Source organism: Nicotiana tabacum, chromosome 9 (genome assembly GCF_000715075.1).
Source record: "Nicotiana tabacum cultivar K326 chromosome 9, ASM71507v2, whole genome shotgun sequence".
In the NCBI taxonomy this organism is placed as follows: Eukaryota; Viridiplantae; Streptophyta; class Magnoliopsida; order Solanales; family Solanaceae; genus Nicotiana; species Nicotiana tabacum.
In genome coordinates, this window is record NC_134088.1 from 48,878,729 (window position 1) to 49,022,907 (window position 144,179).

At 40.0% G+C, this 144,179-nt stretch overlaps 1 pseudogene; it reads left to right on the plus strand.

Moving 5' to 3' along the window:
- Positions 1-23,888: 23,888 nt before the first annotated feature.
- Positions 23,889-116,483, plus strand: LOC142163886 (uncharacterized; annotated as a pseudogene).
- The last annotated feature ends 27,696 nt before the right edge of the window (positions 116,484-144,179 follow it).

Consider the following 144,179-nt stretch of genomic DNA (forward strand, 5'->3'; position numbering starts at 1 on the left):
CATCCTCGAAGTCCATGAGAGCCCAACTACGAAATCCATGGTGATCCGCTCCCACTTCCACTCTGGAATCTCTAACCTCTAAAGCAATCCACCAGGTCTCTGATGCTCATATTTCACCTGCTGACAGTTAAGGCACCGAGCTACAAACCCCACTATATCTTTCTTCATTCTCCTCCACCAATAGTGCAGCCTCAAGTCCTGATACATCTTTGCGGCGCCCGGATGAATGGAATACCGCGAACTGTGGGCCTCCTCAAGAATCAACTCACATAGCCCATCCACATTGGGCACACAAATCTGACCCTGCATCCTCAATACCCCATCATCCCCAATAGTCACATCTCTGGCATCACCATGCTAAACCGTGTCCTTACGGACAAGTAAATGGGGATCATCATACTGGCGCTCTCTGATGCGATCATATAAAGAAGACCGAGAAACCACACAAGCTAGAACCTGGCTGGGCTCCAAAATATCCAATCTCATGAACTGGTTGGCCAAAGCTTGAACATCAAATGCAAGAGGTCTCTCTCCCACGAGAATGAATGCAAGACAACCCATACTCACCGCCTTTCTAGTCAAGGCATCGGCTACCACATTGGCCTTCCCGGGATGATACAGAATGGTGATATCATAGTCTTTTAGTAGCTCCAACCATCTCTGTTGCCTCAAATTTAGATCCTTCTATTTGAACAAGTGCTGGAGGTTCCGATGATACATAAACACCTCACAAGACATACCGTAGATATAATGCCTCCAAATCATTAATGCATGAACGATGGCAGCTAACTCCAAATCATGAACATGGTAGTTCTTTTCATGAGGCTTCAACTGGCGTGAAGCATAAGCAATCACTCAACCCTCCTGCATCAAGACACACCCAATACTGATCCGAGAAGCATCACAATATACTGTATAAGAGCCTGAAGCTGAAGGCAAAACTAGAACTGGAGTTGTGGTCAAGGCAGTCTTTAGCTTCTGAAAGCTCTCCTCACACTCATCCGGCCACCTGAAAGTAGCACCCTTTTGGGTCAATTTGGTCAAGGGTGATGCAATAGACGAGAAGCCCTCCACGAAGCGACGATAATAACCAGACAAACCAAGAAAGCTCTGAATCTCCGTAGCTGAGGACGGCCTGGGCCAACTCTGAACCGCCTCTATCATCTTCGGATCCACCAGAATACCCTTACTAGACACCACATGCCCCAAAAATGCCACTGAACTGAGCCAAAACTCACACTTTGAGAACTTGGCATAAAGTTTCTCCTCCCTTAACCGTTACAACACAATCCTCAAATGTTGGGCATGCTTCTTCTGGCTACGAGAGTACACCAGGATATCATCAATAAACACTATGACAAATGAGTCGAGATAAGGCTGAAATACACTGTTCATCAGATGCATGTATGCTGCTGGGGCATTGGTCAACCCAAAAGACATCACAAGGATCTCATAATGACCATAACCGGCCCTGAATGTTGTCTTTAGAATATCTGAGTCTCGAATCTTCAACTGGTGATACCAAGACCCCAAATCAATCTTGGAGAACACCCTTGCTCCCTGAAGCGAGTCAAACAGATTATCAATACGCGGCAAAGGATACTTGTTCTTGATTGTAACTTTGTTCAACTGACTATAATCAATGCACATCCTCATAGTGCCATCCTTCTTCTTCACAAACAGAACTGGTGCACCCCAAGGTGACACACTAGGCCTAATAAACCCCTTATCAAGGAGTTCCTGAAGCTGCTCCTTTAATTCTTTCAACTCATCTGGTGCCATACGATACAGTGGGATAGAAATGGGCTGATTGCCTGGCACCAAGTCAATACCGAAGTCAATGTCCCTATCGGGCGGCATGCCCGACAAATTTGCAGGAAACGCATCCAGAAACTCCCGCACCACTGGAATAGAATCAATAGCGGGAGCATCAGTACTAACATCCTTCACAAAGGCCAAATAAGATAAACAACCTTTCCCAACCATCCGCTAGGCCTTCAAATTTGAAATCACTCTGCTGGGAACATAGTCTAGAGAACCTCTCCACTCAATCCTTGGCAATCCAAGCATTGCCAACGTCATAGTCTTAGCGTGACAATCTAGAACCGCATGACAGGGAGACAACCAATCCATACCCAAAATCACGTCAAAGTCCACCATACTAAGCAGCAAAAGATCAACTCTGGTCTCCAATTCCCCAACAGTTACCACACATGACCGATATACACGATCCACAATAATAGTATTGCCCACGGGCGTAGAGACATGAACAAATGAAACTAAGGATTCACGGGGCATATCCAAATGATGAGAAAAATACAATGATACATATTAATAAGTGTAACCAGGGTCAAATAATACAGAGGCATCCCTGTGGAAAACTGAGACAATACCTGTGATCACTGTATCTGAAGCAACAATATCTGAAGCAACAACATCTGGTCTGGCAAGAATAGCATAGAAGCAGGCCTGACTGCCACCTGATTAGCCTCCCCCTCTAGGGCGACCTCTAGCTGACTGGGCCCCACCCCGAGCTGGCTGAGTAGGTGGTGGAGTAACGGGTGCTGGAGTCGTAGGCTGACTCTTCTATTGAGCTGGACCTCCTGTAAGGCGGGACAATACCTCTTGATGTGACCCATATCTCCACACAAGAAACAACCCATCCCGACGAATATCGGTGGGGACTGAAGGGAGCCCCGAGCACCAGAATACCCGCTAGAAGAACCCCGTGCCGATCAGCCCTGAACTGAAGGTGCATGGGATGAACGCTGAGCTGGAAGGGCACTGAGAGATGACTGGCCCTAATATGTACTGTATAAACCATGGCCGGATGATGCACCACAGTGAACTGGACGAGCCGTCTGAGCATGCCTATAAGGACGACCCCTGCCGTGGTGGAACTGACCTCCAGAAGGAACACCACTAAAACCACCTGACCAATGAGGCCTCTTGGCCTCCCTCTCAACCCGCTCCTGACTGCGGACTATCTATATCTGCCAAGCAACGTCGACTACCTCATCAAAAGTAGCACCAGATAGCCTCTCCCGAGTCATAAACAACCGCAGATGATATGTGAGGCCATCAATGAACCTCCTAATCCTCTCACTATCAGTGGGAACCAACCAAACTGCATGACAATCCAACTCAGAAAATCTCATCTGCATAGCTCCTCTCTTCGAGATTGCGACACCAACTTCTCCAAGAAGAGAACAGAGAACTCCTGCCATGTAAGTGGTTCTACATCGACCGGCCTACGCCTCTCATTATCCTCCCACCATATGAACGCAGCCCCATAAAACTGAAAAGTAGTGAAGGAGATCCCACTAGTCTACAGAATACCCATTAACCGAAGCATCCGCTCGCACTTATCCAGAAAGCCCTAAGTATCCTCTGACTTAGCACTGCTAAATGGTGGAGGTTGAAGTCTCCCATATGTCACAAGTCTCATATGCTCATCATCAACCATAATAGGGACTACCGGGGCCTGAGCAGCTGCAGCCAGCTGGAATGGTGGTGCCCCAGGGTCTGGAGTCACTGCATCACCTGCTCGGGTGTATGGGCGGCGGGAGTCTGAGTACCTCCCCCGGCCTGAGAAGTGGTTGTTGCGGCCGGAACAGAGACCGCCTGAGCAAGACTTGTACACAAGGTCAGAATCTGAGCTAAGGCCTCCTAAGGGCCTGGAATCACGATGGGCACAACTGGTGGTTGGGATGGCCCCACTGGCTCAAATGTATCTGGTACCTGCTCCTGAGATGAAGCTACTGGTGGGTCTGCGGGTGCTACCCTAGCCGTTGTACGAGCTGCACCCCTACTCCTACTGCGGCCTCTACCGCAGCCTCTACCGCGGCCTCGGCCTCTCACGACCCTAGCTGGTGGTACTGGTGGTTGTCCCTCCTGCCTAGTAGTACGTGTCCTCACCATCTGTGAGAGAATAGAATAACAGAAATTTAGTTACAAGAATCAACAAATCCGCACGACAAGAATACAAGAATGTGAAATTTTTTAAGGGTTTGGCAGCCTCTCGGAGATAAGTACAGACGTCCCCGTACCGATCAACAAGACTCTACTAAACCTGCTCATGACTCGTGAGACCTATGTAACCTAGGCTATGATACCAACTTGTCACGACCCAAAACCAAACGTCGTGATGGCGCCTATCGTGGAACTAGGCAAGCCAATTACTCAACTATTCCAACATAACCAAAATCTTTGAAAAAAATATGAAAGCAGTTAATATTTAAGGAAAACCTTTGAAAATAGAAATAAATACGCAATCCAATACAATCTCTCCCAAAATAGGTGTGTCACCGAGTGCATGAGCATTTACAATGGAAGATAGTCTAATACAATGTCTAAAGAGTAAACACTGAAATACAAGTAAAGATAATGAAGGAGGGTGAAGGTCTGCAAACGTCATGCAGCTACCTCAATAGTCTCCCGAGATCCTGACTCCACACTCAGCAGTCGCCGTGACCGGAAGCATCTGGATATGCACACGAGGTGCAGGGTGTAGTGTGAGTACAACCAACTCAATAAGTAATAAATCCAATCTTTGGACTGAAAGTAGTGACGAACTCAACCGGTACAGTTCAATATAGAAGTAACAGTGCAGAAACGTAGGCATGCTTTTAAGTTCAGCAGATAAACTCAAAACAGTAAAATAGATCAAATTTGAATGATAAGAAGAATATAACTTCTCTACTCTTACACGCCAATGCACATGTTGTATGTGATGCACCATGCTGTCAGCCTCATGTGCTCACACTCTCATTTGCTCAATCACCCAGTACTGTATACGGCCAACCCGGCCCAGGGAAAATCCATCCCGGAATATATACATCGACTAACCATCAGTCACCCATTACAGAGTAGGGACAATCCAACCCGTTGGGAAGATCCATCCCTAGGTATATAATGCTTCGGACAAGATCCATGTCTAGGGAAGATACATCCCTTAATATAATCAACCGCACTCACTGTAGTGTGTGTAGACTCCGGAGGGGCTCCTTCAGCCCAAGCGCTATCATAAATCAGTATAACTGCTGCGGCATACAGCCCGATCCCATAAATGTCACTCATAGCCAGACCCTTGGCCTCACTCAGTCATCAATCTCTCCGGTCTCTCTCACGGGCTCACCATGTCAATAAAATTAGCCCGAAAATAATGATATGATGCATCAATAAATAACAACAGACATTAAGATATTATGTGAAATGAATGAATATGACTGAGTGCAAAATATCAATGAAATCAGTAAGATAACAACAAGAAACGACCACTATGGGTCCTAACAGTACCGGCATATAGCATAGACATAATCTATAGCATATTTAACAGCTTAATTACTTTATCACATGATGAAAAAACGGACATCTACAAGATAAGTCCATTATACAGTGCCATAGAACCAACCATGCCACAATTATCATGGTGCACGCCCGCACCCCCGTCACTTGGCATGTGCGTCACCTAAACACCAATCATATAACATATATTTCGGGGTTTCGTAACCCTCAAAGCCAAGTTTAGAAGTGTTACTTACCTCAATCTGAGCAAATCCCTACTCCAATATGCCTTTGCCTTGCAAATCGGTGTCTAAATGACCTGAATCTAACCACAAACAGTACAATACAATCAACACAAGCTAAAGGAATCAATTCCACAAGAAATTACTAAGTTATAACTCAAAAATCCGAAATTGGTTCAAAACCGCCCCCGGGCTCACGTCTCGGAATCCAATAAAACTCAAAAAATCCGAAAGCCCATTCAACCACGAGTCCAACCATACAAATTTTATCAAAATCCAACACCCAATCCTCACCCAAATCCCCCAAATCAACTCTCGAAATCCCTAGCCTCTAACTCCCAAAATACACCTAAAGAACACCCAAACTAGGTGAAAAATCAATGGGGATACAAGATTATTGATCAAAAACAAGCACAAGGGACTTACCTCAAGAATCCCCTCAAAAACCATCTCAAAAATCGCCCTAGTCCGAGCTCAAAATATTTGAATATGAAAAAAATTGCGAACCCTTATGTTTTTAATTCTCCCCCGCAAAATCGCTTATGCGGTTCACTTGACCACATCTGCGGCCTTTCACGCTTCTGCGAAAATGCTTCTGCGACGGGCCGTCTGCTTCTGCGAAGCTGCCTCACCAAGCGCCCATGCGCTTATGCGATCCAATACTCGCATCTACCGATGCGTAGATGCGGAAAGGACCTCGCACCTGCGACCTCTGCCAGCTTCCTTGTTTACCGCTTATGCGGTCCCTTTCTCGCTTCTGCAAGCTTGAATCTATGGTTCCCAATCCGCAGGTGCGATTACAATAGCAGTTGCAAAACTTCAGCAACTCTTCAACTTCAAACCTCGTTCTGAAAATCATCCTAAATCAACTCGAGGCCCCCGGGACCTCAACCAAACATACTAAGAAGTCTTAAAACAACATACAAACTTATTTGAACACTCAAATTACCTCAAACAACATCAAAAATACAAATAGCACATGAATTCAAGCCTAATAAACTTTGAATTACCAAATTTCTACAACCGGTGCCTAAACCTATCAAATCACGTCCAATTGACCATAATTTTTGCACACAAGTCACAAATGACAGCACGGACCTACTCCAACTTCCGGAATCGGAATCCGACCCCGATATCAAAAACTCCACTCCCGGTCAAACTTCCCAAAAATCAACTTTCTTCATTTCAAGTCTAATTCAACTACAGACCTCCAAATCACAATCTGGACACGCTCCTACATCCAAAATTACCTAACGGAGCTAACGAAACCATCAAAATGCAAATTCAGGGTCGTTTACACATAAGTCAACATCCGGTCAACTTTTCCAACTTAAGCTTTCTATTATGTATCTCAATACATTCCGAAATCTCTCCAGACCCGAACCAACTAACCCGATAAGTCATATAACAGCTATAAAGCACAAAAGGAGTAGTAAATGGGGGAACGAGACTACAACTCTCGAAATGACCGACCCGGTTGTTACAAAAACCAATCATGTTTAACTAAGGCCAGGGTGAGGTTAAAGAAAGAAATGTTAGGAAAAGATCCAGATCTTTAAACAATTGGAAAGAAGAGATGAACAGAGTGAAATAAAAAAAATAAACAAAAATAAAAAAAAATATAAGGGGTAATATCAGTTCATAATTTTGATAAAATATTAACACAAGTTTATAGATTAATAGAGAGAGAGAGAGAGAGAGAGAGAGAGAGAGAGAGAGAGAGAGAGTACTGAGTAGGATTTTATAACATTAAGTAATCAACCTTTTATCTTCCCAAATCGTTTTCATCCACTTTTTACTACCCCCCTCTCAGTTCATAATTTTGATAAAATATTTTGATAAAATATTAACACAAGTTTATAGATTAAAAGAGACAGTACCGAGTAGGATTTTACAACATAAATTATCAACCTTTTATCTTCCCAAATCGTTAACATCCATTTTTTACTAACCCCCTCTTAGTTTGGTATTAGAGCCAGAAGATTTTAGGACCACATTTTCATCCAGAATTTTAGGACCACACGTTTATGAAACAACACTATTTTGCTAGATATATAAGTTACCACCGTCACTTAATATATTTCACTCTCGACAAAATTCAAGGTATAACAGAATACATAATAGAACTAGAAGAGTATCTGAGTACACCAGAAGAAGTTGATCTAGCTATAGGAAATACAGATAATAGTTTGATTATAAGAGATTCATTACTCGATGTAACAACCCGAATGGTCTTTTTGCTTTTTAGAACCCCGTTCCCATAAATAAGACTCCCTGTATATGCTTTTATTATTTTATGACTTGCGGGGATGGTTAGTTCGAGATTTGGAAGGGTTCGGGTTGAAATCGGAGCACTTGGTTCCTTAAGTTGGCCTTAAATAGATAAGTTTGACTTCGGTCAATATTTTGAGTAAATGACCTTGGAATCGAGATTTGATGGTTCCAATAGGTTTGTATGATGATTTTGGACTTAGGCGTATGTTCGGAACAGGTTATGGATGACCCGGGAGCGTCTTGGTGCCTAATAGTGAAAGTTGGTTCCCTTTGTTTTTGTCAAACAAAGGGAACTCAAATTGAGGTAGTGCAGATGGCTTGAGTTATTGAAGGATTATTATATCACCATCCTTTATCATCCGGGCAAGGCGAATATAGTCGCGGATGCCTTGAGCAGAAAGACAAAGAGTATGGGTAGCTCGGCCTTCATTTCAGCAGAGGAGCGGCCACTAGCTTTGGGCATTCAGTCCTTGGCTAACAGATTTGTGAGGTTAAATATTTTAGAGCCCTACCGATTTCTTGCATGCGTCGTTGCCCAGTCCTCACTATTGAAGCATATCAAGGCTCGACAGTTTGATGATCCGCAGTTGTTGGTCCTCAAATAGAAAGTACTAAAGGGTGGTGCCAAAGAGGTTACTATCGGCGAGGATGGGCTACAGACCAACGAGGAGTCGGAGCGGATAGTTCAAATCTTGGAGGACATGCTCAGAGCATGTGTGATTGACTTTGGGGGATAGTGGGACCGGTTCTTGCCTTTGGCCGAGTTTGCTTACAACAATAGTTACCAGTCCATCATCGAGATGGATCCATTTGAGGCTTTATATGGTTGATGATGTCATTCCCCCATCGGATGGTTTGTACTCAGTGATGCTAAATTATATGGTACTGATTTGGTGAAGGATGCCTTGGGAAAGATAAAGTTGATTCAGGAACGACTTCGCACAGCACAGTCCCGACAGAAGAGTTACGCGGACCAGAAGATGCGTGACTTATCATTTATTTTAGGCGAGAAGGTTCTCTTGAATGTCTTGCTGATGAAGGGGATCATGAGGTTTGGGAAGAAGGTCAAGTTAAGTCCAAGGTTTATAGTCCCATTTGAAGTGTCGAGACGAGTTGGAGAGGTTGCTTATGAGCTTGCTTTACCTCCCAGTCTATCGGGAGTTCATCCGGTCTTCCACGTGTCTATGCTCCGGAGGTATCATGTCGACTTGTCACATATGTTAGACTTTAGCAAGATTCACTTAGATGAGAGTCTGGGTTTTGAAGAGGAGCCAGTTGCCATTGTTGATAGGCAGGATCGCCAGTTGAGATCCAAGAGGATTTTCGTGGTAAAGGTTTAGTGGAGGGGCCAACCAGTCGAGGAGGCAACCTGGGAATCTGACGAGGACATGCGGAGCAGATATCCTCACTTGTTCAACACTCCAAGCATGATTCTAAACTCATTTGAGGACGAATGTTTGTTTAAGAGGCGGAGAATGTAACTACCCGACCGGTCGTTTTGCTTTTTAGAACCCCGTTCCCCTAAATAAGACTCCCCGTATATGCTTTTACAGTTTTATGACTTACGGGCATGGTAAGTTCGAGATTTCGAAGGGTTCGGGTTGAAATTGGAACATTTGGTTCCTTAAGTTGGCCTTAAAAGGCTAAGTTTGACTTCGGCCAACGTTTTGAGTAAACGACATCGGAATCGAGATTTGATGGTTCCAATAGATTCGTATGATAATTTCAGACTTGAGCGTATGTTTGAATTGGGTTTTGGATGAACCGGGAGCGTCTTGGTGCCTACTAGTGAAAATTGGTTATTTGAAGGTTTTAGAAGTTCTTTAAATTTGGTTTGGAGCGGGTTTTGTTGATATCGAGGTCCAAGCGGAAATCTAAGATTGAGAATAGTTCTGTAATGTCATTTAAGACTTGCACACAAAATTTGGTGTCATTCCAAGTAGTTTAGGTATGTTTTGGCGCATTGGGAGTAAATTGAAGAACTTGAAGTTCATAAGTATGATTCAATTGGTTTTGGGGAGTGATTCTTAGTTTTAATATTGTTTCGGGCATTCTGAGAGTTTCAACGAGTCCGTTTTATGATTCCAAACTTGTTGGTATGTTCGGGCGGGCCTCCAGGGGCCCCGAGTGTCAATCAGACGAGGCTCGGACCAAGTTGGAAATTAGGAGCAACAGCTGAAGCTCCTAGCTGCTGTCATAATCGCACCTGCGCTTGGTCAGCCACAAGTGCGAGCTCGCAGAAGCGGCCAAAGAAGGGCAGCCCAGGATCCGCAGGTGCTCCCCAACCTCCGCAGAAGTGGGACCCCGTCCGCAGAAGCGTAGATTATAACATGTAAATTAGTTAAAATTATGGGTTTAGGTGAAAACCTAGGTTTTTGATAAAAATGAGATCTAATTATGAAATTTGTTATGGAATCTAGTAAAAGTCATATATTTGAGTTCATGAGGTTATGGGTAACAACTTTCTTCAAAAATTTTCGGAATCTGGGCACGTGGGCCCGGGGGTGAATTTTAAGAATGTTGCAAATAGGCTTGGTAAATCACTTTGATAGTTGGGATATGAACTTTTAAGCGTGTATTAAATATTTTAAATAACATTTGACTAGTTGCGAGTCGTTTGGCGCCAAATTGAGGGTTTGGGCACAATCTTGGAGCGGAAAGTAGGCCTTGAGACAAGGTAAGTCTCTTTTCTAACCTTGTAAGAGGGAATTAACCCTATAGGTGAACTTAATCATTATGCACTTCTACTTGTGGGGGAGGGCTACACACGTACGAAGTGATGAGAGTCCGTGCATAGCTACTATTCATGCTTATGTTCGGGTAGATTTAGGCTTACACCATATTTTTGTTGATACCATTGCTTGTTTATGCTTACTAATTGTTTGGATAAAAGCGAAGGTTGAGGATTTCAATATTTTAAAGGTTCCTAGCTGAATTTATTGCCTTGAAAAGGAATTGAAAAATATTATGATAACTTGAGAAAAATCTATATTCAACCGCTTCGCAAGTATATTCTGCGAGCGGGTTAAATTTTCACTACTCTCATGGGAGCGGGCCGTTCGTCTCGGCAAGTTGATTGATGTATCTATGGTTCAGGCCGTTTGACCCTCGGTAGTGCACAGTATATTTATATGTATATTTGGATCGGGCCGTACGTCCTCGGCATAATTCATGCGTAAAGATATTGGAACCCCTTATATTTAATATTGTTCCATGGACTGGAAATGTGAAGGGATTAGACGAGAAAAATGACTTGGTTCTCACTTGAAATAAAAGGACTGTTTACTTATTTTTCTGCTCTTGAGTTCTATTATCATTTTATATATCATATTTAATTAGAACTTCATACTATTATATTTTTGGCCCAAAATAAGTGTCAAAGTCGAACCCTCGTCACTACTTTTTCGAGGTTAGGCTAGATACTTACTGAGTATATGTTGTTTATGTACTCACGCTACACTTTTGCCCTTGATGTGCAGGATCTGAGGCAGGTGCATCTGGTTATCAGTCCGGCGCGCACGCTTAACTTCTGGACCACACGGTGAGCTGCCCTTCCTAGTCGTTCAGCAGCAGCCGGAGTCTCTCTTTTGATTTATTTTTTGTCTATTCTATTTCAGACAGTGGAGTAGAGATCTTTTGTATATTCTACTAGTAGCCCACACACTTGTGATACTAGTTCTTGGCACACGCTAGTAGACTTATGATTTTGGATTTATTTTTATGATTACGATTTGCACTCAGTTGCTTTCGTTTAATTATTTTACATCTGTAAATTCCTAATTCTTTTATCAATGAGGAATGTTATTTACTTAGCAAACTTATTAAAAACGGGAAATTACTAGATTGATCAGTGTTGGCTCGCCTAACAACGGTGTTGGGGGGTATCACGGCCTATAATAGAATTAAGTCGTGACACTTGAGAAATTCAAAGAGTTAATAACGATATTATACAAGAAAAAGAGTATATTAGAACACATAAAAGTAAAATAGAACACATTCCTTTAGGATAGACTATATGAGACGACACGCATTGACTAAAAGAATAGATTTTAATTATTGGCTTTTGAACAAAGATATAGCTGAAAAACTTAAGTTAATAAAAATACTCAAAAAAGTTTTAAAAACTCTTAAAAGCAACCTTAGAATTAGCCCAACAAAAAAAAGAATCAGAATTAACAATTCATCTAACACCAAATAGATTAATACAAAATATTATTAGTAAAGAGAACATATCTACTTTAAATTGGGAGATACAAGGATTAGAATGTGATATAAATTATCAAGAGCAAAGGATACAATTCTTTAAAAATAGAAAAATTTGGATTCTACTAGGCTAATTAAAAAATAGATAAATTAAAGAATGTAGAATATTTAGACTTAAGAATATATCCAGAAAAGAAAATACAGAATAGTAAAAGAAAATTCAGTTATAAGGTATAATTTCAACAACAGAGAACATATATTACATACAGACGACAAATAATATAATACTTTGGTAGACTTAATAATTAATTTTAGTGAAAATCGCAAGAAAATAGTAAAAATATAATAAGAAGACTAGACGTAATAGAATCACTACAAAACAAACAAAAGAAAATTTTAGAAAAAGTAGAACAAAATTTGGACTTTCTAAAATCACAAAAACTAGAGATAGAAAGAAAGATACATTTCTTAACTAATAAATTCAACCTAGAAAAAATACCTACAAAAAACGAAATTGAAAAACTAATTAGAACCTTTATAGAAAAGTCAAAAGAATTAGAAATTCAGACAACTAAGTTAGTAGAAAAAATAACACATCAGGTAGAAGCCTTAAAGAGCGATATAAGTATATTAAAAAAAAGATAGAAAAACTGAAAAACAATTTCTCATTCATGAAAGATATAGACCAAGTATATGATTGAGCCTTAAATTTTACAACAAAATTTCAGCCTAACCCAGAAGGATTCACATACCATATTCCTCATGGAAGATCAGATCAGATAATAATTAAATAAAATAATACTATAATAGCATTACTATTAGAAGTTAATAAAAAATTGGATAAGATTATCAAAGACAAAGAAGTAAAACCAAAAATAGAGATTCCAAAAGTAGAAGATTTGATAGAACAACTAAAAAGGGTAGAAATAACACCTCAAAAAGAAAAATTAGTAAGAAAACCTTAAAAATGGACCTTTTTCCAAGTAGGACCAGAACAACAAACAGCGACAGACCCAGAGTAAGTTTCTCAGACAATATGATTGGTAATAATATGTTATCTCGAATCATAACGAGAAGAAGACGGGAAGAAAATCAACAGTTAGATGAAATAATAGATATAAATAAAGATATACAAATTTTCTAACAAAATCAACTAAGGTTACTCAAACTAAAAAATATTATATGATGTAGGATAATTTTCAAATAGCTCACAATTATATAGACATTATCGAGAAAAATAATTATCAGCCATAGGAAATAAAGTTGCAACAATAAATTTAATTAACCCAGAATCAATAAGACAAATGAGAAATTATAAAATGAATTTAATACATATGGGATTAATAGGAATATGATTAAAAGGACTAATTAGAAAGAACTTAGGAACTAAAGTATAGGTTGTAGTATACGATGACAGATGATCAGACTTAAAGAAATCTATAATAGGTTTAACAGAAGTAGATATGACAAATAATGGAGGAATATTTTACATAAACCCAGATTTTATGATAAATATGACAGAATTTAGAAAAAATATTAAAATAGGAATACAAACTAAAGGATATGAAGAAATGATTAATGGAAATAATTTATTAATATGTGTAGGCTTCATAGGAAAAATGACAAATAATAGTAACACAAAATTTAAAATAAAAGTAGACGATGTAGTAGAAGTAATGGGAAATAAAGGAATAAGATTAATAAAGCCCATAAAAATAAACTCAGAAGAATATGCAGGATTAGAATGGAATTTAGAAGATTTTGCAAAACCAAAAATACTAAAACCAGAATCTCACTTAATGTATTAGAGTGAGACCTCAATTATATTTACAGATTATAATTATACTAATCAGAAAGAACTAGATGACGAAACTAAAAGTACATTAGAAAATACTGAATTTATGAATGTAGAAATAACACAAGATGATATCGAAGTAAATATAGCCTTAGAAGAAGCAAGAGAACTCACTAAGAAAGATAAAAATATAAATTTCAAATGTAAAGGATGTAAACAAGAAAGACTAAACTTTAAGAAATGTGAATTAAGAACAGTTAATTGGGGATGTAGAGAAAAAGTATGTAACGATCCGGCTGGTCGTTTTGAGAGAATTAGCCCCGAACCCCTAATTACTGTATTTTCTATTTCATTTTTGGGTTTGGTGACTCGCCAGGAGGTTTGGTTTTTGTTTTCGGAGTGAAATGGGGCACACAGCCTCTAAGAAGGGAGTTTAAGTCGTAGGATTTGACTGTAGTTTGAACTGTGTGAATCGGAGGTCCGTAGGGTGATTTTGGTCTTAGAAGCGTATTCGGATGTTAAATCGGAGGTCCATAGGTAATTTTAGCATCAATTGGCGAATGTTGGAAAATAGGATGATTTTTGGAAAGTTTGGCCGGGAGTATACTTTTTGATATCGGAGTCGGATTCCGATTCCGGAAGTTGGAGTAGGTCCGTAATGTTAATTATAAATTGTGTGCAAAATTTGAGGTCAATCGGACTTGATTTGACAGGTTTCGGCATCGGATGTAGAAATTTGAAGTTTTAAGGTTCATTAGGCTTGAATCAATACACAATTCGTATTTTTAGCGTTGTTTGATGTGATGTAAAGGCCCGATTAAGTCCGTATGATGGTTTAGGACTAGTTGGTATGTTTGGTTGAGGTCCCTGGGGCCTCGGGTGGATTCTGGATGGTTAACGGATCAAATTTGGACTTGAAAGATGGCTGAAGGAACCAGCTCTGGTGTAATCGCACCTCTAGAAGATTGACCGCAGATGCGAGGCCGCGGAAGCGGGGATTTGGGCGCAGAAGCAGTCTGGAGCAGTGTGGACAGAGGTCACAGATGCGAGGGAAGTTCTGCATATTCGAGATCATCAAGTGTCTACTAGCATAAATCTCCAAGACCTGGTGTCACAAGTGTATGAGCTACTAGTAGAATATACAAAAGAGTACTACCCCGTTTCAACCCTCCACAACACTGGCAATGATTCAAGAAACATGAAGACCTCATAACTATTCACGTGAATGAGCAAGTCGCATCTAACGCCAACAGGCACACACTACGCAAGCTAAAACTCAAATAAGCACAGCACGAAAATGACCGAATACGTAAGGAGAAACACATAAGAGAAATATCAAACAAGCCCGCAGGCACAACTCTCTATCAGTACCATCATACGAATCAATTTACAAGGAAGAATCAAGGTATATGAACAAATCACAAGGATCTTAACTTAATATAACTTCCACCGCGGTACACAGCCCGACTCAAACATATCAAATCACATGAAATCGCGAGAGTCTCACCCTCAACTCTGAATAACAAGTAGAATACACATCATACCAACTGAACCCTTCCACTAATTCAATTCCGCCAATAAAATCACAACACTTACCGAACTCTCACCGCGGTATAGCATCTAAATCACAAATCGTAACCAAATTACTCAGGAATCACATCAAAACTTACCGTAATGGACAACAGGAATTCACTTCTACTCTCGTAACTCTCAATAATGAATAAAAACAAACAATAGACACGGGCTACCACAACAGTGTCTCCCAACCACGGTAAACACATAGTTAGAATACTAAATCACAAAACTCACCCATATGTGAAGCAAAATAGGAGGACTCACCCCGATAAGCAGAACCAAAACAAAATACGAATGGTTCTCCTCTATAACAAATCAAAAGCATACCTATATGACATCACCTAGCACAGCGGCCTCAGACTTACTAAATGAAACACATCAACGGGCTGGGCCTCCCCATCTTGGGCACCCTTTACTCGCCTGAATACCCCGCTGTGACACATCTGTTCAGAGTTTGGAACAATCTCTCACCATGTGGCTGGTATCTCCACAATCAAAGCAACCTCTCTGCTAACGTGGCTGTGGGAACTGTGAGGTACGGGTGCTCTGAGACCCATGAGTACCTGAAACATTGTGCAAAGCCTAAAGTGCAAACTGAACTAGCTGACCCACAAAACCTCTACCATGCCGTACCCTACCTCCAAAGTAAGGACCATTGGATCTCTCCGGTCTACGAGGCCTCCTCGCCTCCCTATCCACTCTCTCCTGACCTCGCCTGCCCTCTCTCTCCTAGCCCCGCCTGTCCTCTCTCTCCTAGTCCTACACGCCCTCTTATCGGTGAGCGATGTCTACCACCTGCTCTAATGAAACATCTGTCTCCAACTCCCGAGCCATGCTGAACCGAATATCATGCCTGAGCCCCTCAATGAATCTACGGACACACTCTCTAACTGGAGCGACCAAAGCAGGTACATGTCTGGCCAAATCACTGAATCTAGTGAAATACTCTAACACTGACATAGTGCCCTAGCGCGGTTGCTCAAACTCCGCGTTCCATGAATCCCGAAGGGACTGAGGTACAAACTCTCTCAGGAACATCTCTGAAAACTGAGCCCATGAAAGTGGAGCTGCATCGGCTGGATTACCCAACTCATATGCTCGCCACCATTGATAAGACACTCCTCTAAGCTGTAATGTAGTAAAAGCAACCCCACTCGTCTCCACAATACCCATAGTGCGGAGAATGCGATAGTACTCCTCTAGAAAACCTTGTGCACCCTCTGAAGCTAAACTACTGAAAGTAGGAAGGTCATACTTCTTGAACCTTGCAAGTCTAAGCTGCTCTTCCTCAGATGCTTCTGCCCTAACCATAGACTGAACTGGAACCATAGGCTATGTCGCCATGACACCTGGAACCTGACCAACGGGAACGTGCTACTCTGGAGTACGGGCGGCGGAAATTTGAGTCCCTCGCCTGATTCATGAAGTAGATGGCACAACCAGAATCAACCCCGCCTGAGCCAATGTACCAAACATTCTTAGGAACTGTGCTAAAGTCTCCTGAAGTCTAGGGGTAGCATCAGGCGCCTCCGGTACCTGTCCTCCAACCGGAGCTGCTGGCGGCTCCTCAACTACTGCTCTGGTAGGTGCTCTAGCTGCGACACATGCTCCTCATCGGCCTCTGCCTCTGCCTCTGTCTCTAGCGACACCTGCTCCGGGAGCAGCGTCATCGATAACTACAGCCCGTGTCCTCGCCATCTGTGAGAGAATATAATGATAAAAGCTCAAACCCCGAGATAAATAAACTCGCACGATAGGAATGAAAGGAGTGAGCACCCCAGAGCAGTGGTTCCAAGTTGATCATGTTACACCCTATATTTTCGTACATAAAAATGCATCGTAAGCAAACTAATGTAGGACCAAAAATGAGATAATATTTAAAAGTATATAAAGTAATTTAATCATGTTACCTCTGAGGTTACAAATATTGAAGATCATGAATAACAAGTACAAAGAGGGTTGGACGGTTCAAAAGCTAAAGCAATTGAAGAAAATAATGTTTCGTCGAAAGTCGACAAGTCGGGAATGTTATAACATATACCTTTGGGGTGAGACTAGGGTGCTTAACATGATAAGGAGATTATGTTATGATTTATATTAGTCGTATGACATCCGTGTGTTATGTTTTGAAGTCAAGCGAGTTGTGGAACAAAAGTCGATGAAAGTCATCACAAGTTACATTCATAAGTTTTACTGAAACTTTGGGTAAAATGTAACTGCGATTTTCTCCCAATATACTTAGAGTTATGGGGTGTTCCACCCATCAAATTAAATATCTATGAGTCTATTTTCCAACGCATTAAACCGTTTGTCAATACGACATTGGAGTAGAAAGATATGGGCATTTGTGCGATACTGCGCAAGCTGCTAGGTGACAAGTAGGTGTGTCACCTACTTGCTTAAATGAGAGCCCAAAAAAATGGGCCATTTTGGGTCGTCCAAAGAGGCCTTTTAAGGGCCTATTTTCTTCATATATTAGACTTAAAATAGAGCATAATAACCAGACATAAGCTCTGCAAAGAATCCTCCCAAAAATTTCCCACAAACCCTAATTGATTTTCTCTCCCTTTCAAGTTCTAATTGGAGGTAAAACCTAGAGTTTGAAGAACCAAGATAAGAGCTGAGTTATCCAACAAATAAGGTGAGTTTACTGCTCTCTTTCATCCAATCTTTCTTCTATAAATTCATGGTAAGTCGTTCTATACTTGTAAGAACTCACGGGACGGTGATCGGAAGCCGTGAGTTCGAGTTATTCACTTGTAGCGGACTGTTTTGTGGACTGATTTGTGTTGCTGTTGGGCTGCGTATTTTACTACTATTTTGTGGTGTTTTGGAGGAGGAAGGGGGTTTATAAACACCATATAAATTTAGGGTGGTTGGATGGTTGTTCGTCATAACATTTTCGGGTCGTTTGACACTACTACGGTGGTCGTTTTGTGTACGAAGAGATTGGGGTGTGTTGGGCTGTTTTGTAGTATTTGATGGTGTATATAGGGCTGGAAAATGATGTATATATGTTTTTATTGTTCTGTTCGTGTATTGTTGGTGTTATCTTGAATTTGGAGGAAGTAAGGATTATAGGGGAGATGCTGCCCGTTTTAATACAAAATAGGTTTGTCGTTCGTTGTGCGATAGTTGTACCTTTCGTAACTTAACGATAGTATTATTATCATTCTTGTAGATTAAGGTGCGAAGAGGTGAGTTCAACTTGGTGATTGGAAAGATTGTGATAAGGTATGTTAAGGCTAAGCCTTCCTTCATTTTGGCATGATCTCGTAGCTACATGTGTTAGTAATGAGACAAAAAGAGAAGTTCATATTCATGAATTTATTCACACTATTCTAGTCTCATAAGTTACAATATTATTCCTTATCGAGACTCTATATTCAATTTAGTATTGTCTTCTTCCAGTCAAGGGAGCAGCAAGCCTATATATACAGTATTACAGTATTTTCATTACCATCGAGCTATAATCGATGGGCAGGCCCCTATTGGGCAACCTCTGATCAGATGGAAAGTTATATACCGAGCCTACTGTGGCCGAGCGCCTATGAGCGAGCCCAGCATGGTCGAGATACATAGCCTAGTATGGCCGAGCGCCTATGAGCGAGCCTACTACGGCAGAGCAGTTATATATACCGAGCCTTATAAGGCCGTACAATTATTTTACTTACTATATTGAAGGATTTGAGTCAGTATCAACAGGTAAGTATATCTCCAGATCATCTTTGACTCCCAGTTACTTCCAATTATTATATTATCAGTTCAGTTTCGATTTTCAGTTATGTTATTGCCTTACATACTCGGTACATTATTTTGTACTGACGCCCCTTTTCCGGGGACGCTGCATTTCATGCATGCAGGTTCAGATAGACAGACGAGTAGACCTCCTCAGTAGGTGTTTCCAGAGTTTAGCCTGATCGGTAAGCTCCACATCCTTCGGAGTTATCGGGTCTAGGTTTTTGTGTGCATCTTATGTATGTATTTATATATGTAATATGGGTAGGTCGGGGCCCTGTTCCGATCACAATATATCTATCAGTAGAGGCTTGTAGACATATCCTGTTGGTTAGTGCAGTATGTTGGGTTTGTAGGCCTGGTATGTATAATTTGGTGGTTTGTCAGCTGTAGTAGCTATGACGGCCTTTTCAGCCTAGCTTTATATTGATGTTTAGTTAGCGCTAGTATCCATTCAGTTTTATATTTTGCTTTGGAAATTGTCTTGCAAGCTGGCCCCATGGCCAAAGTATGACATTATGTGTTCAGAGTCCCTTAGTCGCAATTTGGTACGCCAGGTTAGGTGAGGCATCGGGCGCTTGTCTCGCTCCTAGGTTCGGGGCGTAACAGTGCAGACGTCTCTGTACCGATCCGCAAGACCCGACTAAACTCGCTTATGACTCGTAGCACCCACGAACCCAGATGTCACGACCCAAATCGTCCTCCGTAGTATGTCGTGATGGCACCTAGTCTTAGGGAGTAGGTAAGCCTAACATTTACTGAAATAATAACAATATTAAATAACAACTGACAAATACGAAATATGAATCTCTATACAATACTTACAATCCCAAAATCGGTAGTAAAAGTCATAAGCTCTACTGAGTTACTAGAAAGCCTATAAATACAACTGTTTGAAATAGATATAAAACAGTGCAAGTACAATATCAGAAGGTGACTCCGAAGCTAGTGAACACAGCAACAGGTTTACCTTGAGTCTCCACAACAAGATCCGTACTGCTAGCGATCGGTCAACTGACTCCACATTACATGGCTCTGCACAAACATGTGTAGAAGTGTAGTATGAGTACACCACAGTCGGTACCCAGTAAGTATCAAGACTAACCTCAGTGGAGTAGTGACGAGCTACTGTCAAGACACTCACTAGTCAAATAACCTGTGCCATACCAAAATAATCGAAAACAAATAGCAGTGACAGCAACAATATTCCACTTGTCGTTCGTAGTGCGATAGTTGTACCTTTCGTAACTTAACGATAGTATTATTATCGTTCTTGTAGATTAAGGTGCAAAGAGGTGAGTTCAACTTGGTGATTGGAAAGATTGTGATAAGGTATGTTAAGGCTAAGCCTTCCTTCATTTTGGCATGATCTCGTAGCTACATGTGTTAGTAATGAGAAAAGAGAAGTTTATATTCATGAATTTATTCACACTATTCTAGTCTCATAAGTTACAATATTATTCCTTATCGAGACTCTATATTCAATTTAGTATTGTCTTCTTCCAGTCAAGGGAGCAACAAGCCTATATATACAGTATTACAGTATTTTCATTACCATCGAGCTATAATCGATGGGCAGGCCCCTATTGGGCAACCTCTGATCAGATGGAAAGTTATATACCGAGCCTACTGTGGCCGAGCGCCTATGAGCGAGCCCAGCATGGTCGAGATACATAGCCTAGTATGGCCGAGCGCCTATGAGCGAGCCTACTACGGCAGAGCAGTTATATATACCGAGCCTTATAAGGCCGTACAATTATTTTACTTACTATATTGAAGGAGTTGAGTCAGTATCAGCAGGTAAGTATATCTCCAGATCATCTTTGACTCCCAGTTACTTCCAATTATTATATTATCAGTTCAGTTTCGATTTTCAGTTATGTTATTGCCTTACATACTCGGTACATTATTTCGTACTGACGTCCCTTTTTCGGGGACGCTGCATTTCATGCATGCAGGTTCAGATAGACAGACGAGTACACCTCCTCAGTAGGTGTTTCCAGAGTTTAGCCTGCTCGGTAAGCTCCACATCCTTCGGAGTTATCGGGTCTAGGTTTTTGTGTGCATCTTATGTATGTATTTATATATATAATATGGGTAGGTCGGGGCCCTGTTCCGATCACAATATATCTATCAGTAGAGGCTTGTAGACATATCCTGTTGGTTAGTGCAGTATGTTGGGTTTGTAGGCCTGGTATGTATAATTTGGTGGTTTGTCAGCTGTAGTAGCTATGACGGCCTTTTCAGCCTAGCTTTATATTGATGTTTAGTTAGCGCTAGTATCCATTCAGTTTATATTTTGCTTCACAAATTGTCTTGCAAGCTGGCCCCATGGCCAAAGTATGACATTATGTGTTCAGAGTCCCTTAGTCGCAATTTGGTACGCCAGGTTAGGTGAGGCACCGGGTGCTTGTCTCGCTCCTAGGTTCGGGGCGTGACAAACTTGGTATCAGAGCAGTTCTATCCTAGGGAGTCTACAAGCCGTGTCTAGTAGAGTCTTGTTTATAGATGTGTTGTGCACCACATTATATAAGCAGGGCACTACAGGGCATTTAGGAGTTGGTTACCCTTCTTTGAAATCTAAATCGTGCTACAGAACTGAGTTATAGGAAATTTGAATTAAACTTATGTGTTGGTGTTTGCATGCACAGATGACGGTGACTAGGAAGACTACGGCTAGCCAGAGGAGAGATACATCAGTAGGTGAGGGGACCAGCAGGGTACCCCCAGTAGATGGGGCCCAGTCTAAGGCTCAAGGTGAGACCCCTACTCAGCCATTACCGGCTCCTCCACCAACTACGGAGATTCCTAGGGAAACCGCACATCCAGTTCCCCCTCCACTTCTATCAGATCAGGACTTGAGGAATGCGGTGCATTTGTTGACACAGTTGGTAGCTACCCAGCAACAGGCTAGGGCATCAGCTAGTGCAGGAACTTCTGAGGGGTCTGGGAGTTCAAGGGTCCGAGAGTTTATTGCTTTGAGTCCCCCAGAGTTCACGGGGATAGATCAGAGGGAGGACCCGCAGGATTTCATAGATCAGCTTCACAGGATCTTTCGTGTTATGCATGCCACGGAGAAAGAGGCAGTTGAGCTAGCAGCTTTTTGACTCCGAGATATAGCCATCCTTTGGTACGAGGGATGGGAGAGGTCCAGGGGATGTGATGCACCTCCAGCTATTTGGGAGAATTTTTCAGATGCCTTCCTTGACCAGTACTTACTGCGGGAGATCCGACAGGCTCGAGTCGATCAGTTTCTAGCCCTCAAGCAGGGTAATATGAGTGTTCGAGAGTATAGTCTCCATTTTGACTCATTGGCCAGATATGCACCATCCATAGTTGCTACTATGCGGGACAGGATTCACAGGTTTATAGCAGGGTTAGCCCCAGAGTTAACCGAGGCATGTGCCACCGCTGCATTGCAGGATAGTATGGATATCTCCCGGATTCAGGCATTCGCCCAGAATATAGAAAGGGGTAGGCGTCGGCAGCAGGGTACAGAGAGGGCTGAGCAAGGGCAACGTAAGAGGATGAGATTTCCCAGGTCTCAGGAGCAATCTCAAGGTAGTTATAGGACCCAGTACTTCGGACGGCCACCTAGGCCTCCGCCACCTCAGTTACAGGGTTACAGGTATGACCGCTATACTTAGTCAGGACCAGGTGAGAGCTCACGGGTGTCGGGTTTGCAGCGACAGTGAGGATCTGCGCAGACATGGTCATTTCCTCCACGGTGTGACATATGTGGTAGAGGACACTTGGGCCAATGCCGAGCAGGTTCTGATGCTTGTTATACATGTGGGCGTCCAGGGCATATGATGCGGGATTGCCCAAATAGAGATTTGGGGGGAATGGCACAACCAGCGAGTTCAGTAACAGGATCATCTATGTCCGTGCATCCTTCAGGGCGCGAGTCTCAGTCTTCGGCTGGTAGAGGTCGGGGCAGAGGTAGAGGTTCCAGTTCAAGTGGTAATCAGAACCGTATCTATGCTTTAGCGGGTCGACAGGTCCAAGAGTCTTCACCAGACGTTGTGATAGGAATATTAACCATTTGCTCTCACGATGCTTATGCTTTGATAGACCCAGGATCTACTTTATCGTATATTACCCCATTTGTCGCGAGGAAGTTTGGTATAGTGCCTGAAATACTAAGTGATCCTTTTGCGGTATCTACACCGGTCGGAGAATCGATTATTGCTAGACGGGTTTACCGAGGTTGTACGGTGACAATTTGTAGTCGTCAGACCTCAGCTGACCTAGTTGAGCTAGAGATGATGGATTTTGATGCTATCATGGGCATGGACTGGTTGGCAGCTTGCTATGCCACAGTTGATTGCCGAGCAAAGGCAGCCATATTTCATTTTCCGGGTGAGCCAATCCTTGAATGGGTAGGTAATATACCAACACCCTGAGGTAGGTTTATTTCCTATCTGAAGGCGAGGAAAATGATCGCAAAAGGGTGCATTTATCATATTGTGCGAGTTAGAGATGCAGATGCTGAGATACCTACACTTCAGTCTATTCCCGTAGTCAAAGAGTATGCAGATGTGTTTCAAGATGAGCTTCCAGGTATTCCTCCAGAGCGAGAGATTGATTTTAGCATCGATTTGCTTCTAGGAACTCAACCAATATCCATCCCTCCGTATAGAATGGCACCTGGCGAATTGAAGGAGTTGAAGGAGCAGTTAAAAGATTTGCTGGAGAAAGGTTACATCAGGCCCAGTACCTCACATTGGGGTGCACTAGTACTATTTGTGCGGAAGAAGGACGGCTCGCTGAGGATGTGTATCGATTATAGGCAGTTAAACAAGGTAACTATTAAGAATAAGTATCCACTTCCAAGGATCGATGACTTGTTTGATCAGTTGCAGGGGCTAGATGCTTTTCAAAGATAGATTTGAGGTCGGGGTACCACCAGGTCAGAGTTTGGGAAAAAGATATTCCGAAGACAGCCTTCAGGACCCGATATGGCCACTTCGAGTTCCTAGTCATGTCCTTCGGGTTGACTAATGCACCCGCTGTATTTATGGACTTGATGAATAGCCTATTCCAGCCATTTTTAGATCTCTTCATGATAGTATTTATTGATGATATTCTGGTTTATTCCCGTTCAGAGGATGAGCATGTGGACCACCTGCGAGCGATACTCCAAACCCTCCGTGATCGTAAGTTGTATGCTAAGTTTTCTAAATGTGAGTTCTGGTTGAAGTCTGTAGCATTCTTGGGGCATATTGTATCAGATGAAGGGATAAAGGTGGACACTCAGAAGATTGAGGCCGTGAAATCTTGGCCTAGACCTACCACTCCGACAGAGGTTCGTAGCTTTTTAGGCTTAGCAGGATACTATCGGAGGTTCGTAGAGGGTTTTTCTTCCCTTTCGGCACCATTGACGAAGTTGACACAGAAAGAAACTAAGTTTCAATGGACAGAGGCTTGCGAGCGGAGTTTCCAAGAGCTTAAGAACAGGTTGACCTCAGCTCCAGTTCTAACACTTCCAGAGGGTCTAGAGGGTTATGCCGTGTATTGTGATGCATCAGGTGTCAGGTTAGGATGTGTCCTGATGCAACATGGGAAGGTAATTGCGTATGCTTCAAGGCAGTTGAGGAAGCACGAGAGGAATTATCCGACCCATGACCTCGAGTTAGCTGCGGTTGTCCATGCACTTAAGATATGGCGGCGTTATTTATATGGTGTTCATGTTGATGTATTTACTGATCATAAAAGCCTACAATATATCTTCAAGCAGAAAGAGTTGAATTTGCGACAGAGGCGATGGCTTGAGTTATTGAAAGATTACGATGTTAACATTCTCTACCATCCAGGGAAAGCTAATGTTGTAGCAGATGCATTAAGTCGCCGATCTATGGGTAGCTTAGCACATGTAGAGCCCGAGAAAAGACAATTAGCTAGAGAGATTCATCAATTGTCTTCGTTGGGGGTTCGGTTAGTAGATTCTGAGGATGGTGGAGTTGTACTCCAAAACACTACAAAATCATCCCTCATAGCGAAAGTCAAGGAAAGGCAGTACGAGGACCCAGAGTTTGTCGAGCTGAGAGAGCGAGTTCCGCAGCAGAAGAAGCCACTGTTAGAGCTAAAGGGAGATGGGGTTCTCAGATATAGGGGTCGTTTGTGTGTTCCAGATGTAGCAGGGCTACGAGACAGGATTATGTCAGAGGCACATTATTCATGGTATTCCATCCATCCTGGGTCGACGAAGATGTATCATGACATTAAGGATGTGTACTGGTGGAATGATATGAAGAAGAACATTGCTGAGTTTGTCGCCCAATGTACTAGTTGCCAGCAAGTGAAGGTAGAGCACCAGAAGCCTGGAGGGCTAATGCAGACTATAGAGATCCCGACATGGAAATAGGAGGCGATAAACATGGACTTTATCACGGGTTTACCTCGTTCTAATCGTAAGTTCGATTCCATATGGGTGATAGTCGATAGGCTCACGAAATCAGCTCACTTCCTACCGGTCAGATCTACATATACAGTAGAAGATTATGCAAAGTTATATATTAAGGAGATAGTGTGGCTACACGGAGTACCAGTTTCTATTATATCTGACCGTGGGGCTCAGTTTACAGCATATTCTTGGAGGTCATTTCAGAGAGGTCTAGGGACTCTGGTGAATCTCAGCACAGCTTTTCATCCACAGACTAATGGACAAGCCGAGCACACAATTCAGACGCTCGAGGATATGTTACGAGTATGTGTGTTGGATTTTAAAAGAAGTTGGGATGAACATCTACCTCTTGTCGAGTTTGCATATAATAACAGTTACCACTCCAGTATTCAGATGGCTCCGTACGAGGCTTTGTATGGGCGTAAGTGCAGATCTCCTATAGGGTGGTTTGATGTTTGGGAATCTGGGTTATATGGGCCAGACCTGGTTCAACAGGCCATGGAGAAAGTAAAGCTTATCCGGGAGCGACTGTTGACAGCTCAGAGTCATCAGAAGTCATATTCTGACATGCGGCGACGAGACTTAGAGTTCAGGATTAATGACTGGGTATTCTTAAAGGTATCACCTATGAAGGGCGTGATGAGGTTTGGCAAGAAAGGCAAGCTTAGCCCACGGTATATTGGGCCTTATAGGATCATTCGGAGAGTGGGCCAAGTAGCTTATGAGTTAGAGTTGCCCTCAGAATTGGAGTATGTCGATCCGGTTTTTCACGTATCTATGCTACGGAAGTGCATTGGCGATCCTACCTGAGTGGTGCCCACGGATGATGTACAGATTACAGAGGACTTGTCATACGAGGAAATTCCAGTTGCCATCCTAGACCGACAAATCCGCAATCTACAAAATAAGGAGGTAGCTTCCGTAAAGGTTTTGTGGAGGAGCAAGAATGTAGAAGAGATGACGTAGGAATCGGAGGAAGAAATGAAGTCTAAATACCCCCACCTATTTCAAACTGAAGATATGGCTCGAGATGGGATGCTACAACACAGCTCTATTCAGGCTAGCAGGTCAGCAGGTAAGCTTTTATTTTTCACTTTTAGTATTTATGATTTACGGTTGGTGAGGCAAAGTGTTGCTATTTATCAACATTGGCCATGTGTGGCATGCATAGTATGTTTTCTGGCTACGTACAGGTTGGTTTTAACCTAGTGGACGAAGGATACTCTGGCAAAAGTCTCCAAAGTCTCTAAGAGTAAACATTCGAGGATGAATGTTTCCAAGGGGGGAATGATGTTACACCCTATATTTTCGTACATAAAAATGCATCGTAAGCAAACTAATGTAGGACCAAAAATGAGATAATATTTAAAAGTATATAAAGTAATTTAATCATGTTACCTCTGAGGTTACAAATATTGAAGATCATGAATAACAAGTACAAAGAGGGTTGGACGGTTCAAAAGCTAAAGCAATTGAAGAAAATAATGTTTCGTCGAAAGTCGACAAGTCGGGAATGTTATAACATATACCTTTGGGGTGAGACTAGGGTGCTTAACATGATAAGGAGATTATGTTATGATTTATATTAGTCGTATGACATCCGTGTGTTATGTTTTGAAGTCAAGCGAGTTGTGGAACAAAAGTCGATGAAAGTCATCACAAGTTACATTCATAAGTTTTACTGAAACTTTGGGTAAAATGTAACTGCGATTTTCTCCCAATATACTTAGAGTTATTGGGTGTTCCACCCATCAAATTAAATATCTATGAGTCTATTTTCCAACGCATTAAACCGTTTGTCAATACGACATTGGAGTAGAAAGATATGGGCATTTGTGCGATACTGCGCAAGCTGCTAGGTGACAAGTAGGTGTGTCACCTACTTGCTTAAATGAGAGCCCAAAAAAATGGGCCATTTCGGGTCGTCCAAAGAGGCCTTTTAAGGGCCTATTTTCTTCATATATTAGACTTAAAATAGAGCATAATAACCAGACATAAGCTCTGCAAAGAATCCTCCCAAAAATTTCCCACAAACCCTAATTGATTTTCTCTCCCTTTCAAGTTCTAATTGGAGGTAAAACCTAGAGTTTGAAGAACCAAGATAAGAGCTGAGTTATCCAACAAATAAGGTGAGTTTACTGCTCTCTTTCATCCAATTTTTCTTCTGTAAATTCATGGTAAGTCGTTCTATACTTGTAAGAACTCACGGGACGGTGATCGGAAGCCGTGAGTTCGAGTTATTCACTTGTAGCGGACTGTTTTGTGGACTGATTTGTGTTGCTGTTGGGCTGCGTGTTTTACTACTATTTTGTGGTGTTTTGGAGGAGGAAGGGGGTTTATAAACACCATATAAATTTAGGGTGGTTGGATGGTTGTTCGTCATAACATTTTCGGGTCGTTTGAGACTACTACGGTGGTCGTTTTGTGTACGAAGAGATTGGGGTGTGTTGGGCTGTTTTGTAGTATTTGATGGTGTATATAGGGCTGGAAAATGATGTATATATGTTTTTATTGTTCTGTTCGTGTATTGTTGGTGTTATCTTGAATTTGGAGGAAGTAAGGATTATAGGGGAGATGCTGCCCGTTTTAATACAAAATAGGTTTGTCGTTCGTTGTGCGATAGTTGTACCTTTCGTAACTTAATGATAGTATTATTATCATTCTTGTAGATTAAGGTGCGAAGAGGTGAGTTCAACTTGGTGATTGGAAAGATTGTGATAAGGTATGTTAAGGCTAAGCCTTCCTTCATTTTGGCATGATCTCGTAGCTACATGTGTTAGTAATGAGACAAAAAGAGAAGTTCATATTCATGAATTTATTCACACTATTCTAGTCTCATAAGTTACAATATTATTCCTTATCGAGACTCTATATTCAATTTAGTATTGTCTTCTTCCAGTCAAGGGAGCAGCAAGCCTATATATACAGTATTACAGTATTTTCATTACCATCGAGCTATAATCGATGGGCAGGCCCCTATTGGGCAACCTCTGATCAGATGGAAAGTTATATACCGAGCCTACTGTGGCCGAGCGCCTATGAGCGAGCCCAGCATGGTCGAGATACATAGCCTAGTATGGCCGAGCGCCTATGAGCGAGCCTACTACGGCAGAGCAGTTATATATACCGAGCCTTATAAGGCCGTACAATTATTTTACTTACTATATTGAAGGATTTGAGTCAGTATCAACAGGTAAGTATATCTCCAGATCATCTTTGACTCCCAGTTACTTCCAATTATTATATTATCAGTTCAGTTTCGATTTTCAGTTATGTTATTGCCTTACATACTCGGTACATTATTTCGTACTGACGCCCCTTTTCCGGGGACGCTGCATTTCATGCATGCAGGTTCAGATAGACAGACGAGTAGACCTCCTCAGTAGGTGTTTCCAGAGTTTAGCCTGATCGGTAAGCTCCACATCCTTCGGAGTTATCGGGTCTAGGTTTTTGTGTGCATCTTATGTATGTATTTATATATGTAATATGGGTAGGTCGGGGCCCTGTTCCGATCACAATATATCTATCAGTAGAGGCTTGTAGACATATCCTGTTGGTTAGTGCAGTATGTTGGGTTTGTAGGCCTGGTATGTATAATTTGGTGGTTTGTCAGCTGTAGTAGCTATGACGGCCTTTTCAGCCTAGCTTTATATTGATGTTTAGTTAGCGCTAGTATCCATTCAGTTTTATATTTTGCTTTGGAAATTGTCTTGCAAGCTGGCCCCATGGCCAAAGTATGACATTATGTGTTCAGAGTCCCTTAGTCGCAATTTGGTACGCCAGGTTAGGTGAGGCATCGGGCGCTTGTCTCGCTCCTAGGTTCGGGGCGTAACAGTGCAGACGTCTCTGTACCGATCCGCAAGACCCGACTAAACTCGCTTATGACTCGTAGCACCCACGAACCCAGATGTCACGACCCAAATCGTCCTCCGTAGTATGTCGTGATGGCACCTAGTCTTAGGGAGTAGGTAAGCCTAACATTTACTGAAATAATAACAATATTAAATAACAACTGACAAATACGAAATATGAATCTCTATACAATACTTACAATCCCAAAATCGGTAGTAAAAGTCATAAGCTCTACTGAGTTACTAGAAAGCCTATAAATACAACTGTTTGAAATAGATATAAAACAGTGCAAGTACAATATCAGAAGGTGACTCCGAAGCTAGTGAACACAGCAACAGGTTTACCTTGAGTCTCCACAACAAGATCCGTACTGCTAGCGATCGGTCAACTGACTCCACATTACATGGCTCTGCACAAACATGTGTAGAAGTGTAGTATGAGTACACCACAGTCGGTACCCAGTAAGTATCAAGACTAACCTCAGTGGAGTAGTGACGAGCTACTGTCAAGACACTCACTAGTCAAATAACCTGTGCCATACCAAAATAATCGAAAACAAATAGCAGTGACAGCAACAATATTCCACTAGTGCTATATATAGTAATGCAGCAAAAATACCATAATTATTACTCAGACGAATAAGAAACACAAGAACAACCAATTAAACAAGTCTTTCACATATAATCTCTTCAAATAAATACCCTTCGAATATATTTCCTCAAATGAGTATCCTTCGAATATAAAACTCTTCCAAATAAATATCTCTTAGCATAATCATAAAATACGGTCCTCGATCCCCTTTTATATTCTCACGACACCTCGTGCCCATATCTCTATCACAACCGCACGAACAACTCTCGTGCCAAATATTTCAATACATAAGATCCGCACGATTAATTTTTTTTCAATAAAGTAAAGTTACAATTTTTTTTTAAACCAAGTAAGAATTCAACAAAGAAATGAATTTATTTTAGAAATAGTTTGAGTAAAGAAAAATGACATTTTAATTTAAATAAAACATCAGATAATCTATTGCTTCGGATGTAAAACTTATTAATTTCAAACATAATAGTAACTTCTTTTATTTAAAACAGCTCAGTCATCCAAAAATTGGTAAAAATCAGGAATATAAATCTTCAGGGTTTCGTGCTAAAAATCCCAAGCCAACACAATATAACAAGGAATACAAACACATAGTAAAAATCAAATAATACATCACGGCAGATCACAAGGATTGACCTATCACGGAAATACAAAATAACCAAACACAAGTACAACCATAGAGAGATGTCAACAAAGGGCACTCCCGAGATACCGTCTCGTAGTCCCAAAAGTAAATGCTCAACAGGGGATCTCCCGAGATACCGTCTCGTAGTCCCAAAAGTAAATATGCAAGATATGGGGATCTCCCAAAGTACCGCCTTGTAGTCCCAAAGTAAATATACAAGACGGGGGGATCTCCTGAGGTACCGCCTCGTAGTCCCAAAGTAAATATGCAACAAACAACAATGCCCCCAGACTATCACAAATCATCACAATTCAATTCCCGGCATAGCCCACCTTGTCTCGCAAAAGGTCATCTTATGTTTTAGAACTCGAATCTGCACATATAAGCCCCGAAAGCTTTTATGTTGAAAATTGATGAAAATAAGAATTTATGCCTTAAAAGTTGATTTTAGTTGACTTCGGTAAATATTTTTGATAAACGGGCCCGGATCTGTATTTTGACGGTCCCGGTGGGTCCGTATCGAATTATGAGACCTGGGCATATGCCCAAAATCAAATTCGGAGGTCCCTAGCTCAAGTTATGAATTTTTGATAAACAATTAAAAGTCTGAAAATTAATTGTTTTTAAGAATTGATTGATATTTGGCATTGTTAGTGCCGGGTCCATATTTTGGTTCCGGAGGCCGGTACAGGTTCATTATGATATTTAAGACTTGTCTATAAAATTTTGTGAGAAACAAAGTTGATTTGACATGATTCAGACGTCCAGTTGAGAAAATAGAAATTTTAAAGTGTTCTTGAAAATTTCATTTGATTTGGTGCTAAATTAGTAGTTCTAGGTGTTATTTTGGCGATTTAATCATGCGAGCAAGTTCGTATGATATTTTTAGACTTGTGTGCATGTTTAGTTTGGAGCCCCGAGGGCTCGGGTGAGTTTCGGATAGGCCACAGGATGTTTTGGACTTTGAAAATCTGGTATTTTGCTGCAGCAGGTGTTCTGGCATGTCCTTCTTCACTTTCACGAAGGTACTCTCGCGAACGCGAAAAGTAAACTAGGCAGCTGAAGATTTCTTCTTCGCGAACGCGAAGGCTTGGTCGCGAACGCGAGCAATGCCTCGCGAATGCGAAGGCCCGGGGCGAGTAACCATCGCAAACGCGATTTGGGTCTCGCGAACGAGTAGGCTTGGAAGGCAGTACCCTTCGCGAACGCGACAGTGCTCTCGCGAATGCGATGAACACTGCCGCACAGCACTTAACAGAATCCAAAAACGGAATTTTAGCCAAAAATTCATTTTCTCAAAAACCAAATGGTGAGAGGCGATTTTTCAAGAGCCATTTCTTCCCTAAATTGTTGGTAAGTGATTCTAAACCATTTTCTTTCAATTACCCATTACATTTCTTGAATTTTCAACAAAAAATCTAGAGTTCTCATGGTAGAATTAGGGGTTAGGGTAGAAACTAGGGCTTTAGGGAATTTGGGGATTTAGACCTCAATTTGAGGTCGGATTCCAAAACTAATTACATATTCGGGCTCGGAGGTGAATAGGTAAAAGAATTTTGGTCTGAACCTCGGGTTTGGACCAAGCGGGCCCGGGGTCGATTTTTTGACTTTTTGGAGGAAAATTTGGGAAATTTAATTTATGAAAAATAATTGATTCCTTTAGAAATATTTGATATTATTGAGTCAATTTTAATAGATACGAGTGATTTGGAGGTTAATTCCAAAGGAAAAGATGTGATTAAGAATTAAGTGGCCTTCGGAGCGAGGTAAGTGTCGTGTCTAACTTTTGCTTGAGGGAATAGGTATTATGTGTTCATTTTCTACGTGTTTGGTTGTTAGATACGATGTATAGGTGAGGTGACCAGCATCTATGCGTCGTTGTCGAGTCATATCATGCGAGTGTATTCTTGTCTATGGTGTAGCCTTAAATTCTACTATCCATACTTATCGGGTTATTTGAAATGATAGGTGACTCATATCTCATTTCACTGAGATTTTGTAACTTTCGAATATTGATTCAAGGTTGAGATTACATTGTGCTATTGATTAAAGTTAAAATACTGGTTTCTTTGTGATACTCTTATCTATCCATTGTTATTGATTTTGTGATTGGTGAGGAGGAGTATAAAGCACGAAGGGTGATGTCATGCATGCATTATTTATATTGTGAGGAAGAGAGTAAAGCACGAAGGGTGATGCCTTTATGCATTATTTATATTGTGAGGAAGAGTGAAAAGCAAGAAGGGTGATGCCGTGCCGTTCTATTTATTTATTTGGTGAGGTTGAGAGTAAAATCACGAAGGGTAATGTCGTGCCGTTCTATTTATTTATTTGGTGAGGTTGAGAGTAAAAGCACGAAGGGTGATGCCGTGAAGTTTTCCTTTGTTGTTTTAATTGCTCAATTCGTTTAAGGATTTTCTCTTTAATTCTGTCTTTTCATTATTCTCACTCTTTATGTTGTATTCCCCCACTGTATGTCCCCTTCCCATTATTTCTGCGTTATTGCTATATTTACTGTTATTTCCATTAGCATGATTATACTGTTCAGGTTATATGTGGGTGTCTTATCCTAGCCTCATCACTACTTCGCCGAGGTTAGGCTCGACCCTTACCAGTACATGGGGTCGGTTGTACTGATGCTGCACTCTGCACTTTCTGTGCAGATTTTGATACCGGCTCAGGTTGATCGAGATTTTCTACTGGTCCGCTGTCCGGAGACTCAAGATAGATCTGTCGGCGTTCACAGACATTGAAATCCCCGTCTATCTTTTATGTCCTACTGTTTTCTTTCATTCAGCCAGTTGTATTTCTTTCAGACTATTACTTGTAGTAAATTTTAGAATGCTCGTGAATTGTGACTCCAGATCCGGGTGGTAGTAATTAATAAAGTTTTATGATATTCCGCACGTATTATATTTCATCTTAGTTAATTATTGTTATTTACTTAATGGAAATAAGGAATTGGTTTAACAATTTTTCTAACGTTGGCTTGCCTAGCAAGTGAAATGTTAGGCGCCATCACGTTCCTGTCTGTGGGAAATTTCTTGTTGTGACAGTTGGTATCAGAGCACTAGGTTGCTTAGGTCTCACGATTCATGAGCAAGCTTAGTAGAGTCTGGAGGATCGGCACGGAGACGTTTGTTCTTATCTTCCAGAGGCTAAGAAGTTTAGGAACAAGTTTCACTTCTATTTTTCTCTGTCGTGCGATTTTGCTTTCTCAATACTGATTGAACTCTTCTACTCTTATTCTCTCGCAGATGGCGAAAACACATACTGCTTCCTCAGCTGAGCATCAGCCAGAGCCTCCAGCGGTAGCTCCTACGCGGGACAGAGGTCGAGGCCGAGGCCGTGCCAGAGGCTAAGGCAGGGGCAGGGCTCAGCCTAGAGCCCAAGCAACAACCCCAGCAGTGGAGCCTCAGATAGAGCTTGACGAGGAGGTTCCCGCTCAAACTGTTCCTGCCGAACCAGCTCGCATTCCGGAGGAGTTCATTGCTACCCCAGTACTTCAGGACACTTTGGTCCGTTTGGTAGGCCTTATGGAGAGTGTGGCCCAGACGGGCGGATTTCCCATGGCACCAGCAGTCTCTCAGGCTGGAGGAGGAGCCCAGACTCCCACCACTCCCGCTTCGGAGCAGATAGCTCCCTAGTATTAGGCTCCAGTAGCTCAGCCAGTCGGATTAGTTCAGCCGGTTATTGCGACACAGGTCGGAGATGGTCCGGCTATGTCTTCTGTGGCTTTATGGAGATTGGACAGGTTTATCAAGCTCTTTCCTATTGACTTCAGTGGTGCTCCTTCAAAGGATCCCCAAGAGTATCTTGACAGCTGTCACGAGGTTCTACGGAACATGGGTATAGTGGAGACCAATAGGGTCGATTTTGCTGTATTTCAGATGACTGGTTCCGCCAAGAAATGGTGGAGAGATTACTTGTTGACCAGACCAGCTGGGTCGCCTGCTCTTACTTGGGACCATTTCTCTCAGCTCTTCATAAAGAAGTTTCTGCCTATCACATTGAGAGAGGAGCGTCGCCGTCAGTTTGAGCATCTCCAGTAGGGCAGTATGACTGTTACTCAGTATGAGACCCGTTTTGTGGATTTGGCCCGTCATGCTATTCTTCTGCTTCCCACCGAGAGAGAAAGGGTGAGGAGATTTATTGATGGACTTGCTCAGCTTATCAGATTGCAGATGGCTAAGGAGATTGGGAGTGAGATTTCTTTTCAGGCGACTGCTAATATCGCCAGACGAGTCGAACTGGTTCTTACTGAGGGAGGTCAGGGGTCTGACAAGAGACCTCGTCATTCCAGTAAGTTCAGCGGTGCCTCGCCTAGAGACAGGAGTACTTTTGGTAGAGGCCATCCTCCCAGGCCATTTTATTCAGCGCTCCAGGCATCCCATGGTGCCTCAGGTGGTCGTAGCCCTCAGATGCATTATTCCGACCAACTAGCCTACAGTGCACCACCAGCTCCTATTAGTACACCTCCACTCCAGAGTTATCAGGGTGGTTATTCAGGTCGACAAGGTCAGTTTCAGGGTCAGCAGTCACAGCAGCCGAAGTTATGTTATACTTGTGGTGATCCGAGGCACATTGCTAGATTTTGCCCTCGGGTAACGGGCAACGGGCAGCTCACAGCATCAGAGTTCTCGTGCCATGTTTCCGGCACCAGTTGCTGCACCACCTGCTCAACCAGCAAGAGGCAGGGGTCAGGCAGCCAGAGGTAGAGGCCAGACTGTCAGAGGTGGAGGTCAGGCCGTTAGAGGTGGAGACCAGCCAGTTAGAGGCCGTCCTAGGGAAGTAGTTCAGGGTGGTGGGGCCCAGCCCCGGTGTTATGCTTTCCCAGCCAGGCTTGAGGTTGAGTCATCTGACGTTGTTATCACAGGTACTGTTTCAGTTTGCAGTAGAGATGATTCGATTCTATTTGATCCGGGATCTACTTACTCCTATGTGTCATCCTATTTTGCTTCCTATTTGGTTGTGCCCCGTGATTCTTTGAGTGCTCCGGTGTATGTGTCCACACCAGTGGGAGATGCTATTATTGTAGATCGTGTTTATCGTTTATGTGTGGTCACCCTTGGGAGTCTTGAGACTCGTGTAGATCTTCTACTTCTCGACATACTTGATTTTGATGTCATACTAGGTATGGATTGGCTGTCACCTTATCATGCTATACTAGATTGTCACGCCAAGACGGTGACCTTAGCCTTGCGGGGGTTGCATCGATTAGAGTGGAGAGGGAATCTTGGCCATTCTGCCAGCAGGGTTATCTCTAGGAGAGGGAATCTTGACCATTCTGCCAGCAGGGTTATCTCTTATGTGAAAGCTCAGCATATGGTCGAGAAGGGGTGTCTAGCTTATTTGGCTTATGTCCGCGATTCTAGTGCGGAGGTTCCTTCCATAGATTCGATGCCAGTTGTTTGTGAGTTTCCAGAGGTGTTTCCTGCAGACCTATCGGGGATGCCACCCGATAGGGATATTAATTTTTGCATTGATTTGGCTGTGGGCACTCAGCCTATTTCCATTCCGCCATATCGCATGGCCCCGCCAGAGTTGATAGAATTGAAGGAGTAGTTGCAAGATTTGCTTGATAAGGGCTTCATTAGACCTAGTGTCTCACCCTGGGGTGCAGCTGTGTTGTTTGCGAAGAAGAAAGATGGATCGATGAGGATGTGTATAGATTATTGGTAGTTGAACAAAGTCACCATCAAGAACAAGTATCCATTGCCGAAGATTGATGATTTATTAGATCAGTTTCAGGGTGCCAAGGTATTTTCAAAGATTGATTTGAGATTTGGCTACCATTAGTTGAGGATTAAGGCATCCGATATTCCTAAGACAGCTTTTTGGACTCGATATGGGCATTATATCTAGTGATGTCATTTGGGCTGACAAATGCCCCAGCAGCATTCATTGATTTGATGAACCGGGTGTTCAAACCCTACTTGGATTCCTTTGTGGTTGTGTTTATTGATGGTATCTTGATCTACTCCCACAGTCGAGAGGAGCATGAGCAGCACCTTCGGATCTTTCTTCAGACTCTGAAAGACAGCCAGTTATATGCTAAGTTCTCAAAATGCGAGTTTTGGTTGAGTTCAGTTGCTTTCTTGGGTCACGTTGTATCAGCATAGGGTATTCAGGTGGATCCTAAGAAGATTGAGGCAGTTCAGAACTGGCCTAGACCCATATCAGCTACAGAGATCCATAGTTTCCTAGGTTTGGCGGGCTATTACCGTCGATTTGTGGATGGGTTTTCATCCATAGCAGCCCCGTTGACTAGATTGACCCAAAAGGGTGCCCCGTTCAGGTGGTCAGACGAGTGTGAAGCGAGCTTTCAGAAGCTCAAGACTGCTTTGACTACGGCACCGGTATTGGTGTTACCCACGGGTTCAGGATTTTATACAGTATACTGTGATGCATCTCGTATTGGTCTGGGAGCAGGTATTGATGCAGGGTGGCAAGGTTATTGCATATGCTTCACGGCAGCTGAAGGTTCACGAGAAGAATTACCCTGTTCATGATCTAGAACTGGCAGCCATTGTTCACGTGCTGAAGATTTGGAGGTACTATCTTTACGGCGTGCCATGTGAGGTATTCACTGATCATTGGAGCTTGCAGTATTTGTTCAAGCAGAAGGAACTCAATTTAAGGCAAAGGAGGTGGCTGGAGCTATTGAAAGACTATGATATCACCATATTATATTATCCCGAGAAGGCCAACGTGGTGGCTGATGCTTTGAGTAAAAAGTCAGTCAGTATGGGTAGCCTTGCATATATTCCAGTTGGTGAGAGAATGCTTGCATTGGATGTTCAGGCCTTGGCCAACCAGTTCGTGAGGTTAGATGTTTCTGAGCCCAGCCGTGTTCTAGCTTGTACAGTCGCTCGGTCTTCTTTGTTTGAGCGCATCAGAGATCGGCAGGATGACGATCAGCATTTACTTGTCCTTAAAGACACAGTGCGGTACAGTGGTGCCAAGCAGGTTACTGTTGGAGATGACGGAGTTTTGAGGATGTAGGGTCGTATATGTGTGCCTAATGTGGATGGACTTCGTGAGTTTATCCTTGAAGAGTCCCACAGTTCCCGGTATTTTATTCATCCGGGCGCTGCCAAGATGTATCAGGACTTGAGGCAACATTATTGGTGGAGGCGAATGAAGAAGGACATAGTTGCCTATATAGCTAGGTGCCTAAATTGACAGCAGGTAAAGTGTGAGCATTAGAGACCTGGTGGTTTACTTCAGAGGTTAGAAATTCCTGAGTGGAAGTGGGAGCGTATCACTATGAATTTTATTGTTGGACTCCAACGGACTCAGAGGAAGTTCGATGCAGTTTGGGTCATTGTGGACAGGCTGACTAAGTCAGCGCATTTCATTCCTATAGCAGCTACCTATTCCTCAGAGTGGTTGGCAGATATTTACATTCGTGAGATCGTCCGTCTTCACGGTATGCCTGTGTCTATCATTTCTGATTGAGGTGCACAGTTAACCTCGCACTTTTGGAGGGAAGTTCAGCGTGAATTGGGTACGCGGGTTGAGTTGAGCACAACATTTCATCCTCAGACGGATAGACAGTCCGAGTGTACTATTCAGATCTTGGAGGATATGCTTCGCGCTTGTGTTATAGACTTCGGAGGATCGTGGGATCAGTTCTTGCCCCTTGCAGAGTTCGCCTACAACAACAGCTACCAGTCGAGCATTTAGATGGCTCCCTATGAGGCATTATATGGTAGGCGGTGTCGGTCGCCAGTTGGGTGGTTCGAGCCGGGAGAGGCTCGGTTGTTGGGCACATACTTAGTACAGGATGCCTTGGATAAGGTCAAGATTATTCAGGATCGACTTCGCACAGCTCAGTCCAGGTAGAAGAGTTATGCCGACCGTAGAGTTCGTGATGTTGCATTCATGGTCAGAGAGAGAGTGTTACTTCGGGTATCACCTATGAAGGGTGTCATAAGGTTCGGAAAGAAGGGCAAGTTGAGCCCTAGGTATATCGGACCTTTTGAGATTCTGGAGAGAGTGGGAGAGTGGCTTACAGGCTATGTTGCCACCTAGTTTAGCAGCTGTTCATCTGGTATTCCATGTGTCCATGCTTCGAAAGTATCACGTCGATCTATCCCATGTGTTAGATTTCAGCTCTTTCCAGTTGGACAATGATTTGACTTACGAGGAGAAGCCGGTGGCAATTCTAGCCTGGCAAGTTCGCCAGTTGAGATCAAAGAGTTACCCTTCATTTCGAGTGCAGTGGAGAGGTTAGCCTATTGAAGCAACTACTTAGGAGTCCGAGTCCGATATGTGGAGTCGATATCCCCACCATTTAACCAGCCCAGGTACTTTTCTATGTCCGTTCGAGGACGAACGGTAGTTTTATAGGTGGAGAATGTGATGACCCAAAAGGTCATCTTATGTTTTAGAACTCGAATCTGCGCTCTTAAGCCTTAAAAATCTCATTTTTACACTCCTCAATTTGCGTGCGCAGTCCGGTCAGGTTTCCGGAAAGCTTTTATGTTGAAAATTGATAAAAATAAGAATTTATTCCTTAAAGGTTAATTTTAGATGACTTCAGTCAACCTTTTTGTAAACGGGTCTGGATTCGTGTTTTGACGGTCCCGCTGGGTCCGTATGGAATTATGGGACTTGGGCGTATGCCCGGAATCGAATTCGGAGGTCGTTAGCTCAAGTTATGAATTTTTGATAAAAAATAAAAAGTCTAAAAATTAATTATTTTTAAGAATTGATTGATGTTTGGCATTGTTAGTGCCAGGTCCGTATTCTGGTTCAGGAGCCCGGTACAGGTTCATTATGATATTTAAGACTTGTCTGTGAAATTTGGTGAGAAACGGAGTTGATTCAGACGTCGAGTTGAGAAAATAGAAATTTTTAAGTGTTCTTGAGAATTTCATTTGATTTGGTGCTACATTCGTAGTTCTAGGTGTTATTTTTGGCGATTTAATCGCGCGAGTAAGTTCGTATGATATTTTTATACTTGTGTGCATATTTGGTTTGGAGCCCCGAGGGCTCGGGTGAGTTTCGGAAAGGCTACGGGATGTTTTGGACTTTGGAAATCTGGTATTTTGCAGCAGCAGGTGTTCTGGCATGTCCTTCTTCGTGTTCACGAAGGTACTCTCGCGAACGAGAAGAGTAAACTGGGCAGCTGAAGATTTCTTCTTCGCGAACGCGAAGCGATGGGGGCGTTACCCTTCGCGAATGTGACAAGCCCGTCGTGAAGGCATAGTGTTAGGCATTTGGGAGGGGGAGTCAGCCGTTCCTTCATCGTGAACGCGAGCAATGCCTTGCGAACGCGAAGGCCAAGGGGGAGTAACCATCGCGAATGTGAGCTGGGTCTCTCAAACGCGTAGGCTTGGCAGCCAGTACCCTTCGCGAACATGACAGTTCTCTCGCGGACGCGATAAACACTGTCGCCCAGCACTTAACAGAATCCAAAAATGGGATTTTAGACAAAAATTCATTTTCTCAAAAATCAAACGGTGAGAGGCAATTTTTCAAGAGCCATTTCTTCCCCAAATTGTTGGTAAGTGATTCTAAACCATTTTCTTTCAATTACCCATTACATTTCTTGAATTTTCAACCTAAAATCTAGAGTTTTCATGGTAGATTTAGGGGTTAGGGTAGAAACTAGGAATTTCGGGAATTTGGGGAATAAGAGTATCACAAAGAAACCAGTATTTTACCCGTAATCAATAGCACAATGTAATCTCAACCTTGAATCAATATTCGAAAGTTACCAAATCTCAGTGAAATCAGATATGAGTCACCCATCATTTCAAATAACCCGATAAGCATGGATAGTAGAATTTAAGGCTACAAAATAGACAAGAATAGAATTTCACTTGGATTCTATGACTCGACAACGATGCATAGATGCTCGTCACCTCACCTATACATCGTATTTAACAACCAAACACGTAGCAAGCCAAAGTTAGACACGCCACTTACCTCACTCCGAAGGCCACTTAATTCTCAATCACAGCTTTTCCTTTGGAATTCACCTCCAAACCACTCGTATCTATTCAAAAATGACTCAATAATATCAAATATTGCTAAAGGAATCAATTATTTTTCATAAATTAAATTTTCAAAATTTTTCTCCAAAAAGTCGAAAAATCGACCCCGGGCCCGCTTAGTCAAAACCCAAGGTTCGAACCAAAATCCTTTTACCCATTCACCCCCGAGCCTGAATATGTAATTAGTTTTGGAATCTGACCTCAAATTGAGTTATCTTAGTTAATTATTGTTATTTAGTGAATGGAAATAAGGAATTGGTTTAACGGTTTTTCTAACATTGACTTGCCTAGCAAGTGAAATGTTAGGCGCCATCACGGTCCCGTCGGTGGGAAATTTCGGGTCTTGATAGTACGTACTCATCACCTCGCGTACTCGACTTCACATTTCACAAATGGCACATAAGACTCGATGCCTAAGGGGTAATTCTCCCACTCGAGGTTAAGCAAGACACTTACCTTTTTGAAGTTATGCCGATATTCCAAAATCGCATCCTTTCTTGAATTAACCTCCAGACTGCCCAAATCTATCCAAATTAATTGTATAACTCCATTAAAATTCATTGAAAACAATTCCGGATAATAATACGTCGACTTAAAAATTTATTCCAAAAAATCAACAAAAGTAAATGCGAGACCCGCCCCTCGGAACCTGACATAATTTTCATGAAATCCGAACACCCATTCCGATACGAGTTCAACCATACCAATTTTATCAAATTCCGATAACAACTCGACCTCCAAATCTTAAATTTTCATTTTTGGAAGATTTTGCAAAGAACAATCTCCCCAACTCTTTCGGACAACCACTAGTATAATGGTCATAACGTTTTGTACAAAACTCCAAATGATGAATGGTTAACTTTCTGAAAACTAGATTCAAAGGACTATAACTTTCATTTGTTGCTAATCTCCCAATTCCTTATATATTTTGAGATATAAGCTTCCAAATTCAGCCCTATGCAACAGAGATTTCAAAACTCTTCGCGGACAGCCTGTAGTATATCTACCATAACTTTTTGTGCACAACTCCAAATGACAAATGGCTTACCTTTCTGAAAGCTAAACACAAAGGGCTACAACTTTTGTCTTTGGATCATCTCCAAATTCCTTATAGATTGCGATATATAAGCTTCCAAAGTTAGGTCAGTGCAGCAGAAAATATCCTCTACGCGATCGTGAAAGGCCTTCCGCGATCGCGATTCACTGGCCATTTTCCCCCATTTTGTGCTTCGCGATCGCGGCCAATTCCACGCGATCGTATAGCATACTGCTGTAGCTAAAAAGTAGCAGCTATAAATGGCCTAGAAATGGTCTGAAACCACCCCGAAACTCACCCGAGCCCCTCGGGACCCCGTCCAATCACACCATCCAGTCCTATAACATAACACAGACTTGCTCGAGGCCTCAAATTACATCGAACAACATCAAAACGATGAATCACACCTCAAATCAAAATCTATGAACTTTGAACTTTCAAATTCTATATCTTATGCCGAAACACATCAAATCAATTCAGAATGACTTCAAATTTTGCACACAAGTCATAATTGACATAACGAAGCTATTCAAATTTCCAGAATCGGATTTCGACCCCGATATCAAAAAGTCAACCCCCCGGTCAAACTTTCCAAAAATTTGACTTTCGCTATTTTAAGCTTAATTCCACTACGGACCTCCAAATAATTTTCCGGACACACTCCTGAGTCCAAAATCACCCAACGGAGCTAACGAAACCAACCGAACTCCATTTTGGAGTCGTTTTCACACATTTTCGACTACGGTCAAAATCCTAAGACTTAAGCATCCGTTTTAGGGACCAAGTATCCCAAATCACCCTGAATCATCCGGTAACTGAATTCAACCGTGCACGAAGTCAATACACATAATACGAAGCTGCTCTAGACCTTAAGTCGTAGAACTGGGCGTTAATTCTTAAAACGACAAGTTGGGTCGTTACACATAGTAAAAATCAATTAATACATCACGGCAGATCACAAGGATTGACCTATCACAGAAATACAAAATAACCAAAGATAAGTACAACCATAGAGAGATGTCAACAAAGGGCACTCCTGAGATACCGTCTCATAGTCCCAAAAGTAAATGCTCAACAGGGGATCTCTCGTAGTCCCAAAAGTAAATATGCAAGACAGAGGAATCTCCCGAGGTACCGCCTCATAGTCCCAAAGTAAATATGCAAGACAGGGGGATCTCCCGAGGTGCCTCCTGGTAGTCCCAAAGTAAATATGCAAGAAACAACAATGCCCCCAGGCTATCACAAATCATCACAATTCAATTCCCGACATAGCCCACCTTGTCTCGCCACGTGCGTAATAATAAAGTAAATGCCCACCTTGTCTCGCCGCAAGCGCATAATAATATTCCCACCTTGTCTAACCACATGCGCAAACCCACATATCTATGTATATAGCGTGCCTTGTCACGCCACATATGCATAAATCAATAGTAATAATAGCACGACGGAAACCTCAAGCAAATACCCGAACAAAACCTCCCCACAATATAACGTGCCAATATCACATCTCATAAATTGCACCTCAAGTGCTCAAACATTATAACATATCACAGATTTGCACATCAAGTGCTCAAATATTACAACTCGCCACAAAATTCAACAATACATTAATTTCCACAATAAGGAGCCCATGGCTCGACCATAATGTGCACAAAATCTTAACAAATATATCCGGGAGTGAACAACTCAACAAAATAATATTTCACATAAAAATCAAGGTGGCAATCACACTAAATCATCATATAAAAACAAATCCAATAAAACAAGGATTTAGGCAAGATAATTAAAGGATTTAATAAGTACTAATAATTTCCAATTTAATACATAAGGGTGTCTAAGGATCTTAACCAATGTAATTTGCATATATAAATCAAGTACGTACTCGTCTCCTCACGTACATGGTTTTCAATTACACAAATTGCACATAAGGCTCAATGCCTAAGGGGAATTTCCCTCACTCAAGGTTAGGCAAGATACTTACCTTTTTCGAAGTTATGCCGATATTCTAAAATTACCTTCTTGCTTGAATTGAACTCCGGAATGGTCAAATCTATCCAAATTAATTATAACACTTTATTAAAATTCATCAAAAATAATTTTGGATAATAAAACGTTGACTTGAAAATTTATTCTAAAATGTCAATGCGGGGCCTGCCTCTTGGAACCCAACATAATTTTCATGGAATCCGAACACCCATTCCGATGCGAGTTCAACCATACCAATTTTATCCAATTCTGATAACAACTCGACCACCAAATCTTAAATTTTTGTTTTTGGAAGATTTTGAAATTTTTTTGATTTCCTCCATTTAAATCCGAATTAAACGATGCATATATGTCATGACCCAAACCGATGGGCCGCGACAGGCACCCGTTGCCTTACTCAACCGAGTACCAACGTAACATATCTTTTTTATTATATCATCATATACACGTGACATACGGGCCTAATAGGCCAACATGATCATTAATAAACTCAAAACATATGCCGACAAGGCCATAGAATTTTTCATATAGATGACATCTATCTACAAGCCTCTAAGAATATATAACTGTCATAACGATCGGGACAAAGCCCCAATATACCAAACCATACACATCTAAATTATACTGACCAAACAAGCAACTCCGGAGCAAATGGAGTGCACCAATATCTTCTGCTGAGCTGATCGCCTAATTGGAGGACTCTCGACCTATCTATCGAGACCTACGGGCATGAAACGCAGCGTCCCTAGGCAAAAGGGACATCAGTAAAAATAATGTACCAAGTATGTAAGGAATGAAAACCAGTAAATAATAGACATGAGAGAAACATGGAGTAAAATACTCGACATGTACGTCTGCATAGCTCTGTGAATCATTTCATTTTTATAATGCCATGCATATGCGTATAAATCTCATACCATGCATAGATATATGTTTTCATAACATCATCAAGCCTCTGAAGGTATCCCGTCATATCATTTCGGCGACTGTGGGCAAATCATCAACGTACGCCAGCTGATCAGGTGGTGGTGCGTATATAATGCCATAACCTTTTCCCATATTCCATATACATATAATATACATATATACGCGTATATAACGCCATCTGGTCATGGGTCAATGTATATGTATGAATGCATGAATTGCATAAGAAATATGTTAATAATATTTTCTCGAAAAGTCATAAAAATAATATGCCTAGCGGATAAATTTTATCAAATACATATTTTTCTGAGACCCATGAATAGAAGATATAATAATAATTCACATAGGGAATCAAGAATATAGACACTCCTAATATTTCTATGAATAGAGTCATTTATAAAAGTTACGTATTTTTGCTCGTTTCATTTGTATCATTTGGATCATGCCAAGAGGAAAGAAAGGGTAGCCTTATCATACCTGAATCGATTCTCTTTTGCGAAAACACGTAATGGATGATCGAAGTAGGGAAGAACCTGTATGATATTTTTGAGAAATATTTTATCGTGCTCCCTTAGAGTTTGTAATTCACGTTGCAATAGCTTTGTAAATGTTCAAATGAATTCTTTGTAAATATTTGTAATTCACGTTGCAATAGCTCTCTGTGGAGTCATCACCTTAATGCAAACATTTTCCATTCTCTTTAATGATGTAGGGAGTTATTTTGCTCTTTGAAGGATTTATTTCGACCAGCCACTCTTTTGTTCTTGATCTTTTGATATTAGGAAATGAAATATAACACTAGTGTAGGAAAGCTTTTATAGTGGGTGTGGCCCACTTATTTGATGAGTAATGTCACGTAATCTACTAAATTTTTGCCACCTCTTTTAATGACTTAAGAGTCATTTGGTTAAAGAGTGGCTTGCTGCCACGTTGGTCTTTCCCATCATTATCCAAATAATTCATTAATTAAGTGGGTAATATTCCATTATCCAAGAATTAATCAATTATCCGCATAATTAAGAATTATCTCACCTTACTTCAAATACTACTTACTTTTAACACACCTTATACACCTTACTATCATGGCCATGTGATACCTTGTATGGTACTAGTCCATAAATACCGGATATTTTAGCTCGGGCCGTATTTTATCCCAAATTGTCAAACTTCGACGAAGTTCATTTTCTTTGATTTGCTTACCTTCTTACCTTCACGAATTTACTCATTACTTGTTTGAAATAGCATAGAATGCTTATAATCTTAAAATAATCTCATTCCTGAACTTACGTCGATTAACTTACGACAAAACTTTAACGTACGAAAAATGCGGGATGTAACATCTCATTTCCAAGCTTTCATCAATTTACTTATGGCATACATTCACGTACGAAAACATGGGGTGTAACATCATTTCCCCCTTTGGAACATTCGTCCTCGAATGTTGACTGGTGTACTTATCATTTTCATAGCCTATGTCTTCCGAATACTTTATTACTCTCCTTGCCATCTAGGCAAGTGTTCTGTGAATAAATCCAAAGGCCAAGGAATTCCCCCCTTTTAGGCCTCCTTTTCATACCACGAATTGTCGTCGGAATCCTTCCAATCTCGTAACTGTTGCTACCTTCTGTCATGCAGCCTGTAGGACTTTTTCCTTGTATGTGTTCCTATGCGACTCTTCCCTTCAGATTTTAGCCAATCTTTAGACCTTACTTTGGGAACATATACAGAACTTGACAAGATGTCCCTCTGGGCATCTATAGGTGTATTGAAGTTCTTCGGTCGGTACTTTGTCGAACTTATGAATATTGCCATATCTTATTTCATAGACCTAGTTATCCATCCGTATGACTGTACTGTATCTAAGTAGGTCATATTATACCATAACTCTGACCTCGATTTCTCGTTACTAAGGTCTGCTACCAAATTCCAGGTTGCTTTCATTGCTTATCCAATATATATAAATCTATGTCCTTTAATGCTTCCATATTACTGTTCATCTTAAGAATGACGGCCTAATCTCATCTCATAATTTATAACTTTTATCCATCCATTATTGATTCACCCCAATATTGATCTATAATCTAACCCTGATAACTTAACCTTTTATGTAACACTTCCACTAGGGTTCACGTTTCATCGGGGAGCAACTGAAATGATTAGACTGATCCACCTGGGGCGATACCATGCATTCATAACCGTATCTCACAACATCCCAATGTGATTCACCTTGCGTGGGTAATTTAATCCTGTCTAATTCATGAGATCCCTTTCTTTTCTTTGTCAGATCATCACTCAATCAAAGGCCCAAATGTCATCCTTTATCTATCACAATTACACCCTCATTCTATTACCAGGGCTGCATTCCATCACTTCTAAATTCTATTAGTCTTAGACTCCTTTGAGTTCATTCAGGCTATAGTGAGCTTTGTATAACTTAGAGAAACCATTTGCTCTTCTTATTTTCATGGGCTTAATTCTGAGGACACATCCATTTTCGTTACCTTCTCACTCGCCTGTTCTTATCCTTACTCCTGCCTTGTAGAACCTTGTCGCTTCACCATACAATAGCTTGCGACCTACACATATCTATTTATATTACTTGTAACCTTTCAACTTGCTTGCATCATAGATTTCCTTATGTCATTTTGGAACATCAAGCAAGACATCACATCACCTCTAACTCTTCTTTACTCTCTTAGTCAGGCTTTTCGATACCTAGACCATAGGCTGGAAGATATGCTACTGACGATGCCACTATTATTCCTAGATAATGAATCCCCGTGCTTCTAGCCCTTTTATCCGATGTATGGACTATTCACGATCTTCTGCCTTTGAATATCTCGTACGTTGAATCTCGCATTGTATCTTCTGTCTCTTTCATGACCTCCCTTCCATCTAGGTGTAATTCACGTCCATAACTTGAAGCTCTATTATAATACTTGCACCTCTGGTGCATACACAATCCGGTGAAATCTTCGTACTGACTTCTTATGAGGATGGTACTCTTCTCACAGGATTTATCATAGAGCCATTATAAAATATGGCTATTGTACTATCACTCTTGTACCTTTGATATTAAGAGTGATTCTGCAATGTTCTCAATCATGATGTCTAAAATTTTTCGGGTCCAATAATCAGACTCCTGATTTTCTTAGTTGATGTAACTCTTTAGTTTCCTCTTCCTTCTAATCAACCTTTATGTAGGCTTAAGCTATCTTCCGATCTATGGCTCATGGTATGAGTTATTACTTTAGCCTTTCATGGATGCTATGGAATATCTATGATACAATCCTTTAACAATTCAATCCTTTTTTATGCCCTGGGCTCAATTCCTTCCTTTAACATATACCATAGTCTTCTATGTCTGTATGATTGTCAACATACATGTTGCATGTATAAAAACTCTGAACTGGTGCGTTCATAACATAACTAACTCTGGATTATCAATCAAATGATTCTTTCTACTCCTTCCCAGCTTTCTTTAAATATAAGCAATTACTTTTCCTTATCTTCCTACCCCATTGTTGCGTGCATGCTTAGCTTACCTTAGTGCCAACGCATATTGAATTCCATACAACTTATGTGATCTTGAATATCACTTCTCATTTTTTTCTTCCCGTTCATTAGCTATGGTAGGTGCCTCTTTCTTATGGAGTGCATACAGCGTTGTTGTGAAACTGTTGTTATAAGATCACTTTCTCTTTAGGTCACTGAGCTTAGGTCAAAGCCTTCTTCCTTACTTCCTCTGCTAGTCTTTCATTGTAGTACTTAGGGAGGACCCTCTAACTATTCTAAAGCTACGAGCTTATTATATTGTATACTCGACTGTAACGACTCGGCCGGTCATTTTGAGAGTTATAACTCCGTTTTCCCCATTTCTACTTCTTTTTCTGTTATTCAGCTATATTATGTTATATCGGGTTAGTTGGATCGGGTCCGGAAGGAACTCGGAGTGAAATGAGACACATAGTCTCATAATTGAAAATTTTAAGTTAGAAAAGTGGACCGGATATGGACCTATGTGTAAACGACCTCGTATTTGAATTTTGATCATTCCAATAGCTCCGTATGGTTATTTTGGAATTAGGAGCATGTCCGAAATATTATTTGGAAGTCCGTAGAGGAATTAGGCTTGAAATGCAGAAAGTTTTATTTTTGAGAAGTTTGACCGGGGTGTTGACTTTTTGATATCGGGGTCAGAATCTGATTCTGAAAATTGAAATATCTCTGTTATGTCAATTAGGACTTGTGTGCAAAATTTGAGGTCAATCGGACGTGATTTGATAGGTTCCGGAGTTGTTTGTAGAAATTAGAAATTTCAAAGTTCATTAGGCTTGAATTGGGGCGTAATTCATGGTTTTAGCGTTGTTTGAGGTGATTTGAGGAATCGACTAAGTTCGTATGATGTTTTAGGACTTGTTGGTATATTTGGTTGAGGTCCCGAGGGCCTCGGGTGAGTTTCGGATGGTTAACGGATCAAAAATTGAACTACAACAGCTGCTGCAATTTCCTTCTGTTGGAAATTTATTCTGCTAGATTCGAGCCTAGAAATCTCTCAGAATCGAGCCCAGAAATCGAGCCCAGATGTGAGCCCATGATCGAGCCCAGAGTCGAGGGCCACGATCGAAGCCATGATCGAGCCCAGGGTCGAGGGCCACGATCGAAGCCATGATCGAGACCAGAGTCGAGGGCCACGATCGAAGCCATGATTGATCCCAGAGTCGAGGGTCACAGTCGAAGCCATGATCGAGCCCAGGGTCGAGGGTCACGGTTGAAGGCTGGGTCGAAGACATGATCGAAGGCCTAGGATCGAGAACCAGGATCGAGGGCCAGGATCGAGGACCTCAATCGAAGGCCAAGATCGAAGGCCAAGATCGAGGCAGAACCGAGGTTGTCTGGGCAGAATTATAAAAATAGGGACTTCGTCCCATTTGCCATTTTTGACAAATTGGAGCTTGAGGAGAGGCTATTTTTATATATTTTCAAGGAAAACTTGAGGTAAGTCCCTTGTGATCATTTCTACTCCATAATATTGAATTATCATCGAATAATCCAACTAGATTACATGATTTTGAGGTGTAAATGAGAGATTGAAACTTAGAAATTTGGAAATAAGATTTGTAGATTTGAGGGTTGAGTTGAGGTCAGATTTTGGTAAAATTGGTATGGGTAGACTCGTGATTGAATGGGCTTTTGGATTTTATAACTTTTGTCGGGTTCCGAGATGTGGGCCCCACAGGCGATATTTGAGCTAAATTTTGGATTTTTATGAAAAATTAGTATTTTCTTATGGAATTACTTCCAATAAATTTTATTGACTGAAACGAATTATTTGTGACTAGATTCGAGGCATTCGGAGGCCGATTTGCGAGGCAAAGGCCTAGCAGAGTAAAAAGTTTCACGTTTTGAGGTAAGTAACGACTGTAAATCTAGTCCTGAGGGTATGAAACCCCGGATTTTTTATCATTCTACTATTTTTAGTGACGCACATGCTAGGTGACGGGCGTGTGGGCATGCACTGTTGGGGATTTGCGCCTTGGTCCGTCACGTAGCAACTGTAAAGTTGCATACTTTGTTGAAACCATATGATACTTATATGTTTTAAAAAGAATTTCTGTAAATTGGGCTGAATGCCATGTTTGGGCCTTGCGCTAATGCTGTTTGGACCCTTAGGGGCTATTTCTTACCATCCTCTCATTGTTTTTGATTGAAAATCTATACTCAGTCAAGTTTATACTTGTTTACCGCGTAACTCAGTTTTATGACTCTATTTTGATGCATATAAATGTTTTGGGTAGAATGCCCTATTTTACTGAAATGCCCGAGTGGCTTGAGATATTTATGACTGAGTGAGGCCGAGGGCCTGATTTGTGAGGATGAGTGTGGATCAGGGCTGCCCGCCTGCAGCATACTTATGACTGAGTGAGGCCGAGGGACTGATTGGTGAGCATGAGTGTGGATCGGGGCTGCCCGTCTGCAGCATACTTTATTATTTTGGCACCTGAGTTGTCCGTGCAGATTATAGCGCTTGGGCTGAAGGAGCCCCTCCGGAGTCTGTACATACCCCCAGTGAGCGCAAGTACCTACTGAGTGCGAGTACCGAGTGCTGAGTGACTGGGAGGCATGAACGATTGTGAGGTATGCCCGACTGGCAAGAGTGATTGTGAGGTATGCCCGAGTGGCACGAGTGACTGTAAGGTTTGCCCGAGGGGCTGTATATGAGTGATATTTTGCCCGAGGGGTTGTTTATGATTTCATCATTTTTGCTCACCTTTGCATTGAGCCGTTGTTTGAAAAACTATTGGAAAAATGTCTTTAAATGATTTTTAATGGAACTGGGTTTAAACTAGATAATTTGATTCAAATCCTGATTTTTTTTTAAAAATATGGTATTTTACTGAGATTTCGTGATATGAACGTTATATGCTTTATTGCTCGTCACTACTGCTCAGTCTTTATTTATTGTTGCTACTTACTGAGTTGGCGTACTCACGTTACTCCCAGCACCTTGTGTGCAGATTCAGGTGTAGCTGGATACGGTAGCGGTTATTGAGTATTCTGGTTACAGATTTTCTTGGAGATAGCAAGGTAGTTGTTTGGCGATCGCAGCCCCTACTCTTCTCCCTCTTATCTTCCTCTAGTTGAATTTAGCTATTTTCCGGGCTGAGTTAGCCTTGATATTGTTAGCCAGATTGTAGTATATGCTTATGACTAGTCACACCTCGATATAAGGTTTTTCTTTTCCGCACATATGTTTTTCTTTGATTTGAACTCTTTAAATGGAGGTTTTATGTTAAATAACCTTGGAATTATCTTTAAAATGAAAATATCGGTATGTTTTGGAAATGAGTCGGCTTGCCTAGTTCCACGATAGGCGCCATCACGATAGGGGTTAGTTTTGGGTCGTGACAGATTGGTATCAGATCCTAGGTTACATAGGTCTCACGAGTCATTAGCAGGTTTAGAATAGTCTTGCGGATCGGTACGGAGACGTCTGTACTTATATTTAGGAGGCTGTAGAACCTTTAGGAAACTCCACATTCTTGAATTCTTGTCGTGCGAATCTGTTGATTCTACTAACTAAACATCTATTGTTTCATTCTCTCACAGATGGTGAGGACTCGTACTACCGGTCAGGAGGGCCAGCCACCAGTACCACCAGCCAGGGTCGCGAGAGGCTGAAGCCGCGGTAGAGGCCGTGGTAGGGGCAGAGGTGCAGCCCGTACAACAGTTGGGGCAGTACCTATAGATCCACCGGTTGTCCCAGATCAGGACCAAGTTCCAGTTGTTGATGCACCAGCTCAGGCACCACCTGTGCCTATTGTGATTCCAGGCCTTCAGGAGGCCCTAGCTCAGTTTCTGACAGCGTGTACTGGCCTTGCTCAGGAGGTCTCTATTTCGATGGCCGCAACCACTTCTCAGTCCAAGGGAGGCACTCAGACTCCTGTCGCTCGCACACCCGAGCAGGTTATTCAGGGACTTCAGACACCGGAGGCACCACCAGCCCAGCCGGTTGCTTTTGCTCAGGATTATGTGGTTCCTGCTATGCCTGAGGATGATTAGCATAGGTTGGAGAGGTTTGGGAGACTCCAGCCACCACCTTTCAGTGGCACAGAGAGAGAGGATGCTCAGGACATTTTGGACAAGTGTTAGAGGATACTCCGTACTGATGGTATTTTGGAGACTTGTGGGGTCTCATTCACTACCTTTCAGTTTTCTAGGGCTGCACTCAGATGGTGGGAGACTTACGAGAGGTGTAGGCCTGTTGGCGCAACACCCCTTACTTGGCAGCAGTTCTCCGTGGTCTTTTTGGAGAAGTTCGTGCCTCGATCCCGCAGAGAGGAGCTGCGTAGACAGTTTGAGCAGCTCTACTAGGGTGATATATCTGTGATGCAGTATGAGATGTGGTTCTCCGAGTTGGCCCGTCATGCTATCTGGTTGGTTCCCACGGACAGAGAGAGGATCATGAGGTTTATTGATGGCCTCACTTATCAGCTACAGTTGTTCATGACCAGGGAGCGGGTTTCGGGTGCTACCTTTGATAAGGTTGTCGACATTGCTCGACAGATTGAGATGGTTTGCAGTCAGGAGAGGGTTGAGTGGGAGGCCAAGAGGCCTCTTGGTCAGGGTGGATTCTGCGGTGCTCCTTTTGGGGGTCAGTTCCAGCACGGTAGAGGTTGTCATTTCAGACAGGCTCAGTCAGCTCGGCCATTTCATCAGGGTGCATCATCTGGCCATGGTTCTCACAGTTCTCATCAGGGCCACTCATCACTTAGTGCCCTTCCAGTTCAGAGTTCGTCCCGTGCTCCACCTGTTCAGGGCTCTTCCATGCCAGGTTCTTCTACCAGTCATCCCGGTGCTAGGGGTTCCCTTCAGTTTCCGCCGCCAGCACCAGGGAGTTGTTTTGAGTGTGGGGAGTTTGGGCATATGTGGAGGCAGTGTCCTCATCATCATGAAGGTCTATCTCAGCAGAGGAGTCAGCCTCCGACTATAGCACCAGCTACCTCACCACCCGCCCAGTCAGCTCGGGGTGGAGGTCAATCAGCCAGGGGTCGCCCTAGAGGGGGAGGCAGATCATGGGGTGGTCAGGCCCGTTTCTATGCTCTCCCTACCAGACCAGATGCTATTGCTTCAGATGCTGTGATTACAGGTATTGTCTCAGTTTTCCACAGAGATGCCTCACTATTATTTAACCCTGGTTCCACGTATTCATATGTTTCCTCGTATTTCACCCATTTTTTGGATATGCCCCATGAGTCCTTAGTTTCATATGTACATATATCTACTCCTGTGGGTGATACTAATATTGTGGACCGCATATATCGGTCATGTCCAGTGACTATTGGGGGTTTGGAAACCCGAGTAGATCTATTGTTGCTCAGTATGGTTGACTTTGATGTGATATTGGGTATGGATTGGTTATCTCCATGTCATGCTGTTCTAGATTGTCACGCTAAGACAGTGACATTGGCTATGCCGGAAATTCCGAGTGTTGAGTGGAGCGGTTCTATAGATTATGTACCAAGTAGGGCGATTTCATATTTGAAGGCTCAACGCATGGTTGAGAAGGGTTGCCTATCATTTTTGGCTTTTCTGAGGGATGTTAGTGTAGAGACCCCCGTCATTGATTATGTTCCGGTGGTACCTGATTTTTCGAATGTATTTCCTGCAGACCTGCCGAGCATGACACCTGACAGGGATATTGACTTTAGTATTAATTTGGTGCTGGGCACTCAGCCCATTTCTATTCCACCGTATCGTATGGCACTGGCGGAGTTGAAGGAATTGAAAGAACAGCTTCAGGAACTCCTTGATAAGGGGTTTATTCGGCCTAGTGTGTCACCTTGGGGTGCACCGATTCTATTTGTGAAGAAGAAGCGTGGTTCCATGAGAATGTGTATTGATTACAGGCAGTTGAACAAGGTCACGGTCATGAATAAGTATCCCTTACCTCGCATTGATGATTTATTCAACCAGCTTCAGGGAGCGAGGGTGTTCTCCAAGATTGATTTGATGTCTAGTTATCACCAACTGAAGATTCGGGATTCAGATATTCTTAAAACAGCTTTCAGAACCCGATATGGCCATTATGAGTTCTTGGTGATGTCTTTTGGGCTGACCAATGCCCCAGAAGCGTTCATGCATTTGATGAACAGTGTATTTCAGCCCTATTTGGACTCATTCGTTGTTGTATTCATTGATGACATCTTGGTGTACTCTCGTAGGCAGGAAGAGCAGGCCCAGCATTTGAAGATTGTATTACAGATATTAAGGGAGGAGAAGCTTTATGCAAAGTTCTCCAAATGCGAGTTTTGGCTCAGTTCAGTAGCATTCTTGGGGCACATGGTGTCTAGTGAGGGTATTCAGGTGGATCCGAAGAAGATAGAGGTAGTGTAGAGTTGGCCCAGACCGTCCTCAGCCACGAAGATTAGGAGCTTTCTTGGTTTGGCAGGTTACTACCGTCGCTTTGTGGAGGGATTTTCATCTATTGCATCGCCCTTGACCAAATTGACCCAAAAGGGTGCTCCATTCAGGTGGTCGGATGAATGTGAGGAGAGCTTTCAGAAGCTCAAGACTACTTTGACCACAGCTCCAGTGTTAGTTCTGCCATCAGCTTCAAGATCTTACACCGTGTATTGTGATGCCTCGAGTATAGGCACTGGTTGTGTTTTGATGCAGGAGGGTAGGGTAATTGCCTATGCCTCGCGCCAGTTGAAGACTCATGAGAAGAACTATCCTGTCCATGATCTTGAGTTAGCAGCAATTGTTCACGCCTTGAAGATTTGGCGTCATTATTTGTATGGGGTTCATTGTGAGATCTATACTGATCACCGGAGTCTGCAGTATCTATTAAAGCAGAAGGATCTTAATTTGCATCAGCGGAGATGGTTGGAGCTTCTTAAGGACTATGATATCACTATTTTGTACCATCCGGGGAAGGCCAATGTGGTGGCTGATGCTTTGAGTTGCCGGGTAGAGAGTTTGGGGAGTTTAGCATATCTTCCAGCAGCAGAGAGACCTTTGGCATTAGATGTTCAGACCTTAGCAGGCCAGCTTGTCAGATTGTATATTTTGGAGCCTAGTCGTGTATTGGCTTGTGTGGTCTCAAGGTCTTCTCTTTATGACCGTATCAGGGAGTGTCAGTACGATGACCCTCACTTGCTCGCTCTTTAGGACAGGGTTCGGAGAGGTGATGCTAGGGATGTGACTATTGGTGATGACGGCGTGCTGAGAATACAGGGCCGGATATGTGTTCCTAATGTAGATGGGCTTCGAGAGCTGATTCTTGAGGAGGCCCACAGCTCGCGGTATTCCATCCATCCGGGTGCCGTGAAGATGTACCAGGATTTGAGGCAGCACTATTGGTGGAGGCGGATGAAGAAGGATATAGTTAGGTTTGTGGCTCGGTGTCTAAACTATCAGCAGGTTATGTATGAGCATCAGAGACCGGGTGGCTTGCTTTAGAGGTTAGAGATCCCAGAGTGGAAGTGGGAGCGGATCACTATGGACTTTGTAGTTGGGCTCCCACGGACTTCGAGGAAGTTCGACGCTATTTGGGTTATTGTGGATCGGCTGACCAAGTCCGTGCACTTCATTCCAGTTGGTACTACTTACTCTTCAGAGCGGTTGGCTAAAATTTACATCCGAGAGATCGTTTGCCTGCATGGTGTCCCAGTTTCCATCATTTCAGATAGGGGTACTTAGTTCACATCGCAGTTTTGGAGGGCCGTGCAGCGAGAGTTGTGTATTCAGGTTGAGTTAAGCACATCTTTTCACCCTCAGATGGACAGGCAGTCCGAGCGCAATATTCAGATATTGGAGGACATGTTGCGTGCTGTGTCATTGACTTTGGGGGTTCATGGGACCAGTTTCTGCCACTCGCGGAGTTTGCATATAACAACAGTTTTCAGTCGAGTATTCAGATGGCTCCGTACGAGGCTTTGTATGGGAGGAGGTGTAGATCTCTGGTTGGATGGTTTGAGCTGGGTGAGGCTAGGCTCTTAGGTACATACTTGGTCCAGGACGCATTAGATAAGGTGAAATTGATTCAGGAGTGGCTTCGCACGGCGCAGTCTAGGAAGAAGAGCTACGCGGATAGGAAGGTCCGTGATGTGTCTTTTATGGTTGGGGAGAAGGTTTTGCTGAAGGTGTCACCCATGAAGGGTGTTATGAGGTTTGGGAAGAGGGGCAAGTTCAGCCCCCGGTTTATTGGGCCTTTTGAGGTGCTTCAGAGAATAGGGGAGGTGGCTTATAAGCTTGCCTTGCCACCCAGCTTGTCGAGTGTGCATCCAGTGTTTCATGTTTCCATGCTCCGGAAGTATATTGGAGATCCGTCCCTTGTTTTGGATTTCAGCACGGTTCAGCTGAAGGGTGATATGACTTATGATGTGGATCTGGTGGCTATTTTGGATCGGTCAAAGGGTATAGCTTCAGTGAAGGTGCAATACAGAGGTCAGCATGTGGAGGAGGCCACCTGGGAGACCGAGCGGGAGATGCGGAGCAGATATCCACTCCTATTCGAGACTCCAGGTATGTTTCTAGACCCGTTCGAGGACGAACAGATATTTAAGAGGGGGAGGATATAACAACTCGGCCGGTCATTTCGAGAGTTATAACCCCGTTTTACCCATTTCTACTTATTTTGTGTTATTCAGATATATTATGTTATCTCGGGTTAGTTGGTTCGGGTCCGGAAGGAACTCGGAGTGAAATGAGACACTTAGTCTCATAATTGAATATTTTAAGTTAGAAAAGTGGATCGGATATGGACCTATGTGTAAACGACCTCGGATTTTAATTTTGATGATTCCAATAGCTCCGTACGGATATTTTGGGCTTAGGAGCGTGTCCGGAATATTATTTGGAAGTCCGTAGAGGAATTAGACTTGAAATGCCGAAGAGAAGTTTGACCGGGGGTTGACTTTTTGATATCAGGGTCCGAATCTGATTCTGAAAATTGAAATACCTCTGTTATGTTATTTAGTACTTGTGTGCAAAATTTGAGGTCAATCGGACATGATTTGATAGGTTCCGTAGTTGTTTGTAGAAATTAGAAATTTTAAAGTTCATTAGGCTTGAATTGGGGCATAATTCATGGTTTTAGCGTTGTTTGAGGTGATTTGAGGATTCGACTAAGTTCGTATGATGTTTTAGGACTTGTTGGTATATTTGGTTGAGGTCCCGAGGGCCTTGGGTGAGTTTCAGATGGTTAACGAATCAAAAATTGAAATAGCTGCTGCAATTTCCTTCTGTTGGAAATTTCTTCTGCCAGATTCAAGCCCAGAAATCTCTCAGAATCGAGACCAGTAATCGAGCCCAGATGTGAGCCCATGATCGAGCCCAGAGTCGAGGACCACGATCGAATCCATGATCGAGCCCAGGGTCGAGGGCCACGATCGAAGCCATGATCGAGCCCAGAGTCGAGGGCCACAATCGAAGCCATAATCGAGCCGTCGAGGGCCACGAGCGAAGCCATGATCGAGCCCAGGGTCGAGGGTCACGGTCGAAGGCCGGGTCGAAGACATGATCGAAGGCCTAGGATCAAGAACCAAGATCGAGGGCCAGGATCGAGGACCAAGATCGAGGACCTCGATCGAAGGCCAAGATCGAGGCAGAACCGACGTTGTCTGGGCAGAATTAAAAAAACAGGGACTTCGTCCCATTTGCCATTTTTGACAAATTGGAGCTTGAGGAGAGGTGATTTTTGACATATTTTCAAGGAAAACTTAAGGTAAGTCCCTTGTGATCATTTCTACTCCATAATATTGAATTATCATCGAATAATCCGACTAGATTACATGATTTTGAGGTGTAAATCGGAGATTGGACCTTAGAAATTTGGAAATAAGATTTGTAGATTTGAGGGTCGAGTTGAGGTCGGATATTGATAAAATTAGTATGGGTAGACTCGTGGTTGAATGGGCTTTCGGATTTTGTAACTTTTGTCGGGTTCCGAGACATGGGCCCCACAGGCAATATTTGAGCTAAATTTCGGATTTTTATGAAAAAATAGTATTTTCTTATGGAATTACTTCCAATAAATTTTATTAACTAAAATGAATTATTTGTGACTAGATTCAAGGCATTCGGAGGTCGATTTGTGAGGCAAAGGCATAGCAGAGCAAAAGGTTTCACGTTTTGAGGTAAGTAACGATTGTAAATCTAGTCATGAGGGTATGAAACCCCGGATTTTGTATCATTCTACTATTTTTAGTGACGCACATGCTAGGTGACGGGCGTGTGGGCGTGCACTGTTGGGGATTTGTGACTTGGTCCGTCCCTTAGCAACTGTAACGTTGCATACTTTGTTGAAACCATATGATACTTATATGTTTTAGAAAGAATTTCTGTAAATTGGGCTGAATGCCATATTTGGGCCTTGCGCCAATGCTGTTTGGACCCTTAGGGCTGTTTCTTACCATCCTCTTATTGTTTTCGATTGAAAATCTATATTCAGTCTTGTTTATACTTGTTTACCGCATAACTCAGTTTTATGACTCTATTTTGATGCATATAAATGTTTTGGGCCGAATGCCCTGTTTTACTGAAATGCCCGAGTGGCTTGAGATTATTATGACTGAGTGAGGCCGAGGGCCTGATTTGTAAGGATGAGTGTGGATCGGGGCTGCTTGCCTGCAGCATACTTATGACTGAGTGAGGCCGAGGGCCTGATTGGTGAGGATGAGTGTGGATCGGGGCTGCCCGCCTGCAGCATACTTTATTATTTTGGCACATGAATTGTCGTGCAGATTATAGCGCTTGGGCTGAAGGATCCCCTCCGGAGTCTGTACACACCCCAGTGAGCGTAGGTACCTACTGAGTGCGAGTGCCGAGTGCCGAGTGCTAAGTGACTGGGAGGCATGAGCGATTGTGAGGTATACCCGAGTGGCAAGAGTGATTGTGAGGTATGCCCGAGTGGCACGAGTGACTGTGAGGTTTGCCCGAGGGGCTGTATATGAGTGATGTTTTTCCCGAGGGGCTGTTTATGATTTCATCATTTTTTTCTCACCTTTGCATTGAGCCTTTGTTTGAAAAACTGTTGGAAAAATGTCTTTAAATGACTTTTACTAGAACTGGGTTTAAACTAGATAATTTGATTCAAATCCTGATTTTATTTAAAAAGCATGTGGTATTTTACTGAGATTTCCTGATATGAACATTATATGCGTTATTGCTCGTCACTACTGCTCAGTCTTTATTTATTATTGTTACTTACTGAGTTGGCGTACTCACGTTACTTCCTGCACCTTGTATGCAGATTCATGTGTAGCTGGACACGGTAGTGGTTATTGAGTGCTCTGGTTGCAGATTTTCTTGGAGATAGCAAGGTAGTTGTTTGGCAATTGCAGCCCCTGCTCTTCTCCTTCTTATCTTCCTCTAGTTGTATTTAGCTATTTTTCGGGCTGAGCTAGCCTTGATATTGTTAGCAAGATTGTAGTGTATGCTCATGACTAGTGACACCCCGATGTCGGATTTTTTTTTTCCGCACTTCTGTTTTTCTTTGATTTGAACTCTTTAAATGGAGGTTTTAAGTTAAATAAACTTGGAATTATCTTTAAAATGAAAATATCGGTTTGTTTTGGTAATGAGTCAGCTTGCCTAGTTCCACGATAGGCGCCATCAATATAGGGGTTAGTTTTGGGTCGTGACATCGACGAACCTTTTGATGTCCTTCCTTGCCTATAATTGTCCATAGTTATTTATCTCCATGCCCTTATGCTTGTAGGGCTGCTTCTGAACTGATATTTTGAAAGTCTCACCGGTTGCATTCTCTTTTATTTCCGTAATATTCATACGGTACCTTTAACTACCCCAACTCCTATCTGAATATTTCTCAAGGATTCATGATGTCATATCTACGAGACTTAATTCCCATGTTGGGGTTCACTATGTTTATCTTGCACGATCTGTTGATTTGTCTGTAATCTCTTATCTAGCCATAGCTAGATTCTTCCTGAATCCACTACTAACTACTCGTTGGTCAATTTTCATATCTGTATTCCGTGCAATCCCTCTTGGGACATTCCCTTTGTCTTAACTTACGTCTTGCACTGGCTCCTTATTTATCAATAATATCTTGGGTAGGAACCCTTACTTCCTTTCCTTGACGTCGTGTTTTCATAATGTTCTAGAATCGTAGCCTATCTGTAGGCTTTGAATAAGTGCAATCTCATCCCTTTTTCATTTTTGTCGCATTCTTCCTTTGCCATTCCATAATTACTAGAATCGCTTAATTCTGACTTAATGTCACATCACTCTATATTCCATCCTTTAGGGGAGTACTAAGAATTGGAGCTATGACGATCTACGTATAGATGTTTTACCTTCTCATCTTTGGCATCTTTTCACATCATCGATGATCCTTACTCTCCTCGCGGTAATCCTTCTTGCATACTTTAGGGAAGCATCTTCCTAAATGACATTTAAAGATTATTCTTCTGTCGTCCATTCTATTATTGCCGGAACGCAATCTCTGAAATTCTCATGGTGCCGACTATTATCAAATCACTCAGTCCCTAATTCATGTTTAGTTTATCTTGTTCACTAGTCCATACTAATTTCTATTACTCTGGGGTCTAACTCTTCCTTCTGGTAATCACGTTAGAGTCACGAACTTATTTCTCGAAATGAGGGTATGACTTTATGGCCTATACTCTTTTGTTGTCTCAAGGCCTGTCATCTCTCGTCTTTTCCTTCACTTGACTATAGACTCTGTAATACTGTTATCTTTTTGATCTACCGTTGTCGTCCATGTATCATATCTTTCTCTTAATGCTTCATTAGCTCTCTTCTTATTTTCTGTTAACATTTCTATCTATCACTTTATTCTGAAAACTTCAACAAGATATTCTTTTGCTTTTAGCTCCCCTTTGCTCCATCCACTGGCTCTTCGGGTTGCCTAGTATTATCTCTCTACTAGTGACGGGAGCCATACTAAGAGAATATTTATCCTTTCCAGGCTTCTAGTGCCTATCTTTGTAGCACTCATATCTAGCTGTACTATTTTAAAATGCGCCATTTGGGTGTCTCGCAAGGAGATCTATTAGCACCTTTGTAATATCCTTTGGAAATGTCAGCTAACGCTAACAATCCATTTACCATTTTGGGTTACCCTAACCCAAGTTAGATCCTAATATCATGCCTTTTCTTATACTATGTGTGTTAGCTCCCATAGGGCATAACTGAGATCGGTGTGGCTGATTGTACATACATCTGTCACTGTTGAAGGTAACTGAAAATGCTTATATCTCCCTTCCTGAATAATGATAATCTTTATTAACTGGGCACCTCGTATCTTTCTTCATCTTGCTTCTTTTACTCTTTGAAACTTGTATTTATCTTCTGAATCTCTCATTGTCTTCACCATAAAGGTAGATAAATATTCTTGCCTTAAGGCTCCTTATCAAGAGGCTTACACGCCTTAGTACAGACATGATCTATTGAATACCTCATGTTTATCCATCATAAGCATGATGCAAAAATCGAGTCCATCCGACTCAACTCTTCCACAATTATATCTCTTACCAACCGTCTTTTTGAATGTAGGCATCATTGTTTTATGACTAGGATAGAGTTTAGGAAATTGAGTTCTTTCAACTGAGCTCTACCACACGATCTAGAGTAAGAAAAAAGAGTGACAGTCCTAAATATCATGTAGCCTCCTGCTTATAAGTGCGGTGCAGAACACACCCATAAACAAGACTCTACTAGACACGACTTGTAGACTCCCTAGGACAGAACAGCCCGGATACCACTTTTGTCACGACCCAAACTGAAAGGCCGCAACGAGCACCCGGTGCCTTACTCAACCGAGTACCAACGTAATGTATATTTCTTATTACATCATCATATACACGTCGCATACGGGCCTAATAGGCCGACAAGGCCGTACAAATTTTCATATACATAACATCTGTCAACAAGCCTCTAAGAATATATAACTGTCATAAAGGTCGGGACAGAGCCCCACCATACCAAACCATACACATCTAAATCATACTGACCAAACAAGAAACTCCGGAGCAAATGGAGTGCACCAATATCTTCTGCTGAGCTGATCGCCTACTTGGAGGACTCTCGACCTATCTATCGAGACCTGCGGGTATGAAACACAGCATCCCCAGGCAAAAGGGACGTTAGTACAAATAATGTACCAAGTATGTAAGGATTAAAAACCATTAAATAATAGACATGAGAGAAACATGGAGTAAAAGACTCGACATATACGTCTTCATAGCTCTATAAATCATTTAATTATTATAACGTCATCCATATGCGTATAAATGTCATACCATGCATAAGATATATGTGCCCATAACATCATCAAGCCTCTGAGGGCATCCCATCGTATCATTTCGGCTATTGTGAGCAAATCATCAACGTATACCAGCTGATCAGGTGGTGGTGCGTATATAACGCCATAACCTTTTCCCATATTCCATATACATATAATATACATATAGACGCATATATAACGTCATCTGGTCATGGGTCAATGTATATGTATGAATGCATAAAATGCATAAGAAATACGTTAATAATATTTTCTCTGAATGTCATAAAAATAATATGCCTGGCGGATAAATTTTATCAATTACGTAGTTTTCTGAGACCCATAAACAGATGATATAATAATAATTCACATGGGGAATCAAGAATATAGACACTCCTAATATTTCTATGAATAGAGTCATTTATGAAAGTTACATATTCTTGCTTGTTTCATTTGTATCATTTAGATCATGCCAAAAGGAAAGAAGGGGTAGCCTTAACATACCTGAATCGATTCTCTTTTGTGAAAACACGTAACGGAGGATCGAAGTAGGGAAGAACCCATATGATATTCTTGAGAAAAATTGTACTGTGCTCCCTTAGAGTTTGTAATTCACGTTGCAATAGCTTTGTAAAGGTTCACATGAATTCTTTGTAAAGCTTTGTAATTCACGTTGCAATAGCTCTTTGTGGAGTCATCACCTTAATGCAAACATTTTCCATTCTCTTTAATGATGTAGGGAGTTATTTTGCTCTTTGAAGGATTCATTTCGACCAGCCACTCTTTTGTTCTTGATCTTTTGATATTAGGAAATGAATTATAACACTAGTGTAGGAAAGCTTTTATAGTGGGTGTGGCCCACTTATTTGATGAGTAATGTCACATAATCTACTGAATTTTTGCCACCTCTTTTAATTACATAAGAGTCATTTGGTTAAAGAGTGGCTTGCTGCCACGTTGGTCTTTCCCATCATTATCCAAATAATTCATTAATTAAGTGGGTAATATCCCATTACCCAAGAATTAACCAATTATCCGTATAATTAAGAATTGTCTCAAATTACTTAAAATACTACTTACTTTTAACACACCTTATACACCTTACTATCATAGCCATGTGGTACCTTGTATGGTACTAGTCCATAAATACCGGGTATTTTAGCTTGTGCCGTATTTTATCCCAAAATGTCAAACTTCGACGAAATTCATTTTCTTTGATTCACTTACATTCTCACCTTCACGAATTTACTCATTACTTATTTGAAATAGCATAGAATGCTTATAATCTTAAAATAATATCATTCCCGAACTTACGTAGATTAACTTACGACGAAATTTTAACGTACGAAAAATGCGGGATGTAACATCTCATTTCCGAGCTTTCATCAATTTACTTATGCCGTACTTTCACATACAAAAATATTGGGTGTAACAATATAACCATAGATTCATGAAATATAATCACTTTAGGATATTGAAAACTTACCCAAATCATGTTTGTGAAAAATCCCCCCAGAATCGCCCATATTCGAGATCCAAAAATCCAAAATGAAAATGGCCCAGTTTTTGCTTCTACGGACATATTTATGCATCTGCAGCCTCGCTTTTGCGAGCCAAGATGCGCACATGCGCTGCCTCCGCTTCTGCGAACATAGTGTCAGCACCTGCGCTTGCGCTTCTGCGCAATTGTTGCTGCATCTGTGGCCTTCTCCATTAGCCTTGCCCAGCTCCCCTTCACCTGCTTTTGCGAGGTCGCTTCTGCGATTAAGCATCCGCAGAAGCATGAATACCAGTAATAAAAATTCCAGCAGTTCCAATTGTTCAAAATTCGATCCGCTAACCATCTAAAATCTACCACAGGTCCTCGTGACCTTAACCAAATACACCAACATGATCCAAAATACAATACGGACTTAGTTGAGGCTTCAAACCATGTCAAACAATGCCGAAATTACGAATCGCGCATCGAATCGAATTATGAGTTTTCAAATCTTCCAACTTCTATATTTTGCGCCGAAATGTATCAAATCAATCTGGAATGACCTCAAATTTTTCACACAAGTCATAAATGACGTAAGGGAGCTATTCCAATATCCAGAATTGAAATCCGACCTCATTATCAAAAATTCAACCTTCGGTCGAACTTTCCAAAAATCTTCTATTTTCCAACTTTCGCCAAAGTGTGTCGAAGTCCTACGGACTTCTAAATCCAAATTCACACACACGCCTAAGTCCGAAATTACCATACGAAGCTATTGATTTTATCAAAAATTCATTCCGGGGTCGTTTACTAAAAAGTCAAATCTCTGGTCAACTCTTTTCGTTTAAACTTCAAAAATGACAATTGTTCTTTTAATTTAATTCTGAATCTTCCGAAAAGGAAACTCGACCACACCCATGGGTCATAATATATATTGCGAAGCTTCTCGAGACCTTAAGTCACTGAACGAGGCGTTAATTCTTAAAATGACAAGTCATGTCGTTACACCAGAGCTATGATACTAACTTGCCACACCCCAAATCTCCCTCCGTAGGAGGTCGTGATGGTACCTAGTCTTAGGGACTAGGTAAGACTAACATTTAACAACAATAATAAATAACGATTGACAAATACAAATTAGAAATCTCCATACAAAACTTACAATCCCAAAACCGGTAGTACAAGTCATAAGCTCTACAGAGTTTGCTAGAAACCTCTAAATACAACTGTTTCGAAATAAGGATAAACAGTGTAAAAACAACATCAGATGGTGACTTAGAAGCCTGCGAACGCAGCAACAGGTATACCTTGAGTCTCCACAGCAAGAATCTGTATAGCTAGCTAATGATCGACTGACTTAGAAATACCTGGATCTGCACAAAAATTGTGCAAAAGTCTAGTATGAGTACACCACAGTGGTACGTAGTAAGTATTAATACTAACCTCAGTGGAGTAGTGACGAGGAACAGTCGAGACACCTACTGGACTAAATAACCTAAGCGAGTATAAGTGTAGAACTAACATAATATGATATATCTATAAAGCTACGCATTATGACAATGATAATATGGTACTTGCAATAAGAAATAGAAACAACATTTTGCAGCGGAACACAACAAGTAATAACACAGTAGAGTAAGTCGAACACGGTCTAAATCCGGTGAACACAATTTAAAGAAGGGCAGGTAGCAACTAGACGAGAATAACCATTTTCACATCAGGTTTTATCCAATAATCTCCACAAGGTACCATACCTCAAAATATTCACAAGTCACGGGTCCCACTTTGTAAACCCTAAACACTTGGCATCTTGTGCCCTCATTTCAACTGGTAACTACATGGATGACTCACGTGCTAATAAAACCATTCTCACATAGAAGGCAAGTAGACGTGGGTATGTATAAATACTCAATAATCCCTGACATAGCCTACCTTGTCTGGCCTCGTTCACAATAAATAATTAAATGCCCGCCTTGTATCGCCACACGTGCATAATGATATTTCCACCTTGTCTCGTCACATGCACAACCTACGTATATTGTATGCCTTGTCATACCGCATGTGCACATATCAATTATAATAATAGAACGGCAGAAAGCTCGTGCAACATAATAACACCTGCATGGCAGAGACCACGTGCATTACAACAACAACCGCACGGCAGAAACCTCGTGCTACACAATACTGCGTACAACAGCAAGAATGACAATAACACAAAAGTACAGCAACTAACCCAACTCAAGAGCTTTCGATCACAAAGAAATGGTAGAATGAGTTCACAAAGAATAAACACAATAGAGAATACTAGTGACAATAAGAATAGCTCAACAAGGGAGAAATGATATGCAACAACGATCCCACAAAGTACAATTCAACAACAAGGGAGATATCACGGGTCAATAATTCCAAATAAGGATAAGTCAACTAAGATATAGGATATCTAAACATCTTTTAGGGTTGAGCAATTACGAAAGAGATACGACAAATTCAATTAAGGGTACGCAACGGAAAGATAATCATAACCTCAATTAAGGATGAACAATTACAGAAGAGATAATTATAATTTCAATTAAGGAAAAATGATTAGGGAGGGATAGTATGGTAATATAATAGGTAACAACTTCGGTTAAGGCACATAAGAGTCAAATAGGCAATAAGGGTGGATCATTAAGCAATTAATTCCAATTAAAACACGTAGAGGTGAAACTAGTAAATAGGGAACTCAATCATAGCATAATAACTTCATATCTAGTGAACATAAGGACCTAAGATCCCTAAAAGGTCAACTTTCTATTAATAAGCCCGGGCACGTACTCGTCACCTCACGTACACGGACTTTACATGATACAATTAGCATAGAAGACTCAAATCCTAAGGGGTAGTTCCCCCACACGAAGTTAGGCAAGATACTTACTTCAAAGAAGATAGACCGACACTCTAAAACGAACTTCTCGAGTGAAATGTCCTCCGGGAGGCTCAAATCTAGCCAAAATAACTACAAAGCATAAATAAAACTCATAAGACACTATTCCGGATAATAAATCTTGAATCTTTATCAAAAACTAAAAATCAACCCAAAAGTCGACCCCCGGGCCCACACCTCGGAACCCGACAATTTTTACAAAATCCAAATACCGATTCCGATACAAGTTCAACCATATCAAAATTATCAAATCCCGATACCAATTCGTCCCTCAAATCATCATTTTCTATTTTGAAATATTTTTTCAAAATCCCCATTTTTCCTCAACTCAAAACACTAATTTAATGATAAAAATAAAGATAGAATAATGGAATATAATAAATTCTAGGTGAAGAACACTTACCCAATTGATTTGCTTGAAAAAACCCACAAAGAATCGCTCGTACGGACTCTCGTCACCTCGTGCGTACGTAGCCCCCACAAATAGAATAACATAATAATTTAGTTCACCTATGGGGTTAATTCCCTCTTACAAGGTTAGAAAGGAGATTTACCTTGCTCTAAAATTCTATAACCGGCTCCAAGGCCGCTCCGACAATTCAAACCGATGCCCGTCGCTCCAAAACTAGTCAAATATGATGCAACCGAATCATAATATACTCTAATACTCATAATTAATCATTTTATAACAATTTTCAACTCCGTTCGAAAAGTTGATAAAATTACCCTCGGGCCCACGTGCCCGGATTCCGAAAATATTGGAAGATAAACTTTACCCATAACCCCACGATCTCAAATATATAATTTATTCTCCATTTCATGCCCAAATTCGTGATCAAACTACAAGAATATCAATTTCTAGGTTTTTCTTCAAAATTCAAAGTTTCTACAAATTTTTATGTCTAAATCTGTGTATAATCCTTGTATGTAACTCACAACTAGTAGAAATCACTTATCTCATGCTTGATGATGAAATCCCTTCTTCAAAAGCTCCAAAACTTGCTCCAAGCCGTGTGAAAAATGGGTGAAATGTACTCAACCTCGCTTAAAAATATTCCGCCCAGCCCAGGTCCGCCCTTCTTCACGTTCGCGACCAAAGGATCGCGTTCGTGAAGGCCAGAGGTTCCTGACCAAAATTTTCCTCAACGTGTTCGCGTCATACCGATCGCGTTCGCGAAAGCCAGCTGCCCAGACCCCTCGCGTTCGTGTTACACTCTACGCGTTCCTGTAGGCCAAATGGCCTCTTCGCGTTCGCGTAGTTTCCTCAGTCAACTTCACCGCGTTAGCGACCTACACCTCGCATTTGTGATGAGTAATTTCCCCCAGCCCACAAATCCTTATTCGCGAATGCGATCTTGTCACGACCCAAACCTATGGGCCGCGACGGGCACCTGATACCTTACTCAACCGAGTACCAACATAGCATATCATTCTTATCATACTTTCATTGGCCAATGGGCCAAACGGGCCATCATGGGATAACCAGAATGAACATGGGGGAGTACTCCATATAGGACGACCCAACCTGATATAAAAACTTACACAAGTGACATACGGGCCTATAAGGCCAACATGATCATTTTTAAACTCAAAACATAGGCCGATAAGGCCATACAAGTATCTGTATACATGACATCTGTCTACAAGCCTCTAAGAGTACATAAGTATCATAAAGGTCGGGACTGATCCCCGCCATACCAATTAATACATGTCATAATTATACTGACCAAATAAGCAACTCCGGAGCAAATGGAGCGCACCAACATCTTCTGCTTAGCTGATAGCCTACTTGGAGGACTCTCGACCTATCTATTGGGACCTGCGAGCATGAAATGCAGCATCCCCAGGAAAAAGAGATGTCATTACAAATAATTTACCGAGTATGTAAGGAATGGAAATCGGTAAATAATAGACATGAGAGAAACATGGAGTAAAAGACTCGACATGTACGTCTACATAGCTCTGTGAATCATTTCATTTTTATAATGTCATGCATATGCGTATAAATGTCATACCATGAATAGGTATATGCATTCATAACATCATCAAGCCTCTGAGGGCATCCCATCATATCATTTCGGCCACTGTGGGCAAATCATCAACGTATACTAGCTGATCAGGTGGTGGTGCGTATATAACGCCGTAACTTTTTCCCATATCCCATATACATATATATATATATATATATATATATATATATATATATATATATATATATATATATATATATATATATACACACACACACACACACACACACACGGGCATGTATAAATGCATGAAATGCATAAAAATACGTTACTAAGATTTTCTTGGAATGTCATAAAAATAATATTTTGGAAAATGATTTAACACTTACTATGTAAGGAAGTTTGGCTGAAGCTCTTACAATTAAGGTTACTAATGTATGGAAGCTTGGTTGAAATGCTTTCTTATGAGATTATAAAAGTTATCCAACTTTTTAGGTGGCCCCACATAATAAGATGACTAAGACACTTAATTCTCTAAAGTTGTCACATTTCTTTATGACTTAAGAGTCATATTTTAACCAAGGTTCTTGGCTGCTACGTTTTTGGCTTGTCAAGCATATCGAAATTACTTAATTAACTTAATCACTTAATTAATCTCCCACTAAAAATTTATAATTATTCAATTATCCACATAATTAAGAATTATCTCAAATTACTTAAAATATTGCTCATTTTTAGCACACCTTGTACACCTCACTATCATGGTCATGTAGTACCTTGTATGGCACTAGTCCATAAATACCGAGTATTTTAGCTCGGGCCGCATTTTATCCCAAAATGTCAAACTTCGATGAAATTCATTTTCTTCGATTTGCTTACCCTCTCACCTTTACGAATTTACTCATCACTTGTTTGAAATAATATAATGCTTATAATCTCCAAAATAATCTCATTCCCGAACTTACGTCGATTAACTTACGATGAAACTTTAACATACAAAAATGTGGGATGTAACATCTCATTTTCCGAGCTTCCATCAATTTACTTATTGCGTACTTCCATGTACGAAAATATGGGGTGTAACATCATTGCGCCCTTTGGAACATTCGTCCTCGAATATTGACTGATGCACTTATCATTTTCATGACTTATGCCTTTCGAATACTTTAGTACTCTCCTTGCCGTCTAGGAAACTGTTCTGTGAATAATTCCAAAGGGCGGGGCATTCCCCCCTTTAGGCCTCTTGCTCACACCACGACTTGTGGTCGGAATCTGTTGCTACCTTCTGTCATGCAGCTTGTATGACGTTTTCCTTGTATGTACGCCTATGCTACTCTTCTCTTCAGCTTTTAGCCAATCTCTAGGCCTCGACATATACAAAACTTGACAAGATGTCCCTCTGGGCATCTATAGGTGTATTGAAGTTCTTTGATCTGTACTTTGTCGAACTTATAAATATTGCTTTATCTTATTTCATAGACCTAGCTATCCATTCGCATGATTTTTACTGCATCTAGGTAGGTCATACGGTACCATAACTCTTACTTCGATTTATCGTTGCTGAGGTCTGCTACCGAACTCCAGGTTACTTTCGTTGCTTATCCCATATGTATAAATCTAAGTCCTTTAATACTTCCTCATTACTGTTCATCTTAAGAATGACGGCCTAATCTTATCTCATACTTTGTGACTTTTGTCCATCCATTGTTGATTCACCTCAATATTGATCTACAATCTACCACTGATAACTTGAAACCTCTTACATAATCACTAGGGCTCACGTTGCGTCGTGGAACATTTGAAGTGATTTTCCTGATCCACCAGGGGCGATACGATATTATACTTCCATAATTGTATTTCATAGCATCCCAATGTGATTCTCCTTACGTAGGTATTTTAATCATGTATAATTCATCAAATCATTACTCAATCGAAGGCCCAATCGTCATCCTTTATCTATCACAATTACACCCTCATTGTACTATCAGGGCTGCATTCTATTTCTTCTAAATGCCATTAGTCTTAGACTTCTTTGAATTCAATCAGGCTATACTGAGCTTTCTATAACTTAGAGAAATCATCAACTCTCTTGTTTTCATGGTCTTAATCCTAAGGACTTATCCATTCTCGTCACCTTCTCACTCGCCCTTTCTTATCCTTATTCCTGTCATAAATCCTTGTCACTTTACTATACTTTAGCTTGTGACCTATACGTATCTATTTATACTGCTCGCAACCTTCCTTCAACTTGCTTGGACCATAGATTTCCTTATGTCATTCTGGAACATCAAGAGAGACATCACATCATCTCTAACTCTTCTTTACTCTTTTAACTAGACCTCTCGATACGTAGAAACCATAGGTTGGAAGATATGCCATTAACGATCACACTATCATTCCTGGATATTAAATCCCAGTGCTTCTAGCCCTCTATATGAAGTATAGATTATTCACAACCTTCTACACCTGAGTATCTCATATGTTGTTCACCTTTACCTTACTCATCTTAAATTCTCGCATCACGTCTTCTATCTCTCTCATGACCCCCCTTACACATAGGTATGATTCACATCCACAACTTGAAGCTCTATTATAATACTAGCACCTCTGGTACATACATAATCCGGTGGGAGCTTCATACTGACTTCTTACGAGGTGGGTATTCTTCTAACTGGCTTTATCGCAGAGCCATCATAAAATATGGTTGTTGTACTATCTCTCTTGTACCTCTGATATTAAGATTAATTCTGCAATTTTCTCAATCACGATGTCTAAAATTTTCTGGGTCCAATAATTGGATTCCTGATTTACTTAGTTGATGTAACTCTTTAGTTTGCTCTTTCTTCTGATCAGCCTTTATGTAGGCATAAGCTATCTTCCGATCTGTGGCTCCTGGTATTAGTTATTACTTTAGCCTTTCATGGGCGCTATGGAATATCCATGATACAATCTTTTAACAATTCAATCCTTTGTCTATGACCTGGACTCAATTATTTCTTTTAACTTATGCCATAGTCTTCTACGGCTGTATGATTGTCAATATATATGATGCATGGATAATACTCTGAAACCTTAAGAGCGTTCATAACGTAACTAACTCTGGATCATTAATCGAATAATTCCTTGTGTTCCTTCTCAACTTTCTTTAAATGTAGCAATTACTTTTCCTGGTCGTTCTGCCCCTTGTTGCGTGCATACTTAACTTATCTTAGTTTCCACGCATGCCGAAATTTTCATGCAACTCATATGATTTCGATTTACTTTTGATGTTTCATTAGCCACGGTAGGTGCCACTTCCTTATAGAGTGCATACAATGTTGTAGTGAGACTGTTTTTACAAGACAATTTCCTCTTTAGGTCACTGTGCTTAGGTTGAAGCCTTCTTTCTTATTACCTCAGCTAGTCTTTCATTGTAGTACTTAGGGAGGACCCTCTGACTCTTGCAAATCTGTAGGCTTATTACATTGTATACTCGACGGACCTTTTGATGTCCTTCCTTGCCTATAATTATCTGTAGTTCCTTACTTCCACATCCTTGTGCTTGTAGGGTTGTTCTGAACTGATATTTTGACTGTCTTCCCAGTGAGACTATCTTTTATTTCCATAACATTCATACGGAACCTTTAACTACACCAACTCATATCTGAATATTTCTTAAGGGTCACGATGTCGTATCTGTGAGACTGAATTCCCCATGTTAGGGTTCACTATGTACGTGTTACACAATATCTTGATTTGTCTGTGTCCTCTTGTTTAGCCATAACTAGGCTCTTCCTGAATCAACTACTAACTACTCGTTGGCCCATTCTCATATCAATATTCCGCGTAATCTTTCTCGGGTTATTTCCTTTGTCTTAACTTACGTCTCGCACTGGTTCCTTATCTATCAATAACATCTCGTGTAGGAACCCTTACTTCCTCTCCTTGACGTCGTGCTTGCATAATGTTATGGAATCATAACATAACTGTAGGATTTGAATAAGTGCAATCTCATTCCTCTCCTTGACTTCATGCTTGCATAATGTTATGGAATCATAACATATCTGTAGGATTTGAATAAGTGCAATCTCATCCCTTTTTCATTTTCGTATTCTTCCTTTACCATTCCATAGTTACTAGAACCACTTAATTCTGACTTAATGCCACATCACACCATATTCCCCCCTTTAGGGGAGCACTAAGATTTAGTGCTACGATGATCTACGTATAGATGTTTTACCCTCTCATCTTTGTCATCTTTTCACATTATCGATGATCCTTACTCGCCTCGCGGTAATCCTTCTGTACCAAGGATAATGAAATTCCTCACTCGCAAGGGTGACACTTAGTGTAACTGGCACATATAGTCCCTTAAGCTTAACTTTACTCACCTTGCTTGCTTTAGGGAAGAGTCTTCCTGAATGACCTTTAAAGGGTATTCTTCTGTCGTCCATTTTATTATCGCCGGAACGAAATCTAAAATTCTCATGATGTCGACTATTATCGAATCATTCAGTCCCTAATTTATGTTTAGTTTATCTTGTTCACCAATCCATACTGATTTTTTATTACTCTGGGGTCTAATATTTCCTTTTGGTAATCGCGTTGGAGTCACAAACTTATTTCTCGAAATGAGGATATGACTTTATGGCCTATACTTTTTTGTTGTCTCAAGGCCTGTCACCTCTCGTCCTTTCCTTCACTTGACTATAGACTCTGTAATACTGTCATCTTTTTGATCTACCATTATCATCCATGTATCACATCTTACTCATAATGCTTCATTAACTCTCTTCTTATTTCCCGCAAACATTTATGTCTATTATTTTATTCTGAAAATTCGAACAAGACATTCTTTTACTTTTAGCTCCCCTTGCTCCATCCATTGGCTCTTCAAATTGCCTAACATTCTATCTCTACTAGGGACGGAAGCCACACTAAGGTAATAATTATCCCTTCAAGGCTTCCAGTGTCTATCTTTGTAGTATTCATATCTAGCTGTACTATTTTAGAGTGCACTGTCTGGGTGTCTCACAAGGAGATCTATTACCACATTTGCAATATCCTTTGGAAATGTCAACTAAAACAAATATTCCATCCACCCTTTTTGGGTCACTCTAACCCCAGCCGGACCCTGATATACGTCCTTCTCTTATACTACTTCTGTTAGCTTCCGTATGGCATAAATGAGATGGGTGTGGCCAATTGTACATACCTCAGCTACCATTGAAGGTAACTCAAAATGCTTATATCTCCCGTCATGAATGGTAAATAATGATAGTCTTAAAAAATTGGGCGCCTCGTACCCTTCTTTACCTTGCTTCATTTACTTGTTGAGACTTGTACTATCTTCTGAATCTCTCATTGCCTTTCACCATAGGGGTGGATAGATATCCTTGCCTTAAGGCTCCTTATCAAGAGACTTACACGTCTTAGTACACACATGATCTACTGAAGACCTTACATTTTCTCATCATAAGCATCATGAAAAATCGAGTTCCTCTGACTCAACTCTTCCATATCCGCATTCAATCTCTTACCAACTGGAGGTATCGTCATATTACAGATAAAATAGAAGCTAAGAGTTTGAATTCTTATAAATGAGCTCTACCACATGATCTAGAGTAAGAAGAAAGAGTGACAGTCCTAAATGCCCTGTAGCCTCGTGCTTATAAGTGTGGTGCACGACACACCCATAAATAAGACTCTACTAGACACGACTTGTAGACTCCCTAGGATAGAATTGCTCTGATACCATTTTTGTCACGACCCAAACCTATGGGCCATGACGGGCACCCGATACCTTACTCAACCGAGTACCAACATAGCATATCATTCTTATCGTACTTTCATTGGCAAATGGGCCAAACGGGTCATCGTGGGCTAACCAAAATGAACATGGGGGAGTACTCCATATAGCACGACCCAACCTGATATAAAAACTTACACATGTGATATACAGGCCTATAAGGCCAACATGATCATTTGTAAACTCAAAACATAGGCCGACAAGGCCATACAAGTATCCGTATACATGACATCTGTCTACAAGCCTCTAAAAGTACATAAGTATCATAAAGATCGGGACTGAGCCCCGCCATACCAATCAATACATGTCCTAATTATACTGACCAAATAAGTAACTTCAGAGCAAATGGAGCGCACCAACATCTTCTGCTGAGCAGATAGCCTACTTGGAGGACTCTCGACCTGCCTATCGGGACCTGCGGGCATGAAACGCAGTATCCCCAGGCAAAAGAGATGTCAGTACAAATAATGTACCGAGTATGTAAGGAACGAAAATCAGTAAATAATAGACATGAGAGAAACATGGAGTAAAAGACTCGACATTTACGTCTGCTTAACTCTGTGAATCATTTCATTTTTATAATGTCATGCATATGCGTATAAATGTCATACCATGCATAGGTATATGTGTTCATAACATCATCAAGCCTGTGAGGGCATCCCGTCATATCATTTCGGCCACTGTGGGCAAATCATCAACGTATACCAGCTGATCAGGTGGTGGTGCGTATATAACGCCATAACCTTTTCCCATATCCCATATATATATAATATACGCGTATATAACGCCATAACCTTTTCCCATATTCCATATAAATATAATATACATATATACGCATATATAACGCCATCTGGTCATGGGTCAATGTACATGTATAAATGCATGAAATGCATAAGAAATACGTTAATAAGATTTTCTCGGAATGTCATAAAAATAATATGCCTGTCGGATAAATTTTATCAAATACATATTATTCTGAGACTCATGAACAGAAGATATAATAATAATTCACGTGGAGAATCAAGAATATAGACACCCCTGATATTTTTATGAATAGAGTCATTTATGGAAGTTGTGCATTTGCTCATTTCATTCGTGTCATATAGATCATGCCAAAAGAAAGAAGGGATAGCCTTAACATACCTGAATCGATTCTCTTGACAATCCTCTAACACACGCTAATTACGACAAAACACAGAACAAGTCGTATGAAAAGCTCGAAGCAATCATGTTGCTATGCAAAGGAAATCTTGGCCGAAACTTTTCCTTAAGCACTTAGCAATAACGTTGCTATGCAAGGATATTTTGGAAAATGATTTAACACTTGCTATGTAAGGAAGCTCTTACAATTAACGTTACTAATGTATGGATGCTTGGTTGAAATGATTTCTTATGAGATTATAAAAGTTATCCAACTTTTTAGGTGGCCCCACATAATAAGATGACTAAGACACTTAATTCTCTAAAGTTGCCACATTTCTTTATGACTTAAGAGTCATATTTTAACCAAGCTTCTTGGCTGCCACGTTTTTGGCTTGTCAAGCATATCGAAATTACTTAATTAACTTAATAACTTAATTAATCTCCCACTAAAAATTCATAATTACCCAATTATCCACATAATTAAGAATTATCTCAAATTACTTAAAATATTGCTCATTTTTAGCACACCTTGGACACCTCACTATCATGGTCATGTGGTACCTTGTATGGCACTAGTCCATAAATACTAGGTATTTTAGCTCGGGCCGCATTTTATCCCAAAATGTCAAACTTCGATGAAATTCATTTTCTTCGATTTTCTTACCCTCTCACCTTCACGAATTTACTCATCACTTGTTCGAAATAGCATAATGCTTATAATCTCCAAAATAATCTCATTCTCAAACTTACGTCGATTAACTTACGATGAAACTTTAACATACAAAAATGCGGGATGTAATATCTCATTTTCCGAAATTCCATCAATTTACTTATGGCGTACTTCCATGTATGAAAACATGGGGTGTAACAGATCTCCTTCCCGCATTCGCGATGAAGGATACCATAACCAATATCAACAGCAGAAGAACATGGAAAAATTGACCCGAAATACACCTGAGGCCCTCGGGACCTAAGCCAATTATGCCAACACGTTCCAAAACATATTAAGAACTTAGTCAAACCTTCAAATCACATCAAATAACATCGAAATAATGAATCGCACACCAATTCAAACTTAATGAACACAAGTCACGTCCTATTGACCTCAAATTTTGCACACAAGTCAGATTTGACATTACGGACCTACTCCAACTTCCGTAATCAGATTCCGACCCCGATATCAAAAAGTCCACTTCCGGTCAAACTTCTTAAAAACCTTCAAATTTCTAACTTTCGCCAAATGGCCCAAAATGACCTACGGACCTCCGAATTCACTTCTGGGCGCGCTCCCATTAACAAAATCACTATACGGAGCTATTCCCAGACTCGAAATCCCAAACGGACATTGATAACATTGAAATGCACTTCAACCCAAATTTATGAAATTCTTCTAATATGCCAACTTCCACGATAGGAGCCGAAACGCTCCCGGGTCATCCAAAACCCAATTCGGACAAACGCCCAAATCCGAATTCTTCATACGAACCTGCTGAAACCTTCAAATCCCGATTCCGAGATCGTTTACTCAAAAATCACACTTTAGTCAATTCTTCTAACTTAAGGCTTCCGAATTTAAAAGTTTCTTTCTAAATCAACTCCAAACTTCCCGAACTTCAATTCCGACCACGCGCACAAGTCATAATACCTGAAGTGAAGCTGCTCATGGACTCAAACCGCCAAATGATGTGCTAGATCTCAAAATGACCGGTCGGGTCGTTACATTCTCTCCCACTTAAACATACGTTCGCCCTCAAACGTGCTAAGAACTACGTTGGAGTGGACCGGAATCACTGTTTAATTACCTCGTGCACCTATCCGTGCTACCACAACTTAGTTGAGCACATTAGCTCGATCAACTTTGAAGATATTCTCTTTCTTTTAGGCAAATAATCCTTAAAGTCCAATTCAAACATCGGGAATTCTCTGACATGCCTGTTCCAATCATACAAACACGGTATCAATCACTAGACGATGCACCGATACATGATTTCATACCTTTGCTGAATTCACACTATGCACTGCATAACTCACATGACCATAATAACATCCTCTGATAGCAATAGCCGAAATTCCACGAATCTGATGCTCACAATGCACCTCATGACATATATAAGTCTTGTTCCAACTCTTGCAATACCGCCACGACGGAAGAGATGTGTAGAAATTCATAACCAACTGTGGAGTCAACGAATAAATGAATCTCTCCCTTTGACTAGAATCATCACCCCATTATAAACCAAATAATGGTATTCTCTCTTTAATATACTTCATATAATCCGATCGCACTGATCCCAGATCCCGAAAACCTCGTCTCAGGCAACGAGCCACCCCAGTCATGACCAAAAGTCTCATATGATGCCGCAATGTGCCAATAAGCTACGAACTCGAACGTGATACATAAGGAAAACAAATCTCTGGAAAGGATTACTAAACCTACATAACTAATTAGACAACCGAAAAGGTGTTATGGACCTTCTCCAGAAAATGGAAAACAAAACACACGAAAATAAATATAGGGGACTGTAATCAATGTCTCGCTATTGCGGCGTGCAACCCGATCCAAACAACATACCCGTGGCGGCGTGCCACCCGATCCACACATAAAATTCACATAAAGAGATACTTACTGAGCTAGAATGCTCATTACTATAAAATACTGAATATCGGCCACAAGCATGTTAAGTGCATAATACCATCCCTGGGGAGACAGATAGCGCCATACGCTACAAAACTCAAGCACAACTAAGGTCCAATATATGATTTGAATCTCGAGAGCCATCCTGCTCACATAACACCATCGCTATGCGGAACCCCAACACATAAGAAATTTACTAAGACGTTTCACAACTTACACGGCACAATATAGTATTACATGAAATAGCCGACAATGCAACGACATCCAATGTCCGAATACTCCTCCACAAGGAGCGCTATGCTGAAATGAACACATCCGGCCTGATATAGAGCCCATATTCATATTTAAATCTATCCACAGACCTCAAGCTGATTTTGATCGCACCGTACTAGGCTAATAACCTTTCAAGGATCCATAATAACCTTTTTTCTCATAACACACAAGAACAACCATCATAACAGGAACAAACTTCCACAGTTCACCACCAAGTGAACCGAGTTCCCTCCAGGCATAAATTCTCACATGAACAATAGTACCGCAATTTCCATACTTGGTTCCAATCTTCGATCAATCCAGTGACTACATGTCATACTTATACAATCTTCCCGTGGGACGTGCTCACACGACCTTCCGCACCAGATAACAAGTCTGTACATCCATACCACCGGCCACACAAATGCTGTAAAGCATATCAAAAATCCGAAATCACTACTCAAAGCCTCTTACATAAGACACCGACCTCAGGTGACGCTAAAAATAATGCCAGATGGCTCTAACCATCTGAGTCCTTTCTCGCTCATTCGAGATCGTGACATTCTTACCAACATCGAACCACAACCTTGATCCTCAACTTCCAAATCCCATGATGATCACTGCACTTAATCATGCCAATGTGCAAGGGCACAAAAAATTTGTCTTAACTTCCGAACTACTAGTAGGGTAAACACTTCATCACTAAGAAACCTTTTACTCAACTCATCCCAAGAGAACCATTGCAACACACGACTGAATCCTCATATCCGCAGAAAATACCAACCTCAAGTAGTGGTCTAAACCACCATAACCCTTCCGGGATCCATCTGCACATAACAGGCCATATACTCGAAAGCCTCCAAATAAGATCAGTTACAGCGACCGTCAAACCTCGCACGTACCGTCACAAATCACATGAATAACCCAACATACTAAAGGAGTTGATCATTGCCGTCACTATGTTGAAGCAACCATTGCTAACTGAACTCGACTTCTCCTAATTTACTCTGGATCTTCCTTAGAAATAACAACAGCTCCTTTATCAATATAACGAACTCAATCCTCACTCATCCCGAGTGACCCCATCTCATGAGACCACACTATCCCCAAAACCCACAAACCATGTCACACCCTCCTTGTGCGCACATGCGCATCTCCAATTGGTACACCCATTCTGATATTTCCTTTACGATTTCGAAGTTATTTTCTCCCATTCTTCCATTGCTACACCGCATACCGAAGATAACATAGAACACTCCAAGCCACTTTTATAATCCGCTGCAACAGCTCAATACTTAACCATACTACAGACTCGAAATCCTTAGGCACCACACTTTAACTTTTGAATTCACTAGGACCGTTATTGAGATACACCCCCTCTGACTTGGTCCCGAATATAATCAAACTCCCAGGCTCCACTAGCATATGAATGTCCTCTCTCGAAGCACCAGGCTGAATCACTTTCCTTGTAAATCACCTTTACATGAAGCATAAATCCTGAATCTTCCCAAAACCTCAACATGAGTCAATAAGGCCTACTATAGCACACATTCCTCAATCCTTTCCTCAAATTACCGCTGATGTTCTATCTTCTTTAGTCATAATATCCCACCAATATGCCGATAACCAGAAATATCACAATTAGCCGACCATGCAATCCAACCGTAGGCGGTGGAACTCTCCCACTTAGCTTGAAGCTACCATTGCATAACTCTAGAACCCGTCAAGATTCTTTCTTTATCGTTGAACTAATCTTGCACAACCAACTCGCCAAATTCCTGGAAATATTTCCATTTGACCTTTCATGAACACTCTGAATCACTAACCATATTCACATACTCGACCTCTTGCCGGATAACTAGTAGAATTCTTTCGTGACAGCCCCATCAACACCACGCAACCGTTAACCTGCTCACAGGAGATAACTCACCTGTGGAAATTCTATGCCGACATCATCCAATGTCGCTGCACTATGTACAATAACTACGAAATCAGTAACCCATCCTGAGCCCGTGCTCATTTATCAGCTGAACATGTCTGTTCACTCTTTAGGGACATCAACTAAAGGTGCGACAATATATTCCAATCCAAAGTCATGTTGTATCCTTCTTCATATCAAGCAATTCCCTCATGTCACCCCCAATCTTCCTCAATATAGCAGCCAATACCCCAAATTAAGTCCGTAGACCTAGTCACGGTCCACCCTGAATCCCAAATCACTCTAAACTTTCTCAATGCGTGTAGTCATCCTACCACAGAACCCATATGCTACCCTGCCCCAAAGGCGAATCGAAGAAAATTATAACACCGGCGAACTTAACACCTTCAATTAAGGTCGACGACACCACACCTCGGAAGAAGATTCCATCACACTAGAAAATACCAAGCCTCGTTACTCCATCAACCCAAATCTGGACATTCATAGGCCAATTACTCCATCAACCCAAAAACCTAACCTGTCGTGATGGCGCCTATCGTGGAACTAGGAAAGCCGACTCATTCCAAAATAAACCTATATTTTCATTTCAAGGATAATTTCAAGGCTATTTAGAGTAAAAAAACCTTTGTAAAGGAATTCAAATAAAAACAAAAGTGCGGAAAAGAAAAGACCGACATCGGGGTGTCACTAGTCATGAGCAACTACTACAATCTGTCTAACAATATCAAGACTAACTCAGCCTGGAAAATAGCTAAATACAACTAAAGGAAGATAAGAGGGAGAAAAGCAGGGGCTGCGATTGCCAAGCAGCTACCTTGCTATCCCCGAGAAAATCTGCAACCGGTATAGTCAACAGCCTCTACCGTGTCCAACTACACCTGTATCTACACACAAACTGCAGGGAGTAACGTGAGTACGCCAACTCAGTAAGTAACAACAATAAATAAAGATTGAGCAGTAGTGATGAGCAATAAAGCATATAAAGTTCATATCATGAAATCTCAATAAAATACCACATGCTTTTAAAATTAGGGTTTGAATCAAAACATCTCGTTTAAACCCAGTTCCAGTAAAGTCATTTAAAGATATTTTTCAACAGTTTTCAAAAAAGGCTCAAACCAAGGTGAGCAAAAATGATGAAATCATAAACAGCCCATCGGGCAAAACATCACTTATATACAGCCCCTCGGGCAAACCTCACAGCCACTCATGCCTCTCAGGCATACCTCACAATCACTCATGCCACTCGAGCATACCTCACAATCACTCATGCCACTCGGGCATACCTCACAATCACTCATACCTCCCAGTCACTCAGCACTCGGCACTCGGTACTCGCACTCAGTAGGTACCTGCGCTCACTGGGGGTGTGTACAGATTTCGGAGGGGCTCATTCAGCCCAAGCGCTATATCAAGCCAAATCATGGCATAAATCACTCAGGCCCTCGGCCTATATCAAACATGCTGTGGCGTGTAGCCCGATCCCATAAATATCCTCACAAATTAGGCCCTCGGCCTCACTCAGTCATAAACCTCTCAAGCCACTCGGGCATTTCACTAAAAATCGGGTATTCGACCCAAAACAACATTTATATGCATCAAAATAGTCATAAAACTGAGTTATGCAGTAAACAAGTATAATCATGACTGAGTATAGAGTTTCAATCGAAAACAATGAGAGGATAGTAAGAAAAGGCCCCTAAGGGTCCACACAACACTGGCACAAGGCCCAAAACATGGCATTTAGCCCAATTTACAGAAACTTATTCTAAAACATATAAGAATCATATAGTTTCAACAAAATATGGAACTTTACAATTGCTACGGGACGGACCAAGTCACAATCCCAACAGTGCACGCCCACACGCCCGTCACCTAGCATGTTTGTCACCTCAAAATAGTAGAATGATACGAAATTCGGGGTTTCATACCCTCAGAACTAGATTTATAATCGTTACTTACCTCAAACCGGTCAAATCTCTACCCCGCTAGGCTCTTGCCTCTCGATTCGGCATCCAAATGCTCCGAATCTATTCACAATCGATACAATACCATCAATATAGGCTAATGGAATGAATTCCACAAGAACTAGAAAGCCCATTCACTCACGAATCCATACATATAAAATTTATCAAAATCCGACATCATTTGAACCTTTAAATCCTAAAATTATTCTCCAAATATTCCAAGCCCTAATCCCTCATTTTCACTCCAAAATCCTACTAATTAATGATGAACAAAGCCATAGATTCACGAAATTTATACCATTATGGTTAGGATACCTTACCGCAACGTTGCTCCTTGAAAATCTTCGAAAAATTGCCTCTCTCCCGAGTCTCTCAAATCAAAAAATTGAAAAATGAAGACAAAACCACGAGCTGGGGATTTTCTACCCAGCACATTCGCACATGCGGCCAAATGTCCACTCCTGCGGAACCGCACCTGCGGTCGAATCCTCACACCTGTGAGAAACACTTAAGTCCTCAAATTCCGCACATGCGCCCCAGGTTCTGCACCTGCGAACGCGCACCTGCGCAACACTTCCGCTTCTGCGGAACCGGCTCAACTCTTCCTTTCCGCATCTACGCTCAAGGCCTCGCACATGCGAGCTAGCAGATGCGGCAAATCCTTTGCACCTGCGTTTGCAGCCTTGGCCTTCCATTTCCGCATCTGCCGCTACCCCAAACGCACCTGCGACCTTGCACCTGCGACTCCACCTTCCGCATGTGCCGAAATATTAGTAGCAGTAGCTTCAGATGCATTTTCCAACTTCGACAAATCTGTTACCCACCCGGAATCACCCCGAGGCCCTTGGGACGTCAACCAAAAATACCAACAAGTAATATATCAACATACAAACTTAGTCGAATCTTCGAATCACTTAAAATAATATCAAAACACCAAATTACCCTCGGATTCAAGCCTAAGAACTTCTAAACTTCCAAATTCGACAACCGATGCCGAAACAAAACAAACCACGTACGAATGACCTCAAATTTTGCACACACGTCACAAATGACACTACAAACCTACTCTAACTTCCGAAATTCCATTCCGACCCCGATATCAAATTTTCCACTGCCGACCAAAAATTGCCAAATTTCCAATTTAACCAATTAAAGCCTAATTCTACCACGGACCTCCAAATCACATTTCGGATGCACTCCTAAGTCCAAAACCACCTAACGGAGCTAAAGGAACCATCAGAATTCCAATCCGAGGTCAAATACTAAAAAGTCAAACTTGGTCAACTCTCCCAATTTAAAGCTTCAACAATGAAATTCTTTCTTCCAATTCGATTCCGAAATACCTGCAAACCAAAAATGACGATTCACACAAGTCAAAGTACATCATACGGAGCTACTCATGCCCTCAAAAAACCGAGCGAAGTGCAAATGTTCAAAATGACCGGTCGGGTCGTTACAGTTAGTAGTTACATACGGAGTCATCACCTCGTGCGTACGTAGCCCCCACAAATAGAATCACATAATAATTTAGTTCACCTATGGGATTAATTCCCTCTTACAAGGTTAGAAAGGAGATTTACCTTGCTTTGAAATTCCATAGCCGACTCCAAGGCCGCTCCGACAATTCAAATTGATGCCCGTCGCTCCAAAACTAGTCAAATACGATGCAACCGAATCAAAATATACTCTAATACTCATAATTAATCATTTTATAACAATTTTCAACTCCGTTCGAAAAGTTAATAAAATCACCCTCAGGCCCCCGTGCCCGGATTCCGAAAATTTTCGAAGATAAACTTTACCCATAACCCCACGATCTCAAATATATAATTTATTCTCCATTTCATGCCCAATTCCGTGATCAAAATCCATGAATATCAATTTCTAGTGTTTTTTTCAAAATCCCAAGTTTCTACAAATTTTTATGTCTAAATCCGTGTATAATCCTTGCATGTAACTCACAGCTAATAAAAATCACTTACCTCATGCTTGATGATGAAATCCCTTCTTCAAAAGCTCCAAATATCTCCCCAAACCGTGTGAAAAATGGGTGAAATGGACTCAAGCCCCGCTTAAAAACATTATGCCCAGCCCAGGTCCGCCCTTCTTCGCCTTCGCGACCAAAGGATCGCATTCGCGAAGGCCAAAGGTTCCTGACCAAAATTTCCCTCAACGCATTCGCTTCATACCGGTCGCATTCGCGAAGGCCAGCTTCCCAGACCCCTCGCGTTCGCATTCGCGTTACACTCTACGCGTTCGCGTAGGCCAAATGGCCTTAGGCCCAACTCACAATTTCTTCTACGCGTTTGCAATTGCCTCTTCGCTTACGCGTAGTTTCCTCAGTCAACCTCACTGCGTTCGCGACCTACTCCTCGCGTTCGCGATGAGTAATTTCCTCCAGCCCACAAATTCTTATTCGCGAACGCGATCTCCTCCCCGCGTTCGCGATGAAGGATACCAGAACCAGCATCAGCAGCAGAAAAACATGGGAAAATTGACTCGAAATACACCCGACGCCCTCGGGACCTCAACCAATTATGCCAACACGTTTCAAAACACATTACAAACTTAGTCGAGCCTTCTAATCACATCAAATAACATCGAAATAATGAATCACACCCCAATTCAAACTTAATGAACTTTGAAACTTTAACTTCTACAATCGATGCAGAAACCTATCAAATCACGTCCGATTGACCTCAAATTTTGCACACAAGTCACATTTGACATTACGGACCTACTCCAACTTTCGGAATCGGATTCCGACCTAGATATCAAAAAGTCCACTTCCGGTCAAACTTCTCATAAACCGGAATGACCTACGGATCAAAAACTTCTCAAATTCTGACCCTTCAAATTTCTAATTTTTGCCAAATGGCTCCAAAATGACCTACGGACCTCCGAATTCACTTTCGGACGCGCTCCCAATACCAGAATCACTAAACGGATCTATTCCCAAACTCGGAATCTCAAACAGACATTAATAACATTCAAAATGCACTTCAACCCAAATTTATGAAATTCTTCTAAAATGCCAACTTCCACGATAGGCGCTGAAATGTTCCTGGGTCATCCAAAACCCGATCCGGACATACGCCCAAGTACGAATTCATCATACGAACTTGCTGGAACCTTCAAATCCCAATTCCAAGATCGTTTACTCAAAAATCATACATTAGTCAATTCCTCTAACTTAAGGCTTTCGAATTTAAAATTTTCTTTCCAAATCAACTCCAAACTTCCCGAAATTCAATTCCGACCACGCGTACAAGTCATAATAGTTGAAGTGAAGCTACTCATGGCCTCAAACTGCCGAACGACGTGCTAGAGCTCAAAACGACAGGTCGGGTCATTACAAGATAAACCAGTAGCAGCAATGCAAGTGGACGGAACACATAATATATATAGACATTATATAGATAAATTGCAAATCAGTTTTGAAAATACGTACGTGTCTAGATTTTTATAAGCCTAGTTACAAGCTAGATAAAATATGGGTGAGAGACTTAAATATAAATGCAGACTTTGTATTAGGATTAAGTTTCATATTACAGATAAAACAAAAATCTAAAGATACACTATGAGAAGATAATCAAGATATACTAGAAAATGATTATACTCTATTAGATGTTGAAACAGAGTTATATAATTTTAAAACAGGAATAGAAAAAGTAGGAATAATAAAAAATCAAAAAGATTTAGATAATATAATAAAAATATTAGACAAAATAGAAATAATAGGATAAAATCCTATCGTCACATGACTTGAACAGAAATGATTCTTCTTTATTTTTCACTTTGTAATTATTTTTCCACTCGCATATTCCAAAATTTGTTGCCAGTCTTTTTTAGTACTACTTTAATGTATTCTCTTCTTTTTCACATGTCTCAGTACTATTTTATGTCGTTTCTCCTTTTGCTGGTTGCATTATTGTACCTTTTGTGCCGGTGTCTATCTTTTCTTTATTTGTCATCTAGTCTTGTTCTCAGATTTCTTGCTTCTATGTGTCGAGATTGTGTAGAGTTATTGAGTCTAAACTCATTCCTGAATCATCATTTGGATCCTGAGTATCTTGATAATTTAGGCCCGGAAGACTTCAAAACTACGTAGTTTTGGTTAGTTTACTAAGATCTAATCTCATCCATTCATCTCATGTAGATACGATGGTCCTCATTCACTCTCCACCCCAAATATTTAAAGCTTAAAAAATCAGAAATTTTCCCTCATTTCTCCTCTTATTTCCTTCTCTCTTCACTATCTCTTCTCTCTCACCCTCTCTCTAAGCCGCCGACGTGGCTCCGCCACCTGCCACCGCCGAATACCTCCGTTGGACCTCAAAGTTTCACTATGTAATCTCCATAACCTCCTCTTTTCATATTTTCAAACCAAATCCTTCAAAATCCCCTCAAACTCCCCTCAAACTCCTTGAATTTTAGATATAGGAAACTTTAACCGCCACTTTTTTGCCCAAATTCTTGAAGCTCCGACCACTACCACCCCACAATGCCTACATCAACTGATAGAGCTCTTCAAGACCTAGCTATTTATATCAATTCCACCCCAAAATTCCGGCGATAAATTTTTCGGCGACCGCCAAAAACGCCCTCGTTTGGTATACCCCTCTCATTTCCTCTGTCTTTTTTTTTTTGTAATTGTATTGTAGTTAGTTTAGGTCTAGCATAATTTCTGATTTTTTAATTTTATTATTATTATTATTATTATTATTATTATTATTATTATTATTATTATTATTATTATTATTATTATTATTTTTATTATTATTATTATTATTATTATTATTATTATTAATTATGTTTAATCTATGTTAGCTTAGTCGTTCATAGTTACTAATCACTGATAATTAGTTATTCATTAGCCTTGAAATAGCTATTCTCTTAGTCATGATAGTTGATGTAAAAGTTTCAAGTGCTTTGTGAAATTATTTATATTGGATTTGAGTATTTGAGTTTTGTGTTGATAAAAGCTGAAATTAAAGAAGAAATAATACAAGTTTGGTTGTTTTTACTGTTCAAAAACTTTTGGAGTACAAAACTCCGAAAAGTTTGTCATTGTTTGGTGAAAATACTATCTTTCGGACAGATTTTGAACTAAAAGTCTGTCTTTTGAATAGTTAGAGCAGACTTTTGGTGAAAAATTTGTCCAAAGGATAAATTTTCAATCATGAATGCCTTGCTTCTTCTCCAATAAAAGACACATTCTATCACACTTAAAAGGATCATCTTTTTACACATTAAAAAAGAGAACAACAAAAAGGGAGAGCGGGAGATAAGAAAATTTCAGCAGTCTATTAGTATTTTCAAAAATACCAAAGTTTTCAGATATTTTTTTTCTTTGAGTAAGAGTGGAGTGAGGAATTCAACCATTTCAACCTCAAAGTGTTGCTGAAGTCTCCTCTGTCGTAAAAGGAAATTAGTTCCAAATTCCTTTCAAAAGTTTCTAGGTTTCTTTGCTAGGCTTTACTGCTGTTGTTACTCAAGTTTGCTAAGTCCTACGCGGCTGTTGTCTTATTTTTCTGCCTTCTATGTACTTTTCTCAACTTATAAAGGTGAAAGTTAATTGTTATGAATAAGGCTTGAAGTTTTAGCTTTTTCTCAATTCCTCGTAGTTGTGGTACATGAACATTTAGCTCATTTTTATTTGCCCGAATTGAGTTCCCTTTAAAATAAATAGTTTAAACATTCTAGCTTCTTCAAGATTTATGCAAATACAGATTTTTCTAGGCTATGCATGACTGCTAGATTTGAAATAAGTTGCTCTTGAAGGCGTATTTTCTGTCCTCCTTTTACTTTTGTTAAGTAGTATGCTTTTGGTTGCTTCTGCCAAAACCCCTTGCTTCATTTTGTTCAAAAACTCGAAAGGCATTAGGTGTTGGGGTTATTAGTTTACTGTTTCATGGAGAGATTTTATTTTTGATGATCGAATAAAAAATTTGGGTAGAATCCCGCCTACATGTAATATTCTAAGATGAAATTGTTGTTATTAATCATTTGTTATCTTGAGGCTAGCTCACCATTCAGTAGCGCCAAGAATTAAAAGCTCATTTTTGCTTACTATAACTCACATTGTAATGACTCGGTCGGTCGTTTCGAGAGTTGTAGCCCCATTCCCCTATTTACTGCTCTATTTGTACTTTATAGCTGTTATATGACTTATCGGGTTAGTTGGTTCGGGTACGAAGAGAATTCAGTGTGAATTGAGACAGTCTCTTAATTGAGAGCTTAAGTTGGAAAAGTCAACCGGATGTAGACATAGGTATAAACCACCTCGGAAATGAATTTTGATAGTTCCGTTAGCTCCGTTAGGTGATTCTAGACTTAGGAAGGTATCCGGATTGTGATTTGGAGGTCGGGAGTAGAATTAGGCTTGAAATGGCGAAAGTTGGAATTTTGAAAAGTTTGAATGGTAGTGGAGTTTTTTATATCGGGGTCGGATTCCGATTCCAGAAGTTGCAGTAGGTTCATGAGGGCATTTGTGAGTTGTGTGCAAAATTTGAGGCTAATCGGACGTGATTTGATAGGTTTCGGCATCATTTGTAGAATTTGGAAATTTCAAAGTTCATTAGGCTTGAATCTATGTGCAAATCGTGTTTTTGATGTTGTTTGAGGTGATTTGAGGGCTCGACTAAGTTCGTATCGTATTTTATGACTTGATGGTATGTTTGGATGAGGTCCCGGGGGCCTCGGGTGAGTTTAGGATGGTTGGCGGATCATTTTTGAACTTGGCTTGATGGCTGAAGATTACTGGTGTAATTGTTCTGGTTTCCTCTTACGCGTTCGCGAGAGATGTCTCGCGTTCACGAAGGGCATCTGGTAGCTGAGGAAGAATTGTCCTTCGCGTTCGCGAGGAAGAGGACGCATTCGCCAAGGTTAGGACTGAGAGTGCATCGTGAACACGAGATGGGGGACGCATTCGTGAAGACGAAAAGATGCAGCTGGGGACCCCGTGCTATTGGTCTACGCGTTCGCGAGGGTGAGGTCGCATTCACGATGAGAGGGGTCAGTGAAAGTTCGCATTCGCGTGTGGTTGATCGCGATCGCATACAAGGGATTTTTGGTCAGAGGTAACTTGTGCTTTGCGAACTCGAGTGTGCTTCCGCGTTCGCGAAGGAGGCGTACCCGGGTAGAATAAAAGATTCAAAATCGAGGGTTTCGAGTTCATATCACAAAATTGATTTGGGAGTTCGGTAGAAGGCGATTTTTGGAGGGATTTTCACGTGGGTGTTTGGGGTAAGTGATTTCTATCTAGTTTTGGTTAATTTCCATGATTATGCCTTTAATTCTACCATTAAATTTGTGATTTGGGGTGGAATTTTGGGAAAAATAAGGAAGAGTTCTTGGGCTAGATTTTGAGGTTTTGAATGGGATTTTGTGATCAGATTTGAATAAGTTTGGCATGATTAGACTCGTGAGTGAATGGGCTTTCGTATTTTGTGACTTTTGTCAGATTTAGAGACGTGGGCCCGGGGGCCAGGTTTGGACTGATTTCGGATTTTGGCTACAATTTGGTATTTTCTTGTGGAATTGATTCCTTAAGCCTATATTGATTGTATTGTAATGCTTGTGGCTAGATTCTGGATGTTTGGAGACCGATTTGAGGGGCAAGGACATTTTGGAGTAGAGTTTAGCCCGGATTGTGGTAAGTAATACTTTCAAACTTGGTTCTGAGGGTTCCAAACCCCAAATTATATGTTATGTGATTGGTATTGAGGTGACGTACATGCCAAGTGACGGGCGTGCGGGCGTGCACCATGAGAATTGTGACCTGGTCGATTCCACGCGCTGTCTAGTTGTTCTATCTTGTTGATATCCATGTTTTCATCATGTGATAAAGTAATTGAGATGTCACTCATGCTAGATATCATATTTAGGCTTTAGGCCGATACTGTTGGGACCCATAGTGGTCGTTTCTTGCTGTTGTCTTACTGATTTTATTGATATTCCGTACTCAGTTCTATTCATTCATTTCATATCATATCTCAATCTCTGTTGTTAATTATTGATACATCATATCATTGTTTTCGGGCTAGTATCATGACATTGTGAGCCCGTGAGAGAGAGACTGGAGAGATTGATGATTGAGGGAGGTCGAGGGCCTGATTATGAGTGACATTTATGGGATCGGGCTACACGCCGCATCTGTTATACTGATTTATGATAGCACTTAGGCTGAAGGAGCCCCTCCGGAGTCTGCACACACCCCCAGTGAGCGCGGTTGATATTATTGAGGGATGGATCTTTCCTGGACATGAATCTTGTATGAAGTACTATATATACCTGGAGATGGATCTTCTACACGGGCTGGATTTGCCCTATGCGGTGCTGGGCGACTGATGGCCAGTGATGTATATATTCCGGAATGGATCTTCCCTAGGCCATTTGGGCCATATACAGTACCGACTGATTGAGCATTTGAGAGCATGAGCACATGAGGCTGCCGGCATGGTGCATCACATACATCATGTGCATTGACATGTAGAAGTAGTGGAATTTTATGCTTCATATCATTCAGATTTGATCTATTTTACTGTTTTGAGTTATCTATTTAACTTGAAAGAATGCCTATGTTTCTGCGCTGCTATTTCTATATTATAATGTGCAGGTTGAGTTCGTCACTACCTTTCATTCCAAAGATTGGATTTGTTATTTACTGAGTTGGTTGTACTCACGATACACCCTGCACCTCGTGTGCATATCCAGGTACTTTCGGTGACGGCGACTGCTGATTGAGGAGACAGAATCTCGGAGACTATCGAGGTAGCTGCATGGCATTCGCAGGCCTTGACTCTCCTTCATTATCTTTATCTGTATTTCAGTTTTTACTCCTTAGACTTTGTAGTAGATTGTATTCTGGCATAGATGCTCATGTACTCGGTGACACCCCGGTTTTGGTATAGATTATATCGTGTTGCGGGTTTATTTCTGTTCGAAAAAGGTTTTCTTAAATATTAATTGCTTCTGTCTATATTTTTAAAGCTTTTACTTTGTTAAGATAGTTGAGTAGTGGCTTGCCTAGTTCCACGATAGGCGCCATCACGACGGTTGGTTTTTGGATCTTGACAAGTTGGTATCAGACCTTAGGTTACATAGGTCTCACGAGTCTTGTGCAGGTTTAGTAGAGTCTTGCGGATCGGTACAGAGACGTCTGTACTTATCTTCGAGAGGCTGCTGAACCCTTATGAAATTACACATTCTTGTATTCTTGTCGTGTGTATTTGTTGATTTCGGTAACTAAACTTCTGATATTCTATTCTCTCACAGATGGTGAGAACACGTACTACTGGGTAGGATGGACAGCCACCAGTACCACCAGCTAGGGCCGCGAGAGGCCGAGGTCGGGGAAGGGGCAAAGGTGTAGCTCGCACAACAGCTATGGCAGCACCTGCAGATACACCGGTTGCCCCAGTTCAGGAGTAGGTTCCAGTTGTGGACGATCCTGTGGGACCAGCTCAAGCACCAGTTGTGCCCATTGTGATTCCAGGCCTTCCGGAGGCTTTGGCCCAAGTATTGACAGTTTGCACGGGCCTTACTCAGGTGGTTTCGGCTCAGGCCGCACCTGCCACATCTCAGGTCGGGGGAGGTGCTCATACCTATGTTGCCCATACTCCAGATTAGGTAGTGTAGGGACTTCAGATACCGGGGGCATTACCAGCCTAGCCGGCTGCAGCTGCTCAGGCCCTGGTAGTCCCTGTTATGGCAGACGATGAGCAGAGGAGGCTTCAGAGATTTAGGAGGCTTCGACCTCCAATATTTAGTGGTGTTGTGTCAGAGGATGCTCAAGGCTTTCTAGATAGGTGCGAGCAGATGCTTCGGACAGCGGGTAATCTGGAGACCAGTGGGGTCTCGTTCACTACTTTTTAGTTTTCTGGGGCTGCCTTCAGGTGGTAGGAGGCTTATGAGAGGTGCAGGCCGGTCGGTGTAGCACCACTTACATGGCCGGAGTTCTCCGTTCTCTTCTTGGAGAAGTTCGTGCTGCAGTCTCACAGAGAGGAGCCGCGTAGATAATTTGAGCAGCTTTGTCAGGATGGCATGTCTGTGATGCAATACGAGATGAGGTTTTCTGAGTTGGATCGTCACGCAATTTCGCTAGTTCCCACTGATAGGGAGAGGATTAGGAGGTTCATTAATAGCCTCACATATTAGTTGTGGTTGCTTATGACTAGAGAGAGGGTATCTGATGCTACTTTTGATGAGGTAGTCGCCATTGCTCGGCAGATAGAGATGGTCCGTAGCCAGGAGCGTTGAAAGAGGGAGGCCAAGAGGCCTCGTGGACCAGGTGATTTCAGCGGTGTTCCTTCAGGGGGTTAGTTTTACCGCGACAGGGGTCATCCATACAGGCACGCTCAGACGGGTCGTCTAGTTCACCGTGGTGCATCATCCAGCCATGGTTCATATAGTTATCATCAAGTCCAGTCATCTCTCAGTGCCCTTCCAGCTCAGTGTTCATCCCATGCACCTTCAGTTCAGGGCTAATCGGCACCGGGTTCTTCTAGCGGGTATTCTGGTGCTCGAGGCTCCCTCCAGTCCCCACCGCCATTCGCAGGGAGGGGTTGTTTCGAGTGTGGAGATATGGATCACATCAAGAGGTATTGTCCCCACGTTACGGGAGGTCCAGCTCAGTAGAGGAGTCATCCTACGACTTCAGCACCCGTTACTTCACCACCCGTTCAGCCAGTTCGGGGTGGAGCTCAGTCAGTTAGGGGTCGCCCGAGAGGGGGAGGCTGATCAGGCCCGATTCTATACTATTCCTGCCAGACCAGATATTGTTGCTTCAGACGTAGTGATCACAAATATTGTCTCAGTTTGCCACAGGGAGGCCTTTGTACTATTTGACCCTGGTTCCACATATTCATATGTATCATCGTATTTCTCTCATCATTTGGATATGCCCCGTGAGTCCTTAGTCTCATCTATTCATGTCTCTACGCCGGTGGGCGATACTATTATTGTGGACCGTGTATATCGGTTGTGTGTAGTAATCATTGGGAGTCTGGATACTAGAGTTGATCTTTTATTGCTTAGCATGGTTGATTTTGATGTGATCTCGGGTATGAATTGGTTGTCTCTGTGTCATGCTATTCTAGATTGTCATGTTAAGACTGTGACGTTGGCGATGCCAGAATTGCTGAGGATTGAGTGAAGGGGTTCTCTATACTATGTTCCCAGCAGAGTGATTTCGTATTTGAAGGACCAGCGGATGGTTGGAAAGGGTTATTTATCTTATTTGGCCTTTGTGAGGGATGTTAGCGTTGATGCTCCTACTATTGATTCTGTTCCGGTGGTGTGGGAATTTTTGAATGTGTTTCCTGCAGAATTGACGGGCATGCCGCCCGACAAGGATATTGACTTCGGTATTGACTTGGTTCCAGGTACTCAGACCATTTCTATTCCACCATATTACATGTCACCAGCGAAGTTGAAGGAATTGAAGGAGCAGCTCCAGGAACTCCTTGATAAGGGGTCCATTAGGCCTAGTGTGTCACCTTGGGGTACACCAGTATTGTTTAGGAATAAGAAGGATAGTACTATGAGAATGTGCATTGATTATAGGTAGTTCAACAAAGTTACAATCAAGAACAAGTATCCTTTGCCGCGTATTGATGATCTGTTTGACCAGCTTCAGGGAGAGAGTGTATTCTCCAAGATTGATTTGGGGTTTGGGTATCACCAGCTGAAGATTCGGAACTCGGATATTCTAAAGACAACCTACAGGACCCGTTATGGTCATTATGAGTTCCTTGTGATGTCTTTTGGGTTAACCAACGCCCCAACAACGTTCATGCATCTGATGAACTGTGTGTTTCAACCTTATCTCGACACATTTGTCATAGTGTTTATTAATGATATCATGGTGTACTCTCGTGGCCAGGAAGAGTATGCCCAGCATTTGAGGATTGTGTTGCAATGGTTGAGGGAGGAGAAGCTTTATGCCAAGTTCTTCAAGTGTGAGTTTTGGCTCAGTTCAGTGGAATTCTTGGGGCACGTGGTGTCCAGTGAGGGTATTCATGTGGATCCGAAGAAGATAGAGGCGGTTCAGAGTTGGCCCAGACCATCCTCAACTACGGAGATTCAGAGCTTTCTCTGCTTGGCTGGTTATTATTGTCGCTTTGTGGAGGGTTTCTCGTCTATTGCATCACCCTTGACCAAACTGACCCAAAAGGATGCTCCTTTTAGGTGGTCAGATGAGTGTGAGGAGAGCTTTTAGAAGCTCAAGACTGCCTTGACCACAGCTCCAGTTCTAGTTTTGCCATCAGCTTTAGGCTTTTATACAGTGTATTGTGATGATTCTCGGATCGGCATTGGGTGTGTGTTGATGTAGGAGGGTAGAGTGATTGCTTATGCTTCGCGCCTGTTGAAGCCTCATGAGAAGAACTACCCTGTTCATGACTTGGAGTTAGCTGCCATCATTCATGCATTGAAGATTTGGAGGCATTATCTCTACGGTGTGTCTTGTGAGGTGCTTACGGATCATTGGAGTCTCCAGTACTTGTTCAAACAAAAGGATCTAATTTTGAGGCAGCGGAGATGGTTGGAGCTGCTAAAAGACTACGATATCACCATTTTGTATCATCCCGGGAAGACCAATATGGTGGCCGATGCCTTGAGTAGAAAGGCGGTGAGTATGGGTAGTCTTGCATTCATTCCCATTGGGGAGAGATGTCTTGCAGTTGATGTTCAGGCTTTGGCCAACCAGGTTGTGAGATTAGATATTTCGGAGCCCAGTCGGGTTCTAGCTTGTGTGGTTTCTCGGTCTTCCTTATATGATCGCATCAGAGAGCACCAGTATGATGATCCCCATTTGCTTATCCATAAGGACACAGTTCAGCACGGTGATGCCAGAGATGTGACTATTGGGGATGATGGGGTATTGAGAATGTAGGGTCGGATTTGTGTGCCCGATGTGGATGGGCTACATGAGTTGATTCTTGAGGAAGCCCACAGTTCGCGTTATTCCATTCATCCGGGTGCTGTGAAGATGTATCAGGACTTGAGGCAGCACTATTGGTGGATAAGAATGAAGAAAGATGTAGTGGGGTTTGTATCTCGGTGCCTTAACTGACAGCAGGTGAAGTATGAACATCAAAGACCGGGTAGATTGCTTCAGACGTTAGAGATTCCAGAGTGGAAGTGGGAGCGAATAGTTGGACTCCCGCGGACTTCGAGGAAGTTCGATGCTATTTGGGTGATTGTGGATCGGCTGAGCAAGTCCGCACACTTCATTCCAATTGGTACTACCTATTCTTCAGAGCGGTTGGCTGAGATTTACATCTGAAAGATTGTTCACCTTCACGGTGTACCAGTTTCCATCATTTCAGATAGAGGCACGCAGTTTACATCGCATTTTTGGAGAGCCGTGCAGTGAGAGCTGGGAACCCAGGTTGACTTGAGCACAACATTTCACCCTCATACGCATGGACAGTCCGAGCGCACTATTCAAATATTGGAGGACATGCTACGCGCTTGTGTCATTGATTTTGGGGGTTTTTGGGATCAGTTTCTGCCACTCGCGGAGTTTGCTTACAACAACAGTTATCAGTCGAGCATCCATATGGCCCCATGTGAGGCTTTGAATGGGAGGCTGTGTAGATCTCCGTTGGGTTGGTTTGAGCCCGAGGAAGCTAGTTTTTTGGGTACAGACTTGGTTCAGGATACATTGGACAAGGTTAAATTGATATAGGAGCGGCTTTGCACGGCGCAGTCCAGACAGAAGAGTTATGCCATCAGGAAGGTCCGTGATGTTGCTTACATGGTTGGGGAGAAGGTTCCGTTGAAGGTTTAACCCATAAAGGGTGTTATGAGGTTCGGGAAGAAGGGCAAGTTGAGCCCTCGGTTCATTGGGCCTTTCGAGGTCCTTCAGAGGATTGGGGAGGTGGCTTACAAGCTTGCCTTGCCTCCTAGCTTGTCGAGTATGCATCTAGTATTTCATGTTTCTATGCTCCGGAAGTATATCGGCGATCCGTCTAATGTTTTAGATTTCAGCATGGTTCAGTTTGATGGTGATTTGGCTTATGATGTGGAGTCAGTGGCCATTTTGGATAGGCGGGTTCGGAAGTTGAGGTCAAAGGATATAGCTTCAGTGAAGGTGCAGTGGAGAGGTCTGCCCGTGGAGGAGGCTACTTGGGAGACCGAGCGGGAGATGCGGAGCAGATATCCACACCTATTTGAGACTCTAGGTATGTTTCTAAACCCGTTCGAGGATGAACGTTTATTTAAGAATGGGAGGATGTAACGACCCGACCGGTCATTTCAAGGGTTGTATCCCTGTTCTCCCATTTACTGCTCCATTTGTGATTTATAGCTGTTATATGACTTATAGGGTTAGTTGGTTCGGGTCCGGAGAGAATTCAGGGTGAATTGAGACACTTAGTCTCTAAATTGAGAGCTTGAGTTGGAAAAGTCGATCGGATGTCGACTTAGGTGTGAACGACCTCGGATTTGAATATTGATAGTTCTGTTAACTCCGTTGGGTGATTCTGGACTTAGGAGCGTATCCGGATTGTGATTGGAGGTCAGGAGTAGAATTAGGCTTGAAATGGCAAAAGTTGGAATTTTGAAAAGTTTGACCGATAGTGGACTTTTTTATATCATGGTCGGATTCCGATTCCGGAAGTTGCAGTAGGTTTGTGGGGGCATTTTTTACTTGTATGCAAAATTTAAGGCCAATCGGACGTGATTTGATAGGTTTCGGGGTCGTTTGTAGAATCTGGAAAATTCAAAGTTCATTAGGCTTGAATCCATGTGCAATTCTTATTTTTGATGTTGTTTGAGATGATTTGAGGGTTCGACTAAGTTCATATCATTTTTTGGGACTTGATGGTATGTTTGGATGAGGTCCCGAGGGCCTCGGGTGAGTTTCAGATGGTTGGCGAATCATTTTTGGACTTGGCTTGATGGCTGAACACTGCTGGTGTAATTGTTCTAGTTTTCTCTTACACGTTCGCGAGAGTGGTCTCGCATTCGCGAAGGGTATCTGGTAGCTGAGGAAGAATTATCCTTCACGTTCGCGAGGAAGAGGACGCATTTGCGAAGGTTAGGAGTGAGAGTGCATCGCGAACGTGAGATGGGGGACGCATTCGCGAAGAAGAAAAGAGGCACCTGGGGACCCTGTGCTATTGTCTACGCATTCGCGAGGGTGAGGCCGCATTCGCAAAGAAGAAAAGATCGCATGCGCGTAGAAGGGATTTTTGGTCAGAGGCAATTTGTGCTTTGCGAACGTGAGTATGCTTCCGCGTTCGCGAAGGAGGCGTACCTAGGCAGAATAAAAGATTCAAAATCGAGGGTTTCAAGTCCATATCAAAAAATAGATTTGGGAGCTCGGTAGAAGGCGATTTTTGGAGGGATTTTCATGTGGGTGTTTGGGGTAAGTGATTTCTATCTAGTTTTGGTTAATTTCCATGATTATGCCTTTAATTCTACCATTAAATTTGTGATTTGGGGTGGAAAATTTGGGAAAAATAAGGAAGAGTTCTTGGGCTAGATTTTGAGGTTTTGAATGGGATTTAGTGATCAGATTTGAGTAAGTTTGGTATGGTTAGACTCGTGAGTGAATGGGCTTTCGGATTTTGTGACTTTTGTCAGATTTCGAGACGTGGGCCCGGGGGCCAGGTTTGGACCGATTTTGGATTTTGGCTATAATTTAGTATTTTCTTGTGGAATTGATTCATTTAGCCTATATTGATTGTATTGTATTGCGTGTGGCTAGATTCAGGATGTTTGGAGACCGATTTGAGGGGCAAGGGTATTTTGGAGTAGAGTTTAGCCCGGATTGAGGTAACACTTTCAAACTTGGTTCTGAGGGTTCGCACCCCCGAATTATGTGTTATGTGATTGGTATTGAGGTGACGCACATGCCAAGTGACGGGCGTGCAGGCGTGCACCTTGAGAATTGTGACATGGTCGATTCCACGGCACTGTCTAGTAGTTCTATCTTGTTGATATTCGTGTTTTCATCATGTGATAAAGTAATTGAGCTGTCACTCATGCTAGATATCATGTTTAGGCTTTATGCCGATACTTTTGGGACCCATAGTGGTCGTTTCTTGCTGTTGACTTACTGATTTCATTGATATTTTGTACTCAGGCATATTCATTCATTTCATATCATATCTTAGTCTCTGTGGTTAATTATTGATACATCATATCATTGTTTTCGGGCTAGTATCATGACATTGTGAGCCCGTGAGAGAGAGACTAGAGAGATTGATGACTGAGTGAGGTTGAGGGCCTGATTATGAGTGACATTTATGGGATCGGGCTGCACGTGCAGTGGTTATACTGATTTATGATAGCACTTGGGCTAAAGGAGCCCCTCCGGAGTCTGCACACACTCCCAGTGAGCGCGGTTGGTATTATTGAGGGATGGATCTTCCCTGGACATGGATCTTGTCGGAAGTACTATATATACCTGGAGATGGATCTTCTCCACAGGCTGGATTCGCCCTACTCGCTACTGGGTGATATATTCTGGAATGGATCTTCCCCGGGCCGTTTAGGCCATATACAGTACCGAGTGATTGAGCATTTGAGAGCGTGAGTATATCAGGCTGCCAGCATGGTGCATCACATACAACATGTGCATTGACATGTAGAAGTAGAGGAATTTTATGCTTCATATCGTTCAGATTTGATCTATTTTAATGTTTTGAGTTATCTATTTAACTTGAACGCATGCCTATATTTCTACACTGTTATTTCTATATTATACTGTGCCGGTTGAGTTCGTCACTACCTTTCAGTCCAAAGGTTTGATTTGATACTTACGGAGTTGGTTGTACTCACGTTACACCCTGCACCTTGTGTGCAGATCCAGGTGCTTTCGGTGACGGCGACTGCTGATAGAGGAGACATGATCTCGGAGACTATCGAGGTAGCTGCATGGCGTTCGCAGGCCTTGACTCTCCTTCATTATCTTTATCTGCATCTCAGGTTTTACTCCTTAGACATTGTAGTAGACTGTATTCTGGCATAGATGATCATGTACTCGGTGACACTCTAATTTTGGGATAGATTGTATCGTGTTGCGGGTTTATTTCTGTTCGAAAAAGGTTTTCTTAAATATTAATTGCTTCCATCTATATTTTTAAAGCTTTTACTGTGTTAAGATAGTTGAGTAGTGGCTTGCCTACTTCCCCGATAGGCGTCATAACGACAGTTGGTTTTTGGGTCGTGACACACATGCTCAAGTCAGATGATAAAAGTAAGGATGACTTGTCGATATATTTCCTTATCTTAATTTCACTTGACTACCATTGAATTTTGGTAATAAATAAAGTGATTTCCATCTAGCTCACCTAACCATGTCTTTATTAAATATTTAAATAGGTCCAATGATTAAAAAATCCTTTTGATTTCCAAAAGGTTTCCACTACCAATGAGTGCTTCGACTTTGAAAAATAGTATTTCACTAAGAGGTAGACTATGGTTGTTCAACGGGACGGGACGGGAAAAAATTAATGGGACGGGACGATATTTAGCTGGGACGGTGGCGGGATGGGACGAAACGGGACGGGACAAACGAGACGAAATGGTAGGCCCATCCCGTCCCGCTAACAAACGGGATGGGACAGAATGGGACGGGACGGGACAAACAGGACGAAACGATAGGCCCATTGTAACGACCCGACCGGTCGTTTTGAGAGTAATATCCCTGATCCTCTATTAACTGCTTTCCCCAAATCTTTTTCTGCTATTGTGACTTGCCGAGATGATTGATTTTGAGTTTCGAAGTGTTTTGGGACACTTAGTCCCGAAATGAGAGCTTAAGCCCTAGGATTTGGACCGTAGTCGGAAATATGTGAAGACGACTCCGGAATGGAATTCCGTCAGTTCCGTTAGCTCCGTTAGGTGATTTTGGGTTTAGGAGCATGTCCGGATTGTGTTTTGGAGGTTCGTAGCTCATTTAAGCTTGCAATGGCGAAAGTCGAATTTTTGGAGTTTTGGGCCGGTAGTGAAATTTTTGATATCAGGGTCGTTTTCTGATTCCGGAAGTTGGAGTAGGTCCATAATGTTGATTATAACTTGTGCACAAAATTTGAGGTCAATCGGACGTGATTTGATAAGTTTCGACATCGGTTGTAGATTTTTGAAGTTTCAAGTTCTTTAAGTTTGAATTGGAGGGTGATTAGTGATTTTTGCGTTGTTTGATGGGATTTGAGAGCTCGACTAAGTTCTTATGGTGTTTTAGGATTGGTTGGTATGTTTGGTCTAGGTCCCGGGGGCCTCGGGTGTGTTTCGGATGCTTAACGGGTGAAACCTTAGACTTAGAAGAATTTCTGATTTTTGCTGGTTCTGGTGTTTTCGCACCTGCGGTGAAAGCCACTCGCAGAAGCGTGGCTTGCAGTCGCAGATGCGAGAAAGTCGAGAGTTGGCCTATTGTCGCAGGTGCGAGGAAGTTCTGCATCTGCGATGCCCGCAAATACGCAAGGCTGTTCGAAAATGCGCAAGATGCATAGAAGCGGAAGGGACATCCACATGCGCGAGTGCGCAGGTGCGGCCCTTCTGTCGCAGGTGTGAAGGCAGAGGTGGTAAGTGAGTTGCGCAAATGCACACATTTTCTACACAAGCACGCCCGCAGGTGCGAGCCCAGGTTCCGTAGGTGCGAAAATACCTGGGCAGTGATTAAAACTGAAGGGCTTCGCGATTTTTATCATTTTTGGCTTTGCAAACTCGGGTTAGGGCGATTTTTGAGAGTATTTTCGAGGCATTTCTTGAGGTAAGTTCCTTGTGCTTATTTTTGGTCAATAATCTTGCCTTGCCATGTGTTTTCTCACCTTGTTAATGTGTATTTACGATGGAAATTGGAAGTTGGAGGCTAGGGATTTGGAAGTTTGAATTGTGGATTGGAGGACCATTTGGTATCGGATTTTGGTAAATTTGATATGGTTAGACTCGTGAGTGAATGAGGTTTCTAGTTTCGTGAATTTTGTCGGGTTTCGAGACGTGGGCCTCGGGGACCGGGTTTGAGCCAATTTCGGGTTTTGGTCTAATTTTGTAGTTTTTCTTGTGGTATTCATTCCATTAGCGAGTATTGATGGTATTGTACTGTTTTGAATAGATTCAGGCCATTTAGTCGGATACTCATAGAAAGAACGTGATATCGAGTTGATTTGAGCGGTTCGAGGTAAGTGGCTTGCCTAACCATGTGTTGGGGACTTCCCCCTTAGGATATCTTGATATTATTTGGTGTGTCGGCGCCGTGTACGTGAGGTGACGAGTATGTACACGGGATATAATTGCAAAAATCTTGTTTAACCTTTTTAAACCATAAATTTCTTCTCTTATTAAGTTGTACTAATATGTTTAATTGTGTAGTTTAGACTAGAAAAGCATGCTTACGTGTTTTAACTTCCTAATTGACATTCTGTGCGTCATGTTTAGCTAAGTCCTTATTTGCCTTATCTGGGTCCAGTATAAACTGTATAACTCGATGTCATACCTATCATTTCATCTTGCGTTGCATATTTACTTTGGGACTACGGACGTATTTCGGGAGATCTCCCAGCACTGCATATTTACTTTGGGACTATGGACATATTCCGGGACATCCCCCTGTACTGCATATTTACTTTGGGACTACGGACGTATTCCGGGAGATCTTCCAGCACTGCATATTTTCTTTGGGACTACGGACGTATTCTGGGAGATCCCCCTGTACTGCAAATTTACTTTAGGACTACAGATGTATTCCGGGAGATCCCCCCAGCACTGCATATTTACTTTGGGACTACGGACGTATTCCGAGAGATCCCCATATACTGCATATTCATTTGAAACTACGAGACGGTACCCGGAGAGATTTCCCACTGTGTTTACCTTGTTTTGAGCCGAGGGCTCCCTTAACTATTAAATTTTCAAAAATTTCTTTAACTGTGTTACCGTAAATTCTACTTATATCTTTTACTGTTTAATTTATTATATTTACTCCGGTAGGGCCTTGATCTGACCTCGTCACTACTCGACTGAGGTTAGGCTTGGCACTTATTGGGTACCATTGTGGTGTACTCATGCCCTTCCCTGCACATGTTTTCGTGTGCAGATCCAGGTGCGAGCTATCAGCCTCGGGGTTAGTACGTGTTGCTGATTCTAGGAGACTTCAAGGTACTTCTGCTTGCGTCCGCAGATCTTCGGAGTCCCCTTCTACTCCCTCGCCTAGATACTTTCTTTATTATCCTCAGACTTTTGTATAGAGCTACATAGATTATAGCAGCTTGTGACTTAGTGATATTCCAGGTCTTGTGAAATTATTTTGTATATGCCGAGTGGTACTACTCTTGGCTATTTATAATATGATATTTATCCTTAAAATGTTGTTTATCCTTTATATTTTTCGCAATAGTAGGCTTACCTAGTCGTAAAGACTAGGTGCCATCACGACACCTTACGGAGGGTTAATTTGGGGCCGTGACAAGTTGGTATCAGAGCCCTAGGTTCGTAGGAGTCGCGAGTCACAAGCCGATTTATTAGAGTCTCGTGGATCGGTGTGTAGACGTCCGTACTTATCTTCGGGAGGCTATGTAACTGTTAAGAACAATCACATTTCTTTTATTTCCTTGTTGTGCGAGTTATTGACACCAAAATCTCTAAGATTCTATTATATTCTTTCTCACATATAGTGAGGATCCGCAATGGGAGGAACGACGATCAGGCACCCGAGCCCCCTTCCAGAGCCACCAGAGGCCGGGGTAAAGGACGACCACGCGGTGCAGCCCGAGCACCTACGAGAGCTGCGTTAGAGGAGCCCCCAGCAGCTCCAGCTGGAGGGCCAGCACCGGAGATCCCTATTGCTACTCCAGCCCCCCAGGAGACTTTATCTCAGTTCTTGAGCATGTTCAACACTCTGGCTCAGGTTGGACTATTTCCGATAGCTCCCGCTACATCTCAGGCCGAGGGAGGGGCACAGACTCCCGAATCCCGCACCCCTGAGTAGAGTGTCTAGGTTAATCAGGCCTTAGAGTATATTCCTATGCCCCTAGTGGCTCCGGTTCAGCATGAGATCAGGGTAGCTGCTTCTGAGGCAGAGCAGCTCAGACTTGAGAGGTACAAGAAGTACCACCCACCTACTTTCAGCGGACTAGCTTCAGATGATGCTCTTGGTTTTCTTGAGGAGTGTCATCGTCTTCTCCGCACTATGGGCATTGTGGAGACGAGTGGAGTTTCTTTCACTGCTTTCTAGCTGAGGGGAGCAGCATATCAGTGGTGGCATGCCTATGAGCTGAGTAGTCCGGATGAGGCAGCCTCACTCACTTGGACTCTCTTTTCGGAGATGTTCTTGCATGAGTATGTTCCTCAGAGCCTCAGGGATGCTTGGCGCGCAAAGTTTGAGCGGCTGCGCCAGGGTGCTATGACTGTGTCGGAGTATGCAGTCTGTTTCAGTGAGTTAGCTCGCCATGCACCGGCTCTGGTTGCTACAGTCAGAGAGAGGGTTCGTCGCTTCATTGAGGGACTCCACCCCAGTATTCGGACCAGTATGGCCAGGGAGTTGGAGATGGACATCACTTATCAGCAGGCAGTGAGCATTGCCAGGAGAGTGGAGGGCATGTTCGCCCATGACCGAGAGGAGAGAGAGGCCAAGAGGTCTCGAGAGACTGGTCATTATTCAGGAGCTCGTGCACCAGCAGCACGCTATGGTAGGGGTTTTGTGAGTCGCCCTGTTCATTCAGCTCTTCCAGCAGCCAGCGGTGTCCCAGCTCTTCCTAGACCTCAGGAGCCCTATTATGCACCGCCAGTATCCAGTATGCCTCCTACTCAAGGTGCTATTACCGGCCAGTCCAGCAGGCCAGGTCCGAGTCAGTCTCAGCCGCCGCGTCCTCCGAGAGGTTGTTTTGAGTGTGGTGACACTCGTCACCTGGTTAGAGATTGCCCCAGAGCCAGGAGGGGTGCACCTCCACAGACTTATCAGCCTCCACGTGCTCCACCGGGTCCTCCGACCATTCTTCCAGCACCAGCTGCTACCCCACCTCCTCAGCAAGCTTGAGGTGGAGGTCGGGGAGGTCGAGGTTGCCCTAGAGGGGGAGGCCAGGCTAGGTACTATGCCCTTCCAGCCCATTCAGAGGCCGTTGCTTCAGATTCAGCCATCACAAGTATCGTCCCTGTCTGTCATAGGGATGCATCAGTATTATTTGACCCAGGATATACGTATTCATATGTGTCTTCTTATTTTGCTCCACATTTGGGGATATCTTAGGATTCTTTGAGTTCCCCTGTTTATGTATCTACTCCTGTGGGAGATTCTCTCGTTGTGGACCGCGTATATCGGTCGTGTTTGATTTCTCTTAGTTGTTTAGAGACCAGAGCCGATTTGTTATTTCTCAATATGGTAGATTTTGATGTTATCTTGGGCATGGACTTGTTGTCGCCCCATTATGCTATTCTTGATTGTCACGCTAAGACCGTGACGCTGGCTATGCCATGTTTGCCGAGATTAGAGTGGAGAGGTACCTTAGAGTATACTCCCCGCAGGGTCATTTCATTTCTTAAGGCCCAGCGAATGGTTGAGAAGGAGTGTGATGCGTATTTGGCCTATGTGAGAGATGTTAGTATTGATACCCCTACAGTTGAGTTAGTTCCATTAGTGAGGGACTTTCCACATGTGTTTCCATCTGATCTTTCGGGCATGCCGCCCGACAGAGATATTGATTTTGGCATTGATTTGTTGTCGGGCACTCAGCCCATCTCTATTCCTCTATACCGTATGGCTCCTCCTGAGTTGAAGGAGCAGTTGTAGGAGTTGCTTGATAAGGGTTTCATCAGGCCCAGTGTATCACCTTGGGGTGCTCCGGTCTTATTTGTGAAGAAGAAGGATGGTTCTATAAGTATGTATATTGATTATCGGCAGCTGAACAAGGTTACAGTGAAGAACAAGTATCCTTTTCCTCGCATTGATGATTTATTTGATCAGTTACAGGGTGCCAGGGTGTTTTCCAAGATTGACTTGCGTTCTGGCTATCATCAGTTGAAGATTCGGGAGCCGGATATCCCGAAGACTGCTTTCAGGACTAGATATGGTCACTATGAGTTTCTTGTCATGTCATTTGGGCTGACCAATGCCCCAGCAGCCTTTATGCATTTCACAGTGTATTCCGGCCTTATCTTGATTCCTTCATCATTGTGTTTATTGACGACATCCTGGTATATTCCCGATCTCGGAAAGATCATGAGTAGTACCTGAGGACCGTGCTTCAGACTTTGAGGGAGAAGAGGTTATATGAAAAATTTTCTAAGTGTGAATTCTGGCTTGATTCAGTGGCATTCTTGGGCCACATAGTGTCTTGTGATAGGATCAAGGTAGATCCAAAGAAGGTGGAGGCAGTGCAGAGTTGGCATAGACCGTCATCAGCTATGGAGATCCGCAGTTTCCTTGGTTTGGCGGGGTATTACCGTTGCTTTGTGGAGGGATTTTCATCCATTGCAGCACCTATGACCAGGCTGACCCAGAAGGGTGCTCCGTTCAGGTGGACCGAGGAGTGTGAGCATAGCTTTTAGAAGCTCAAGACAGCTTTGACTACAACCCCAGTATTAGTATTGCCTACAGGTTCAGGGTCATACACTATCTATTATGATGCCTCGAGGATTGGCCTTGGAGCGGTATTGATGCAGGACGGTAGGGTGATTGCCTACGCGTCTAGACAGTTGAAGGTGCATGAGAAGAATTATCCAGTTCATGATCTCAAGTTAGGAGCTATTGTTCAAGCCCTAAAGATCTGGAGTCATTATTTGTACGGTGTTCCCTGTGAGATTTACACTGATCACCGGAGTTTGCAGTACTTGTCCAGGCAGAAGGACCTTAATTTGCATCAGCGGAGGTGGTTGGAGCTACTTAAAGACTATGATATCACTATATTATATCACCCGAGGAAGGCCAATGTAGTGGCCGACGCCTTAAGTCGCCGGGCAGAGAGTTTGGTGAGCTTGGCATATCTTCCGGAAGCTAAGAGGCCCTTAGCCTTGGATGTTCAGGCCTTAGCTAACCAGTTCGTGAGATTGGATATTTCAGAGCCTAGCCGGGTATTAGCTTGTGTGGTTGCTCGGTCTTCTCTTTATGACCGTATCAGGGAGCGCCAATATGATGATCCTCATCTTCTAGTTCCTTAAGACAGGGTTCGGCGAGGTGATGCCAGAGATGTGACTATTGGTGATGACGGTGTGATGAGGATGCAGGGCCGGATCTGTGTGCCTAATGTAGATGGGCTTCGGGAGTTGATTCTTGAGGAGGCCCATAGCTCGCGGTACTCCATTCATCCGGGTGCCGCAAAGATGTACCAGGACTTTAGGCAGCACTATTGGTGGAGAAGAATGAAAAGGATATAGTTGGGTTTGTGGCCAAGTGTCTCAACTGTCAGCAGGTTAAATATGAGCATTAGAGACCGGGTGGATTACTTCAGAGGTTGGAGATCCCAGAGTGGAAGTGGGTGCGGATAACCATGGACTTTGTGGTTAGACTTCCTCGGACTTTGAGGAAGTTTGATGCTATTTGGGTGATAGTAGATCGGCTGACCAAGTCAGCTCATTTTATTCCAGTGTTGACCACTTATTCTTCTGAGAGGTTGGCTGAGATTTATATCAGAGAGATTGTCCGCCTTCATGGTATTCCAGTATCCATCATTTCAGACAGAGGTACACAGTTCACATCACAGTTTTGGAGAGACGTACAGCAAGAGTTGGATACTAGGGTGGAGTTGAGCACAACCTTTCACCCTCAGACGGACGGGCAGTCCGAGCGCACAATTCAGATTCTTGAGGATATGCTTCGTGCCTGTGTGATGGAGTTTGGAGGGTCATGGGACCGATACTTGCCACTTGCAGAGTTTGCTTACAACAACAGTTACCAGTCCAACATTCAGATGGCACCGTATGAGGCCTTGTATGGTCGGCAGTGCCGATCCCCAGTGGGATGGTTTGAGCAAGGCGAGGCCCGATTGTTGGGTATAGATTTGGTCCAGGATGCCCTGGATAAGGTGAAGGTGATTCAGGAGAGACTTCGCACAGCCTAGTCCAAGCAGAAGAGTTAAGCAGACTGTAAGGTTTGTGATTTGGCATTTATGGTTGGTGAGCAGGTCTTGCTTCGGGTATCGCCTATGAAGGGTGTCATGAGGTTCGGGAATAAGGGAAAGCTGAGTTCGAGGTTCATTGGTCCTTTTGAGATATTATGACGAGTTGGGGAGGTTGCTTATGAGCTTGCCTTGCCTCCCAGCCTAGCAGGAGTTCACCCGGTATTCCACATATCCATGCTCCGGAAGTATCACGGTGATCCGACTCATGTATTGGATTTCAGCTTAGTCCAGTTGGACAAAGATCTATCTTATGTTGAGGAGCCAGTAGCCATTTTGGATAGGCAGGTCATAAAGCTCAGGTCAAAGAATATTGCTTCAGTAAAGGTCCAGTGGAGGGGTCAGCCGGTCGAGGAGGCGACTTGGGAGACAGAGCAGGATATACGCAGCCAGTACCCTCATCTTTTCACAGTTTCAGGTATGTCTTTATACTCGTTCGAGGATGAATGATTGTTTTAAGAGGGGGAGGATGTAACGACCCGACCAGTCATTTTGAGAGTAATAGCCCCGATCCCCTATTAACTGCTTTCCCCAAATCTTTTTCTGCTATTGTGACTTGCCGGGATGATTGATTTTAAGTTTCGGAGTGTTTTGAGACACTTAGTCCCTAAATGAGAACTTAAGCCCTAGGATTTGGACCGTAGTCGGAACTATATGAAGACGACTTTGGAATAGAATTCCTTCGGTTCCGTTAGCTCCGTTAGGTGATTTTGGGTTTAGGAGCGTGTCCGGATTGTGTTTTGGAGGTTCGTAGCTCATTTAGGCTTGAAATGGCGAAAGTCGAATTTTTTGGAGTTTTGGGCCGGTAGTGGAATTTTTGATATCGGGGTCGTATTATGATTCTGGAAGTTGGAGTAGTTCTGTAATGTTTATTATAACTTGTGCACAAAATTTGAGGTCAATCGGACGTGATTTGATAGGTTTCGACATCGGTTGTAGAATTTAGAAGTTTCAAGTTCTTTAAGTTTGAATTGGAGGGTGATTAGTGATTTTAGCATTGTTTGATGGGATTTGAGAGCTCGACTAAGTTCGTATGGTGTTTTAGGATTGGTTGGTATGTTTGGTCGAGGTCCCGGGTGCCTCGGGTGTGTTTCGGATGCTTAACGGGTGAAACCTTGGACTTAGAGAAATTTCTGATTTTTGCTGGTTCTGGTGTTTTCGCACCTGCGATGGGGAGTCCGCAGGTGCGGCCTCGCAAAAGTGTGGCTTGCAGGGGCAGATGCGAGAAAATCGAGAGTTGGCCTGGGGTCGCAGGTGCGAGGAAGTTCCGCATCTGCGATGCCCGCAAATGCGCAAGGCTATTCGCAAATGCGCAGAAGCGGAAGGGACGTCCACAGGCGCGAGTGCGCAAGTGCGGCCCTTCCGTCGCAGGTGCGAAGGAAGAGGTGGTAAGTGAGTTGCGCAGATGCACACGTTTTCCGCACAAGCGCACCCGCAAGTGCAAGCCCAGGTTCCGCAGGTGCGGAAATACCTGGGCAGTGACTAAAACCTAAGGGCTTCGCAATTTTTATTATTTTTGGGTTTGCAAACTCGGGTTAGGGCAATGTTTGAGAGCATTTTCGAGGCATTTCTTGAGGTAAGTTCCTTGTGCTTATTTTTGGTCAATAATCTTGCCTTGCCATGTGTTTTCCCACCTAGTTAATGTCTATTTAAGGTGGAAATTAGAAGTTGGAAGCTAGGCATTTGGAAGTTTGAATTGTGGATTGGAGGACCATTTGGTGTCGGATTTTAGTAAATTTGATATGGTTAGACTCGTAAGTGAATGAGGTTTCTAGTTTCGTGAATTTTGTCGGGTTTCGAGACGTGGGTCCCGGGGGCCGGGTTTGAGCCAATTTCGGATTTTGGCCTAATTTTATAGTTTTTCTTGTGGGATTCATTCCATTAGCGCGTATTGATGGTATTGTACTGTTTTGAATAGATTCAGGCCATTTGGAGTCGGATACTTGTGGCAAGAACGTGATATTGAGTTGATTTAAGCGGTTCGAGGTAAGTGGCTTGCCTAACCTTGTGTTGGGGACTTCCCCCTTAGGATATCTTGATATTATTTGGTGTGTGGGAGCCGTGTATGTGAGGTGACGAGTACGTACACGGGCTATAATTGTAAAAATCTTGTTTAACCTTTTTAAACCATAAATTGCTTCTCTTATTAAGGTTTACTAATATGTTTAATTATGTAGTTTAGACTAGAAAAATATGCTTACGTGTTTTAACTTCCTAATTGACATTCTGTGCGTCATGTTTAGCTAAGTCCTTATTTGCCTTATTTGGGTCCAGTATAAACTGTATAACTCGATGTCATACCTGTCATTTCATCTTGCATTGCATATTTACTTTGGGACTACGGACGTATTCCGGGAGATCCCCCAGCACTGCATATTTACTTTGGGACTACGGACGTATTTCGGGAGATCCCCCTGTACTTCATATTTACTTTGGGACTACGGACGTATTCCGGGAGATCCCCCAGCACTGCATATTTACTTTGGGACTACAGACGTATTCCGGGAGATCCCCTAGCACTGCATATTTACTTTGGAACTACGGACGTATTACGGGAGATCCCCCTATACTGCATATTCATTTGAAACTACGGGACGGTATCCCGAGAGATTTCCCACTGTGTTTACCTTATTTTGAGCCGAGGGCTCCCTTAACTGTTAAATTTTTGAAAATTTCTTTAACTGCATTACCTTAAATTCTACTTATATCTTTTACTGTTTAATTTATTATATTTACTCCAGTAGGGCCTTGACCTGACCTCATTACTACTCGACCGAGGTTAGGCTTGGCACTTACTGGGTACCATTGTGGTATACTCATGCCCTTCCCTGCACATATTTTCATGTGCAGATCCAGGTGCGAGCTATCAGCCTCAGTGTTAGTACGTGCTGCTGATTCTAGGAGACATCAAGGTACTTCTGCTTGCGTCCGCAGATCTTCGGAGTCCCCTTCTACTCCCTCGCCTAGATACTTTCTTTATTATCCTCAGACTTTTGTATAGAGCTACATAGATTATAGCAGCTTGTGACTTAGTGATATTCCAGGTCTTGTGAAATTATTTTGTATATGCCGAGTGGTACTACTCTTGGCTATTTATAATATGATGTTTATCCTTAAAATGTTGTTTATCCTTTATATTTTTCGCAATAGTAGGCTTACCTAGTCGTAAAGACTAGGTGCCATCACGACACCTTACAGAGGGTTAATTTGGGGTCGTGAGACCCATCCCATCCCGCTAACAAACGATATGGGACGGGACGTGACGGGACGGGACGGGTTCGCGGGCCTTAAGTGCCATTTTTTAAAAATATTATTTAAGCATTAAGTTTGGTAACGACTATTTTTTTGACAATGACTAAGTTTTTAAAGTTTGCAACGGCTAGTTTTTTTACTTATTTAATAAACTTAAAAATTAAACGAAAATTAGAAAACTAAATAAAGAATTATAAAATATTAAAACAAAAGACTTGTAATGAAATATTCTAGTAATTATAAATTTATAATAGAGTGATAATTTATTTAATATAATTTTAAGCCATTAAGTAACTAAGTAAGAGTAAGACAATTAATAAAACAAATTCAATGAATATACTGAAGATATTTGGTTTGAAATTTAAAAACATTATTTCTAACCGTGGTCTTAGGAAAACCTTGAAAAGCAGGATTATAAGTTTCTTGTATATAATGCACAAAAGCAGGGTAAGAAGGAAAAATAAAAGGTAAGCCACATACAGCCACCATTTTGGCTAAGTTCTCACGATCTCTATCTTTTTATAGGGGCGTAAAATAGTACCAGAAGCATGGTCATGCTGTGTTGTAAAAAATTAGAACCCCCGCCAGATCCACTAGGAGTGCCAGTACCGGTGCTAGGATCCGCTATTAGTCCGACTTCTATTTTAGCTTGTATTCATAAAGCTTTGTGCTCCCAACCTAAGTGCCTAGTTAAACTCCCCATCCCACCACTTTTGGTGTGCGCAAAGTTTTGCTTACATATTCCACATGTATTACGTTAATTGACTTTATCATATTTAAAAAAATTTCATACAAGTGATGTTTTGGGACGTTCACCCTTAGGCTTACCCCTTACAGAAGGTACATAGGGTAAAGCTCCAGACCGAGATTCAGTCTGAGTTGGAGCTTGTGTTGCGGGACTACTGGGTGCTTCATCTAAATCTTCTTCCTCATTTTCTTCATCCACATTTTCTTCGTCCTCAATAAAAATATCATTGCCAAATTGTCTTTGTAAAGTTTCATGATCTAGTTGTTCTCCGAAATTAATATTATAACATGCGGGGGGTTGGAAAAATGAAGTTTCATCAACATGAGTCATTTCATCTATATGTTTTCTAATTCCAGGAGAAGGGTTAGGATTAAGACTAGGATTAGGATTACTACTACTTTCACCTTTACTACTTTTTTTACTAGTTTTTTAAAATCCAAATATATTTTTAGGTGCCATAATTTAAATATGAAATTAAATTTAAAAAGTTAACACAAAAATTAAACACACAAATGAAATACGAAAATAGAACACGTAAAGTAAACACAAAAATTAAGCACTAAAATGATATTAAAACAAAAATTAAAATTAGGAGATGAAACGAGTGCACCGTGATTAAATATTAAAACTTGAAGAAATTGCCCAAAATATTGCTCCAAATACTTGACGAATTAATTTGAAACTTGAAAGTTGCTCCAACATTTTGCCCAAATACTTGAAACTTATCACTTGATAGTGAGAAAATTGAGAGAATGTAAGAGATTTGAGAGAGAATGATTGATTTTTATGGGAAAAAATGAAGAAGGATGGGGTATTTGTAGTAAAAAATAGGGCCAAAGTATAATTTAATAAACTTAAGGGTTATTTTAAAAGTTTGGGGGTAGGGGTGTTTGGGGGGGGGGGAGGCCAATTATAGCCATTTTTGGCCGTTGGGAACGACTATTTTTGCAATTGGAGCCGTTGTCCAACGGCTAGAATTCAAAAAAAATATAAAAAAACATAGGACGCGGGACAGGTGGGACGGGACGGGATGGAACGGGATGAAACAGGACGGGACAAACGGGACAAAATTGTCATCCCGTCCCATCATGTGTTCCATTTAACATGGGCCCATCACGTTTAGAATTAAGTGGGACGGGACAGGACGGGACGCGGGACGGGACTGGGACGGGATGGGACGGCCTGTCCCGTTGGACAACCTTAAGGTAGACTAACAAATTCAGAGAATGTATTGTTTGCTTTGGAATAAAGAAGCCAATTAATCATGTCACTTTTTAATTAAGAATAGTTTCCGCTTAGTCTTTTTTTTTTAAAACATTAAAAACTATGGGCCACATGAGTTCATAGTGTAGTCAAAACTTTCTGCGAAAAATTAATAAATAGTCATTTTTACGCCCGGTCAATCAAATTTAGCCACATAATCAAAAGTCAACCTTATTTACCCATTAAATTAGCACGGAAACAAATTATTGACTAAAATACCCCTACTCTATTTATATATTTACGCGACACGACCTCACACTCTGTTTCACCAGAATCTTGTGGCGTAATCTATAGATTAAAGTAAGCTCTCACAATTATTCTTCTGATTCTTCGAATTTTCTGGTTTGATCTTCTTATTCTTCTCAATACGTTAATCCGTGCTTAATTATATAATATATCTTCTCGTTTGTAATTCAGATCGTAACTAATAATATCTGCATTGTTCTGATATTATTATAAATTATATATGATAAACGTTTATTCTATTATTAATTGTATAATATATAAATGTAATTTAGTTTCAAGTAATTTATGTTGTCATTAAATATCGAAAATGTCTAGTTCTTCAAAAAATACACAGTAAAAGTGATGGAAGATGAATTAATTGCAGAACAAAACATCCAGTATAATATACTGGACCTTTCTGAATAGATATATTAAACTTATAAACTTCCAAAATATTATACGGAGAGTATGTATGATTTAAACACCAAGAATATATCTAAATATTTAAGATTCACCTACTATTCTGAATAAAAAGATGGAGTTTTGTTGTTAGATATGTCAAAACTACACAGTCTCCAGCTTATAGTATTGGGGGTATCTTTGATTCAAACTACTACAAACAAATATGCATAACATGGTATAGAACACAATACAAGTATAAAATGCTTCACTTTTCTTAAATTAATATGTAAAACTCAGAAACTTCCAACAGATTATACTGGAAATATCTATGATTACACATGTAAAATTTTCAAGGTTCGACTAATGTCCTGAATAAAATGCTAAACTTTTATAATTACATATGTGAAAAATACAAACTCTGTAGCATATAGTACTGGAGGTATCTTTAATTCAAAACTAGAAAAAATAATACATAAAATAGTGAAGAACAAAATGTTAGTATAATATACTAGACTTTTCTTAATTAATATCTAAAACTTAGAAACTTCCAGCTGATTATACTGGAAGTATCTATGATTCAAATAAAAAGAACACATCTAAGTTTTTAAGGTTCCCCTAATGTCCTGAATAAAATGCTAGACATTTATGATTACATATGTCAAAACTATAAACTCTGCAGCATATAGTACTGGAGGTATCTTTGATTCAAAACCAGAAAAAAGACTGCATAAAATGGTATTACAGTGTTTGATTCAAAACCAGAACAAAATACTAGTATAATAGACTCAAGCTTTTTCTGAATTAATATGTGAAACTCATAAAATTCCAACGTATTATACTGGAAGTATCTTTGATTCAAACTACTACAAAAAATTATGAATAAAATGGCATAGAACACAACACCAGTATAAAATGCTGCACTTTTCTTAATTTAGTATGTAAAACTCAAAAACTTCTAGAAGATTATACTGGAAGTATCTGTGATTCAAACGAGAAGAAACACATCTAAATTTTTAATGTTTCCCTAATGTCCTGAATAAAAATCTAAAGTTTTATGATTACATATGTGAAAGATACAAACTCTGCAGCATATAATACTTGAGGTATGTTTAATTCAAAACCAGAAAAAATAATACATAAAATGGTGAAGAACAAAACGCCAGTATAATATGCTGGACTTTTCTTAATTAATATCTAAAACTCAGAAACTTCTAGCTGATTATACTGCAAGTATCTGTGATTCAAATAAGAAGAACACATCTAAGTTTTTAAGGTTCCCCTAATGTCCCATATAAAATGCTAGACTTTTATGATTACATATGTCAAAACTAATAAACTCTACAGCATTTAGTTCTGGAGGTTTTGATTCAAAACCAGAAAAAATACTGCATAAAATGGTGTTACAGTGTTTGATTCAAAACCTGAACAAAACATCAGTATAATAGGCTGGCGCTATCTGAATTAATATGTAAAACTGATAAAGTTCCAACGTATTATACTTGAAGTATCTTTGATTGAAACTATTACAAAAAATTATGAATAAAATGGTATAAAACACAACACTAGTATAAAATGCTGCACTTTTCTTAATTTAATATGTAAAACTCAGAAACTTCCAGTAGATTATACTGGAAGTATCTGTGATTCAAACGAGAAGAAACACATCCAAATTTTTAAGGTTTCCCTAATGTCCTGAATAAAATGCTAAAGTTTTATGATTACATATGTGAAAGATACAAACTCTGCAGCATATATCTTTAATTCAAAACCAGAAAAAATAATACATAAAATGGTGCAGAACAAAACGCCAACATAATATGTTGGACTTTTCTTAATTAATATCTAAAACTCAGAAACTTCCAGCTGATTATACTGAAAATATCTGTGATTCAAATAAGAAGAACACATCTAAGTTAATAAGGTTCCCCTAATGTCCCGAATAAAATGCTAGACCTTTATGATTATATATGTCAAAACTATAAACTCTGCAGCATATAGTACTGGAGGTATCTTTGATTCAAAATCAGAAACAATACTGCATAAAATGGTGTTATAGTGTTTGATTCAAAACCAGAACAAAACACCAGTATAACAAACACAGTCTAAGTTTGTAATGACTTGAATAAAATGCTGAAAACATCTAGCATTTTATACTGGAAATATCTGTGATTCAGACTAGAATAAAACATCTAAAATGTCTACACTTCCTCTAACAGTATATAATATTTTAAATTTCTCTGATACAAAACACAAAAAAAGTTAATGGCTAATCTTTCCCCTATTTTCTGAATAAAATGCAGGATACTAACATCTAATTATTTGTGTACATTAAATGAAGGATGCATACAAATTTCTTGATTATTGCTTTCATGGAAAATGGAAACCAGATTAACAGTATTTAGATCATAAAATGAAGCTCCTGCTTATAAATGATGGGACTTCATTTGACGAATTCATTAATAAGATTTTTGAACTTATGTAGTTCGACAGGAACACGTTTGAAGCAACAGTATGGCTTAATATCAACGTAGGTACTGGCAAGGGAATACATGTAACAAAAGATGAAGAACTTACTTTCTGTATGATGCTTTTTAAGAAACGATCCATACTACAAAGGCTGCAAATTTGTTGTTGATATATCAGAAATACTTTCTGAAAATTTTACTGGAGATCAACAACAAGAAGGTAATGCAATAATGGAGATTGACAATCAACAATTATTGAAGGGAATCACATATGTTCCAGAAGAGCAACTCATGCTGATTTCTGAAATACCAGAAGAGCAACACATGCTGGTTTCTGAAATTACAATGGAAAATAAGAGTGTAATTCCTATAAAAGATCAACACTTTGAAACACTACACACAATTAAAGGGAGAAAAAAGAAAGCAAAAGGAAAGGCAAAAGAATCCCCATCAATAATACTAAAGGAAAATGCATCATTGGATGATGTAAAACTAGGGTCTGTTTTTCAAGACAAACATTCTATGATTAGATGTTTTTGCTTAGCACCAATAAAGGAGCACTTTGAGTTCTATGTTGAAAGATCAAGTAATACAAGATACTCTTTGGTATGTACTGATGAAAAGTGTGGTTGGACTATTTGAGGTTCAAGAACTAGGGAATCAACACTTTTTAAAATAGTTAAATTACAGAGAACACATGAATGCTCGGTTGACATTAGAAAGTCACATCAAAGACAAGCGACTTCAAATGTGATAAGAGATTACATTGTAATGACCCGACCAGTCGTTTTACTTTTTAGACTCCCCGTATATGCTTTTACTATTTTATGACTTACGGGGATGATTAGTTTGAGATTTGGAAGGGTTCGGGTTGAAATCGAAATACTTGGTTCCTTAAGTTGGCCTTAAAAGGCTAAGTTTGACTTTGGTCAACATTTTGAGTAAACGACCTTAGAATCAGGATTTGATGGTTCCAATAGGTTCGTATGATAATTTCGGACTTGGGCGTATGTTCGGATTGGGTTTTGGATGCCCCGGGAGAGTTTTCGCGCCTAATAGTGAAAATTAGTTCTTTGAAGGTTTTAGAAGTTGTTTAAATTTGGTTTAGAGCGGGTTTTCATGATATCGAGGTCCAAATGGAATTTCGAGATTGGGAATAGTTCTGTAATATCATTTAAGACTTGCACGCAAAATTTGGTGTCATTCCGAGTAGTTTAAGTACGTTTTGGCGCATTGGGAGTAAATTGAAGAACTTGAAGTTCATAAGTTTGATTCAATTGGTTTTGGAGTGTGATTCTTATTTTTAATGTTGTTTCGGGCGTTCTGAGAGTTCGACAAGTCCGTTTTATAATTTCAAACTTGTTGGTATGTTCGGGTGGGGCTCCGAGTGTCAATCAGACGAGGCTCGGACCAAGTTGGAAATCTGGAGCAACAACTGAAGCTCCCAACTGCTGTCATAATCGCACCTGCGCTTGGCTAGCCGCAGGTACGAGCTCACAGAAGTGAGCCAGAGTTCGCAGAAGCGGCCAAGGAAGGGCAGCCCAAGATCCGTAGGTGCACCCTAACCTTTGCAGAAGTAGGACCGTAGAAGCGGGACCCCGTCTGCAGAAGCGAAGCCAGCCTGCCTGGGCACTTCCATAGATGTAGAATTTTGTTCGCAAAAGCGACAACGCTGGTGTGGCCATGCGACTGCAGGTTTGAGATCGTTGGAGGCAGTGAGGTCTTTTTTAAAACGGGACTTAGTTATTTTGGCTAATTTATTTTCATTGTTGGGCGATTTTTGGAGCTCTTAGAGAGGGGATTTCAGCTATCACTTTGAGGTAGGTAATTTCTATACAATGTATGTTAAATACATAGTTTATGGGTAGATTATAACATGTAAATTAGTAAAAATTATGGGTTTAGGTGAAAACCTAGGTTTTTGATAAAAATGAGATTTAATCATGAAATTCGTTATGGAATCTAGTAAAAATTATATATTTGAGTTCATGAGGTTATGAGTAACAACTTTCTTTAAATATTTTCGGAATCCGGGCACGTAGGCCCGGGGTGAATTTTAGGAATTTTGCAAATAGGATTGGGATATCACTTTGATAGTTAAGATATAAACTTTTAAGCGTGTATTAATTATTTTAAATAATATTTGACTAGTTGCGAGTTGTTTGGCGCCAAATTGAGGGTTTGGGCACAATCTTGTACCGGAAAAGGAGGCCTTGAGACAAGGTAAGTCTCTTTTCTAACCTTGTAAGAGGGAATTAACCCCATAGGTGAACTTAATCATTATGTACTTCTATTTGTGGAGGGGGGGCTACGTACGTATGAAGTGACAAGAGTCCATGTGTAGCTACTATTCATGCTTATGTCCGGGTAGATTTAGGCTTACACCACGTTTTTGTTGATGCCGTTGCTTGTTTATGCTTACTAATTGTTTGGATTAAAGCGGAGGTTGAGGATTTCAATATTTTAAAGGTTCCTAGCTGAATTTCATACCTTGAAAAAGAATTGAGAAATATTATGATAACTTGAAAAAAATCTATATTCAACCTCTTCGCAAGTATATTCCACGAGAGGGGTAAATTTCCACTACTCTCATGGAAGCGGGCCGTTCGCCTAGGCAGGTTGATTGATGTATCTATGGTTCGGGCCGTTCGACCTTCGACACTGCACAATATATTTATATATATATTTGGAGCAGGACGTACGTCCTCGGCATAATTCGTGCGTAAAGATATTGGAACCCCTTATATTTAATATTGTTCCATGGACTGGAAAGGTGAAAGGATTAGACGAGAAAAATGACTTGGTTCTCACTTGAAATGAAAGGTGTCACGACCCAATTTTCCCTCCGTTGGGTATCGTGATGGCACCTAGTCTTAGGGACTGGGTAAGCCTAACATTTATTAAATAACAACAATAATTAAATAACATCTAACAATCTTTGAAATGGAAACCTCTATAAAATTTACAATTCCCAAAACCGGTAGTACAAGTCATAAGCTCTACAGAGTTTGTTACAATTTTTTAAATACAACTGTTTGAAATAAAGTAAACAGTGTGAATATAAATCAGAAGGTGACTCTGAAGCCTTCGAACGCAATAACAGGTTTACCTTGAGTCTCCACAACAACAATCTGCACAGCTAGCTAATGATCAACTGACTTCGAAAATACCTGGATCTACACAAAAATGTGCAGAAATGTAGTATGAGTACACCACGGCGGTACCCGGTAAGTATCGATACTAATCTCAGTGGAGTAGTGACGAGGAACAGTCAAGACACCTACTGGACTAAATAATCTGAACAAGTATAAGTATAGAAACAACAGAGTATGATATCTACATAAAGACTACGCGGAGTGGCAATTAATACGGTAAATTTCAGTAAGAAAGGGATACTACAACTATTAGCGGAACACCATAATAATGACATAAAAGAACGAACGGAAACATAGCCTAAATCTGATGAACACAATTTAAAAGAAGGGCAGGTAGCAACTAGAAGAAAAACAACCACTTTCACACAGAGTGTTTAGTCAATAAACTCCATGAGGTACCAAACCTCATACTATTCACAACTCACGGGTCCCAATACCTGAACCCTAACACTTGGCATCATGTGCCCTCATTACACTTCATAACCGCACTGATGACTCACGTACCAAATAGAGCCATCCTCACATAGAAGGCAAGTAAATAAGGGTGTGCATCTATACTCAGCAGTATCAAGAAAACCTCTTAACTGATAAGAGTACTCAACTATGTGTATGCTTGTACAAGTGTCCTAACATGGTTCATGCCAGCTAGTAAGTATAGAAAAAGAAATGGATAGCACGTACAATGTTTTCTCATAACTTTACACAAGATAAAACTCACACAGATAAGTGTACCACTACACAAACATCAACAACAAAATGCCCCCAGGCCATCACAAGTCATCACAAAATAATCCCTGACATAACCCACCTTGTCTCACCATGTGTACAATAGTAAAGTGAATGCCCGCCTTGTCTCGCCACACGCACATAATAATGTTCCCACCTTGTCTCGCCACATGCGCAACCCCCACACACACACACACTTTTATATATATATCCCACCTTGTCACGCCGCATGTGCAAATATCAATACTAATGATAGCACGATAGAAACCTCATGTAACCCAATAACACTCGCACGACAGAAACCTCGTGCATCACAATAACAACAACAGCAGGGGAGAAACCTCGTGCATCACAACAACAACCTCACGGAAGAAACCTCGTGCATCACAATAATAAGTACAACAACAACAATGACAATAAAACAAGGTACATCAAGTAAATCAACTCAAGAACCTTCGATCGCAAGAAACGGTAAAACTAGTTTGCAAGGAATAGCCATAATAAAGAATACTAGGCATAATAATAACAACTCAACAAGGAAGAAAATAATATTTAACAATGGTCTCACAATGTACGATTCAGCAACAAGAAACTAACACGAGTCAAATAATTTCGAATAAGGGCAAGTCCACTAAGGCATAGGATATCTAAGCTTCTTTTAAGTTTAGACAATTATGGAAGAGATAGAACCAATTCAAATAAAAGTGGGCAGCGAGAAAATCACCATAACCTCAATTAAAGTTGAACATTTACAAAAAAGGACAACTACAACTTCAAATAAAGATACGCAGTTAGAGAAAAGATAACATGGCAATGGAAGAGATAACAATTTCAATTAAGGCACTGAAGAATCAAATAAGCAACAAGAGTGGATCATGAAGTAATTAATTCTAATTTAAGCAGGTATAGGTGAAACTAGTAATTAAGAGACGTATTCATAACATAACAACTACATAATTAGTGAATACAAGGACCTAAGAACCCTAAAAGGCAAATTTTCCACAAATAAGTCCGAGCACGTAGTCGTCACCTTGTATGTACGGACTACAATTAGCATAGAATACTCAAATCCTAAGGGGTAGTTCCCTCACACGAAGTTAGGCAAGATACTTACCTCAAAGAAGACAGATCGATACTCTAAAATGAACTTCTCGGGTGAAATGACCTCCGGACGGCTCAAATCTAACCAAAATAACTTCAAAGCACAAAGAAAACTCATAGGAAACTATTCCGGATCATAAAGCCTCAATCTTTATCAAAATCTAAAAATTGACTTAAAAGTCGACCCCCGGGCCCGCACCTCGGAACCCGACTAAATTCACAAAACCCGAACACCCAATCCGATATGAGTTCAACCATACTAAAATTATCAAATTCCAATACCATTTCGTCCCTCAAATCATGATTTTTCATTTTGGAATTTTTCTTCAAAAACCTCTATTTTCCTCAACTCAAAATACAAATTAAATGATAAAAATGAAGATAAAATTATGGAATATATTAAATTCTAGGTAAATAACACTTACCCAATCGTTTTGCTTGAAAACCCCACAAGGAAGCTCCCAAAATCGAAGTCTTAAACTCAAAATATGAAAAAAATGGCCAAAGCCTCGACTTAAATGTTTCTGCCAGGATTTCCGCATCTGCGGACAAGGAACCGCATCTGCGGATTTACAGCCGCACCAACGGGACTGCAGAATCAAGCTTCTTCGTAGGTGCGACCGCAAAAACGGCCTTCGCACCTGTGTGTTGGCCTCCCCAGAAGCGAGCGAGCTCCCAGGCCCTTTTGACCGCAGAAGCTCACGCAGAAGCGGAGCCGCACCTGTGCTCCAAAATGTCGCAGGTGCGAGACACCGGAATTAGACCTGTTTCAAACTATGAAAAACATCTGAAACTCAATCAAAACATGCCAGGGGCCCCTGGGACCCCATCTAAACATACAACCAAGTCCTAAAACACCCTACGAACGTAGTCGAGCCCTCAAAAGACGTCAAACAACAACGAAAATACGAATCACCCTCCAATCCAAACTTAATGAACTTGAAACTTTAAATTTCTACAACCGATGCCAAAACCTACCAAACCATGTCTGATTGACCTAAAATTGTGCACATAAGTCATATTCAACATTACAGACCTACTCCAACTTTCAGAATTGAAATCCGACCCCGATATCAAAAAGTCCACTTCTGGTCAAAATCAACTTTCGCCATTTCAAGCCTAAATCAACTACACATTTCAAATTCACGGTCCAGACATGTTCCTAAGTCCAAAATCACCCAATGGAGCTAACAGAACTGACGGAACTCCATTCCGGAGTTGTCTTCACACAGTTCTAACTACGGTCAAAATCCTTAGACTTAAGCTTCCGTTTTAGGGACTAAGTGTCCCAAATCACTCCGAAATCACAACAAAACCTCACGACAAGTCAATACACATAATACGAAACTGCTCAGAACCTTATGCCGCCGAACGGGACAGGATTTCTCAAAACGACCGGCTGGGTCATTACAAAAGGACTATTTACTTATTTTCCTGCTCTGAGTTCTATTATCATTTTATATATTATGTTTAATTAGAACTTCATACTATTATATTTTTGGCCCATAGTAAGTGTCTAAATCGACCCCTCGTCACTACTACCGCAAGGTTAGGCTAGATACTTACTGGGTACATATTGTTTATGTACTCACGCTACACTTCTGTACTTGATGTGCAAGATCTGAGGCAGGTGCATCTGGTTATCAGTCCGGTGCGCATGCTTGACTTCTGGCCCGAGACCACACGGTGAGCTACACTTCCGAGCCGTTCAGCAGTAGCCGGAGTCTCTCTCTTTGATTTATTTTCTGTCTATTTTATTTCAGACAATGAAGTAGAGATCTTTTATATATTCTACTAGTAGCCCACACACTTGTGATACCAGATCTTGGCACACGCTAGTAGACTTATGATTTTGGATTTATTTTTATGATTACGATTTGTACTCAGTTTCTTTCGTTTAATTATTTTGCATCTGTAAATTCCTAAATCTTTTATCAATGAGGAATGATATTCACTTAACAAACTTATTAAAAATGGGAAACTACTAGATTGATCAGTGTTGGCTTGCCTAACAATGGTGTTAGGCGCCATCACGACCTATAATGGAATTGGGTCGTGACATACATGATTGATAACTTAAGTGACATAGCTACTGAAGTAAAGCATAAGTTTGTCATTTAAGAAATGAAAAAAGCACATGGAATAGATGCTGGTTATGGAAAAGCATGGCGTGCTTTTAAAAAAGGGATATCTTTATTAAGAGGAACAACAGAAGAAAATTATGAGCAGCTACCGTCATATTTGTATATGATGGAACAAAAATATCCAAAATCATATACTAATATTAAGAGAGATGCAGAAAATAGGTAAAAAAAAACTTGTAAAATTTTAGTATTTCTTTTGTTTTTTGTCATCATTATTTTCCAATTCATTAGTGAATACTGCAAATGGCACAAAAAACTATACATTAATATTAAATATAATACTGCATTTTGATATGTAAAATATAGATTCTACAGTATTAAAAGTTTCAAAATTACCAGTATAATATACTGGTTTCATATACAAAATATACAAAATCTCAAGCCTATTATTCTGGTACTATATTTAATTCATAGTAGAAACACACATCTGCTAATATCCATTAGTATTCAGCTTGTCATACTGTAAAACTAAATTTTATTTACTTTTCAATGTAACAGGTTTGTTTACATGTTTTTTTATCTATGGGGCGTCAATTTTTGGGTGGAAGTATTGTAGACCACTTATTGCTGTTGATGAAACATTTCTAAAAAATAAATATAGAGGTGTTCTATTAGTGGCAGTTACAAATGATGCAAATAACCAGATTTTTCCTACAGCATTTGGGGTAGCGGATTCAAAGAATAACGAGTAATATGAATGGTACTTCAGAGAATTAAGAAAAGCAATTGGCATTCGTAAAGAGTTAATATTTTTGTCAGATCGACACAAGGCCATTTCAAAAGGAATTGCAAAAGTTTTCCCAGAGTGCCACCATGGTATATGCATATATCATTTAGAGAAGAATCTAAAGGAAAGAAGAATGAGAAACACTGTAATAAACATGTTTCAAAGTGCTGCAAGAGTACATTCAATCAGAATTTGATGACTTTATGTCCCAAATAGCTGATGTTGATAAGAAAACAATCGACTATTTAATGGAGGAACCACAAGGAAGATGGGCTCGTTTTTAATTTGAGTCAATGAATAATGTTTTGAGAGGTGCAAGAGAATTGCCACTTTTAACAATGATAGATTTCATACAAGAAAAATTGCAAATCTGGTTCTATGAAAGAAGGACAGCAACAGAAGGAATATTCCGTGAAATATCAAACTGGGTAGAAGCAACATTGGAAGACAAAATTAAACCAGCTTTTACATTTAGAGTATTGCCGATTGATCGACTCAAATTCAAAGTCAAAGAAGGGGGTATAGAATTTATTGTTGATCTATACAAGAGAACATGTGATTGTTCTAAATTTCAGCTAGATGAGATACCCTGTGAACATGCAATTCCTATAATTGACAGTATATATCAAAAGAAATCGCCTTTCTGCTCCGCCTATTACACAAGGAAATTTTGGTTGAAAACATATGAAGGGCAAGTAAATTCTATAGGTGATTCAACAACATGGGTTATACTAGATACTATTAAATCAGAAATAACTAAGCCTCCGGATGCAAAAGTTATGCTAGGAAGAAGATAGAAGAATCGACATGTCTCCTGTACATAATTCACGAAGGAATCAAGATGTGGTCGTTACAAAAGATATGGGCATAACAGAACAAATTGCACATATTCAACAATAGTTCATCCTTATGCAAGAAAATACAGAAAAAATAATGATTGATTATATACAATAAGGTTGCATGCGCTCATTCAAAAAACTGATTGTAATCCAAAATAATTTGCTCGGGATTCTTGTTTCTCAAAATATTATTACTCTTTATTTTTCTTGTTTCTTGGTTTGAATTCAAAATGACTGTAATCTTTGTTTCTTCTTGTAACGACCCGACCGTCGTTTTGAGAATTTAAGTCTCGATCGGCGGCATAAGGCCCTGAGCAGATTCGTATTATGCGTATTGACTTGCGTGCATGGTCGAGTTCAGTTACTGGATGATTCAGAGTGATTTGGGACACTTAGTCCCTAAAATGCAAGCTTATGTCTTAGGATTTTGAACATAGTCAGAACTGTATGAAGACGACTTCGGAATGGAGTTCTGTCAGTTTCGTTAGCTCCGTTGGGTGATTTTAGACATAGGGATGTGTCCAGATTGTGTGTTGGAGGTTTGTAGCTCATTTAGGCTTGAAACAGGGAAAGTCAAATTTTTTGAGATTTTGACCGGTAGTGGACTTTTTGATATCGGAGTCGGAATGCGATTCCGAGAGTTGGAAAAGCTCAGTTATGCTATTTGGGACTTGCCTGCAAAATGTGACGTCATTCCAGGTTGGCTTGATTGGTTTCGGCACGAGTTTTCGAAGTTGGAAGTTTTGGAAGTTCATAAGTTCGATTCGTGATGCTATTTGTATTTTCGACATTGTTTGATGTGATTTTAGACCTCGAGCGAGTCCGTTTTAAGTCATGGAACTTTTTGGTATGTTTAGACGGGGTCCCAAGGGCCTCGGGTGTGTTTCGGATGGGCTACAGGCCATTTTCTATTATTTTTGAACTGCTGAATCTATCATATGGTTTTCTCTTTCGCGTTCGCGTCTGTTCCTTCGCGTTCAATATTTCTTCTTTGCGTTCGCGAGCTTGTCTTCGTGTTCCCGAAGCACTTCTTGGCAGCCTCATATTTCTTCTTCGCGTTCGCGTTCGCGTTCGCCGTCTCGCGTTCGCGAATGTTCCGTCCCTTGTTCTTCGCATTCGCACTCCTTCCCTCGCGTTCGCGAAGGGTTTTTATGGACAGCCATACTTTTCTTCTTCGCGAACGCAAGCCTTTCTCTGCATTCACAATGCTTTCAGACTTGGGTAGAATATAAGTTTTCCAAATCGAGGGTTAGGCCATTTTCAACATATTTTGACTTGTAGAGATCGGTTTTGAGCTATTCTTTGTGGGTTTTTCAAGAAAATCAATTGGGTAAGTGTTCTTCACCTAGAATTTAATATATTCCATGATTTTATCTTTATTTGTATCATTTAATTTGTATTTTGAGTTGAGGAAAATGGTGGTTTTTGAAGAAAGTTTTCAAAATGAAAAATCATGATTTGAGAGACGAACTGGTATAGAAATTTGATAATTTTAGTATGGTTGAACTCGTATCAGAATGGGTATTCGGGTTTTATGAAATTTGTCGGGTTCCGAGGTACGGGCCCGGGGGTCGACTTTTGGGTCGGTTTTTAGATTTTTATAACGATTGAGGCTTTATGATCCGGAATAGTTTCTTATGAGTTTTATTTGTGCTTTGAAGTTATTTTGGTTAGATTTGAGCCGCCCGGAGGTCATTTCACCCGAGAAGTTCATTTTAGAGTATCGGTCTGTCTTCTTTGTGGTAAGTATCTTACCTAACTTCGTGTGGGTGAACTACCCCTTAGGATTTGAGTCTTCTATGCTATTTGTAGTCCGTGTACGCGAGGTGACGAGTACGTGCTCGGACTTATTTGTGGAAAATTGGCCTTTTAGCATTCTTAGGTCCTTGTATACACTGATTATGCAGTTGTTATGTTATGAATACGTCTTTTAATTACTAGTTTCACCTCTACCTGCTTTAATTAGAATTAATTGCTTCATGTTCTGCCCTTGATACTTATTTGAGTCATCTATGCCTTAACTGAAATTGTTTTCTCTTCTATTGCCATGTTATCGTTCCCCTAACTGCTTATCTTTATTTGAAGTTATAATTATCTCTCTTATAATTGTTCATCCTTAATTGAGGCTATGATTTTCTTTATGCTGCTTATCCCTAATTGAATTTGTTGTATCTCTTTCTTAATTGCCAACCTTAAAAGAAGTTAGATATCCTATATTTTAATTGACTTGTCCTTATTTGGAAGTATTCGCCTTCTATTAGCTCCCTCGTTGTCGAACTATACATTGTGAACCGTTGTTACATAATATTTCCTTTCTTGTTGAGCTGTTCTTATTATGACTAGCATTCTCTATTGTGGCCACTCCTTGTGAATTAATTCCTCCGTTCCTTTGAGTTCTGGAATTTCTGAGTTGGTTTATTTGTTATATCCTTGTATTAGTGTTATTGTTGTTGTTGTACTTGTTGTTCTTGCATATTTACTTTGGGACTACAAGGCGGTACCTCGGGAGATCCCCTATTGAGCATTTACTTTTGGGATTACAAGACGGTATCTCGGGAGTGCCCTTTGTTGATATCTCTTTGTTATGGGGTTGCACGAGGTTTCTGCCATGCTATTGTTATTATTGATATTTGCACATGCGGCGTGACAAGGCGGGATATATATATGTGGGTTGCGCATGTGGTGAGACAAATGTGTGTGGGGGGGGGGGGAAGGGGGGGTTGCGTATGGGGCGAGACAAGGTGGGAATATTATTATGCACGTATGGCGAGACAAGGCAGGCATTTACTTTACTATTGCACACATGGCAAGACAATGTGGGCTGTGTCAGGGATTGATTTGTGACGATTTGTGATGGCCTGGGGGCATTCTTGTTGTTGATATTTGTATAGTGGTACACTTATCTGTGTGAGCGTTATCTTGTGAAAGTTGTGAGAAAACAATATTCTACGTGTTGTCCGTTCTTTTTCTTATGCTCACTAGCTGGTATGAACTATGTTAGGACACTTGCACAAGCATACACATAGTTAAGCACTCTTATCGGATAAGAGGTTTTCTTGATATTGTTGTGTATAGATGTACGCCCTTGCTTTATTTGCCTTCTATGTGAGAATGGCTGTATTTGGCACGTGAGTCGTCAGTGCGGTTATGAAATGTAATAAGGGAACAGATGTTAAGTGTTAGGGTTCAGTTATTGAGACCCGCGAATTGTGATTAGCCCGAGGTTCGGTACCTCGTGGAGTTTATTAACTAAAATCTGATGCGAAAGTGGTCGTTGTTGCTGAGTTATTAATTGTCCTTGCTGTATCTGTGATTTAGGATTTAGGTTATGTTTACGTTTACCCTTATGTGTCATTATTATGGTATTCCGCTGATACTTGTTGTTTTCCTTTCTTATTGCAATTATTGTATTGTTAGTCATATCGCGTAGTCTTTATGTAGATATTATACTTTGTCGTTTCTATACTTATACTTGTTCAGGTCATTTAGTCCAGTAGGTATCTTAACTATTCCTCGTCACTACTCCACTGAGATTAGTCTTGATACATGCTGGGTACCGCCGTGGTGTACTCATACAATGCTTTTGCACATTTTTGTGCAGATCTAGGTACTTCGAAGTCAGTTGATCATTCACGAGCTGTGCAGACTGTTGCTGTGGAGACTCAAGGTAAACCTGCTGCTGCGTTCGCAGGCTTCGGAGTCACCTTTCTATTTTGTAATTACACTGTTTTACCTATTTCCAAACAGTTATATTTAAAAATTTGTAGCAAACTCTGTAGAGCTTATGACTTGTACTTCCGATTTTGGAAATTGTAAATTTTATAGAGATTTCTATTTCAAAAGTTGTTGGATGTTATTTATTATTGTTGTTATTCATTGAATGTTAAGCTTACCTAGTCCCTATGACTAGGTGCCATCACGATACCCAACAGAGGGGAAATTGGGTCGTGATAATTCTATAACAAAATACTTTGCTGCACTTATATAGTAATTTTTACTTTTTCGAAATCCATATATCTATCAAAAGTAAGAGTGTACAGTCTATAGTATAGCTATATAAAAAGATTAAACATATGCCTTGAACATTATACTGGTACTTATTAAATTATCTGTCTAATACTCAGTTAAATATACTGGAACTCATCACATAAAGTATAGCAGCATGCACAATTTTCTTTAAGTTATACCAAATATAATAGGTACACTCTATAGTATACCTTTATAAAAAGCTTAAAGGTATATCCCGAATATTATACTGGAACTAATGATATTATATTCATCCAGTATATTGTACTGATCCCGTATAATATACTGATCGAGTATATTATACTCATACAGTATATTATACTAATCCAGTATATTATATATATCGAGTATATTATACTCATCCAATATATTATACTAATCCAGTATACTGTACTACATTAGAATGAACAAAAGCCATAAAATCCAGTATATAAAGGAAGTGAATTTGAAAAAGATTGTTGTTATTCATTGAATATTAGTCTTACCTAGTCCCTAATACTAGGTTCCATCACGATACTCAACAGAGGGAAAATTGGGTCGTAACACTTCTATAACAAAATACTTTACTGCACTTATATAGTAATTTTTGTTCTTCCGAAATCCATATATCTATCAAAAGTAAGAGTGCACAGTCTATAGTATAGTTATATAAAAAGTTTAAACATATACCTTGAACATTATACTGGTACTGATTAAATTTTCTGTCTAATACTCAGTTAAATATACTGGAACTCATCACATAAAGTATAGCAGCATGCAAAGTTTTCTTTAAATTATATCAAATATAATAGGTACACCCTATAGTATACATTTATAAAAAGCTAAAAGGTATATCCCGAACATTATACTAGAACTAATGATATTATATTCATCCAATATATTAAACTAATCCTGTATAATATACTGATCGAGTATATTTTACTCATACGGTATATTATACTAATCCAGTATATTATACATATCGAGTATATTATACTCATCCAGTATATTATACTAATCCAGTATACTGTACTACATTAGAATGAACAAAAGCCATAAAATCCAGTATATAAAGGAAGTGAATTTGAAAAAAATTGTTGTTATTCATTGAATGTTAGTCTTACCTAGTCCCTAATACTAGGTTCCACCACGATACCTAACAGAGGAAAAATTGTGTCGTGACACGTCTATAACAAAATACTTTTCTGCACTTATATAGTAATTTTTATTCTTCCGAAATCCATATATCTATCAAAAGTAAAAGTATACAATCTATATTATAGCTATATAAAAAGCTTAAATGTATATCTTGAACATTATACTGGTACTGATTAAATTTTCTGTCTAATACTCAGTTAAATATACTGAAACTCATCACATAAAGTATAGCAGCATGCACAGTTTTCTTTAAATTATACCAAATATAATAGGTACACTCTATAGTATACATTTATAAAAAGCTTAAAGGTATATCCCTAACATTATACTAGAACTAATGATATTAAATTCATCCAGTATATTATACTGATCCCGTATAATATACTGATCGAGTATATTTTACTCATACGGTATATTATACTAATCCAGTATATTATACATATCGAGTATATTATACTCATCCAATATATTATACTAATCCAGTATACTGTACTACATTAGAATGAACAAAAGCCATAAAATCCAGTATATAAAGGAAGTGAATTTGAAAAAAATTATTGTTATTGATTGAATGTTAGTCTTACCTAGTCCCTAATACTAGGTGCCATCACGATACTCAACAGAGGAGAAATTGGGTCGTAACACTTCTATAACAAAATACTTTACTGCACTTATATAGTAATTTTTGTTCTTCCGAAATCCATATATCTATCAAAAGTAAGAGTGCACAGTCTATAGTATAGTTATATAAAAAGCTTAAACATATACCTTGAACATTATACTGATACTGATTAAATTTTCGGTCTAATACTCAGTTAAATATACTGGAACTCATCACATAAAGTATAGCAGCATGCACAATTTTCTTTAAATTATACCAAATATAATAGGTACACTCTATAGTATACCTTTATAAAAACCTTAAAGGTATATCCCGAATATTATACTGAAACTAATGATATTATATTCATCCGGTATATTGTACTAATCCCGTATAATATACAGATCGAGTATATTATACTCATACAACATATTATACTAATCCAGTATATTATACATATCAAGTATATTATACTCATCCAGTATATTATACTAATCCAGTATACTGTACTACATTAGAATGAACAAAAGCCATAAAATCCAATATATAAAGGAAGTGAATTTGAAAAAAATTGTTGTTATTCATTGAATATTAGTCTTACCTAGTCCCTAATACTAGGTTCCATCACGATACCCAACAGAGGGGAAATTGTGTCGTGACACGTCTATAACAAAATACTTTTCTGCACTTATATAGTAATTTTTGTTCTTCCGAAATCCATATATCTATCAAAAGTAAGAGTATACAATCTATATTATAGCTATATAAAAAGCTTAAATGTATATCTTGAATATTATACTGGTACTGATTAAATTTTCTGTCTAATACTCAGTTAAATATACTGGAACTCATCACATAAAGTATAGCAGCATGCACAGTTTTCTTTAAATTATACCAAATATAATAGGTACACCCTATAGTATACATTTACAAAAAGCTTAAAGGTATATCCCGAACATTATACTAGAACTAATGATATCATATTCATCCAATATATTAAACTGATCCCGTATAATATACTGATCGAGTATATTTTACTCATACGGTATATTATACTAATCCAGTATATTATACATATCGAGTATATTATACTCATCCAGTATATTATACTAATCCAATATACTGTACTACATTAGAATGAACAGAAGCCAAAAAATCCAGTATATAAAGGAAGTGAATTTGAAAAGAATTGTTGTTATTCATTGAATGTTAGTCTTACCTAGTCCCTAATACTAGGTGCTATCACGATACCCAACAGAGGGGAAATTGAGTCGTGACACTTCTATAACAAAATACTTTGCTGCACTTATATAGTAATTTTTGTTTTTCCGAAATCCATATATCTATCAAAAATAAGAGTGTACAGTCTATATTATAGCTATATAAAAAGCTTAAACGTATACCTTGAACATTATACTGGTACTGATTAGATTTTCTATCTAATACTCAGTTAAATATACTGGAACTCATCACATAAAGTATAGCAGCATGCACAGTTTTCTTTAAATTATGCCAAATATAATAGGTACACCCTATAGTATACATTTATAAAAAGCTTAAATGTATATCCCGAACATTATACTAGAAATAATGATATTATATTCATCCAGTATATTAAACTGATCCCGTATAATATACTGATCGGGTATATTATACTAATCCAGTATATTATACATATCGAGTATATTATACTCATCCAGTATATTATATTAATCCAGTATACTGTACTACATTAGAATGAACAGAAGCCATAAAATCCAGTATATAAAGGAAGTGAATTTGAAAAGAATTGTTGTTATTCATTGAATGTTAGTCTTACCTAGTCCCTAATACTAGGTGCCATCACGATACCCAACTGAGAAAAAATTGAGTCGTGACACTTCTATAACAAAATACTTTACTGCACTTATATAGTAATTTTTATTTTTCCGAAATCCATATATCTATCAAATGTAAGAGTGCACAGTCTATATTATAGCTATATAAAAAGCTTAAACGTATACCTTGAACATTATACTGGTACTGATTAAATTTTTTGTCTAATACTAAGTTAAATATACTGGAACTCATCACATAAAGTATAGCAGCATGCACAGTTTTCTTTAAATTATATCAATTATAATAGGTACACCCTATAGTATACATTTACAAAAAGCTTAAAGGTATATCCCGAACATTATACTAGAACTAATGATATCATATTCATCCAATATATTAAACTGATCCCGTATAATATACTGATCGAGTATATTTTATTCATACGATATATTATACTAATCCAGTATATTATACATATCGAGTATATTATACTCATCCATATATTATACTAATCCAGTATACAGTACTACATTAAAATGAACAGAAGCCATAAAATCCAGTATATAAAGGAAGTGAATTTGAAAAGAATTGTTGTTATTCATTGAATGTTAGTCTTACCTAGTCCCTAATACTAGGTGCCATCACGATACCCAATAGAGGGGAAATTGAGTCGTGACACTTCTATAACAAAATACTTTGCTGCACTTATATAGTAATTTTGTTTTTAAGAAATCCATATATCTATCAAAACTAAGAGTGTACAGTCTATATTATAGCTATATAAAAAGCTTAAACGTATACCTTGTACATTATACTGGTACTGATTAAATTTTTTATCTAATACTCAGTTAAATATATTGGAACTCATCACATAAAGTATAGCAGCATGCACAGTTTTCTTTAAATTATATCAAATATAATAGGTACACCCTATAGTATACATTTACAAAAAGCTTAAAGGTATATCCCGAACATTATACTAGAACTAATGATATCATATTCATCCAATATATTAAACTGATCCCGTATAATATACTGATCGAGTATATTTTACTCATACGGTATATTATACTAATCCAGTATATTATACATATCGAGTATATTATACTCATCCAGTATATTATACTAATCAAGTATACTGTACTATATTAGAATAAACAGAAGCCATAAAATACAGTATATAAAGGAAGTGAATTTGAAAAGAATTGTTGTTATTCATTGAATGTTAGTCTTACCTAGTCCCTAATACTAGGTGCCATCACGATACCCAATAAAGGGGAAATTGGGTCGTGACACTTCTATAACAAAATACTTTGCTGCACTTATATAGTAATTTTGTTTTTCAGAAATCCATATATCTATCAAAACTAAGAGTGTACAGTCTATATTATAGCTATATAAAAAGCTTAAACGTATACCTTGAACATTATACTGGTACTGATTAAATTTTTTGTCTAATACTCAGTTAAATATACTGGAACTCATCACATAAAGTATAGCAGCATGCACAGTTTTCTTTAAATTATATCAAATATAATAGGTACACCCTATAGTATACATTCACAAAAAGCTTAAAGGTATATCCCGAACATTATACTAGAACTAATGATATCATATTCATCCAATATATTAAACTGATCCCGTATAATATACTGATCGAGTATATTTTACTCATACGGTATATTATACTAATCCAGTATATTATACATATCGAGTATATTATACTCATCCAGTATATTATACTAATCCAGTATACTGTACTACATTAGAATGAACATAAGCCATAAAATCCAGTATATAATGGAAGTGAATTTGAAAAGAATTGTTGTTATTCATTGAATGTTTGTCTTACCTAGTCCCTAATGCTAGGTGCCATCAAGATACCCAACAGAGGGAAAATTGGGTCGTGACACTTCTATAACAAAATAATTTGCTGCACTTATATAGTAATTTTTATTTTTTCGAAATCCATATATCTATCAAAAGTAAGAGTGTATAGTCTATATTATAGCTATATAAAAAGCTTAAACGTATACCTTGAACATTATACTGGTACTGATTAGATTTTCTATCTAATACTCAGTTAAATATACTGGAACTCATCACATAAAGTATAGCAGCATGCACAGTTTTCTTTAAATTATATCAAATATAATAGGTACACCCTATAGTATACATTCATAAAAAGCTAAAAGGTACATCCCGAACATTATACTAGAACTAATGATATTATATTCATCCAATATATTATACTGATCCCGTATAATATACTGATCGAGTATATTTTACTCATACGGTTTATTATACTAATCCAGTATATTATACATATCGAGTATATTATACTAATCCAGTATACTATACTACATTAGAATGAATAGAAGCCATAAAATCCAGTATATAAAGGAAGTGAATTTGAAAAGAATTTTTGTTATTCATTGAATGTTAGTCTTACCTAGTCCCTAATACTAGGTTCCACCACGATACCTAACAGAGGGGAAATTAAATCGTGACACTTCTATAACAAAATACTTTGCTGCACTTATATAGTAATTTTTGTTTTTTCGAAATCCATATATCTATCAAAAGTAAGAGTGTACAGTCTATATTATAGCTATATAAAAAGCTTAAACGTATACATTGAACATTATACTGGTAATGATTAAATTTTTTATCTAATACTCAGTTAAATATACTGGAACTCATCACATAAAGTATAGCAGCATGCACAGTTTTCTTTAAATTATACCAAATATAATAGGTACACTCTATAGTATACACTTATAAAAAGCTTAAAGGTATATCCCGAACATTATACTAGAACTAATGATATTATATTCATCCAGTATATTATACTGATCCCGTATAATATACTGATCGAGTATATTTTACTCATACAGTATATTATACTAATCCAGTATATTATACATATCGAGTATATTATACTCATGCAGTATATTATACTAATCCAGTATACTATACTACATTAGAATGAACAGAAGCCATAAAATACAGTATATAATGGAAGTGAATTTGAAAAGAATTGTTGTTATTCATTGAATGTTTGTCTTACCTAGTCCCTAATACTTGGTGCCATCACGATACCCAACAGAGGGGAAATTGGGTCGTTACACTTCTATAACAAAATAATTTGCTGCACTTATATAGTAATTTTTGTTTTTTCGAAATCCATATATCTATCAAAAGTAAGAGTGTACAGTCTATATTATAGCTATATAAAAAGCTTAAACATATACCTTGAACATTATACTGGTACTGATTAAATTTTCTGTTTAATACTATGTTAAATATACTGAAACTCATCACATAAAGTATAGCATCATGCACAGTTTTCTTTAAATTATATCAAATATAATAGGTACACCCTATAGTATACATTTATAAAAAGCTTAAAGGTATATCCCGAACATTATACTAGAACTAATGATATTATATTCATCCAATATATTAAACTAATCCCGTATACTATACTGATCGAGTATATTTTATTCATACGGTATATTATACTAATCCAGTATATTATACATATCGAGTATATTATACTCATCCAGTATATTATACTAATCTAGTATATTGTACTACATTAGAATGAACAGAAGCCATAAAATCCAGTATATAAAGGAAGTGAATTTGAAAAGAATTGTTGTTATTCATTGAATGTTAGTCTTACCTAGTCCCTAATACTAGGTGCCATCACGATACCCAACAGAGGGGAAATTGGGTCGTGACACTTCTATAACAAAATACTTTGCTGCACTTATATAGTAATTTTTGTTTTTCCGAAATCCATATATCTATCAAAAGTAAGAGTGTACAGTCTATATTATAGCTATATAAAAAGCTTAAACGTATACCTTGAACATTATACTGGTACAGATTAAATTTTCTGTTTAATACTATGTTAAATATACTGAAACTCATCACATAAAGTATAGCATCATGCACAGTTTTCTTTAAATTATATCAAATATAATAGGTACACCCTATAGTATACATTTATAAAAAGCTTAAAAGGTATATCCCGAACATTATACTAGAACTAATGATATTATATTCATCCAATATATTATACTGATCCTGTATAATATACTGATCGAGTATATTTTACTCATATGGTATATTATACTAATCCAGTATATTATACATATCGAGTATATTATACTCATCCCGTATATTATACTAATCCAGTATACTGTACTACATTAGAATGAACAAAAGCCATAAAATCCAGTATATAAAGGAAGTGAATTTGAAAAAAATTGTTGTTATTCATTGAATGTTAGTCTTACCTAGTCCCTAATACTAGGTGCTATCACGATACCCAACAGAGGGGAAAATTGAATCGTGACACTTCTATAACAAAATACTTTGCTGCACTTATATAGTAATTTTTGTTTTTTCGAAATCCATATATCTATCAAAAGTAAGAGTGTACAGTCTATATTATAGCTATATAAAAAGCTTAAACATATACCTTGAACATTATACTGGTACTGATTAAATTTTCTGTTTAACACTATGTTAAATATACTGAAACTCATCACATAAAGTATAGCATCATGCACAGTTTTCTTTAAATTATATCAAATATAATAGGTACACCCTATAGTATACATTTATAAAAAGCTTAAAGGTATATCCCGAACATTATACTAGAACTAATGATATTATATTCATCCAATATATTAAACTAATCCCGTATACTATACTGATCGAGTATATTTTATTCATACGGTATATTATACTAATCCAGTATATTATACATATCGAGTATATTATACTCATCCGGTATATTATACTAATCTAGTATATTGTACTACATTAGAATCAACAGAAGCCATAAAATCCAGTATATAAAGGAAGTGAATTTGAAAAGAATTGTTGTTATTCATTGAATGTTAGTCTTACCTAGTCCCTAATACTAGGTGCCATCACGATACCCAACAGAGGGGAAATTGGGTCGTGACACTTCTATAACAAAATACTTTGCTGCACTTATATAGTAATTTTTGTTTTTCCGAAATCCATATATCTATCAAAAGTAAGAGTGTACAGTCTATATTATAGCTATATAAAAAGCTTAAACGTATACCTTGAACATTATACTGGTACAGATTAAATTTTCTGTTTAATACTATGTTAAATATACTGAAACTCATCACATAAAGTATAGCATCATGCACAGTTTTCTTTAAATTATATCAAATATAATAGGTACACCCTATAGTATACATTTATAAAAAGCTAAAAAGTATATCCCGAACATTATACTAGAACTAATGATATTATATTCATCCAATATATTATACTGATCCTGTATAATATACTGATCGATTATATTTTACTCATATGGTATATTATACTAATCCAGTATATTATACATATCGAGTATATTATACTCATCCCGTATATTATACTAATCCAGTATACTGTACTACATTAGAATGAACAAAAGCCATAAAATCCAGTATATAAAGGAAGTGAATTTGAAAAAAATTGTTGTTATTCATTGAATGTTAGTCTTACCTAGTCCCTAATACTAGGTGCTATCACGATACCCAACAGAGGGAAAATTGAATCGTGACACTTCTATAACAAAATACTTTGCTGCACTTATATAGTAATTTTTGTTTTTTCGAAATCCATATATCTATCAAAAGTAAGAGTGTACAGTCTATATTATAGCTATATAAAAAGCTTAAACGTATACATTGAACATTATACTGGTACTGATTAAATTTTTTATCTAATACTCAGTTAAATATACTGGAACTCATCACATAAAGTATAGCAGCATGCACAGTTTTCTTTAAATTATACCAAATATAATAGGTACACTCTATAGTATACACTTATAAAAAGCTTAAAGGTATATCCCGAACATTATACTAGAACTAATGATATTATATTCATCCAGTATATTATACTGATCCCGTATAATATACTGATCGAGTATATTTTACTCATACGGTATATTATACTAATCCAGTATATTATACATATCGAGTATATTATACTCATGCAGTATATTATACTAATCTAGTATATTGTACTACATTAGAATGAACAGAAGCCATAAAATCCAGTATATAAAGGAAGTGAATTTGAAAAGAATTGTTGTTATTCATTGAATGTTAGTCTTACCTAGTCCCTAATACTAGGTGCCATCACGATACCCAACAGAGGGGAAATTGGGTCGTGATACTTCTATAACAAAATACTTTGCTGCACTTATATAGTAATTTTTGTTTTTCCGAAATCCATATATCTATCAAAAGTAAGAGTGTACAGTCTATATTATAGCTATATAAAAAGCTTAAACATATTCCTTGATCATTATACTGGTACTGATTAAATTTTCGGTCTAATACTCAGTTAAATATACTAGAACTCATCACATAAAGTATAGCAGCATGCACAGTTTTCTTTAAATTATATCAAATATAATAGGTACACCCTATAGTATACATTTATAAAAAGCTAAAAGGTACATCCCAAATATTATACTAGAACTAATGATATTATATTCATCCAATATATTAAACTAATCCCGTATAATATACTGATCGAGTATATTTTACTCATACGGTATATTATACTAATCCAGTATATTATACATATCGAGTATATTATACTCATCCGGTATATTATACTAATCTAGTATATTGTACTACATTAGAATCAACAGAAGCCATAAAATCCAGTATATAAAGGAAGTGAATTTGAAAAGAATTGTTGTTATTCATTGAATGTTAGTCTTACCTAGTCCCTAATACTAGGTGCCATCACGATACCCAACAGAGGGGAAATTGGGTCGTGATACTTCTATAACAAAATACTTTGCTGCATTTATATAGTAATTTCCGTTTTTTCAAAATCCATATATCTATCAAAAGTAAGAGTGTACAGTCTATATTATAGCTATATAAAAAGCTTAAACATATACCTTGAACATTATACTGGTACTGATTAAATTTTCTGTCTAATACTCAGTTAAATATACTGGAACTCATCACATAAAGTATAGCAGCATGCACAGTTTTCTTTAAATTATATCAAATATAATAGGTACACCCTATAGTATACATTTATAAAAAGCTAAAAGGTATATCCCGAACATTATACTAGAACTAATGATATTATATTCATCCAATATATTAAACTAATCCCGTATAATATACTGATCGAGTATATTTTACTCATACGGTATATTATACTAATCCAGTATATTATACATATCGAGTATATTATACTCATCCAGTATATTATACTAATCTAGTATATTGTACTACATTAGAACGAACAGAAACCATAAATTCAGTATATAAAGGAAGTGAATTTGAAAAGAATTGTTGTTATTCATTGAATGTTAGTCTTACCTAGTCCCTAATACTAGGTGCCATCACGATACCCAACAGAGGGGAAATTGGGTCGTGACACTTCTATAACAAAATACTTTGCTGCACTTATATAGTAATTTTTGTTTTTCCGAAATCATTATATCTATCAAAAGTAAGAGTGTACAGTCTATATTATAGCTATATAAAAAGCTTAAACGTATACCTTGAATATTATACTGGTACTGATTAAATTTTCTGTTTAATACTCAGTTAAATATACTGAAACTCATCACATAAAGTATAGCATCATGCACAGTTTTCTTTAAATTATATCAAATATAATAGGTACACCCTATAGTATACATTTATAAAAAGCTTAAAGGTATATCCCGAACATTATACTAGAACTAATGATATTATATTCATCCAGTATATTATACTGATCCCGTATAATATACTGATCGAGTATATTTTACTCATACGGTATATTATACTAATCCAGTATATTATACATATCGAGTATATTATACTCATCCAGTATATTATACTAACTGTACTACATTAGAATGAACAGAAGCCATAAAATCCAGTATATAAAGGAAGTGAATTTGAAAAGAATTGTTGTTATTTATTGAATGTTAGTCTTACCTAGTCCCTAATACTAGGTGCCATCACGATACCCAACAGAGGGAAAATTGAGTCGTGACACTTCTATAACAAAATACTTTGCTGCACTTATATAGTAATTTTTATTTTTCTGAAATCCGTATATCTATCAAAAGTAAGAGTGTACAGTCTATATTATAGCTATATAAAAAGCTTAAACATATACCTTGAACATTATACTGGTACTGATTAAATTTTCTGTCTAATACTCAGTTAAATATACTGGAACTCATCACATAAAGTATAGCAGCATGTACAGTTTTCTTTAAATTATACCAAATATAATAGGTACACTCTACAGTATACATTTATAAAAAGCTTAAAGGTATATCCCGAACATTATACTAGAACTAATGATATTATATTCATCCAGTATATTATACTGATCCCGTATAATATACTGATCGAGTATATTTTACTCATACGGTATATTATACTAATCCAATATATTATACATATCGAGTATATTATACTCATCCAGTATATTATACTAATCCAGTATACTGTACTACATTAGAATGAACAGAAGCCATAAAATCCAGTATATAAAGGAAGTGAATTTGAAAAGAATTGTTGTTATTCATTGAATGTTAGTCTTACCTAGTCCCTAATACTTGGTGCCATCACGATACCCAACAGAGGGGAAATTGGGTCGTTACACTTCTATAACAAAATAATTTGCTGCACTTATATAGTAATTTTTGTTTTTTCGAAATCCATATATCTATCAAAAGTAAGAGTGTACAGTCTATATTATAGCTATATAAAAAGCTTAAACGTATACCTTGAACATTATACTGGTACTGATTAAATTTTCTGTCTAATACTCAGTTAAATATACTGGAACTCATCACATAAAGTATAGCAGCATGCACAGTTTTCTTTAAATTATACCAAATATAATAGGTACACCCTATAGTATACATTTATAAAAAGCTTAAAGGTATATCCCGAACATTATACTAGAACTAATGATCTTATATTCATCCAATATATTAAACTGATCCCGTATAATATACTGATCGAGCATATTTTACTCATACAGTATATTATACTAATCCAGTATATTATACATATTGAGTATATTATACTCATCCAGTATATTATACTAATCTAGTATACTGTACTACATTAGAATGAACAAAAGCCATAAATTCCAGTATATAAAGAAAGTGAATTTGAAAAGAATAAAAGAAGTTTTGTACACATCTGTAACGACCCGACCGGTCATTTTGAGAGTAATAGCCCCGATCCCCTATTAACAACTTCCCCCGTATCTTTTTCTGCTTATGTGACTTTTCGGGAGGTTTTGTTTTTGGTTTTAGAGTGTTTTGGGACACTTACTCCCTAAACGGAAGCTTAAGCCTTAAGATTTTGACCGTAGTCGAAACTATATGAAGACGACTCCAGAATGGAGTTTCATCGGTTGCGTTAGCTCCGTTAGGTGCTTTTAAGCTTAGAGGCGTGTCCGGATTGTGTTTTGGAGGTCTGTAACTGACTTAAGCTTGAAATGGCAAAAGTCGATTTTTTAGAGATTTTTGACCGGTAGTGGAACTTTTGATATTGGGGTCGGAATCTGATTTCAGAAGTTGGATTAGTCGGTAATGATGAATATGACTTGTGTGAAAAATTTGAGGTCAATCGGATGTGGTTTGATAGGTTCCGGCATCGGTTGTGAAAATTTGAAGTTTCAAGTTCATTAAGTTTGGATTGGAGGGTGATTCGTGTTTTTGTAGTTGTCTAAGGTGTTTTAAGGGCTCGACTAAGTTCGTATGGTATTTTAGGACTTGTTGGTATGTTTGGTTGAGGTCCCAGGGGCGTCGGGTGTATTTAAGATGCTAAACGGATAAAAAATTTGGACTTGTTTATTTGCTGAAGTTTTTGGTTTCCGGTGTTTTCGCACCTGTGGTGGGGAGACCGCAGGTGCGGACTCACATGTGCGGATGAAGGAGCACAAATACGGATTTTGGCAGGCCAAGCTGGGTTCGCAGGTGCGAAGGTAATTGCGCAGAAGCATCATCGCTTCTGTGGTTGGCCCGTCCGCAGGAGCGGTGAGGGTCGCAGGTGCAGTTCCTTGGTCGCAGGAGCGCATCCGTAGCTGCGGCGCTTCCCTTGTAGATGCGAACCCAGGGGACATAAGTTAAGTCCGCATCTGCGATGGAATTTCCGCAGGTGCTGCTTCGCAGGTGCGATTATAGGCCCACAGATGCGAAATCACTGGGCAGAAAATAGGATTTCGAGGGTTTGCTTCCCATTTCAATTTTGGGACTTTGAGAGCACGGCGTGAGGAAATATTTTGAGGTTTCTTCAAGAAGATTGTTGGGGTAAGTGATTCTAACTCGGATTGGACTATATTTCATGAATCTATTGCTATTTTCATCATCTAATTAGTGATTTGAATTGGAAATTTGGGGAGAAATGGTAGAAACTTCAAAGACTAAAATTTTGAGTTTTGGAAGGTGATTTGAGTTCGGATCCGAGTAATTCTTTTATGGTTAGACTCGTGAGTGAATGGCTATTCATATGTTATGACTTTTACCTGATTTCGAGACGTGGGTCAGGGGAGGCTTTTGGGGCGAAGTTCTAATTTCTTTCTTTAGCTTTGATTTCATTAATTAGATTAGTTTCTTATAGTTGTATTTATGGTATGTAATTAATTTTGGCTAGATTTGGGCCATTCAGAGTCAAATATTCGTGAAAAAGGCATTGTTACCGATTGATTGAGCTTGGTTCGAGGTATTTGGCTTGCCTAACCCTGTGTGGGGAAAATCCCCTTAGGATTTGGTACTGTTATGACATGTGAGCGCCGTGTACGTGAGGTGACGAGTACATACACGGGCTCTTTGTTGTAAAACCCTATTTATTTTTACTGAGTAGCAACCTGTTTTTCCTTTAATTTGAGTTATACCGTTTAAATGAGTAGTCGTCTGTTTTCATTCTTAATTGAGATAGTCCAATATATGTAGTTATCCTGTTTCGTCTAATAGCGCATGTCTACATGCTTTAACTACTTATTTGAACTCTATTAAGCATGCCTAGTTGATTTCCTGCTTTTCCTTGTTCTTTATCAGTATAACTGTAGAAATCTTGTTGTTAACTATTGTATTTGTCGTTTTGAGCTGTGTGTTTAGTTTTGAGACTACGAGGCGGTACCTCGGGAGTTCTCCCTGTATATTGACTTTTGAGACTACGAGGTGGTTCCTCGGGAGTTCTCCCTATATATTTACTTTTGAGACTACGAGGGAGTTCCTCGGGAGTGCTCCCTGTATATTTATCTTTGAGACTACGAGGCGGTTCCTCGAGAGTTCTCCTTGCACATTTACTTTTGAGACTACGAGGCGGTTCCTCGGGAGTTCTCCCTGCATATTTAGTTTTGAGACTACGAGGCGGTACCTTAGTAGTTCTCCATGTATATTTATTTTGGGACTACGAGATGGTATCTCAGGAGATCCCCTGCTATTTACACCTATGTGTTGGACTATTGCCTTGCTGTGTTTCCTATTGTTAAATTCTAGTCTCTTATTATATTGTATATTATCCTGCTTTATTTATTATATACCAATGGGCCTGACCTAACCTCGTCACTACTCGACCAAGGTTAGGCTTGGCACTTACTGGGTACCGTTGCGGTGTACTCATGCTACTCTTCTGCACATGTTTTTGTGTATAGATCCAGGTACTTCTTATCAACCCCGCTATTGGCTGAGAGTGCTTGCTGTTGTACGGAGACTTCAAGGTACATCTGCAGCGTCCGCAGACCTAGGAGTCCCCTCTATTCTCCCCTATGTCAAACACTCCCTGTATTCCTTTTATTAGACTCTAGTGTATAGAGATGCTATTTTCCTTCTGTAGCTTGTGACTTATGATGTTCCGGGTTTTTGGAAGACTGAGTATTTATAGAGTATTGGTTATTGTACATGCCGAGCGGCATTGTTACTAGTTATTCAGTTATCCACTATTGTTAGTTGCCAAGCTTTACTTTCGTATTGTTATTTCCGCAATTTGTTAGGCTTACCTAGTCGTAGAGACTAGGTGTCGTC